General features: G+C 48.9%; 2 long non-coding RNA genes across 2 annotated transcripts; both read right to left on the bottom strand.

The window, feature by feature from the left end:
- Positions 1 to 5,834: 5,834 nt before the first annotated feature.
- On the bottom strand, positions 5,835 to 15,828 carry LOC115862855 (uncharacterized). The gene is made up of 4 exons (XR_009562760.1): positions 15,447 to 15,828; positions 13,617 to 13,792; positions 12,880 to 12,982; positions 5,835 to 7,385 (listed from the first exon to the last, which is right to left on the bottom strand). It is a non-coding gene; the product is annotated as an uncharacterized lncRNA (long non-coding RNA).
- A 32,048-nt stretch (positions 15,829 to 47,876) lies between these two features.
- Positions 47,877 to 134,266, bottom strand: LOC132596750 (uncharacterized). The gene is made up of 4 exons (XR_009562759.1): positions 133,860 to 134,266; positions 130,792 to 130,933; positions 90,148 to 90,254; positions 47,877 to 48,012 (listed from the first exon to the last, which is right to left on the bottom strand). It is a non-coding gene; the product is annotated as an uncharacterized lncRNA (long non-coding RNA).
- Between the last annotated feature and the right edge of the window lie 9,913 nt (positions 134,267 to 144,179).

Below are 144,179 nucleotides of genomic sequence, written 5' to 3'. Positions count from 1 at the left end.
TAGATTTTTTGATGATGGCCATTCTGACTGGTGTGAGATGATATCTCATTGTAGTTTTGATTTGCATTTCTCTAATGATTAGTGATGTTGAGCATTCTTTCATGTGTTTGTTGGCAGTCTGTATATCTTCTTTGGAGAAATGTCTATTTAGGTCTTCTGCCCATTTTTGGATTGGGTTGTTTGTTTTTTTGTTATTAAGCTGCATGAGCTGCTTATAAATTTTGGAGATTAATCCTTTGTCAGTTGCTTCATTTGCAAATATTTTCTCCCATTCTGAGGGCTGTCTTTTGGTCTTCTTTATGGTTTCCTTTGCTGCGCAAAAGCTTTTAAGTTTCATTAGGTCCCATTTGTTTACTTTTGTTTTTATTTCCATTTCTCTAGGAGGTGGGTCAAAAAGGACCTTGCTGTGGTTTATGTCATAGAGTGTCCTGTCTATGTTTTCCTCTAAGAGTTTGATAGTTTCTGGCCTTACATTTAGGTCTTTAATCCATTTTGAGCTTATTTTTGTGTATGGTGTTAGGGAGTGATCTAATCTCATACTTTTACATGTAGCTGTCCAGTTTTCCCAGCACCACTTATTGAAGAGGCTGTCCTTTCTCCACTGTACATTCCTGCCTCCTTTGTCAAAGATAAGGTGACCATATGTGCGTGGGTTTATCTCTGGGCTTTCTATCCTGTTCCATTGATCTATATTTCTGTTTTTGTGCCAGTACCATACTGTCTTGATTACTGTAGCTTTGTAGTATAGTCTGAAGTCAGGAAGCCTGATTCCTCCAGCTCCGTTTCTCGTTCTCAAGATTGCTTTGGCTATTCGGGGTCTTTTGTGTTTCCATACAAATTGTGAATTTTTTTGTTCTAGTTCTGTGAAAAATGCCAGTGGTAGTTTGATAGGGATTGCATTGAATCTGTAGATTCTCCAAAGAGAATTTTAACAATGCACCCTGGGAACCATAAGAATGCTTTTTCTTTTCAACCCTAGGAATTTATCATAAGGAAATGATACCCTACCACCACTGAAAGAAAAAAGTGAAAAGGTATCTATTATAAATAACTACATTTATTAGAGGGGAAAATTGGAAGCATGTGTTTTCTTTCTTTTCAGTTTAGGCTAAGCAGGAGGTGTTATTTCCCCTTCACAGCTGGAACCTGAGGTATAAAAGGTCACAGAACTGGTATTAACTGAATGCCAGCCGTGTACCCAGTGCTTCACTTTCCTGAGCTCAGTGACATCCCTCCCCCCCACCTGTTAGGTGGGTAGCATTGTCCCCTTACAGACAATGGCTCACTATGCAAGTTACTGGGAGTGGCAGGATTGATTTCCAGCCCAGTGTTTTTCAAAGATCTGCAACGTACTCCAGTATTCTTGGAAACTCTGCCCTGGGCACTGAGGCATCCCACCCGGGCTTCCCCTCAGTTTTGAAAGGAGAGAATATAATATTGTTTGATAACTCTACCAAAACGTACTTTACAAAGGAAAGGAATTCCAAGTTCAAACACACGGAGTTTTTCTCTTGCTTTCCCCCTTCCTTTTATTATGCACTTTATACTCTCTAAGAAGTTGGGACTCATTAATTACAGTGGTGGTAATTATAACCCACTTGTGCTTCTGCAGAGCCCTTCTGAGGAGCTGAGAGTCCTTTATAAATACGAGCTCATTAATCGTCCCAGCAACCCTGCAAGTAGAAGGCAGCTACTGTCCTAAGAGGATGGGGCTCTGAAGCTGCCTGGACAGGGGCTACTGGTGCTCTCGTGCCAGGGGCCTGGGCTGCCTGGAGCCCTTTGCAGGACAGCCATTTGCCTGAGATGCCAAAGGCTAAAAACTGCCTGGTTACTGGCTTTAAGGGCATCTACCTATCTTGGAGTTCCACAACAAAAGCCCTGGGCTTAGTGATCCTCCAGGCCACGCTCACAGGGCAGGGCTAGACAGCCGAGTCTGTACACCACAGCCTGGCCCCAGTGCCATCTGATGTTTTCTGGCCTCTGCACCTTTGCCTGTGCTGTGTGCCTTGTTTGCTATGCTCTCCCTCCTCTTTTCTAAATTAGCCCGCCCTTCAGCTGAGGTTCCACCGGTTCTACAGCATCTCTCCCTCCCTGACCTCATCCAAACCGTACAGTCTGAACCATTTATTTTTCTGGTAACTCTGAGCTGTATGGCATCTCTTGGGTTGCTCTCTTGCATTGCTATCGATTTTCTGAATCACTATTTGGCATTCCTTTGAAGGACAGTCTGGTCTTCCTCCTGACTGAGAGCCTCTGGGGGCTGGAATACGTATCTTTTCCATGTTTCTGGGAACTTTGGTGCCTAGCACAGGGTTTGGTATACAGTAGGGGGTCAAGAAATGTTGACTGATGGGCAGAAGGGGTCCTGAGTGGCTGTTCTCCAGGGAGTACTGACAGAGGAGATGGACGTCACTGCTACTTTCCCTGGCTCCATCCCACCCATTGGGCCAGAACCCTGAGCCAGAGGAGCACACATGCTGCCTCCCAGGTGCCTGATTTGCACAGCTCCCCATCTTACCTGGGCTGCTCCTTACCTCTGCTGCCAGGCCTGCCTCTGATACCCAAGTACACTCACCCTTTTAGCCTTCGCTCAAATGCCACATTTGAATGACATCTTCCTGAACCCATCCTTCCTCCATGAAAAGTCATCACCCTCTTCTCTGAGCTCCTATAACATATTGCATAAGAAATGGTCCAAACTGTGGCTCTGTCATTTCCTAGCTGCATGACATTGGACAGGTCTCCATCTCCCCAAGCCTTTGTGACCTTGTCCTCTGATGGCAACCATGTGCCAACTGGATAAGTGTGTCATGAGCATGAAAAGGGAGAGCCTGGTGCCTGCCTGGTGCTTACTGCGTCATCACTGCTCGAATTTCTGTCTTTGCTGCTGTACAGAGGGTAGTGGTGCTGCCTAATTCATTGTTGGGATGGGGTGACCCCCAAATCTCTTGTTTTTAAAAAGCTCATCAAGTGACTCTGAGGTACAGCTACATTTGGGGACCACAAGCCTAAACTAGACTCTCCTGTGAGGGAGGAACCAGGTTCCAAAAAGTAGAGGCAGAGCAGGGGAGGGTGTGTCCAAGGTCAGCACCATGAATAAGAGTTGGAGCCAAGCACAGAGCCAAAGGTTGGAAGGGACCTTCCACGTCACCAAACCAACAACATACCTGATGCTCAAATCCCACCAAATATTTGATAAGCCGGAGAGCCCTTTTTATTTTTCATTCTCTAGTTCTATTCAAACAAATAAGGTCTGATCAAATCCTCATTGTAGAATTATCATCCTAAAGAAAGAATCTCCCTTGATGCCCATCCTGCCTGCTCCCCATTAGCATTGGGTTTTCTGTGGATCCTTCCAGAACTTTTTCTGGATGTTCAATTATTTTTTATTTTATTCTAAGGGTACATGAAGGACTTTACAAAGATTATGCTATACAATTAATTTTATTCTCAAGTTAATATAAACCTGACTTCTCTGTCTATATCAGGTGATGAGGGAAGTCACAGACTGGGGTGGGATCCTATTCAGTCACAGCCACAGCTGTTGCCACATTGACACTCCATTTGGGAAATGTTGCTGAGTGTCTTGAGGACCAGGCATTGGGCATTAATCAAAGTTCTCTGAGTTATGCTAAACTCAGTTTCCCAAGGTTTCTGCCTGCATTTCTCGATCTCACTCATCAGGATGTCCTGAGAGTCCATGTCAATTACTTTATAGAAATTTAGATCTGTTACATTTATTGTGTTTCTCTGATCACCTTTCCAGTAACCTTGTCAAAGAGTGCTGCTTTGACATAGGCTTATTTTGATTCAGCTATTCTTTGTAAAGCCATCTTGAGCCCTGATGATCACCATGCCATTTTCCAATTCCTAATAAATCATGGTTTTAACCACTCATGCTGCAATCCCTCCCTGGACCAACAGCAGGCTCACAAATTCATGATATTTCTATTACCATTCAAGTTTCCTCATCCCCACAGTCCTCCTAAGATCACCGCTAGCTGTTCCCAGGGGATATAGCTCATCGGCCTTAGGAGACTGGACTAGGTTCAGGATTCTGACCTCCTTCCCCCATCACAGTTGCACCACCAGCTCATGGCACTCTTTCCTTTCCAGCCTGAAGCTCACTTTCCTGGCCTGAGGAGAAATCAGCATTAGAAAACATCCATTTCCTCTTTATCCCCTGACATCAATGGGAGGTATAGTGGGAAGGTCATGGGCCTTGGGAATCAGACAGAGACCTTGTTCAAATCCAAGCTCCACCACTGGCCAGCTCTATGACCTAGGATAAGTTGTTGAACCTTGCTAATCCTTGCTCTCCAGTTCTGTAAAATGGGTAGAATTGGCTTAAGATTGGGAATAATGTACTTTCTCCACAAATGATAGTTACAATTACCATTATCAGCCCAATTGGCTTGAATGACCATCTCTTGAAGCCAATAAGGAATACTTTTTTCCCAAGTTAAGCCACTCTCACCAAAGCAATCAGCCATTGCCTGCCTAGGTCCTCCCCCGGCGTGGGTCCTCTGCTGTTGTGACTGATGGAGAACAGAGATGGAGTTCTGAGTTTCCATAATAAACACCAAGAGAAGAACAAAGTAACTCAGGACACTTTGGGGTAGAGGGCCATTCTCTTCCTGAATCGTTTTGTGGCAGCTGCTCTCCTGGTCCCTGGATAGGGGGATGCTGTGATTGGTCCAGTTTGGTCCCTGGATAGGGGGATGCTGTGATTGGTCCAGTTTGCCTTACTTGGTCCCTGGATAGGGGGATGCTGGTCCCTGGATAGGGGGATGCTGTGATTGGTCCAGTTTGCCTTACTTAACCCCATGGTCCCTGGATAGGGGGATGCTGTGATTGGTCCAGTTTGCCTTACTTAACCCCATCCTCTTTCTGTCCTTCATGGAGAAGACCCTGGCCACAGCTCACCTCAAATACTGCTCTCCTTCATCAGGACTTGATGAGGTCTTTGCTATCATTACTTAGTCAAACTCCTTTCAAATGAGGAAACTGAGGCTCAGAGGGGGGTGACTTAATCAAGGTTCTCCAAAAGTTTAGCTGTGGAGCTGAAACTAGCACCCAGGAATTCAGGGGGGACTGTCTCTTGTTCTGGGCTCACTCCCCTCTGATCCAGCTCCTTGTAGCTGACAGGGAGCTTTCCTTAAGCCTGAAGGCTTAACGCAAACCAGTCTCCATCACTTGCCCCTGCTCCTCCTTCTTCATGCCCCAAGGGTGTGCTGGGAGATTGGCCTATGCATCAAGAATCCTATCTCTGCTGTGTGACCTTGGGCAAGTCACTGTCCCTCTCTGGGCCTCTGTCCTCAATGAGGAAGATACCTGATCTCCAAAGTCACTTCCATTCTGATAGCCTCAGGTTCTGTGTAGGTGAGATCCACTCCCAGGTTTGGAAGATCCCCACGCTCACTTCGACCCATAGTGACAGGTGAGCATTCCCTTCCAGTTTGCATGCAGGTTTCATATCTTAATCACTGAGCTCAAGGGATGGGGACCCCTTAATGCAATGATGTGCATACTGTGAGCTTATATTGCAGTCAACTAACCAAATCCTCCCCAATGCAGAATTTAGTTGGAAAGACTCCATTCTTACTGGAGACCCCTGAATGCTCCACCCGATTCCCCCTAAAACCAGCTGGGCTCCTTTGGGGGACCCTCAGGAAGGCCATTCAAGAACTGGGGCTCCCTTGGCATGGCCAGCATCGGGTCATTAGCTGTTAAGAGCCAACTCTGGACGATGGCCCCAGCCCACATGCACACACAAACCTCCCTGGGCATCGTCCACCCCCCACCCCCTACCCCACACCCCTCCTGATCAGCATTTGGAAAGGAACAGAAGCAGCTCCTACTGGGGCCCAAGTGACTCCCTGCCCAGGAAGCCATGTCCCGCCAACACCTCCCACGCTCCTCCCCGGGGCCACACCTGCAGAAGGATGATAAGGGAATCGGATTCTCAAGCGACACCAGAGGCACAGTCCAAAGATTCAGAATATTTAGCTGTGTTTACCCGCAATAATCAGCTTCTCAAAGACATGTTGCTGGGCAGCTCTTGCTACATTGATTATGCTGCCTCATATTTTTGGCCCCCGGGGGCAAACAGCTCTGATTAATATTTCACAACACAGTTTTTTTTTTTTTTTTCATATTCCTTTCTTCATGTTGTTTTTCTCTTTTTTAATTTTTTCTTCCTCCTGAGCCCCTGAGAGCCTGCTAGAGAGACACGGAACATTTTACCGTCTCTTGTGTCTGCCTGCTCCAGTAATCAGCGGACTCGATCACGCTCGCAGTGTTTTTATGAATTAGTAACAGGCTCTTTGGAGGGCTAGCGGGGGGAGGCAGGAAATGCAATCTATGGAAACTTAATGAGCGCCGTGGGGAACAGCTACCTCGCTGCCTCCAGCCCTGCCACGCTGAGCTCTAAATCACCCTTTCAGAGATTACCCACTTCCAGAACAGCCTCGACAGCTTGTGTGGGGCTCCTGAGTGCCCCTCTGTCCCCCTCCTGAGGACCCCTCCAGGTCCTCCCAGGAAGAGGGATGTGGGAGAGGCAGCTGAAGCACATCTCCATTTTAATTTGAGAAAAGGGAGAGCGGGGATCTGGCTTAGCCCGTGAAACTGTCCTGCCCTTGCAGGCTCTTTGCATCTGTTGCTTTTCGACAAACTGGGTGAGGATGGGTGAGGGTACGGCAGGGAGGCTGGGCAGGTGGACCAGGCAGGCCCCCGTAGGGAGATCCGCAATTCAAACCAGGGTCCTTGCAGGGGGTCTTATTCTTGCAGGTCTAGAAATTTCTTGTTAGGGCTCTCCACGACTAGATTCTAAAGGACTGGCTGACGCCGTCGAAAGTCCCAAGGATTCAAGCCATATGTTGTGAGATACCACTTGAAAAAAAAATCCACTCCATCATGGTCTGATGTTTGGTCCTACTGTGTGTGATCAAGCCCCAGTTCACACCACATGACATTCACCACTCGAATCTGACTACCCTCAAGCCCTGTTCACGAGACCCATCCACTGACCATGAGCTTGGACGGTAGGGCAAAGTCATTGGCTACAGAAGTTTCTAAATTATTTACCCTCGATCACCTTGTATTCTGGTAACAAACAGTTCACACGTAGGCTCTGATCCCCATACCACACTTGGGGCAGTGCTCATCCAAACTTGAATGCCACATTCTTAATTTGCAAAGGGCAAAACGATCACCAAGTAAGCCAGAACAACGTGGCCAGGATCAGAGCCGCCTTTACCAGCAGGAAGGTGGGCAGTCAGCTTGTAATCAGAAAGTAGTATGGGAAGCATGACATGCGTTGATCTTTCTTTCTTTCTTCTCTCTCTCTTCTTCTTTCCTTTACTTTTTATTTTGGCAAATGTCATCTACACAAAAATAGACAGAGTAGTATAATGAGCCCTCACGCGCCCATCAGTGAGCTCCAGTCATCAAGTTAAATATTTGTGACCTGACCTTCCCTGTAAGGACAGGTCTTCCCCCGCACCAGGTGCCATGTGCCCAGGATGCTGGGAGACCAATGTGTTCCCCCAGTCCCCCTCTTCAGAGGTACCGTGCAGCTCTTCCCTTCTGGTAGCCCAGGATTCCCCCTGGCATTAACCCCTCCCCAGTCATCCTCTCTGAAGGACGCCCCGGCCATGCAGGGGGGAGAGGTCCTTCAGTCATATGTTCACAGATAATCAGCTGGGCTCCCATGGTGGTAGATGACTGGTCTCCTTCACTACATTTTGAGTCTTCCTTATTCATCCTCATGTGGTAACTTCCAGGACCGGGGAAAACGAGAGCTTGGGAGCAGTGTACACTTCACCTGGGGCTCAGAGGTGCCTGCCGTGAGACCTGCAAACCCAGCTCCACACGGAGCTGTTACAAGTTACAACTGTCACATCTCTCGGTCCATGCCTGATCCGAGATGTGGAGCTCCAAACAGAGGAACACCTGTGTCTGCCCTCAGGGGCTCATCATCCAGTGCTAAAATGCCCGGGATTCCTGGCGAGTAAACACTGATCTGGTGAGTTGATACGTCACCCCTCCTCCGGGAACCAGCTACTAGAGAAGAAACACAGAGATGATGATTCGATGATGGAGAGGAAGAGGAGGGAGAGACTGGGAGAGAGGAAGAGGGAGAGATTGATAGACAGATAGAAATATATGTACACACATAAACACCACTCAACACACAGACGCAGATTAGAGCCAGAGGCTCGAGAAAACCTGCGCTAGTGGGAGGTGACAAAGCAAGGGGAGGGGAAAGTGGGGCAGGGGATGAGGGTGGGCAGGGAGATCTAGTTCACACTGGACTCTGTCAGGGTGGGAGGGTAGAGCCCAGCAAGGTCTCAAGGCCCCATCCTGCATGTACATCTTAATGGTTCTCAAGAGCACAGCTCACTAACCAAGTCCACACAAAACAACACATCCAAATTAACAGACAGCATCCCCATGCGTTAGTCACTCTCCTCCCACAAGGTAGCAGTGCCTTTGTACAGGATTCCTCCCAAACCACCAAATCCTACAGTGCTCAGGCCTTCGGCCAAAGCCAGATGTTCTTGGGAGGGTTGGATTTGCTGTTAGTTATTGTTAGTATTATTATTCTACTTGTAGTACAAATGTGGACCTCAGACTAGCAGTATCAGCATCACCTGGAAGCTTGTGTGAAATGCAGATTCTCAGGCCCCTCTCAAGCCCCCTGCGTCAGAATCTGCATTTTTAACTCCATCCCCAGGCCATTTGTGGGCACAGTCAAGGGTAAGAAGCTCTGGTCTTTCACAGTCTTGGGGATCCCTTCCTGGAACACCTACTTTTCTTTATCACTTCCCTGCCCCCTCAGCTGGTTTGCTAGTTTGCTACCAGCTTGGACAAGTCCATCTCTTCCCCCAGGCTCTCGGTGGCGCAGAGATAATGGCTTCATATTGATGTCTCCCAAATGCATTTTAGTGAAGATGTCTTAAAGATCTAAAAGCCTTTAACATCCCAGGGAATGCATTTCTAATGATACAATTTCAGGCCCCTTGACAATCCTTGACAAAAGGTATTTCTAGATAGGCAAGGAGGCCTTCCTGACATTGCTTAAATGCCATCATGTAATAATAACTGGTATTTGTATGGCGTCTTAATTTTACAACATGTGTTTATTCCTTCACTCCTTTAACGCTTCCATCACATGAGAGATAAGCAAGGCAGCTTTTAGGATTCTTATTTTATGGTGAGAAAACTGGAGCTCAGAGAGGTTAAGAGACTTGCCTATGGCCACCCACAGAGAAGCAGAGGCAGGCATGGACCCCCAAGTCACCTCCCAACCCTGGGCTTCTTCTGGAAACAGGCACAATGTACAGGACAGTCCTGCCAGAAAGGACTATGTGCAGACTTATTTTTTTCCATTAGAATTCCATCTTAAAAACGCAGGAGTCAAATGTCCAGTTCAGCAGAACTATTTCCCTTATGCACTCAGCCCTAAACTAGGAGGCAGGCAACGGGGGTGCCCGAGATCCAGCCCCTGCCTTTGGGCTTCATTTATTTAAAAAACCCTCTGATGGAGCAAAAATGTGCTCTCAAATCATGGCATCACCAAAAACCAAAACCAAATACAAACAAAAAATTTTTCTTCCATAAGGAAGCAGAAATCTCTCTCCTCTTAAAAATGAAGAACAATTCAGCTCCCAGTTCCCCCTCCCCCCACTCCCAGCCAACAGGTGTTTCCCATGATGCCTCCGGCCACGTGTTGCTTGCACGGGACACAGGCTCCTAGAGCGATGGGTCAGCGCCTTTCAGTCTCAGCTGAAGAGTTCCTGGTGCCAAATCTAACTTCTACAAAGCACGAAACCTCTTTTTTGTTTTTTTCAGCAACACATTTAAATAAGCTTTTCTCAAGTTGGATTTAAGGTGGTTTCACTTCCCTCTGTTCTTCTTCTAATTGAAACTTACCTTTGCTGTGTCCCATTTCCTCTGAGCCTTCCAGATGATTCAAAGCTAATTTTTGCAAACCACTTTGCATTTTGGAGAGTTTAATCAATATTGGTATATTTTACTCCTCCCCAAGAAAATACACCTTTCTAAACTCATCACAGCTGCAATCCAGCGTTTCACAAAATGTGTGTCTACAGAGCCCTGGTAAGGGCGTGGTGAAGCTAGTGCCCTGGTCAGTGGGGTTGGGAAATCCTGGAGGCTCCAACCTGTGCCCCCACGCCCCACATTGGATCATTAGCGCATTAAAGGCTCTGACAAGTCCTGCAAGGTAGGAAAGTCTACATTTCTTTAAATCAGCATTTCCCAAACTTCTTTGGGCACAGAGACCCTTTCACACTTCACATATCCCAGGAATCTAGTGCTCTATCACCTTTGGGAAATTTTATCAAAACCCAATGGCTGACTCTCCCCAGAAGGATTTCAGGTCTGCAAATGGGTGAGGCAAGACTTCCTCTGACCCTCAAGTCATGCTGCACCCATGCCATTCCCCTCAGACTCTCCTCAGGGTCTGTTGCCTTTGCTCCAGAAAGGCTCCAGAGCTCCTTTCTACCTTCGGCTGGCTGTGTGACGGTGGGCCAGTGACTCAGCCTCTCTGGTACTCACCTGCAAAATGGGAGGACAGTGCCTGTCCGTTGTATCTCATGGGTCTCAGAAACAAGCTGTGCTTCCGGAGCACCCCAATACACATCACCCTGGATTCCACAGGGTCCCCAAACAGCTGGTTTCTCAACCACTGGGCAGTGAGGTATAAATGGGGCCTTTCCCCAGAGAGGCTACTGCAACTCCCCAAACTCGGGATGACATTTATGTCCCCTCGTCTCTCCTACAGAGGCCAATCTTAGAGCCGTAGCATCGCCCAGAATCCCACATTTTGGCCATACACCAGCGGTCATGCCTTGCACTTGGTCTAGAAGGGGGACTGGGCCAGGCTGTGGGAGAGAAGGGTGGTGCATCCCCTCTGCCATCTTTCCACCAGCTTCTGCACAGTCATCCCACCTGTCCTTCGCTCTGTCCTCCCCCTGAGCCACACCTGTTGGCAATCTGCACTGACATGTGTCGTGCCTGTGTGCACAAAAGCCTGGCTGCCGAAATCCCGGGGGATTTGTCACATCCATACCTCGTGTGCAGTCAGATGGGGGTGGTGTTTATGTCTCAGTTCTCTATTGCAAAGGGGGGAAAAAATACAGTGGAGCTATAAATGGGTACATTTTGAACAGCCGCCCCCATGTACTGTGTGTATAACTCAGCTGCAAGAAATTTAAACATAAACGAGTTTTCTGAAGTGGGATGGAGGAAAATTTGGCCACTGGCATCTCAAAATTATTTTTCTGCACCAAGTGCCAAAATCAGGCATTAAAATGCAACACTTCCACCCCCGGAAGAAAAGAAAAAAAACACATACACATATACACAACCTCATTTTCTCTGGGGAGAAGGTTGCTGTTGTTGATAGGACATGTTTTTGTAGCCCAAATGTTGGCTCTGCAGCCCATTTTGCTCTTTTATATACATTCAAAATGGGAAACATCTGAGAGAACAGGCACCAGAAGTTCAGAGCACTTTCCCCCAGCCTTGCTGTGCGCTTTCCTTGCAGGAGAATCTGCTCCAGACTCCAGGGCAAGCTCTCCAGGAGTGGAGACTGTACGACAGGGTTTATTAGTTGGCACAGAAGGAGAAGGATCTCATGTTCATATCAGGGTCTGAGAGCGGGCCGTCAGGAATAATTGTAAAAGATGGAGGTATGAATGGGGCAGAGGGAGAGGAGGTGACAGGGACAGTGGAGGTGAAGGAACGTTGACTGTTATATGGGCCAGTGGAGAAATCAACAAAGCTAGGATGAAGTGCATAGGGATGGGGAACTATCTCGTGGGTGCTGGAAACGGACATGGGATGGATTAGGCAAGCAGGCTTCAGACACAGACGGATCTGTGTTTGAATTCTGACCTAGGAAAGGTCCTCCCCGGGGGGCTGCCTTTTTCCTGGGAGCCTGTGAAGACGTGGAAGCAGCAGCTCAGGCCCGAGTCCGGGTGATCCCCTAATGGTGGCCCCCGAGCTTTGTTCTTGGTGCCCTCAGCGGCCAGTTTGGATTCTTCCCTCCTTCACAAATGGCTCAAAGGCCCTGGTACTCCTCGCCCCAGTCGCTCCATTCACATTCGCCCTTTGGAAAGGCTCTGTCTTCTCTACCTTCCCGGCTACACACACCGTTAGGGGCAGGGCCCTAGCAAGGCACAGTGGGGAAACAGGGCAGGGTCAGCCATGGTCCCCAACCCCAAAGAGCTGCTCCAGGGGAGGGGGCAGGTAGGCAAACAACCCACTAAGATGCAGCCCAACAGCCTATGGACCCTTCGTCTGAGAGTGAAAACGGGCTTGCATTTCCATAATCATGGATGTTGCCGGCTCTTGTGCCCTCTTCCATGAAACAGCACAGCCACGCTCGCTGTCAAGCATTTCCAAGGAGCCCAGCACTGTTTCCCGTGCGCCTCCAAACCAGCATGGCAGATCTCTGTGCAGTGAATGCATCTACTCCTCGCGGGCTTCATGGTATGTGCCCAGTAACACTGCCTTTGTCTTTAGTCGCTGCCAATTCCTACCCAGGCTGGCAGGCAGTTCCCTTGGGGTCCCCTGCTGTTCTTCCGTCTACCATGGCCAAGACCTGGGAAGCTCAGAAGGCTAGGCTGCTTCTATGGTGTGAAGGAGAACTCCACTTTTCATTAGTCTGGTAGAAAAGCCCAAAGCGGGGCTGCCTGCACCCACAGTCCCATGCAGTTCAGCAAAACTGCCTCTAAGCCTCAGGTCTGAGTTCTTGAGGGGCAGGGCCCAGCTAGCAGGTGGAGGGTTTTTGCTTTTAACAAGGGTGTCTTCCAGAAGCCTCTGAACTCACAGACCAACAGCTACACCTACCAATCATAAGGCCGGCCTTCTGGGTGGGGCTCCTGGGTGCCCGGCGTTCAGTAGGTTCTCCAGGATCGTGTGTCAAATGGGCAGCAGAGCATCACTATTAGATCTGAAGTAGGAGGGGAAACATGTTGAGAACGGTGATCTCTTACATTCTGTCAACTTTTATAACATACGTTGTTGAAAGTCTGGAAACTCCCAAAAAGTAGGAGGAAAAGGTAAAACTTTAAAAACCCACTTAAAATCCCATTGCCCAAAGGCAACGATTGTGAGTGTTTTTCTGTATTTCCTTTCAGCCCTTGGGGAACGTTTTTTCAGAAAGATCCTTCTGCAGGGGCAGCGGGGCTTCGCTCAGAGCCCGGCAAATACATCAGAGGGAGACGGGAGGAAAAGTCTGAACAGGAATCCAACCGGCCATGGAACGGAGAGGAAGGAAGGGCTGGGTCCAGGCTGCCTCCCTCCAGCCCTCCAAGACAAACTGAGAGGGCTTTCTGGAGGAAGACAGGTCAAGTGGGAGACGGGATGCTCTAAAGGCACCAAAGCAAGCGTACAGGATGCGGGCTGTGGAAGAGCCAGGGCGGTGGCCTCCTGGGCGGGGCCGAGGAGCAGGCGGGGACGCAGATGTGGGACGGGGCCTGCACATCCCTGCCCTGCAATAGCAGGACAGCTGGCGGGGAGCATGGGAAGCGGCAAAGACGGTCTGAAAACTAACGGCAGGTAAACCCTGCTTAGGGCTTGCTCACCCGTCTCTCTCTCTTATTCGCACCCTCGTGGCACCCTGCTCTCTCTGCGCAGACCCCGTCATTCACACAGGCCCCCAGGGTTCTCCGTGCTGTCTGTTGTGATCGCCCAGAGTGCCCATCTCCCACTGAGGAAACTGTCAGAACTTCAGGACCACCTCCTTGGCCGTTTTTGTGACCTGAGAGAAAAAACTCGCTAAAGCTTGGCCTGCACGGTGTGACTTGAGGGAGATCAAGGGTCCCTGCCCTTTCTAAAACAATTTAATTCTTATTAGAATATTGCTTTACAATGGTGTGAGTTTCTGCTGTGCAGCAAAGTGAATCCGTTATACATATACCTATATCCACTCTTTTTTAGATTCCCTTCCCATTTAGGTCACCAGAGAGCATTAGTAGGGTTCCCTGTGCTATACAGCAGGTTCTCATTTTACATCCATTTTACACATAGTGGGGTATATATGTCAATCCCAATCTCCCAATTCATCCCACCACCACCCCCTTCCCCCCTTGGTAACCGTAAGTTTGTTTTATACATCTGTGACTCTATTTCTGCTTTGCAAATAAGTTCATCTGTACCATTTTTCTAGATTCCACATATAAGCGATATTATATATTTGTCTTTCTCCGTCTGACTCACTTCACTAAGTGACAATGACAATCTCCAGGTCCATCCATGTCGCTACAAATAGCATTATTTCGTTCCTTTTTATGGCTGAGTAATATTCCATTGTGTACAGGTTCCACATCTTCTTCTTCCATTCTTCTATCGATGGACACTTAGGTTGCTTCCATATCTTGGCTATTGTAAATAGTGCTTCAATGAACACTGTGGTTCATGTATCTTTTCGAATTATGGGGATATATCTCCAGATATATATATGCCCAGGAGTGGGATTGCTAGATCATATGGTAGCTCTATTTTTAGGTATTTTAGGAACCTCCATCCTGTTCTCTATAGTGGCTGTACCAATTTACATTCCCATTAACAGTGCAAGAGGGTTCCCTTTTCTCCACACCCTCTCCAGCATTTATTGTTTGTAGATTTTTTGATGATGGCCATTCTGACTGGTGTGAGGTGATACCTCACTGTAGTTTTGATTTGTATTTCTCTAATAATTAGTGATGCTGAGCATCTTTTCGTGTGTTTTTTGGCCATCTGTACATCTTTTTTGGAGAAATGTCTGTTTAGATCTCTTGCCTGAGGGCCTGTACTGCCACCACCATCCAAGCGCTTTAAGGGGCAGTGAGATGATCTGAGCACCCAGAGGGGAGTCAGGACACAGGGTCCTTGTCAGCGTCTGTTTTTGACCCTCTGAATTATGACCTGCAGAAGTCCTTTCACACCCTGGGTTTGCTCTCCCCATTTGGTTAAAAAAGAAAAGAAGGTTGGTATGAGGCAAACCGGAAAAGCAGAATCAAAGCTGCAGTCCAGGAGTCAAAGGCCATTCTGCAGGACCCAGTGGGTGGGCCAAGGCCACCTTGGAGTGAGCATCCTTCCTCCTCTCTCTTTGGGTCTGTTGAGCCACTGGGAGCTGCTGTTCTCAGACCTGAGCATGGATGAGTGTATCAGACCCTGCCTCAGAGCCAAAGAGCCTGGGGGAAGGGGGAGACAGGTGCTCATAACCAGCTGAACTCAGGAAGGGGAAAAGGAGATGGGGAAAGCGGGGTAGGGGTGCCTCAGGCCCAGGAGAGGAACCAACTCAGGCCCAGGGCTTTGCGCCAGACAGACTGCTTCAATGTCTCATTTGATCCTCAAAACAACCCTGCAAAGTATTATTATCCCCATCTTACCCATGGAACCCTTCCAATGCCCAGAGAGGGGAAGTGACTTACCCAAGGTCACACAGCTGGAGGAGCCAACTCTCAAAGTCAGTTACCTGACTCCAAACTCCAGGTTCCTTCCAGATCGCCGCACTGTGGGAAGCCAGGGGTGGGGGGAAGGTTAGGGCTCCTGGGTGCGTGCACGGCCCCACCCTCTCCCGTCCTCTCTCATGTCAGCAGCATGGTGACACCACAGCTCTCACCAAAAGCTAAAACTGATCTGAAATTGCCATCTGTGGAAGGGCTCTGGGGAAATCTCTGGGCAGAGGGGAAATTTTTCCTTATGCAGGAGCAAAGGAAGGAATTAATGCTGCCTTCAATGGGGCAAAAAAATATCAGGCTGCTGGACAATGAGAGCCAGATGCAGTGGCCCTAGGACCTGGATGTGGTGGTCCGGTTCCCCTGTCCACAGGAAAAAGCTGAGGCTCGGGACCCCTGGCCCAGACTTAGTGTCAGGACTCCAGACCCGCCTCTTACCACCCAACCCTCCCACACCCTCCTCTGGCTCATAACACTCTTCAACACCCCTTTAAAAATTAAGGGTGCGGCAGAGGTGGGGCAGCTCCTGAAACAGACGAGAGGTAACTGCATGCCTTTAACTCCTCTTGATGTGAAAATGGGATTGGAATGACTCACTCTGGTTGAAAGGTTAGTTGAAGGTTATTACAGGAAAATTGTTATTCATACATTTTTTCTGTGTGGCCAGATAGCCTAAAAGATTAAATTCACAGAGTGCATAATGACCCGTCAGGGCGGACAATGGTAGGGGCGTCCCCCTGGGAAGGGAGATAACGGAACAGAGACTTCTCTGAATAATTCATGCTCCAGTAGACGCGGCACTAACAGATTACACAAGGGTTTTCATTAGAAAGGAGAGGAGAGAAAGGCGCTTTGAAAGCAGCTGGGTGTGTTTCTCGGCATGCATCACAGGCAGTGCCGGCCCAGTTTGCTGTGGCTTCAATCAATGCCGGTCCCCACATCTTGGGGGGGCCCCAAGGGGGTGACAAGCGAGATGAGGGGCATCATTGTTGTCACAAGGCAGGCGGGTGACAGACACCCCACTCCTGAGTGGGTCTGAGTTACCCGGCCTCGTCCAGAGCCTTGAAGCTCCCGAGAGGCTGAGGCCAGGTTCACCTTGTGGGGCTCTGGATGCATTTAAAGTGAAGAGATAGGTATGGGAAATAGTTTATCGAGAGGGATGTGACAGATGTCTCCTTCCTGTCCCATGCGTACCTCTAAGCACAACCTCATCTGGAGAGAGAGCCAGAAGTCAGAACGAGAGGCTCTGGGGAAATGAGGGGGCAGGGCCTGAACGTCATCCCTCGGGGAAGTCCCCAAGTCCTATCTGTGACCCTAACTGGCAGCGCAGCCTGGGCCAAGTTGAGACCCTTTCTCAGACCAGTCAGAAGATAAAGTGCCGTGTCAGTGGCAGCGCTGTCCACCCCGGGGTGGCTGCAGACTCCCACTCCCTGCTTAGACCGGGGGCCCCCAGGCAGTGCACCTGACTTCCCTGGGCTCCAATGAGCCCCGTGCAAAGTCATGCAGGTAAATCGCAACCTTTTTAAAACAGGTGAATCCCATTCTCTCTCCCATGAGAAGGCTTACGTGGAAGGAACCTGGTGGCACAACTCAAGGGCTGGGGCCGGGGGCCCGTGCTTGCCTCTGTGCAGCCCGCTTTGCACGGCCCACCGCTCTCTCCTCCCCGTGGCCTGCGACGGTCCACTCCAGTGTCCCCTTGAAGGAGGCCAGGAGCCTGGGGCACAGCATTCTGAGGCCTGTCTCACCCAGACCTCCCCTCTCCCGACCCTCAGACGCAGGGCAGAGAGGATCAGTCCGCTGTCACCTGCAGATCCGAGCACACTCGGTGTCCCCGACCGCTCACCCAACATCACTCACCACTTGGTTCTGGTGCTGTGTCCTCACTGGCGCCACACAGGCGGGAGCAGCAGTCACACTGACCTCAGCAAACGTCCTATGGCCTTGCTTCCCCCCATCAAGGCCCCAGCATGGTGCCTTTGCCTTAGCTGGCGATGTGATCACTCAGGGCTTCCAGACCAGGGTCCTCATCCCCAACTGGGCCAAGTGGACAAGAGAGAGACCCTCCCCCCATCCCGCATAGGACAACGCAGAGCACCGAGACAAAGGGCAATCTGCACGCAGGGCGGCCTAGTCTCAGCCCTACCCCTCGTAAACTGTGGCACCTCGGGCTTGTCACTTCACCCCTGCGTGCCTCAGTTTCCCCATCTGTAAAAGGTGTCAAATGCCATGCTTACCTTACTGAGGGGCATGGAAAAACAAATTGTTCCAAACTAAGGATACGCTGCCGTTACTGCTTTATTTATCAGCAGCCGTGGGTCAAGCCCGGTATTAAACACTCCCCGTGGCTGAACTCTAATCCTCACAGCAGCCCCAAGAGGTGGATAGTCTTATCCTCGTTTCACACAAGAGGAAACAGAGACTCAGAGAGGTTATGGGACTTGGCCGAGAATACGAAGCTGGTAAGTAGAAGAGCCAGAATTAAAACCCAGTTGTATCTCATTCCAAAGCAGGTACCCTTCCGTCCTCCTAAGGGGGCCATGCAGCTCCCAATCACTTCTGTTCAGCCGCTGTCCGTATGGGAAGGGGCTCTCAGTGCCACATGTGCAGAAAGGATCCTGTTGATGAAACAAGGGGTTCAGAGGCAGTGAAGGCACAGACCCATCTCTCTGGGTGCGGGGATCAAGACGCTGGCTTGGGCAGATCAGGATCTGAAGTCACTTGAAGTCTGGGTCCCTTCCTCTGTGGAATGGGAGGGAACTACTGCATCTGCTTCAGAGAGCTGCTGGGAGGATGGTGGTGGGTGGGAAAGGCGGAGCGCAGTGCTGCCTCTTGGCACACGGGAGCTCGAACACGTGGGCACTTGTTCCCAGGAAAAGGCAGACCTTCTGGGCTGCCTGGGGTTTTGGCTTCTTTTGCCAAGAGTTATGAGTCATCACTCGTTTGTTCCTTTGCTTGTTTGTTCATCCATTTACTCCTTCAGCCACCCTTTCCTGAGATGCCCACTCCCTGCCCACCCTCGGGTGGGCTCCGGTCACAGAGGACTCAGTCCCATGTGGGACTGTCCTCATGGAGCTGTGAGCACGAGGCAGACGCAGACACATCAGCCAGCATGGGCCTCTCCCTCCTGGGTCCATAAAATCTAGAGTGGCAGGAGAGAGACCAGAAAGGGCCAAGAGAACACGGAAGAGGCTGCTTTGGGGAGCTCAGGAGCTCACGCAGCTTTGAACAAAAGGAATTAGGACAGTATTTCTTCTTTTTGAATCTCAGGCAAAACATTGAGAGCTCACTATGACCGTGTGCTGGTACCACTTTCCAGCCGGAAGAGACCTCGCTCATCACTTCTCCGATGAGGCCATGGAGACCTTGGAAGGGGAACTTACTCAAGGCCACACAGCTAATAAACCAACAAGACCCAATCCCATGCCTCCCGACTCCCAGTCTTAACCTGTTTTGCTTCTGCTATATTACCCATCTCCAGCCTTGTCCAAAGGTGTGAGATATTAGCGATCTTTCACTTAAGGGTGGAGAGATGGCTCCTGCCACTTACATATAGTTCCTTGTTCGCCTTCAGTTTATGGAAGCTTATCTTAAATAGGTGTAGTGTCTCAGATAGGTAACTGTGGATCGGGAGCTGTCATCTACAGTTGGCGCTCGAGATAGCACAGCTGTTGTTTAAAGCCCTAATTAAATCCTAACTCAAGCAATTAATTCAGCCTCTTAATGCTTAGGACCTGAGTATATGGATTCAGACTATCTTTTTCTCCTCCTTCCCTCCCTTCCTTCCACAGCTATATAAGATGCATTATGTACCCACTGTGCAGGCACATCTAGGGATCCAAAGACAATCGCAGTTCTTATCCAGAACAACCACATTTCTGTGATCGGGAAGATAAGCAGGGCAGGAGCACTCTCCCTCCACGATGAGAGCAGACTTTGGAGACCCGCAGCCCTGGGCGGGATCCCGCGGCCAGCCCTTGTCAGTTGTGTGTCCTCAGCCACAGCGCAGCTTCTCCGAGCCTCTGCCTATGCTGCACCTTAGCAGGTGGGAACTGCTAAGAGACTCACGTGATATATTACCTGATTTCACGCAGGATCCCCTGAAAATCTCCCCAGAGTTGAAGAGAGGTAACATCTAGAAAATCTTGTAAAACGAAAACAAAAACGTTGGCGGGTTGATTGTCTCCAACCTACCTCTACCTTCTGCCAGATACAGCCCAAACTAGAGACAAGATCGTCCATGATTTGAAGAGACCATGCCCCTCAGCTCTTCCATCGGTTCCTCAAGATGAAGCGTGCAAAAATAAAGCTCATCTATGTGCAACGTGGGGTTCCTGGATTGTGTTCTGGAACAGATGAAGGCCAGTAGTGGATATGAACACACACACACGCACACACTCAACCAAGTGCAAAGGCCTGCCCATTCTCTGACTCTTCTGCATCTCCCCAGTGTGTCCCCTTCTCTTGATTTCCACAGCCTTGCCTCAGTCCTTGGCCGCATCTCACGTCAAGTTGTGCTGCAGCTTACTAGGTGTCTCCCTTCCTCCAGACTCCCTCCCTCCCTCCCAAGCCACCCTACACTCCGCTGCAAAGTGCAAAACACTGCCCGTGCGTCTCCAGTGCCTGCTGGGTACACCCAAAGCAGTGGCAGCTGGGAATCCAAAACTTTTTGTAATTTACAGAAATGAACAGTCTATTTATATTTAGTCGTAGAGATCGTCTCCACTCTCCCTTCAAGGTGTAATCTAATCGGATCCCAGAGGATTACAGGAAAGCATCTGAATGCAGAACCTTAGGAAACTTTTTCGCTCTCATAATGAGCACCAACATCAAGCCCAGCTCCAAGGAGTAACTACTGAGAAAAACGTATACATATTATAATCCAGTCTTCAAATGGATGCAGGTAAAACTGGTGAAATTTGAGTAAGATCCACGGGTTGTATCAGTGTCAATTTCCTAGTGGTGACACTATACCACCGTTATACAGGATATTACCCTTGGGGAAACTGGGCGAAGGGTGTAAAGATCTCTCTCTATGATTTCTTACAATGGCCTGTGAATCCACAATTATCTCAAAGAATTAAAACAAAAAACAAGCAAACAAAACATCTTTCCCACTGAAACATTTTCCCTACAGTTCCCTATGAGTCCCCTCCTTTCCGTCTTCCGTCATCATAACAAAACAGATCCCACGACAAAAAATGAGGATATTTTCAAGAGAGATCAGAGGAAGGAGCCTATAAAGCCACTATTAGCCTGAACCTTGGCGGTTTATTAGCAGAGACCCATTTAGTAATCCCACATGCTTATGAGCTCTTAGCATCTCCTGGCAGGATGCCAAGGGCCCATGAGCACTGGAAGCATTGCCAGATGGACCTTTGGGGCCCCAGTATCTTGGCACCAAGGCTATTTATTGGCCCTAAATGTGCCTCTTTAATGTCCAACAATAATAGACAAGATGAACACCCATGGTGGTCAGATATCGTTTGTGTGCACACAGCCCTTTCTTTGGGGGGGACCATCCCTTTCACACACCGTGTGGTCTGGGAAGTACCGCAGTGTGGTGCCCTGGACCCTGCCCCTTCATGGAGCCAGACACTGACCCAGGCTAGCCCTGGTGGCAGTGATTGGTTCAGGGATGTGCACATGACCCAAGCTCAGCCAATCAGAGTCTTGCAAGGACTCGTCAGCTGGAGTTGCTTTTTGCCTGAGTCTTGGTGCCGGGGGTGGGGGTGGGGGCTGGGGGGTGGTGAAGTGAAGCTGAGGCTGCCAGCAGTCATCTTCTCTGAGCACAGGGAAAAAGACCAATCTTAGCAGGCGTGAATGGAGCTGACACATAGAGGGTATCAGCTGAGACAAGAAGGAGGGTAAGAGAGAGCCTCAACAAGACACTCGATTTCCTCTAGACACTGGCATGCCTGCCCTGACCCTCCAAAGCATTTCTCAGTTACACTGTACCATGATATGTTCCCCCCTTTTAAAAATCCAGTCTGAACTGGTTTCTATCGCACGTGACTCAGAGAGTTATGACTTCTACACTACCCTAATTAGATAATTCCTTTGTAGCAATACAAGAAAGGCAAAACAGTCCGGGACTCCCAAACCTTTCATGCCACAGGTTTATACAGATTGTCCAGAAAAGGAAATGCAGGATGTTAGAGAACCATAAAATGCCTCTCCTGGAGAATAAAGGGAAGGGTGATACAGTCTAGGAAAGGTTGCAAAGAACCACTAAATTCTCACTTCTGCTCTTTACGCTTCCTCTAAATAACTCAGCACAGTTAGTACTCAATCTCTCCCAATATTTTCTTTAGTTAAAAAATAAGTTATTCTTAAAGTTCAAATTATTCTTATTTTTTAATTCTTATTTATTCTTAAATAAGTTACTTTTTTGGGTATCTTCCCTGTCATTGAACCCCTATCTGCCCCCCAATATACCATTTTGTTCAAAGTGATTTACCCTCTAGAGTAAACCACAACCTTCTATTTTATTTTTCTAATTTTTACAGTTCCATTACCTTCTCTGCAGCAAATTGGATGGTGTCATATAATCTCACCCATGAATTACCAGACCCTCCAGCATCTGATAGGATTTTTGGAGATGAGGTTGCTTACACAAGGGGTAGGAACCTCACTTCAGGTAGACCAGTCAAAACCCTTGTCCGAGGCTTGGGAGTTTTATCCATGAGACAGCATGAGTGAGACACTCTTCATGTCGTGTGGTTGTACCTTCAACATGTGGCCTGGTTCCTGGGGTTTGGGGTTGTCCATGACCATGTGGGCCAGAGAGGAAAAGGGTCCAGCTTGAACAGCAAGAAGCAAATAAAGCCCTTCTTAGGGACAAGAGATGGAGGGAGAGCAAATGACTTTTTGTTCTGACCTGTTTCCGAGGTCAGGAAGCCTGCTTTCCTTTGGATTCTGTTAGAAATCCTGTGTCCTAAAAATAAATCTCCCCTTTCCCCCTTTCAGTTAAATCCAGGTGGTTTCTACCCGCTTGCAACTGAGGAATCCTCTGTAATACATTCAGGTTCTTGCTAAAGTGTAAAAGGCTTCCTCCACCCTTCTCTTCCTTCCTCGTTCCCTTTCCCCCTTCCCAGTCAAATGTGTGATTGCTGGCACATGTACCTTATGCAGAATATCAAATATAGGCCAATGGATGTCACCATGGTAAAAAACAAAAGACAAAAGAAAAGCTCACCCTTCTCCAAGCTTGTTAGCAAAAGGAGACAACAATGTGGCCTTCCCCCCTGCTGCGGCTGCGGAGCGGGTCGGGAAGGTCAGCCCATGCTTTGGCATGTGAACTTCTTGTTCCCACCACATCAGCTAAAGTGCGAATGTTTTATTTAAGCAGACGTGTGTCAGCCTCCGTTTGAAACAAAGACACTGCCAGCACTGGCCATCACAAAAGCAGGGCTGTGTGAGACATCTTTACCAAGGCAGCGCTTTTTCTCTACTGCCAGGCACCATTTTGGAAAGTTGTTGTGGGAGGTTATTCTGCACTTTAATGACATCCGAGACACATTCATGGCTAACGCTTTTGAAAAACAAAGCACTGGGAAGGTTTCGGGACTGGGGAGGTGTTGCAATCAAATGACCCACGGAGGCTAAATTACCAGCCTCACAGAGTGTTTTCTAGAAATACCATTCTGCCTCAGCCTGGGGTCACCACTCTTTCGCTTGCTCTTCCAATTAATTATTGTGTTTTAACACTCTCTCCAAAGATAATTGCCTGTCAGTGTATCAGTATGTAACACCTCGGGGTGAAGGATGCTCTTGCACTCCGTCTGTCAGCACTAATAAACACGGGGCGGGGGAGAACCCACCTGCTTTCCTGTGATCAGCCGAGATCCGGAGCCTCTCATCCTTCTCATCAGCAAAGATGCCGCCTCCCCAGCTCATGCTTAGTGCAGCCCGATTCGGCAGAGGGGAGGAGAGACACGTGCTCCACGGCGGTAGAAGCCTACCCGATCTCCCGATCTCTTCCGTGATTCTGAGGGTGGCTTCTTTCCAGTAGATCTGTGCTTGTTAACGTCATTTTGAGGACTATGGGGTAGATAGCAAAGGAGGATTTTCATTTTTGCCACCTATCCCATCCCTACCGAAAGAAACGGTAGAGATCAATAGGCTTTGTAATTACAGAGCTGGTAAAAAAAAAAAAAAATTTTTCAAAATAAATCGTGGTTGGAGGGGTCTTTTGCACCCTTTAGAGCAAAACAGAAAAAAACAGAGAAAAAAATAAAGCAACACAGAAGAGTGATGAAACGCTAGGGCTGAAGCTATTCAGTTTTAAAGACTGCCGCATTAAATATTTCAATAGGAGAAAGAAAAAATGCCCCCTTTAGAATTAAATTGAACCCATTCGGTGAACGTATGAGCATCATAGGGAGTAAGTGTCAATTAAAGTGATAAGTAGTGGGTCTGGCACCGCGTTCTGGATTGTTCTGAGGTCTGCTTCCCTGGTGTAGCCGTTTGGTGCTTTGGGGGAAATTGAAACTGATTCACCAAGTGCGATGTCGGATTCTTCTGAGACACAGATTCTTGTCCAATACCTCTGAGTTAATTGGCATTTTATTCTCATTTAAATCTCTGTCACAACCTTTTATTTGACGCTTTTTTTTTTTTTTTTTTTGTATTTCAGAGGAAGCTACGATTGCAGTGTCTTCCCTGAAGCTTTCAGGGAGCTCAGAACAAATTAGGCAGTGTCATATAATCTCACCCACGGACTGCAGAGCCCTCCAGCTTCTGTCAGGATTCGGTGGGGGGATGAGGTCGCCTGCCAACTGGGCTCTCAGTTGCAGGATGGAAAGGAAATGGAATCACTAAGGGCACTGAAATTTTTCTCCCAAGCCCCGTTTGCTTCCTATCCCCTGGGTCAGTGGCTACCTTGAAACGCAAGACCTTCCCTTGAAAGGATGGGGAAGACTCACCTGAGATGGGAGAGGGAGAGTCTGGAATAAAGGATAAGGTTATGCACAATTATAAGTTCTGAGGTGGGTACAGATTTGTAGCCTGGGCAATAGGAATGCTGACAGGGTGAGTACCCAGGATGCCCGTTGGCAAAAGAAGGCCAGTGGGCTGTTGGTTTCATCTTCTTAGGGAGCCCTCCTCAGGGAAGTCCCTGAGTTCTTGACCTGAGTTCCCTGTCCATCTCCAGAGGGCCTCAGTCCGTGGTGGCCTTCCCAGGAGGGTTCAGCCTCTCCCAGTGCCTTGGACAAGCGGTATGATTAGGGCCAGTTTCCACATAGGCCCCACCCATTGTGGGCGTCACCAAGTACCTCCTCCTTTCATACGGACTTTCAGATTCTCAATTAACCAAAGAATGTTGCCCTAGGAACCACTGGGTTAAGACTGCTGTTTCTGCCATCCTTGGCAACTCACATGTCCACAAACACAGACATCTTCATTCCCTCTTAACCCCACCTCTCATCCCCCCAAATGCTCTGGTCCTTTTGTGGTGCACGATATTCCCAGCTTCATCAGTTTGTTGGAACCAAAAGGCCTCAGTACTTAACAGCCTTAACTCAGATTGTTCTGGCTCATCGCATTCGCCTGCTGATACAGGACGCCCCCCACCACCCCCAACAGCACCCCCTCCCAGTAAAGCGCACTTCTGGGAATCCACAAGGAAGGTCTCATGTGAAGCCTCCAGAAGTCCATCCTATTCCCAGTTGAAAGGATCATCCGTGACCACCAGGTATCAGCTCTCCCACCAAGTGCCCATTGGGAATTATATCCACAGCCTAACATCAAGTTTCCCTGCTCTCACCCACTGCTCGCAGACGGCCATCATGCTGCCCAGAGCCCTCCCAGGACCCGTGCAGGGGAGAAACGCATGCTTCCTCCACTCCGCAGCCCACTTTGTCACCTGGGCTCCCTTAACACTGCTTGAGCCCCTGGGAAAACAGTCGCATCAGTCCCCTCCCCAGCCCTCACTCCACAGCATTCAGACTTGGTCCAGGGAGAGGGATCACGCTCTCTTCCTCCATGGCCCGTCATATCTGCTCTCACCATCTATGTACAGACCTCCTGCCAACACCCTCTCCTCCGGACAGCAAGCTCTCCCCAGGATCTGGCCAGACCACCAGCTCAGCAGACACAGTGAGACACTGACTCCCCTTAGGCCCAGCTGGAATCCCTGCTCAAGGTCTGAGCCACATTCTGCAGTTCTCTTGGCCAGTCCATAACAAAGGCTGGCACAAGCCGTGCTATGATCTCACAGCCCATCCAGCGTGTAGCCTTCACTGGCTTCTCAGCAGCATGGCTTGGTGACAGCCATTATTTCACTGCCTTGAATTCACTCATGAAGTTGTAATTTGTCTTTTTCTTGTCTCGTCTTCAAGTTACCTGAGGGCAGAGCCCACGTCTTAAATAGTTTTGTGCTCTCCCACAGCATGCAGCCCTGGTACAGAGGAGATACTCAGTGGTTATCAAGGTCAACATGGGACACTTGGAATGAGGTAGGACAATCTCGAAGTCCCCAAAGGCCCTTATAAAATCAAATTTTATTAGATTCTGATTCAGGAGGTCTGGAAGAGGTGCCTGAAGGTAAGTATATTAAAATAAGCAACAAAATTCTGATCACCACCTTCCTTTGGAACCACTGGCCTAGATGTGGAATGTGCGGGTCACTTGTTTGGAGTGGGGCGAGCGTGGACTCTCTTCCCGGCTGTGTCCCCCTAGAAACCCCTGGACGTCTCCTCCCCCATGGTTCCTGTTTCAACATCCCCCATAGACCACATACCATGTACCTCATCCGCTGGACACTTCCATCAAATTCCGCTGTGAGGTCTCCTTGGCTAGCTCAGTGCCTCCCCTGCCTTCCTGGCCTTGAGAGATGCCAGCTTCACCTTATCAGGGACATTATCCTGGAGCCGCGAACTATCTGTGGTCGAGCCTGGCTTTGGTTTCAAGTCTGTGTGATTCCAGAAACCCGGCTATGGAGATCGAGAGAAAAGAGAAGGTGTTACCATCCTGCCACACCGAATCATGGTTTTCTCTCTCCAAAATGTAATTCACCACCCCAATTTGCCATCTTGCCTCTGTTTACCTTGGGCTCTGATAGGTGTCTGGCTAGTTTAATTCAGTCCAAGCGAGGGACTTAAATGTTTAAAAATACTTTAAGCTTATTTCTCCCATTCCACTTCCACCCCCTGACAGTGTCCTAGGACTTTTCAAAATTTTATAATTAACCATCCCCTGAAAGATGATGGGAGATTCCCTGGGAGATCTGTGACACAGTCACAAATGACAACTATTGTGGATTGTAGGCTAGTTTTGTGTCCTACTCTTCCATGTAATTGTTCTTTTACTATTAAAACTATTTTCAATTAGATACCAATGAGAAAAACTGACACTCCAATAAGATGCACCATATTTATCGTGTGGTGTTGTGTACTCCCTGACATATCATCAGGGAACCCCTGTCCTAGTGTGAAAAGCCTGGCCCTACACTGATAGAACTGCAAGATCTCCAGGAGACAGAAGTCAGCACAGAGTAGGGGAGATGTGCAGCCCCAGTCCCACCTAGGCTCTGGGTCCCTGAGGGCAGTGATACAAGGATGGTGATGCCTCATGGAGCAGAAAAGGAGCATCAGTAAGGGCTGTGATACCTGGGATGCTGGGCCTGTGGGCGAGAAAGCAGTGGTACCCATGAACTGGACAAGGCATCCTGGCCAATGCCTTTGGACATGGCAATGGAATAGCAACATAGCTGGGAGGGTTGGACTTATTTCTGAGCACATACGAGGCATCACCTGAGAACTCCCAGAAATACCAGATGGGAGTAGAACATTTTCAGAAGCTGGGGGTCCTGCATCATCAGCTGGGGGCAAAGAACCAGAGACATCTGAGGTATTACCATCAATATGATCTTTATTTGTCTCCTGGTAAAGTTAGGTTTGCACACTTAGCAGAAGCATTCAAGGAGAAAGGCTCAGGGCCATCTAGTCTCATGGTTTTAAACATCAACTGTCTACTGACAACTCCCACATTTATATTTCCAGCTCAGACCTTTTCTTCTGGACTTCAGTCTTACATAGCCTAAAACCCACTCAACATCTTGACCTAGACAGCTAATGGGTACCTCAAACTCAACATATCCAAAATTCCTAATCTCCCCTACTCAAAACTGTCTCCACCTACAGCTGTCCCCAGCTGAGCTGTCACACCTCCATCCTTCCCCTGGCTTAGCCGAAACCCTGGAGACGCCTTCAATTTCTTTCTCTCACACCTCACATCGAATAGAGTAGCAAACCTGGAGTTTCTCTACCTTCAAGAAAATCCAGATTCTGACCACTTCTCCCCACTTCCCCTGACCCCATGCTGCTCAAAGCCACCATCATCTCTCCTCTACATCCTAGCAAAGCTTTCCTAAAGGGTCTCCCTGCTCTCATTCTTCCCTCCCTAACTTCTCTTCTTAACACAGAACCAGAAGATTCCTTTGAAAAGTGAGATCTTGTCTCTCCTCTGCTCAAAACCCTGCAATGTCCCTCCACGTCATTCAGAGTCAAACCCCAAATCCTTACAATGGCCACTAAAGCCCTGTGTGATCTGCACTTTCCCACCTCCATCCTCGTGACTTTTTCTCCTCCCTCCACCCCATCATCCCGGCCCCAGCCACAGCGGCCTCCTTCCTGTCCTTGAACATGCCAGCACGGCTTTGGAACTCTGTTCAACCACTCCTTCTGCCTAGAAAGCTCCTCTCCCATCTCTGCTTGGCCAACTCCCTTATCTTTATCACGTCTCTGCTAACATTTCACCCTGTCCCTGAGGCTACCCTCTGCAGTCCACACCTCCTGCTACACTCTCTGTCCCCCTTTCCCAGCTCCACCTCTCCTTTCCTCTTAGCACTTGCTGCTTTGAACAACTGTATAGTTTACTTATGTACCATAGTTACTCTGTCTCTCCCTCCATGAGAATGTAGTTCCACCAGGGTATAAATCTTTGCTTTGTTCACTGATGTGCCTGCCATACAGATAATGTAGGAGTAGGCACTCAATAAATATTTAATGGTAAACATCGAATGGAGAGAGTTTGGGAGCCTGTATCAGATAGCAAAGGAAGGTGCACTGCCAAAGACGAATGCAGAAACAATGACTTAACACCAGTAGTTCTTAGAGTAAAATGCACCAGTTGTTTGAAGGTGAAAAGAAGGTTCTTTGAGAAAGCCAAGATGGGTGGAATCCACTGGAGATCTCAGTGTCTTAATGCTGAATAAGGACAATAAATAATGATAATGAAAACTCCACTTTTCTTAATAGAACCTCTTTCCTAGACAGTCAGTTCATCCACCAATGATTCTACAGGATAGACTTAGTAATCCCCCTTTTTTTTTTGCGGTGCGCGGGCCTCTCACTGTTGTGGCCTCTCCCGTTGCGGAACACAGGCTCCGGACACGCAGGCTCAGTGGCCATGGCTCACGGGCCCAGCCGCTCCGCAGCATGTGGGATCCTCCCGGACCGGGGCACGAACCCGTGTCCCCTGCGTCGGCAGGTGGACTTCTCAACCACTGCGCCACCAGGGAAGCCAAGTAATCCCTTTTTATAGTTAAGGAAACCAGGGCTCAGAGAGATGAGTAAACTTGCCTGGTGTTCCCTGACCAGGAAGTGGCTGAGCCAGCTAGCTCTGGCCAACTCCCAGTCTCAAGTTCCCTCACCTCCCTGCTCATTGCTATGCCAGCCAGAGAAGGAGAGAGAACGAGGGGTACCTCACTGCTGGTTGAGCAGGCAGCTATGGGGTCATCACTCTTCAGAAATGTCCGGCGTGGAAGGATTCCTTTAGAGACTGAGGTCATTCCAAGAGATGCCAACACACATTCCTCTGCACAGCTGAGCTCCCCGCTTGAACATGAAGACCTCATTCCCCGAAAATGCGCATAACAGAGTCTTCTAGCAACACTACCCTGGACCTTCCTCCTCTTCCTCCGCCGTCCTACCCAGAAACATTGTCCATTCCTCACACCTGGGCTAGGTGACCTGCTCCACTTCCATTTTTCCCTCCTTTTCTAAGAGGAAATAGAATCAGTGGCGATCTGGAGACCCATTCTGGCATTTTAATCAGAACGACAGAACTGGCGGCCTAAAGGGCTCTGTGTTGACCAGACAAAGGCCACATTGAGGGCTGTGGTCAGCCAGCAGAAAGGAGTCATGACTGTGTCCAGCTTTATGGCAGCCAGACACAAAGGAGGTTATTCACCCAAACTAAGTTTTGAAGATTCTACAGTGCACTATTTGGACCCTGTGGGGATTGTTTTGTCTATTTCTGTGGACGCCGACCCACCCGTCGCTTGGCAGAGCTGAGAAAGCCTCCACAACTCACTTGCAGATGTCCTGCAGTGCCATCCCACTTCTGGACTTTATACTCAGTAGCAGACACAACTGGGAATTCTTGGGCTGTTGCAAAATGGGTCACTTGGACCCAAATTCCGGTCTCTGAGTATGTTCATATGGTGGGTTGTTGGAGCTCCCTTGGCCGGAGGAGCCATGGATGTAGTCATTATGCCTCCAGGGCTGTAAAGGCCCGCTAGAGACAGGTGGCATGTTCTCAGACCACTGCAGCTGGAGCAGGTCTTAGGCAATGTCTAGTCCACTCCCATGTGAGAAACCATGGCCCTAAGATGGGAGTCACAGCGCCATGACGACGGGCACACTGACAAAGCCCATCACTGAAGCCTTCTTCTTCTGTCCCTACAGAGACCGTGATTGCCTTGGCCGTGGCACTGGGCCGTTTTGTAGGCAGCAAAGGCTGTTGCAGCCCTTGACATTCTGCTTTGGTCTGGTTCTGCTTGATGCTTTTAAGTTTGTGCACTCGGCAACTTCAGTCATTCATTCCACAGACTGGTATCGAGCACCGACCGCTCCTACATTTACTGGGCACTCTCAACAGTAATGATGACTGACGCTCCCAGAGCATTCACTGTGTAACAGGCGCTGCTATAAGAGCTTTATCCACAAAAGCTAATTAATCCTCACCACAACCCTGGGAGTAGATGAGCCAGTGATAACATGTAAGAGAAGAAGTCTGAAAATCAATGAAGTCCAGATGCTGAGTTCCCTGGTTTCCCAAAGGTTGCCTCATCGACAGTCGTAAAAAGTTAACGAGGAAATTTCCATTTACAAACTCAACCTGATCACCCAGGAGACATCCGCACTCTCTTCCACTTTGCAAATCCCCCCAACCCCACTCCTCTCCCAGCCCCTGGGACCAAACAGCCTCCTAAGGGGAAAAAACATGCTCTTGCTCACAGGATTGCCGAATGTCACAAGGATCAGACTACAGAATAGGGCGGTACTGCTCTTACATACAAGTTGCCCCCAAAGAGATCCACCTGGACATTCTGCGCAGACCTGCTGCTCCCCAGCGAACTGGAAGCACCTCTCTTAGTCACCATGTGTTCTCCTCCCCGAGTGCTGCAGGCATGGTGGCTGTTCAGCAGATGTCAGTGCTGATTCATGTGTGCATGCATGCATAAGTGAATTGGTGGATGGATGGAAGGAAGGAAGGAAGGATGGATAGATAGATGGATGGATGGATGGATGGATGGATGGATGGATGGATGGATGGATGAGTTTGTCAGATTTCAGAGACCTTGAGAAATTCCCACCCGGAAGAATCCCTAAAATGCCACCTTTCCAATATGTCTAAAATTCTACTACTGAATTTTTATCATCTTAGGCTGCGTGGGCCAATATGGTAGCCACCGGCCCCATGTGCGTGGAGATTTAAATTTAAATCTCAAATAACTAATATAAATAAAATTTAAAATTCGGTTCCTCACTTGCTCTATCTTACATTTCAAGTGCTCAACAGCTACAAGTGGTTAGTGATTCCATAGTGGGCAGAATAGATACAGAACATTTCCTTTATCAGAGAGAGTTCTCCTGGACATCACTGCTCAAAGGAACCATTTCTTAAATCTTTTTTAGTTCACAGACCAATGGCGAATCTGATAAAAGATATGGATTTTCTCCCCAACAGAAAAAGAGTGTGAGTAGTACGTGAAGTGTACCCATAGTCAGACCTTCAATGAAACTAAGTTGAGAATATCTCCTCTAAGTTTAAATCTTTCTTAGAATTGAAATAATCCCTTGGAGAAATAACACATCAAGTATCAAGTTATCAGTTCTCTCTACCTGAGTGTGTGGGACTGTAGCAGATGCTCTCTGGAGCCATATCCATCTGGTTTGTACCAAGAGGAGGAGGTGAGTGTCCTAAGGATCTCAGAGGCTGGGGAGGCAGGGAGAGAAGAGACTGGAGGAAAGAGAGAGGGCACGTTGGCTGTGAAGACACTTGCGTACTGTGCAGTGGATCAGGGGACCAGTGTTTCCCATACTGCGTAGTTCATCATAAGCAAGATTCTGATGACAGTCTGGCATGATGTAAGCGCATAGCAGTTGCTTAATGTAAAAAGTGGTGAATTTCTATAAAAGGTATTGTGTAACACAAAGATGAATTAAAAATGATTACTGGGACTTCCCTGGTGGTCCAGCGGTTAAGAATCCGCCTTCCAATGCAGGGGACGCAGGTTTGATCCCTGGTCGGGGTAACTAAGATCCCACATGCCACGGGGCGACTAAGCCCACACGCCTCAACTACTGAGCCCGTGCGCTCTGGAGCCCATGCGCCACAACTAGAGAGAAACCCGCATGCCACAGCAAAGAGCCCACGTGCCACAATGAAAGATCCACGTGCCACAACTAAGACCCGATACAGCCAAAAATAAATAAATAAATAAATAATATTTTAAAAAAGTGATTCTTGTCCTCAAAGAATTTAGTCTCCTGTGGGAGAGACAATTATATTTATAGACAATAACAACAAATGACGATGGCTGACATTAACTGAGCATATGCAATGTACCTTGTTATGTATTATATGGAGGTCATATATTTTTTGCCATCCGATCATCCCAATAACGCTGTGGCGCAGGTGCTGTTGTTACTCCCATTTTATTGGTGACAAAACTGAGCTTCAGGAGGGGAGTTACTTGTCCACCAATGGAGCTGAATTCAGATCGGGTCCCCCGACTGCAAGGCCAGCGTTTGCTTCACAGAATCAGGTTTCTACAGGTCTGGGCACACTCAGGCCCAGGTCAAGCAGCCCATATCCCAGGACAGCTGGGCATCTCTAGGTGGGGATGTTTAAATAGGTCCGAATATGGGCTGGCCAGTGAGTAGGTGTTCAGTCTGGCCTCCGTAAGACCTGGCTGTCTGCCTGTGCCCTCTGCCCGGGGAGGGAGGCCTCTCACAGCCACCTGCCAGGCGACTGTGCACTGGCAGGACCCACCTGGACATCTAGCACTGCCTGCACTGCCAGTGACCATCGGCTCCACTGAGGGAGACGACAGGCCAGCCTTCCCCAGCCAGCCGCCCACCTTCTCCTCCCCACAAGGTCCTTGATAGGCAGGCCTCCCACACACTAGTCAGAATGGAAATAATGATCAACGTGAGAGGGAGGTTCGCCCATCCCGTAACTCCCCAAGCCCAGAATCCTCCTGGTAGGGCTGGGCCCCTGCACTGCGATCGGCAGTTTTGCCGCACACACCACCTTTCGAAGCCGCACAGCCTTGTGTAGCACGGGGCTCTCACCCTGTGTTCTGCACGAGGACACCCACGCCCCCAGGCTTCATCCCCCTGCTGTGCTCAGAAGGTGACCTGCTGGCCTGCCCTCTGCTGTGAGGTTTCCATGGTCCACCTGGTGTTTTCTAGGGCACCGTGGGGGACCTGGAAGCCAGGGCCGTGGAAACAGAGGAAGGCGGTGCACAAGGCAGACATCCTGGAGATGCCCAACCCATGGAGTCGCTTCTGCTGCCCTGTCCCTGTGACTCCTCCAACTCTCACAGGGCCCAGCAGTCTCTCCCTCCCTCTCTCTCATTCTCATACACACACACACACACACACATATCACCATACCCCACTGTGTCACTCCAGGCCCTCCTGCCCCTCCCCTGGGGCCAGCGTGACTCAGAGGAGGACCCTCAATTGCAGCCCAGTGCAGGGTGCATCTCCCACCACACACACCGCCTCCCGCCTGGTCCTCGCTCCGGGCCGCCCACCCTTACGCACCCTGGCTGCGGGCCTCCTCCTCCCGGCCTAACCAAAGCCTCACTGCCTCCTGGTCTGCCCCGTGGGGAAGGAAGCCCACGGGACGCTGCCCGTCTCAGGGCTGGGGAGGAATGCCGGAAGGACACAGCAGAGGGGCCGACGCCCCACCTCTCCTTCCTCACCTGGCAGCCCCTCAGGCTTCTGTGCCGAGGGTGAGGAATGGGGGCTCCCCGCGACAACACCCACCTTCTGCCAGGAAAGGGAGGCCTTGGCGCCACGCGGCCACACCTGTTCTCTCACCGGGGCAGGTCAGTGAGAGGGAGCGGGTCCGGAATGAGAGTCCACAACTTCTGGCGAGTCATCCAACCTCTCTGCGCCTCTGCTGCCCCTGCGGGGTGAGGATGATGACCCTGCCCTGGCTCACCTGGGAGTGGAGGCCTGAGGGTCACGGGAGGTAAGCCATTTAGAAGGTACTTCGGAAAGCACATTGCTGTAAATAGAAAGCTTGCTCTTTCTCAGAGAAGGATATGGAAATGCACCCATGCTCGCACACGTGCACACACGCACAGACAATTTTGCTTTAAGATCTCCATCGTGTTCCCAGGATAGCACCGGGGACACTCAGGCGTGGCTTCCCCTCCAGGGAAGAATCCGGTCTTGTTGGAAGAGCAGAAGAACATTCTTCCAGAGGGTGAGGACGATTCCAGAGGCTGCTGTCACCCGGGCTGGAAGGAGGGCCTCAGAGGGACTGTCTGAGAGCAGGTGAGAACCTGGCAGCCGCCCTCCTGTCCACTTCCAAGCCAGGCAAAGGGAGGTCTCGAGGAATTCAGTGATTTGCCTGAGGATGGACAGACAGAAAGTGGCGAGACCTGACAGAACAGTGCACGTGCCTGGCGCACCTTCAAAGGCCTGCCCAGCACCTCATCCCTTGCTGTGGACGTAGAATAAGCGCACACTTGTACACATGCACGCACACGCACACACACACACATCCCTCCTTCGTTGTGAACTGAGTCTAGTGACGGTAGCCGCTTGTTGTGCGAAAGGAATGAGGTGGTGCCTGCACAATAGCTCAGGCCGCTGTCATTGTGCCCCGAGAAGGAAGAGAAAGCCAGAGCAGTCCTCTCTGCCGGATGTGAGGACAAAACAGGGCCTTGGCTTCAAGGAGAGCGCTGGGCTAAGTGCTTTCAGTACTTATTTCATTTAACAATAATCCCATGGGGTTGTCATAGTCATCCTCATCATGGGGGGAAATGGAGGCCCAGAGTGGTTCAGTAACTTGCCCCAGGTCACACAGCCAGTAAGGGGTAGCACAGTCTATCTGCGTCTAAAAAGCAAAGATCTTCTTCTGCTCTATACTGCATCTCCAAAAAATTTCACCTTGACTCCTGGCAGGGAGATGGTTCGTAGAACAGAGCCTGGGTCACAGACCTGCCCTCTCCAAGCAGTGTTGGGCTGAGTTTCTTGGCCTGCCTCATGGCCCAGGGGCCTGGCTCCAAGGTTGCCTCAGCCCAGCCAACAGGGGCGGTGGCCGTGCTCTGACCTGCAGGCTGGTGCAACTGTCACCTGGGGTTCTACCTCCAGGGTCGCCTGAAACTCAGACAAAGTGGGCCGTGCAGAGGCTGCCCGCTGGGGTCCCTGCAGACTGTCCCAGTGTTGTCTTGTGGCCCGAGTTTAGGGATCCCAGCTTGCTGGCCCTCAACCAGTGCCAGACTGCGCTGGTCCAGCTCCAGGCTGCCCCAGTGGGGGCGGGAGTGACGGTGCTGTCAGGGCTCTTTAATTAGTTTGTAGGGCCTGCCTGTACTAAGGCTTCCATTTAATCCAGAAAAACAGGTTTTTGGCCTGGGAGCTGGGCGGGGGGGAATATTTCAATTGTCCACATTCCTGAGGCAAGCACTCCCTAGCAGTGGTGGCAGGGGCAGGGCAGGAGCAAGGACTGGGGCACCGGACAGACTGGAGCTCGGCCCCTGGCTTTGCTGCTCCCAGCAGAGCGACCTGGGCGCATCGAGGTGAGCTTCTGGGCTTCAGTCTTACCACCTGCACAATGGGAGTGATGGGACCTGCCTCACAGGGTCCTTTCGAGAGTTCAGTGAGACTCTGAGTAGGAATGTGCCCAGGACGGGGCCGGCCACAGAGTGGGGAAACTGCCGATCCCTGCCCTCCTTCCCTAGGATGAGTAAGGCCAGCCTGGCGGCAGGCCTTTTCTCGAGGATGTGGAGGGGGACCCATCACCGCGGCTCCCTCTGCCCTGAAACGAGCCCCGCTTCCAACCCGCACCCTCCCAGCCCACCCCACCACAAACCCACAAGAACCATTCCATGGAGATTCAGAACTGAAGAATGTGTGTGTAATCTCGGCCAATGATCTAAGCCTCAATATATTTTCCCTTCCTTTTTATTTTTTTTAAACTTTAATTTCATTTAGCCTGGCTTCCATACTAAAAATACCAACCCTTGAGATAAAAGCATGTGCATTATGACTGTGCCTTATTCAACCTTCCACAATACAGAGAGCGCCTGAATAATGGAAAGGGAAAAACCATATGCTTCATGCAATGCCCCAAGCCGGCTAGAGCTCCGTCTGCAGCAGCGAAGGGTCTTTGTGAGGAAATTGACCATTTTCTCCCAGAGCGATATCGCTGGAATGAGGGAAGGGCTGTGGGAAGGCACGGGTCAGCTACTTGTACTCCTTCTCTGAATACAAGGAAACTTTACTCCAGATGAAATCTTGCTGTGGTCCCATAAATCATGACCCCTAATATACTTCATGCATCTGTAACAGGAAGGACCAACACTCCTGCCCCCCTGGGGGGTGTCGCCATGTGCAGAGAGTCCATAAATCCTCATCCTGCCTCCCTTCTGCTTTCGGGGGTTAGCGTCGGGGCACCCGGCCAGGGAAAAAACCAGGGGTTTCAAAGCTTCTGCTACCTTTCGTGGAACCAAAGGGCCCACTAGGGACGGTGCCTGCGGTGTAAAGGCGGCACAGGTAATGGCCGGTCTCCTGCTCTATGGCTGTCCTCTGAGGATGGTTTGGAAGTATAAGGATGAATAAAGGCAATGGACACCACTCTGCTCTCTCCCCAGATGGCAGGTAACAAATTTAGGAAACAGCTTCCCTGCCTTTCTACGGGCCTGGACTCTGAGTCCCTGGAGATGATCGTTGGTGCGTGTGTGTGCGCACGAGCTCGTGCACCTGTGTGTGTGTGTGTGTGTGTGAGAGAGAGAGAGAGAGAGAGAGAGAGAGAGAGAGAGAAAGAGAGAGAGAATGGAGAGGTGGGAAGGCCTAGAGTGGAGCCTGCTTGGAAGCTCCAGGGCCCCCTTGACTCTCCTACTGTCCCCAACTTCTCCACCCAAAGTCAGTTCAGTGTCATTTTAACTCGGATCCCTTGAGCTTTGGGAAAAGGACGCTGGGGAATAATGCTGTCCCTCCCTCTGTCTGGCAGGGAAGGGGGCTTCATCTGGAAGCAAGTCCAGCCCCTATGGGTAAAAGATGGGGTTCCCTTAACTGGAGAGTCACCTCATGGAGATTTCTCAGAAGAAAGCAACACTGCTGGAAGGGAGGGGGGACGCTGGGGCTCAGGTGAATGGAAGGAGACCGAGGGGCGCCCACAGGTGCCACCCTAGCATAGAGTTCACTGTTCCACTGCTGCTGTTACTGCCTCTCGATGGGAAAAGTCCTACTTAACCTGTGCCTTCAATGTTTTCCCCTATGTTACAATTCCTTTTAGACATCCACAACCCTTCCTTACTGTTTTGGCAGAATTAGGGGGTGGAAAGGGTGCCAGGAAGTGTGGCTCCCCTCCTCACCCCTCCATGGAGGCCACAGTGGTAGTAGCAGGACCACATGGAGGACAGAGCTTCTGGTGTTGTCAGCAGTGTCTCCTTTGGACATGGAGAAGACAGCCTCCCCACGGATAACCCAAGAGCAGATCCGAGGGTGATGCCTTTCCCCAAATATGCCATAGGAAGGTGGCCTTCTGGGTGACAGTGATGTCTTTAAGTTATGTCTCCAAAGGGTTTTCAGTGGCATTTCCTTTGCAATATGCTTTCTAATTCAGTTGTTCCAGACTCTAGGCCACAGACTTCTGGAAGCCTGATTTCAAGGGTTCTCTGAAATCTTTTGGTTCTGTGTTCCTTAGGCTTGGATCCCAACTACATACAATGGAAAAACAGCAATAGCTTAAAACAAGATCAACATTTCCTACCGTCTCATATAAAAGATGTCTAGGGGGAGACAGTTTGGAGCCGAGGAGGAAGCTCTATGATTCCATCAGGAGCTGAAACTCCTATCTTTCTTCTCTGCCGTCTTCAGAATGTGGCTTCTATCTTTATGGTCCAAGATGGCTGCTGAACTTCCAGCCATCAGACCTCTGTTCCAAGCAGAAAGAAAAGAGGAAGGGAAGGCATAGATCCTCCTCATTCGAGGTGATTTTCCAGAAGTGCCAGACAATGCTTTCATTGGCCAGAACCTGACCACGTGGTCCACACCTTAGCTGCAAGGGAGGCTGGGAAATAGTCTTTTATCCTGGCTGGAACATGTTCATCCAAAACTGGGGATTCTATTAACTAAGGAAGCAGGGGGAGAATGGATACTTGGTAATCAATTAAAAATCTCTGCTATAAGCCCCAAGCATTTATTAACTTAGGGCCCTCATCATGGGGAAGTGGCAGAGAGGGAGGCAGGAACAATTTTTTATGTCATAAACAGGTCTTCCCCACAAAGGTGGAGAACCATGATGTCGTGTTAAAATATTTCTCTTAAAGGGCACCATCCAGAGCAGGAAGCAGAGGAGGGCCAACATCCTGGGAAGTGGACACTACCATTCCCTCCGTCCAGCACCTTCCCCCTCTTCTGAGAAACGCACCTTCCCTTAGTCCAACCAGGGGTCGGAAGGCGGCGCCCTGTACTCAGAGGTCCTGCCCACCCACCGCAGGTGATTGGGCCAGAGCTGGGTGCCTGGATCCTTCTGATCCAATCAGAGACCCGGCCCTCCAACCTTTCCTTTCCTCCCTCTTCTCCCAGAAGGAGGCAGCAATCCTGGGGAAGCGTGTCCCTCTGCAGGTCCAGAGTGGGGCTGGGAGGGACAGGACTGAAGCCACATCCTCCAGCCTAGTTCCTGTCAATAATAAAGCTGTTTGGAAGGACGGAGAGTTATTTCTAGGCCCCTTCAAGCCCCAATACTGTTAAGTAGCAAAGGCAAGCTGCAGAGCACTAGGTACCATGGAACTTTTATGGTGCAGAAAAAGGAAAGGACAAGAACAGCACAATCCAACAAGGCACTGGCTGCCTCCTCGCCTGCGGGACACTGTGCTAAGGGCAGCAGATCTGCTGGCGAACCAGCCCTCAAGCCGCTGAGAGTACACGTGTGGAAGATGGCATTATAACAGCAATCACAGCCCCAGGGCAGGCATTAGGACCTGAAGGCACAGAGGATTCTAGGAGCCAGAGCAGAAGGTCTGGCCCCATCCTGGAAGGCCTTGCTGAAAGGTGAGCAGGTGTCATGCAGACAAAGGGGAGTGTGGCTGGGAGAGGGAGAAGGGGTGGAAAGAATTCCAGGGAGAGGCAAGGGTCTGTTCTAACACTCCGGGGTGAGGCGGGGCACGGCAGGTTCAGAGATGTAAGGGAAGCTCCCTAGGGTGCACCTGTGGAATGTGAGGGGGTCCAGGGCTGCAGTTGTGTCAGGCTCCAGGGATGCTGGCCTGGAAAGTGCTGCTAAAGAGGGTGGTTTATTCTGGAGTGGGAATAAAGCGGAGGACGCCATGAAGTTCTCAGCGGGGGAGTGGAATGGTCAGGCCCACAGTTTAGCAGGATCATTCTTGTGCTGCTTGGGACACCATAGTGGGGGAAGCACGGGGGATGGGTGGGGGTCTGAGAAATGATGGTGACTCAGACCCAGGTGGTGGCTCAGGGGCCCGAGGTGGATGGGCAGGAGAGGTATTTAGGACGTGGAAACAGCAGGCCGTGGGGATGGGTTGGAGCTGGTCAGAGGGAGGGAAGAGTCCAGGTGACTCCCAGGTTGGACAGCTAAGTTGGGGAGGTACCACGGCTACCCTTTATCGGGTCACTTCTCCGTGCACCCTCGTTTCCGTAAAACAAGGGCCTTGGGTTTTCCAGGGTCCTTCATGTTACTTCCTGATGCCCCCAGAGCCCTTAGAGTTGTGAAGGAGGGCCCAGGTAAGCTAGAGGAGTCGCAGAGAACTTTGGGAACAGACCAGATATGAGCAGCACCTTGGAAAGAAGGATTCAGGTGGACAGACGGGACAAGGGAGGGAAGAACAAGTGGGGCCACAGCACACGCCAATGTGGGTGCTGGCAGGTTTCAAGACCAACCATGAAACTCATCACACGGGACATGGAGGGTCTGTGCTGAGGACCGGATGCTGATCTCTTCAGGTAGATGGGATGTAATCAGAGTTGGTCAAGAGCTATATCTGACATGTCAATGTTTGGAACAGGGCCCACGACTAGCCATCTCTCACACCCCACGCTGGGCGAAGCCTAGCCCTCCTAACCCTCCTCTGTGTGCCCAAAGTACCCCGAGCAAAATTCCATTTGCATTCACCAGATTGTCTGATGGTTGTTCAGCTCCACACCTGTGTCCCTGTAAAGAACATTAATTGTCTGAGGACAGGGGTGTGTCACAATAACGTCAGTTACAGTAATCATTTAGCTGCCACTTACTGAGCACTTACTAAGTGCCAGGCACGGGTCTATGTATTCAGCAGGCGTTCTCTCTTTATAGACATCCTATGAGGCAGGTAACACTATTATCTCCATTTCACAGATGAGGAAATCAAGGCCCAGAGAAATTACATAATAATTCGCCCAAAGTGACACACTGAAGTAAGAGAAGATCTATGTTGATTTTGTTCATCTCTGTATCATCAATGCCCAGTACACACTTGGGACACAGTGGGTTGCCGTGGCCTAGTGGGTGACAAGACACGTGGACAAATGCAGCCTGGTGTTCCCAGACAAATGTGTCAGGGCCGGCCTGTGGATCATTGTAAATGTTTATGCCTTGGTTCACCCTTTGCTCAAAAATGGCCTCTCTCCTAGACCTGTCCCCGGACAAAACACTGCAATGTGACTTTTAAACAAACCAAGAAAACCCTGTGGCGGCTGAAGCAAATCTGTCACCAATCCAGTTGAAGGGAGGGCAATGGATGTTTTCAGAGGTAAAAGGGTGGGAAAACCATTCTGAAAGGAATAATGAGCAGAAGTAGCCAATGAACTGGCCCAAGAAGACGCAATCAACCAACCGACAAGCCAACCAGACCATACTATCTCTAACTAAGAACCCAAAGTTTCCAAAAGTTACAGTGAAAATTCAAGCTTTGAAAGTTGGAATGAAACTCATTCAAATCCGGTGTGCATAAAACAAATGTTGGGATGCGTTGGGAGATTGTTTAAAGTTTTATAAATACTTCCATTGTTTAAACAAGGTACCACGACATGGATGACCCCTACGAGCATTATGCTAAGAAGTCAGGTGCAAAAGACCACATATCGTATGATTCCATTTATACGAAATGTCCAGAAATAGCCAACCCATAGTGGCAGAAAAGAGATTAATGATGGATGGCCTGGGGCTGAGGGTAGAAATGGGGATTGGCTGTAAACAAACACAAAGATCTTTGGGGGGTGATAAAAATGTTCTAAAACTGGATTGTGGGGCTTCCCTGGTGGCGCAGTGGTTGAGAGTCTGCCTGCCGATGCAGGGGACACGGGTTCGTGCCCCGGTCCGGGAAGATCCCACATGCCACGGAGCGGCTAGGCCTGTGAGCCATGGCCGCTGAGGCTGCACGTCCAGAGCCTGTGCTCCGCAACGGGAGAGGCCACAACAGTGAGAGGCCAGCGTGCCGCAAAAAAAAAACAAAAACAAACAAACCAAAAAACCCTGGATTGTGGTGATGACTACACAATTCTGTACATTTACTAAAAATCATTGAATTATATACTTAAAATGGATGAATGTTATGCCATATAAATCATAGTTCAATAGTTGTTTTTTTTAAAAAAAAAATCAAGAATCTTTAAAACAACCAAGAAATTGACATTTCATAAAATCTCCATGTAAAAGGTCTTAGAGATTACTGAATCCAGCTTTACAGAAGGCCCAGAGAAACGGTGTGGTTGACAACGGCTTACAGAAAAAAGTGAAGAATTGGATGAGGCTGAAATCTAGATCTCTAGATGCCCAGGTAGAACCATCCTCTTGGTCCTCGTAGAGTTTGCTTGGGGTGTCTAATTGGAGGGGGGATTTTCCTTTGATTGCCCATAGGTACTCTCAGTGTGGATGCCAGCTGCTGCCTCCCTGGGTCTATGAGAGCGGAACCCTGGCAGCTCTCCCAGGGAAGCTTATAAAGACATGCTAGGAGGAAGCAAGAGGTGGGCTGGACAACACCCTACCCACCCCTCTCATCCCCAGGTGGTGGCGGGTGCATGTAGGAAGCTACTTCTGGTTTCCAGGCCCATAGGTATGTAATGCCCCAGTCTGCACCTCACCTCTCTCCAGGCTAAGGATGCCAAAATCCAGCTGCCTCTTAAATCAGTCCCCACTAAGTCTCCTGGGGAGTCAGTGTTCGCTTAAGACAGTCTGTCAGCCAAGTGGAAGGAGGTGAGAACTTCCTACAGTGTATGATTTTGATGTGGCCTTGACATCCAAAGTGAATGTAGCCTGTCATCCACGCATACACCCATACCAACACTGAGCCACTCATCCCCATCCAGTCATCTATCCACTCTCCCATCTATCACTCTATCCATTCATCCACCCATCCACGCCTGCATCCACCCATCCACCCATCTCTGCACTCCTCCATCCAAAAATCCATCACCCGGCCACCCACCCAGTCATCAAGCCTATTCTCAGCCAGTCTCCAAGCCAAGCTGATCTCCAGCTCCGCAGGAGATGACGACCTACAGCATACTCGTTGGCACTTTTAACTTTCCAAAGCCCATGTATACTGGTAGGTCACATACATGCTCCAAAAACTTCTTGCTCCCCAGTCTTCATCATCTCAGAAATATCTGATTTCTCACTCCTTCCCCTCCCACATCCAGTATACCAACAACTCACGTGAGCTCTCCTTCCAAGGTACATGCAGAATCCACCCTCTTGCCTCCATCTCCTTCCCCCACCACAGTTCAAGCCACCATTTACCAGCCACCTGGACTCTTACATCAGCCTCCTCACTGGCCTTCCTACGTCCACCTCTGCTTCCCTATCATCACAGTAGCCAGAGCTGATCAGATCACTTTGCTCCCCAGTGATTTTCCATCCCAGAATGAAATCTGTATTCCCCATCTTCATCCTTAAGGCCCTCCAGGCCTGCGTCTCTGTCTAGTTCTGTGCATCTCCCCATTGCTCACATGGCTACAGCCATGGTGGCCTTGGTTCTGTACCTCAGTAGCTCAGGCTCCTTCTGTCCTCAGAGACTTTGTCCTTGCTGAGGCCTCAGCCAGGAAAGCCATCCCTCAGATCTTCCCATGGCTGGCTCCTTTCTGCCACTCAGAGAGGCCTTCTCTTCTCACAGTTTAAGGAAGCCCCCGCTTTCCCAGTTGCTGACATTATCACATATTTTCACTCTAGTACTTATAGCTATTTTTTTGAAACCAGAGTCTGAGTAAATCACATTGACTATTCACTCCCTAATTAGTCAGGACTCTTATTACAAAATTATTGGTCTTAATTGAAAAAAAAAAAAAAGGAGGGGGAGGGAACTCTACTCAATACTCTGTAATGGCCTATATGGGAAAAGAATGTTAAAAAAAAAAGAGTGGATATATGTATATGTATAACTGATTCACTTTGCTGTACAGAAGAAACTAACACAACATTGTAAATCAACTATACTCCAATAAAAATTTTTAAAAAGAAAAAGAAAAGGGGAAGGGGGTTTATTGGCTGATAAAATTGGGATGTTCAAGAGGCAAGCTGGCTTCAAGCAAGGCTGAATCACAGGTTCCATCCAGACACCAGGAATCGCCCTCTTTTCCTCATCTCCTGATTCTACTGTTCTCTGTTGGTTTTCTTCGCAGGCAGGCACTCCCCGTACTGGCAAAATCAGTCACCAACAGCCTTGAATCACCATCGTCACTGGCTATTCCTGAGAGTAGAGGCTCTTTCTCCAGAAGCCCAGTGAAAGCCTGAGAGGGCTCTGATTGGCCCAGTTGCCCAGCACTAAACCAATCACTGGGCCCAGCAGGACAGACAGCTCTGATTGGCCAGGCCCGGTCACGTGACCACTCAGGTGTGTCACCTACCTGCCCAAACTACAGACACTCAGAAGGAGGAGCGTGGTTTCCCCAAAGGGAGAGTAGACAGACAAAACACGCCCCTCCACGCTGCCTGTATTTCTCCCCCCCACTGGCTTCCTTCCTCCCAAGCACACACCACCAGGGGGAAGTGCAATGTGGGTTCATTCCCCCTGCATTTCTCTTCGAGGCTGGGTCCTGTTCCAAACACCTCTTCTTTTCCCCTCCTCAATCCGTCTATGGCCTATACTGAGCACCTTCAAAGCACAAACCTCTTTGCAAAGAACTGCAGGAGGTGATCGGCAACTAAACTGTGGGGCTAGCCAGGAAGAGAAGGTGACCTACAGCAATCCACCATGAAAATAATTAATCACTTGGTTGTGTGGTCAGAGAAAGGGAAGTCAAGGAATTGCAGAAGGCTTGGGTGAGGGGTCAGAAATCAGGTTTGACACTTGGCCATATTTGAAGGGGCGGAGAGGTCTGCTTCAGGCCGTCCATCCTCTCCTCTGCCAGTTGTGGGTGTGTATGCTGTGTGTGTGGTAGTGGTGGAGGTGAGGATTGTGCCTTCACAAATGCAAGTATCCTGCCTCCGTGGTGACATTCAAAGGTCCCATAGGGCAGAACTGTTTTTTTTTCCTTCTAATGCACTCAAAAAAACCTCCCAAGGTCATGTGCACCTTGTTCTTGATCATTGGAGGCCAACCCTACTTTTTGTGGGTCATACTTGTGACTTATTCTCATTGACCTATTCCTTCATTTATCTCTCAGTCTCTGCCTTTGTCTCTCCAGCTCTGCAAGAAGTTGTGTCTGTAAAGCACTGCCCCTCTTCATCTCTCTCAAGAACATCCCTGCCCCGCACTGTGGAGACCCAATAGCCCTTACCAGGAATAGCTGACCCCACAGCTCAGGAACAGTCTGCCCTTCTGTTTCCACCACGCACCGTGGATCAGTTCTGTTACGGCTTCCAGGCCAAGTAATATCCCATGGGCATCACCCTCTGGCATCCAATCATTCATTCATTCAAGGGTACATAGGACTGCAAAGGGCATATGTCACCATCTGAAGAAAACCAAGAATTCTCCAATACTTTGGTCCAAACCAAGCAACTTTTGACCCCTCTCCTCCCACGCAAATGCACAAACACAGGCGGTGGTCTCACCACAGCGGATTCTTACCTGTTGGCTGAGCTGGTCACCAGTTCTGCTTCAGCTGGTGCTGTAGACCCTGACTTGGCATTTCTCTCCCTGTTTAGAATCAAAGCCTTTCGTTACTTCACTAACAGACCTCTGCTGAGTGCCAGACCCTGGTTTAGTCAGGGAATGAGTGAGAGAGCTGAATGGGTGGAAATAAGGGAACAAATCCACTTTTATCCCAAAGGGAGCAACTCCTCACATGGTGGAGAGAAGGAAGCAGGACCTACAAAGCTCCTAGCTGGGGTGTGTGCAAGCTGGCTTCTCAGAACGGCTTACCTAAAATCACAGTGTTGGGCTTCCCTGGTGGCGCAGTGGTTGAGAGTCCGCCTGCCGATGCAGGGGACACGGGTTCGTGCCCCGGTCCGGGAAGATCCCACATGGCGTGGAGCGGCTGGGCCCGTGAGCCATGGCCACTGAGCCTGCGCGTCCGGAGCCTGTGCTCCGCAACGGGAGAGGCCATAACAGTGAGAGGCCTGTGTACTGTAAAAAAAAAAAAAAAAAAAAAAAAAATCACAGCGTTAATTATAGTCCAGTATTGTGTGTGAAACTGGCCCTAACTGGGTCTTCGCTTCCCCTCTGTAAAGCAGGGCTTCCTGTTCTTCCTACTTCATGGAGCTGTTGTGAGGGTCAATAAGGTGATACCTGGTAAACCAAGCTTTGAGAAACATCACCCACTATCCAAACACAAGGTGCTGTTTAGTTTCAATGAAAGATCTAAAAATTGCATTTTCCATCCAGCTAGCAACAAACCATTTGTTCATAGACCTCTACTCCCTGTTCACATTAGGAAACATTAACAATCCTGGGAATATTTACACTGTCACCCGGCAGAAGCCATAAAACTGGGAGAGGGCGATAAAGTTTAAATCCACTCTGGTGGATGAAACACTACTGCTCTAAGTAAACCACCACCATGGAGAGGCACATGGTTTAAAAAAAAGAAAAAGGAGACAAGGAGACAATAAAATCTCCCCTCTCAGATATTCAGAATCAATAAATATGTTATGGAAATAATACATTAGCTATGCAAGGACTGCTTATCTGCCAGGAGGAGACTCTTGATAGCTGGAGAGCGCAGTCGGAGATAGAAAATCCTGAAACCTGGCGCTTACATCAACACCATCTCAATGTGAATAAACCTCTCACCCCCAGCTCCCACCAGCCCCCGGGAACCATGTGTTCTCATTAAATAAACTGAAGAAAAACTGCTGGTGGGAAGAGCACCTTGAAGAGGGGCACTCATCCAGACTCTGTCACCAGCAAGCTGAGGGAAACTTTCAGGGTCTCAGTCTCTCTGTCTGCAAAATGGGTTGAAGTAGAGCAGGATCTGTTTTTCCTTGGTATTAATTCATTTTACATATGGTTAAACGCAAACTGGTAAAACCCCAATATTAAACGACGCAGAAAAGAAAACCAGCATTGCTCTGATCGGCATCAAAGTGAAGTGGAGCTGTGACCACCGGCTCCCCCCGCCTCTTCCCCAGAAGCCCAGGGCTCCAAACAGTACAGTTCCAAAAGCACTCTTCCGGTGACCTCTGGAGACCCTTTAAAATGTGACTTGCTGTGGTTTTACAGTTCTTCTGACATTCTTTGATTCTTCCAGCCTTCTTTGGTCCTCTGTGACACACGGCCTTACTTCCTGAGGCTGTCCGCGCCCGACGAGCTCTGTCTCGGCTAGAGAGCGCCTCTTATGACACAGAGTCACACGTGTGGACATTCCTGGCACAGGGCCTGGTGTCTAGCAGAGGCTCCGGAAGAGCCTCCTCTCTTTCTGGCCCACAACCTTGCCAGGGGTGCCAACTCCCAACTCAGCTGGCTGGGTTCCACCAAGAGTCCAGATCAGCCCCTTTCTGCAGAGACCCTAATAGCTGTGCACTTCCCCCTATGGCGTGTTTGTGTGTGTGTGTGTGTGTGTGTTGGGGGGCGCCTATCCCTCCCACCGCCATGCTGGGGCCAGTCCCCGTGCAGCTGTCTGCACACCCTGGCCTCTCCCACTAGAGCCTGAAGGAGTGTGCGTATACAGTGTTTTCAAATAACCTGGATGATTTTTTTTTAATAAAACTATTTTTTTATTGCTGTTCCCAACCCACCTAGCACCAGCTGTGATGAGAATCACTTGTATGGTAAAGTGTTGTTGATAAAATTGCTCCCACTGGAACTCAGCTATGCGCTCACGTGGTGCGCTACTGGCTCCTTCGCCGCTCTGCTCTTGCAGCGTGCTCATCCCCGCCCCTCCCCGCTCCTTCCCTGGCTTCTCTCAAGCCCTGGCTCATCCCTCCTCCCTCCTCTCCTTCTGGCCCATTCTCCCTCCCCCCTCCTACCCCTTTCTTTCTACTCTCCCCCTCATGCTACCTTTCCTTCTGGCGTCCTTCGAATGTCTCCCCTCTGCTCCCCTTCCCTACCTCTGCATCTCTACCTCTTCTGTCCCTCCTCACTGTCTCCCCAGTATATGCACATGTGGGGCCAGGGCAGCTCAATGAGAGGCACTGGGAGGCCTCAGGCTTCTCTTCAGAGAGTGGCAGATGCAGCCCAATCCTAATAAGCAGATGCTAGCCTGGGCAGCTGCCTGTGCTTTGAGGATGCCACCATCCCCAGATATGCCCCTGGGGTAAGAAGGGGCGAGCCAAGGAAGGCAGATGTGAAAAAGTATGGTAGATTCAGGGAACAGTGTGTAATCTGAAGGAACAGCATGATGAGGAGCTGCTGAAGGAGGTGTTAAACCCACCTAAGTTTGAGGAGATGTGTAGGGGACTGATTACATGTTATGGAAGGCTTAAAAACTTGGTGAAGAAGTTCTACTTTGAATTAAGGTCCTTCCCAGTCATGAGAGTGCTCACAGCTGCCATAACACAAACTTGACCTACTTTATATTGAAGCATGAAACTGGAGAGCTTCAGGTCCAGCTTTATCAGGGCTCTAGCTCCATCATTTCTGCTGATTTTCTCAAAGACACAGCTTTCCCGTTTATATGTCTGCTTGGTTCTCAGGGATACAACAGGTCTGCAAACAGGGCAAGCAGTTAGGGCAAAGGACCTTCTTGTTCATTTCCTGCAAGAGAGAGAAAGAGAGCACAGGTTCCCACAGTCCTCTCTTGACAGCAAGAGGGGGCTTCCAGAGAAACCTCTCGCCTCATGTCTCACTGGTCAGAATTGGATCACACGCCCCTTCCTGAATCAATCACTACACCAAACAGGCACTCCCTCTGGGCTGAGGGCAAGCCTCCCAAATGCAGGCTGCTATCCAAGGAGGCAGAGGGGGTGAGATGTTGAAGGGTCAACCACAGCACCCTCTGCAGCTTAAGGTCCCCCCGTCGGGGAGTATGGTGAGGGGGCAGAGGGTACCTGAAGCCCTGGGCCAGCAAGGAGCATCGTCCCAGAGCAGCAACGTACGTTACATTAAAATTAGATGACTGACTAGAATACAAAATGTATACACAGCTTTAAATTAAGGCATGAGACTTCTGAGACATTTTCTGATTAAGCGGCAAGAGGGTCGCCTTACACTTGTTTGGATTATTACTACATTTCTAACACGTGGAAAGTGCACCCCAAAAATACCTGCTGAATGAGTAAATGAATGAACAAATGATTGAGACAGGCAATTTCAGGCTCCTTTCAGACCTGGGGGGACCATCCCCTCTCCTTTGCTATTGGGGACCTTCAGCAGAAAAGTTTGAGAAGCACTGCGATAGACAGAGGGGGTGCCTAGGGAGCCGGTTTTCTTTTCTTTTCAATAGCAGCCTTATTGAGATATAATTCATAGACTATAAAACCCGCCCCTTTAAAGGGTACAATTCAGTCGTTTTTAGTATATTCACAGCGTTGTGTGACCATGACCCACTCCTGGGGAGTTTTAGAGCCAGGTGGGGGAGATTCACGCCCATGAAGAGCGAGGGCTCAGGGCTGTGAGTGGCTGGGGGCAGACGGGGGGCCTGGCTGGAGGAAAGTAGGTCTGGTAGAAGCAGAGAGAACCCCTAGAAAGCCACAGCGATACTAAAGGGGAGGGGTGGGAACCTGGGTCTCGGGGTGGTAACGGCAAGATTGGAGAAGAGACGGCTCACGTAAGAGAGGTTGCAAAGACTGCAAATGTAGGTTTGGGGGCCACCCATGGTGGGCAGAGACACTGCAGGACGAAGGTGCCCCTCATTTTCAAGCCATCAGATTTCTATCGCTCGATCCAGGCTACACAGTTAGGCAGGCTGCAGCCCAAGCAGTGGTGTCTGTCCAGCTCCCCTGCCTGGGGCAGAGATGCCAGGAACATGGGTCCCCAGGCGCCGGCCACATGGAGATGCAGGGCTGGCGTGACCTGACCAAACTGCTCAGAGAACAGCACCCCAGGTGACATCCTCCTTGCCACGAGCTCCTGAGCTCAGCTACTCATAAGCAACATTTCAAGGATGGAGCGGATCCAGGCAAGGGAAAACAAAAAGGAATTTGTGTTCCACCTTGGGGGGGGGGGTCCCCTCAGGAGCTGTAGAACTTCCTGCAGCTGTGCCTGGGGGTGGGGGAGCAGATAACCAGCCCCATCTAGCAGGGTGTGCAAGGAGTCCAAGAGCGTGGCTTTCTGGAAGCTGTCAGCAAAGTGGGCCTTGGCAACCAGACTAAGCAGCATCTTCAGCACAAAGCGCGCAGGCTGTGTAAACACCTGGGCAAGAAAGCAGAGACCCGAACCCAGGACCCGTCTCTGGCCGTCGTGAGCTGCCTGGGCCTTAGATTCTTCGGCTCTAAAGTGAAGGGGTGAGGCTAGTTCCAAATTGCCCAAAATGATCTCCTCGAAACACTAGGCCCTCTGGGTGTTCCAGGACGAAAAGACAGGGATATGGCAAATGCTCTGTTACCCTCCTGGACACAGGAAGGCCCCGAGTCTTGCAGTTAAGGAAACTGTTGACCTCTGTTCAGTTTAGAATTTCCCCAGATGTCTGATGGATGGGGCCGGAGTGGGGTACTTAGAAAACTTAGAACATCACTTTCTAAGTCCACCTAGAAAGAGCTTCCTTCTCCCAGGTGAACCCTACCTTCGCTGGTTCATGGTGTCTTTTGGTCTCCCAGTCTCCCGTGAAAACACAATTACTTTTAGATGGAGTAGTACCATTAAGCCAGTATGAGTTGATGTTTTGGCCGGGACTGAACTAAGAGTTGGCCGAGCACAAGCTAGGCCTGGGCTGAAGGGCAGGATAGGGTGCCAGGGGATGGAGATGGGTTAGAAAGGGGGGAGGAGACAACAAAGACCTATATTTGTCATTTAGCAACTCGGAGTGTTTCCAAGGAGGGAAATTTCGCATCAAACCATGTGTGTTGCAGCCAAACACTTGTTTGGTAGAAGTTGAGACTTTTACCCCCAGGTAGGATTTTTCAGATGAGGGAAAATCCCCACGAAGCCCAGAGAACGTGATGACCTGCCCCCAATCCCACAGAGAGCACACAGCACGCAGGACGGGCCCGCAGGCTTCCAGCCAGTGTTCTCCCAGCAGGGCCAAGCTAACTGGAGTCCACGGCTGCCCTCTCCGCATACACCATGCCTGACTGCCCAGCCCCATGTCGGTTCTGTTCCCAAGAAGGATTTCTCTTGACGGAAAACGGAGCTAAAAGGGCAAGGGAATATTTCCAAATGGTTGATCTGACAGCTGCAAATTTCATTTTCTGTTACATGCTGACCTCTAATTGTTTCCCAAGTAGCCTGGGACTGAGAGATCAATAAATCCCAGAGATAGTTAATATCCCCTCTGGCATCCCCAGCTTTAGTTAGAAAACAGTCAAATTCACGGCTCTCTGCAAATTTTAGCAGATTTTTTCATTCTCGTCAGGGTCCGATGAACTGTCATTCAGCCGAGGACCTGCTTGGGCCCTGAGAAACCTGTGGTGACAGGGAGGGCGGGGGCTGGGAGGAAACTCAGCGCTGCTGGCCCAACCTCCCCTCGTCCAGGTGGGAGGATCCAGGACCAGAGAGGCCCACAGTGGCCACGAAGGGGGTGGGAACTCCAACCCAACCTCCCGTGGCTCTTTCCACTCGACCAAGCTGCCTCCATTAGCTTATTAGTAGAACAAGGGAGTTGGGGTCATTTGGTGAACCTGTCCCCAGAGAACTTCTTAAAGGAAAGCTTGGATGTAGTAAAGGAAATAACAGATTTGTAATTATAGAAGCTATTTCCCTCGTTCCCTTTCCTCTGCCTCTTAATAGCCAGTTGACCTTGGTCATGGCACTTTCCCTCCCTGCTGAGCCTCAGTTTTCCCAGCTGCACAATGGGGATGATACTTGTCCCTGCCTAAACAGATGATCGTGAGGATTAAATAAGTTGGAGAGTGGAAGTCCTCACCCAGAGCCTGCACAAGATCGGTGGGGACCTCCCTGAATCTGAGTGAGGTTCAGGACTAGTCAGCAGAGACCAGCTCTGCTCAGTCTAGAGTCTTGAGAACGAGTCAGGAATGGGGGGACTTGCAGGTCAACTGGAATTGACAACCCACAAGGACTGTGTGCCCTGGCCAGAGTGTCAGACGTGTGTTGATTCCTCCCCCAGATTGAGGGGGCCTGGTGGCAAGGATGGGACTGTAAACTCCCTGGAGTCCTCCCACAGGGTGCAGCGCTCCGAGCAGGTACGCAGTAAACCCTGGCTGAATGTGCACGCACGAGGCAGTCTAGCTACCATGGCGAAGACAGCATTTGGTCCACAAGATGCTGTTAAAAGAACAGACAGGGCTTCCCTGGTGGCGCAGTGGTTGAGAGTCCGCCTGCCAATGCAGGGGACACGGGTTCGTGCCCCGGTCCGGGAAGATCCCACATGCCGCGGAGCGGCTGGGCCCGTGAGCCATGGCCGCTGAGCCTGTGCATCCGGAGCCTGTGCTCCGCAACGGGAGAGGCCACAACAGTGAGAGGCCCGCGTACCGCAAAAAAACCCCAAACAAACGAACAAACAAACAAAAAAGAACAGACAGTTGGGTGCTGAATAGCCCAGCGCGCGTGCCCACGCACATACACGCGCACGCACACACACATACACACACACACACACACACACAAATTGGCCAAGAAGCCAAGGTCAGTACTGGCCTCATAATCTTCATCCCATGGCCAACCACATCTGAGCACGAAACTCTCTGACCCGCTTACATGCATGCAATGTCAGGGCTGGAATCCACTGAGGGGTCAGACCTCTCTCCTAACCCCACCCTGCCTCTTCTGCAGAGAGTTTCAGCAGACAGAACTCCCACCTAGGATCTGTAGAACACAGTTTGATCTCAGCATAACACTACCTCGCTGTGTGATTCTGAGAAACTCACTTCACCTCTCTGGGCTTCAGTTGAACCATCTAAGAAAGGGAGAGATGGAGCTACCTGGGTTTGTCTATCTGACGGGGCCTCTGTAAGGCAAACCACAGCCCACGGGAGATGGGAAAGGCATGGTAGATAATTGAATCTAATGCCTTTCAAATATTTATTTTAGCAGATGAATCTTTCCGTTGTTTTTAATACTCAGAACCCCAACTTATAAGACAGAGCTGCTCAGGCTGCATTGGAGATGGGAGCTGGCCTTCAGGCTTCCTCCTTCTTGGTGAAACACTGTTTGAAGAACACACACCTTGTTTTAGAGGTGAGAAAACTGAGGCCTCAGATCAAGGTCACAAGCTCTCCAAAGAATCCCAAATCCTTGGGAGGCCCTTAGCTCCCTGGGCGGGAGAAGAAGCCCCACTTCTGTGGTGCGGCCCTGAGGGCCCATCCGCCACCTGAGCCCCCCCCACCCCCCACCCCGAGAGCCGCCTCTGTTACCAGGCAACCAGAGCCGTTGCCCAGCATTCCCCATCAGCACCTCGCAGCTGTCCTCACAGCCAAAACTGGTTCAGAAAAGGCTACCCGGCTGGCAGGTAGGAACAAAGGGATTAGGCCCCATTTGACAGACAGTGTCCCTCCCATTTGCATGTCATTAAGCCGCAGGCCAGTTAGCAGAGGGGGACACATAGCTTCAGATTCCCTGCCAAGCTGGGGCACAGAGGCGCCGGGCTCCATTTGCATTTTGGACACCTGCCCTGAGCCACAGGAGTGCATTAGAAAGAAAAGGTTTTCTTGAAAGAGAAGACTGGGGGACTGGGGTGGTGCTCCCATCTCGATGGTGACCCCAGCTTGTCCCGATCTCTCTCCCAAACTGTGACACAAGCTGGAACAGACCTGTTTTGGAGGGAAAGAGCTTTATTGCTCAGAGAGTTCAAACTTGGCAGCAAACAATGACTTGGGAGAAGACAAGTAAATTCTAACAACCCGGGCTTATCTGGGCTCCCTGCAGCCAGCAATCCCACGCCACACACACACACACACGCGCGCACACACACACACACACACACACACACACCCCTAGCCAAAAAAAAAAAAAAAGAGGAAAGAAAGGAACACAGGCCACATTTTCTCTGCACTCCCCTTCCTCAGCCTCCTGGGGTGCTCCTGATTGACAGGACACTAAATGCAAGAGGTTTCCTGTGATAGAGAAAGAGATTTTCTTGAAGCATTCAACTCCTGACCTTTAAGAGCTCGGGGAGCAAAATGATTTTCAGTCACTTAGGTCTGAGTGAAAGGTATGTGAATTGATCGACTGCAGGGCTCAGGCCTCCCGAGGTCTCAGTGTTATGTCATTAAAATCTTACAATCGAGTTATCCTAATGTATTCCAGCAGCCACCTTCTCAGAGGCGACTAGTAAACAGACTCAAAGTTCCATTGGTACAAAATGCTTTCTCCAAGGGCTGCTCCAAACCTGGGAAGGCCAGCAGAGTAGGGGGCCTGGGGCCAATCTGGCTTCAGCCATTTGGGGTTTTCTTTTTTGGTCCTCTATTAGACTATGGTAACTATTGTTGTTGCTTCCTCTCATGTCTCTTCCTCTGTCTCCCTTTATCTTATAAAGATGCCTACGCCTCTGGCCACAGGTGGCTGTATATATAGGCCTGATTGGTCACATTGCCTTGCTCCCTGGCAACTGTGATTGGTCTGCTGGGGGTACACCTGACCCAGGCTGAGCCAATCAGAATCTTCCCTGGGACTGCTCTCCTTTTACTGAGGAGCCTGGGCAGGGAGACTGGGAATGTGGGTTGATGGCAGCCATTCTCCCTGCCACACGGGGTCTGTGTGCAGAAGGCAGTTAGCACAACAAGCAGAGACGAGAGACGGATAGAGTGAGAGGTCTGATGCCTGAAGCTCCTTCTCCAATTCTTTTGAGCTACCCTCATAGCTTTCCTAGCTCCATGAGCCTTAAAACTCCTCTTCTGCTTAAGTTAGCCAAAGTTCATTTCTGTTGCTTGCACACCAAATTCCTACCCTGTAGTGGGAGCTGATATTCTCAAAGTACAACTGTCTGGGGCTTGGGGAATATAAACTTGATAGGGAATGGTACAAAGTATAATCATGCAGCCCCTCAGGGATGGCCCACTAAAACATGAGCTGCATGAACAGGACCTTTGTCTCTTTTTCAGCTTCTAGAACAATGCCGGGCACATAGCTCCTCTTACCGCCTCTCTTGTGGCCGGCATGGTCTTGCCTATCACATAGCACCTCTGCTGTTTCCTGACTTCCATTCCCTGTCATTTTGAGTCTCTGCTCCCTCATAACTTCAGTTTGTATGTGGCTACCATGGCCCAGCTCTCCTTCACAGCCTCCACTGTTAACTGCTTCCTTCTCTCCATGTTTCTTGGTACCAGGTCCCAGTGCAGTTCCAGGGTCAAAGAAAAACAGAATGCAATGGCTTTGCCCATCTTTTTGTGCCAGGCCACCTCCTAGGTCAGTCTGATGTCTCTGAGTCGGGTGGCCATGCCTGAGCCAATCCGCTGAGGCTATGGGGCAGGGAGTCACATGGTATAAAACATGGCCACCTGGGCCATAGAGGTCACAGCCCAACCAGTCCTCCCTGTTAGGAGCCACAGAATCTCTAGCACAGAATCTCTTGTTCAGACTAGGCTGCGGGAGGCCAAGGACTGTCTACACTTCCCCCTTCCCTGTCCCAGAAACTTCATCTGAGGCACAGGACTTTTTGCTGGCAGTGGGAACCCTTCCCCCATTCCAAGGAGCTTGCTCCCAGGTGCCTCTCTGCTGTGTTTCTTGCTTGAATTGCAAATGGAATCACTGCATAAACCCTACATAACTCAGAGCCCCATGTTGGCAGTATCTTATTTTTCAATTTCTTTTTTTTTTTTAATTGAATGAACATATTTTATGCAAGCCGTGCTACCTTGGTGAAGGCTGTTGCCCTGTGATTCATCAGAGTAATAACTAGAAACACCATTATTTGGCTCCATCCTCCTGCTGAGAACATCACATAACTGAGAAATGTTGACGCGTCTCCTAGACTTGAGGGGGAGAGGGAAAGGCGGGGCAGCGAGGGGAGGAGGAGAGGAAAGGAGGAACAAACGAATAGCTGTATGCACACACGCAGGTGGGCAGGCGTCTGGAGCCATGGGGGAAACACTGACAAACGTCCTTGGAGGCACAGAAAGAACCACACGAGCTTCTCTCCTCAGGTATCTCACACTCGAGAAAAAGAAAAGAAAAAATAAACTCACAGAATTTCACGGCGAGAAGGGATGCGGGTGATCTGGTCCAAATGCCTCATTTAACATGTAAGAAAAATAAAGCTCAGAAAGATAACAGATACCCCTACATGTCCCATTTGCAGACACCCATGTTCCTGGGCTTTTGCCTAGAAATATATAAATCAGCTCATCTGAGATGCAAAGCATAGCTTTACGTATGCTTACTGAGCCCTTGTTCCTGAGTTAATGATTTCCAGACATCATCACTTTGATCCAAGGTGTGACTGAAATAGTCTTGCTGATGTCTTTTGTTTTGTTTTTTAATGAGCTTTTGTTAGGTTGGCTGAGCACCTGGAAATATTTTCAGAAGGTTCTCTTCAGGACAGAGAAGCCCCACAATTAATGTCTTACAAACCCTAGCGTGCTCTCGGGACCTATGCGAATAATGACTTCTAAGCTTAGACGAGTCAAACCTTCAACTCAGGTTTCTGGGAACCTTTCCATTCCTTGTCCAGTTTTACTGGCACTTCCTTAATCCAGCTCTCCTCACCTCCTGCTTGGATGTCTGCCTTGTCCACTACCTATTTCCAAACTCTCCCCTCTCCAACCCTCTCTTCCTCTTACCACCAGGCTAATTGTTCTAAAGCATGACTCTCACCTTGCCCTTCTTAGAGTAACCTTTGTCCATCTCTGCACTGATCAGTCATCTTCTGGCTGCAAGTGAAAATATCCAACTCAAAGAAGTTTACAAACTGGCGGGGAGGAATGAGATATTTACAGGTTCACGTAAGTGGATATTCAAGGGGTAAGGGCTGGATTCTAAGTTTTAACTGCTACCATCAAGAACATTTCTTTCCTCTATCTCTCAACTCTGTTTTCCTTCATGGCAACTTTACTACCTTTTGCTTTCAACTTGTCAGTGCCCGTAAGATTTAGGCATGTCTTTTAAACAATACAGAGCTGACATTTTAAAAAATCCAATCTGAAAAGCTCTGGATTTCAACGAGAAATTTTAACCCATTGAAAAATATTGTGATTACTAATCTATTTGGATTTATTTATACAATTTTAAGTTTTGCATTCATTTTACTCTGCCTTTTTTATGCTTTTCTTTCTCCTATTTGACTGAGTGAACCTTTTTTTCTTTATTCCCTTCTTTTCCTTTGACTAGTTTGTGGCTTATACATTGTTTTAGCGGTTTCCTTAATTTTTTTTTAACATGTACACTTGCCTTAATAAAGCCTGAAGTTAATAAAAATCCGTATCACCCAACAATATAAGACTTTAGAGTGCTTTAACCACTATCAGCCCCTTCCCGTCTTTATTCTATCCAGTACTTTAGATCCACACTGTTTTATACCCCATAAATATTTTACAGGGTCACTATATTTTATAAAGAAAACATGTGATTTGATTCATCCACATTTTAACCATTTTCTTTCCTTACTAGTTTTTCTTGCACCTCAGTCCTCGCTTCCAGGTAGAACTGTCTTTTTCTTTAAATAATCCTGCCATAGATCTTTCAGAGAGGATCTGTTAATAGGACCCTGTTAGTCTTTGTCTGAGATGCCTTTACTGTTTTTCCTTTTATTCTGACTCTCAATTAGAATTCTAATTTGGCAGTGTTCTTTCTCAACTCTTTAAAGACATTCCATTTTTTCCTTATCTATGGTTGCTATTGAAAGCAACTAATCGTCATGCCTTTATAGTAATCTATCTTTTCTCTATTATCTCTCTTAAGACCTTTTTTGTGTGCTTGACGCTCTACAGTCTTAGTACAAAGTGTGGTTTTCAAGGGGTGGGGTTATTTTTATTTATCTTGATTGGGACTGTCTGTGATTCCCAAGTTTGAGGATTAATGCTGATCAGTAATTCTGAAATATTCCTATCCATTATACTTGTCTAATATTGCCTCTCCCTCTTTCTCTGTAACTCCCATCTGATGTATGTGGGGCCTTCTTATCCTGTCCTCCATATCTCTTAACCACGCTTTGATATTTTTATCTTTTGAACTCTCTGCATGTTAAGTATTTTCCTAAAATATACTTTTAAGTTCACTAATCCTCTCTCTAGTTGTGTTCAATCAGCTTTTTAACTAATCCACTTTTTATTTTTATTATACATTTATTTATTTTATTTATTTAATTTTGGCTACATTGGGTCTTCGTTGCTGAACACAGGCTTTCTCTAGTTGCGACGAGCGGGGGGCTACTCTTCGTTGCGGTGCGCGGGCTTCTCACTGCAGCAGCTTCTCGTTGCGGAGCACGGGCTTCAGTAGTTGTGGCGCACGGGCTCAGTAGCTGGGGCGCGCGGGCTTAGTTGCTCCGCGGCATGTGGGATCTTCCCGGACCAGGGCTCGAACCCGTGTCCCCTGCATTGGCAGGTAGATCCTTAACCACTGCGCCACCAGGGAAGTCCCACTAATCCACTTTTTAAAATATCAGCTGGCTGTACTGTTTTCATTTCTAGTAATTCCGTCAGGTTCTTTTTGCAATGTGAAAGTTATTTTCTCATATTTCCATGTTCTTTCCTAGGTTATTGATTCTTCCTTTTACATTTTTGTTCATTTCAAGCCTAGTTATTTTTTATAGACTGGTAGTTCTGCTACCTGGAATTTTTGTGGGTGGAGGGTGTTAGGGTCTAACATTGCTATTAGTTGAGTCTCCCGACTCTTGCTCAAGGTGGATGGATTCTTTGCGTGTTTTGTTATGTAGGATTATAAGGCTCCTTTCAATGGAGATTTATCTGTGGAGGATTCTTTGCATTGATGGCACATTGCCAAAAAAGTCTTGAGTTTGCTTCTGCGTAATCCTCCAGGAGTATCCCTATCTATCCTAGCCAAAAAAGTCTTGAGTTTGCTTCTGCGTAATCCTCCAGGAGTATCCCTATCTATCCTAGCATAATTTTCATGTTAATTTATAGATTTGGGGATTCCCAGACCATGCAGGTTAATACCATGACATACCTCAACCCTTCACAAGACACAGACTTGCATTATAAATGATCAGGGGAGACTTGCCCTCTTCAGCGCTCAGGCCAAGACACACATTCAATTAAAAAAAAAAGAAAGAAAAAAGACAAACAGCTTTCCTTTTATCTCCCTGTGTAAGATGTTTTCCCAGCACAGTGCCTGAACAATCCCACCTTTATGCAGGCTTCTCATCTCAAACTCAGCACAGGCTCAAAGCGTTATCTCTCGCTCCATGTGAGAATCCAATCACTCGTCTAGGTTATAGAGGCTGACACTGCCCACCCCGGCCCAAAGGCAGCTACAACCTCAATTTATATGTCAAATGCTCTGATTTTTGCCTCATCTTCACTTAGGACTCCTTGTGGTTCCCCATATATTTTGCAAGCTCAGTTAGACATCTTATACATATACCTTTATAACACATTTGTTATAATTTATGTATAATTTTTAAAGGAATTTTCTGAGGGAGGGTTTCTGGGTTATCCAGGCAAATGCTGACAGAAACAGAGGTCTCTGCTTTTCTCCATGTTGGCTTCATTCCCAGAGCAGCTTGCTCTATGTGGTGACAGCAATGGCCCCTAGCAATTCCAAGCTTACCTGGGCCTTAGAGACAGAGAGACCAGAGGTGGGGATAACTATCATTGGCCTGACTTGGGTCACATGCCCATCTGTGGACCAATCATAATTACTCAGCCGCCCTTCAAGGGAAAGACTGGCCTAGGCCCACCTGAACCACATGAATACCAAGATCAGAAAAGGGGAAAGTAGGTGCTTGACAAGCAGAAACAACAGGCGGCAACCGCAGCCACTATAAAATGCACGAAGTGTTCTCTCATGTAATCCCAACCCTGTGAGGTAAGATCTACAATCATCTCTCCAGTTCACACAGCTACTGAGGGGTAGAGCTGGCACTGGACTGTGGGTCACCTAACTCAAATCTTGGACATTTTAAATCAAGGCTTGGCCCAGCAGATATGGCCTTGTATTCCTCGGTCCTGCTGTATCTGTCTACCCTCATCTCTTGCTGCGTCTCTACTTGATGCTAAACAATGTTCAGTTTCACCTTCGTGCCTCATGCAGGCCATCCCTGTACTTGTGACGGCCCCGCACAGTCTTCCAACCAAGCCAGGAAGAGGGCAGGACCTGGAGCAGGAGAGGCCAATAGGTTTTCCTTCTCAGGCCAACTCTGATCATGGGCAGGGTCTACGTAAGATGCTACGATAAGGCTGTATCCAGGCTCTGTGGGTATCTTAGGTCTGGTTCCTAGAAGCAGAACCCTGAGGCAGGTATTCCCCTGTACTTCATTTATGAAGGGAGTGGTCTCCAGAAAAACCTGTAAAAAAGTGAGGGATGCAGGAGAAGCAGTTACACGAAGATGTGGTTTCAGCTGAAGCCTGATCTACAGAGAATGAATGGGACCACGGAGCTGTTCCCCCAGTGAAGCAAAGCGTTCGTATCCCTGTGTCAATCAGTCAGCGGTGGGCTGGCCCTTAGGGTAGGTGGGAGGAGACTGTGACCTCTTGGGTATCTCCTGGAGAGGGGTCTCCTGTCTGCTGAGCCAGATGCTCCAGAGGAGTGCAGCTGTGAGCTATTAGCATTGAACACTCACAACAGCTGGGGGTTGGGAGAACGAGGATCTGGGCAGGGCACCAATGGCATCGAGAGCAGTGGGAAAGATCGCCGTCACTGATTAATGACAACAACAAGTTATGAAAGCTGCCCTTTGTTGAGCACTTCCATGCCAGACACTACCCTAAGTACTTTACAAGTGTCCTCTCGTTTAATACTGACAATGACCACATAGCTAAGTACTATTATTTCCCAAGACTGCAACTAAGGAAGCTGAGGCAGGCACAGAGAATCTAATTACTCAAGGTCACACAGTAGACAGGATTCACACTGCACCCCAGAACCTGAACGTATCACCCTTTAATGAGGCCTGGTGTCAGTGAGAGAGGCGGGAAGGTACCATTTTGGAGACTTTGGACCGCCTGGTACAGGAATCTTCTCCCTTCAGATGCATCTGGGCACTATCCAGCCCCCATCTGGGGGATGGTGTCTCCTTCCAGAAACTTCCATCTGAAAGGGAAACTGACCACCTAGAGGTCATTTGGTCTGGAGCAGCCAGCCAAGGTGATGAGAGATGGGGGAATCAGGACGTACGGAGAATCCACTGGGGATGTTGAACCTACAAGGGCATTCTGAGAGGAGCCGCAGGGCCTCAGAGGAGGAAAGGATGCTGAGTTCACAGATTCAGATGGATGGGGCAGAGACCTGAAGGGGTGGCATGACTTGTCCCAGGTCAAGTATCCGGTTTAACCCAAGGCCTCTGACTGAGTGGCGGGCCGATAAATGTTTAAACGATCAGCTCTCCGGGAATACAGAGCCCTGATCTGTAGCATTTGCCAGTTTCTGTGGTGTAATCACTCCCACTGTGGCCAATTTCAAGCTCCCCGCGTGCCAGCACGGAACGCAGAGGTGGGCGAGATGCGCACTTTCAGCTGCTGTGAGTTGGTAGCAGCCGGATCCCGCACACCAGCGACTCCCGGCTCCCAGGTCCAGTAATTCCCCAACACTAATCCTATAAGACTCCCACTAAAGGAGCATTCTAAGGTTACACAACTCTGAAAAACACAGCATTAGCTAAATCCCATTCTCAGAGCACGATCTGGTGCATTCGTTTATTAAAGGCCCCCAAAGTCCCACAGTAAAGAAACCTGGGCAAGTTCAATTAGCTCAGCATTCTCCAAACCTGTTTGACCGCCCAACCATTTCATCACATACCTCGTAGCAACATCCCTTGGAACCAGCGTTCAATGAGACACACTTTGCAAAATGCCAAACAAAACAATGTCTTCACAGAAACAAAGGGCCATCACTGAAGAGGAGGATGAACTTGCTATTCTATTTGCTTTCAGGGAGTGGAAATGGGACCAAGGAGTTAAAATCAACGGAGGCAGAATTCAAATTGGTAAGAGGAAGTCTCTTCTAATGCTAAGACCACCCAACAGTAGCATGAGGCTAGGGCTTGAAGGGAGAAGGTCATCCTTGGCCTAGAGGGTGGATAACTGTAGGTCAAAGGATGCTGGGAAGGGGCTTCTTGCACCAGGAAGGCAGAGAAGATACCTTCCAAGGACTATCTGTAAAGTCCCAGGATTCTATTAGTTTGAAGTGCATAGACCCTCAGAGTAGGGTCCATCGGATTGGTGGGGGTTGGTGGGGTGGGGGTGGGAGTGTGTGAAAAGAGAGATTCCAACTCTCATTTATGTGTGTGATATAATTATAGAAGGGCTAGGATGTCATCACTTACCTAAATACACTTCTTTAATGTCTAGTTTCTGCATAATTCACATTAGAGCTTTATTTCTTTAGCTTAATGCTTTATTTGTCTATACACACATTCTCCTGGGAAAGGGGTGGTCCGACATAAGTTACTGTGGGCCTACGGTGCGGTTAGGTTCTCAGTTCCTCCCAGAGGGAGGGAATTGTTTGGAGAGGGAGCTCTGAGGAACGGGAGGAAGGGACAGGGGTCCTGAGTGTCTGGGCTGGAGGCTAGAGAGACCTCGGGCCAGAAGGGAGCAGGAAGGCCAAAGGCAGTCTTGGACGCCTTCATAAATGCGTTTGGGGCCAGGCCTGTCCGAGAGATATCCCCAAACTATTTTAGGGGGCAGCAAATTTAGCTGGCGGCTGGTTTGCAAGTCATCCAGATATGTTAGTATTTCTGATGAGACAATCTGTCTCAGAGAGAGACCTTTAAAGCCTTTACAACCAAAAGGGATTTGCCTTTTGGAAACACTATTATCTAAAAAGCACAACCACCACATTCTGCTTCACTGGCCAAACCCAGCAGCGGGTGAAACATTCATCACCGTGTTTGCTTCCCTTGTACAGAGATTGCCAGGTGAAAACTTGCTTCCACATTCATTTTCCGGCAGAATTTTCAGAGCAGCCTGAAAAAGCAAGCAGCCGGGGTTTTATTTGATAAACGGGGAAACCAAGGCTTTTACCTGAGGTTCTCCAGGGAGTGGATGGCAGAGTTTAGACTTCAACCCAAGTTTTTCAGATTTCAAATCCCATTGTGATTAATTTTTTAAAGTTGATTTGCAGTTTTAACAAGGTAGTGTATAAGTATTAAAATTTAAACTGTCAAATGGTTCCACGAGGCTTTTGCTGAAGAGCAGTGGTCCTCTGCCCCATGCCCTCCCAGCCCTGATTTCCCAAAACCTAGAGGCAAGTACTTGCCATTTTTTTTGCTATCTCTTGTATTTATCTTCATATTTCGAAGTAAAATGTTTAAACTTCCAGTTCTTGATTTAAAAACCTTTAGATATACAGTCAACCCTCCATATCTGTGGGTTCTGCATCTGTGGATTCAACCAACTGTCATAAAAAATATTCCAGAATGTTCCAAAAAGTAAAACCTAAATTTGCCGCAGGGGCAACTATTTACATAGCATTTACATTGTATTAGGTATCATAGTAATCTTGAGATGATTTAAAGTATATGGGAGGATGTACGTAGGTTATATGCAAATACTATGCCATTTTGTATAAGGGACTTGAGCACCCTTGGATTTTGGTATCCACGGGGGTTTGGGGTGGAGTGTGTCCTGAAACCAATCCCCCATGGATACCAAGAGACAACTGTAATCTAAAATCTTCTTTCTGGACTTCCCTGGTGGTGCAGTGGTTAAGAATCCGCCTGCCAATGCAGGGGGCATGGGTTTGATCCCTGGTCAAGGAAGACCCCACATGCCACAGAGCAACTAAGCCCGTGTGCCACAACTACTAAGCCTGCACTCTAGAGCCCACGAGCCACAACTACTGAGCCCGTGTGCCACAACTACTGAAGCCCGTGCACCCTAGAGCCCGCATGCCACAACTACTGAGCCCATGTGTCGCAACTACTGAAGCCTGCGTGCCCTAGGGCCCGCACGCCGCAACTACTGAGCTCGCGTGCTGCAACTACTCACGTGTGCCTAGAGCCTGTGCTCCACAACAAGAGAAGCCACCACAATGAGAAGCCTGCGCACCACAACGAAGAGTAGCCCCTGCTCGCCGCAACGAGTAAAAGCCCACGTGCAGCAAGGAAGACCCAATGCAGCCAAAAATAAATAAAATTTAAAACAAAATTTAAAAAAAACCCTCTTCCTTCTATGGAAGATGAGGATTGTTTATTTTACACCCCATTCACACACGTGGGCGCACACGCACACACACACACACCCCCATATAGGCACTTTCCTTCCTCTGCACATCACAATTTTTTTTTTTAAATAAACTTATTTATTTACGGCTGCGTTGGGTCTTCGTTGCTGCATGCGGGCTTTCTCTAGTTGCGGCAAGCGGGGGCTACTCTTCCTTGCGGTGCGCGGGCTGCTCATTGCGCTGGCTTCTCTTGTTGTGGAGCACGGGCTCTAGGCTCTAGAGCGCAGGCTCATTAGTTGTGGCGCACAGGCTTAGTTTGCTCCGCGGCATGTGGGATCTTCCCGGACCAGGGCTTGAACCCCTGTCCCCTGCATTGGCAGGCGGGTTCTTAACCACTGCGCCACTAGGGAAGTCCCACAGCACAATTTCTTTACATCACAATTTTTATTTCTGCTACGGTGTTCTAATCTCCAGAATCTTTCTGACTGCTTTTTGAATAGCATCCTGGTTTTGTTGCAGAGACAATATGTCTTGACTTACCTGTCTGAGATTTTACTTTTTCACTTGAAGCTTTCATTTTCTCCCCACATTGTTTCTCTTTCTTCTGAGTTCCTTTTCCATTGGTTCCACGTTGACATCTGTCTTTCAAGTTAGAGACCGTCTTCAAATATCTGATAATCCTTGTTTTTTACATACACGTTTATGCGTAAGATGCTAAAAGGCATTCGGATGCTCTCAGTGCCTGGGTGGGTGGTTTCACTATAGGATGCTGAGGTACAGACCAGCCAATTCCCTGTGGTCCTCCCACCTGCCAGTACGTGTAAGAATGAACTCTTGGACCTGTTGGTTTCTGCAGAAAACTCATCCAGTCTGCTGTCACTGGGGAAGCAACAGGGAGAAGGAGACTCTAAGCCTGGCCTCCAGCACTCTGGAAGCCAAGTAGTGGAAAGGTCACCCCTTCACTATCCAGACTTACTCTCAGCCTCGCTTTCAGTGCTGCCTGCTTCCCCGGGCCAGGGATCTCCTATTTAGCATCTCCATGAGCGCAGCTCTTTTCTGCTGGCTGGGGGAGAAATACAAGCCACTATTTCTTGGTGTCACTGAGTGGGGAGGAAATCACGGTCAAAGTTTTTCTGTTATAGATCGCATCACGCCAGTTCCTTGGAAATCGACTGAGTTTTGCCTGCAGGTAATGTACTGGGGCATGCCTGCAGGATGAGTGACGTTGGGGGGAGTGAGAGAGGCAAGGTTAGCCAGAGGGAGGAGAAAGACTCAGCCAGTTCCAGGGAGCCCTGCAGCTGAAAGGGTCCCGCACAGCAGGCTTGCCCTGAGGCGAGAGGGCTGGGCCTTTCTATTCCCTCACCGACCAGACACTGGAGGTGGGCTCCCCCAGAGAGGGCTAGTGACCTTGGGCAAGAGGATTCTCTTTAACTAAGAGCAATGTGCCGGAGAGAGACTTGAGCTGAGAGTCACCAATACTCCCAGCACGCTGGAGAGATGAGTGCCTGGAGCCCGCTGGACACGAGGCAGCGCATCACCGCGACCACTAGAGCGACCTGCCTCCACAGGGCCCTCTAGAATTCTGGTTGGTCCTTTTCCCTGGGGAAACACAGAGGAGAAAGGTGTATCCCCACACCAGCGCCCGCCACCACTGGAGCTGGTTTCAAGGCTGTAACGATACCCCTCATCTTCTTTCTACTCCCCATCCAAGATTTACCTTACCTTACTGAGCATGTGTGCAGGACCAGATGGGTAACTTGAGGAAGTGACCCAGACCGTGGTCATCCCTGAGGGGCCTGAGCCCTTGTCATCATGCCCTTCTCAAGCAATGGATATTGCACTTGTCCCTTATCTGTAGACACTGAGCAACGGAGGACCCAGAGACACCCCAGAGTATAGCCTGAGTGCCAACCACAGCCCTCCCTGCCCCCATTTTATAAGAGGAGCCCCACCCCCTCGTGATGATCAGAGTCAGCTCGTCCTGCCAGGATGGGGGCCCCTTTCTCTGCCTGCTGGTCTCTTGGCACAAGGAGCCCAAAGTCATTGATGGCAGTCATTGATGGAAGTTTAGTGGAATTCTCTAGAAGAAGCAGGTGCCCCCGGAAGCCCAGACCTTGAGACCCACTAAGCCTAAAGTTACAGGAAAAAGAAGCATAACCTCCCCATATGGGTCACAAGGAGTGATGACCTGCAGGGGCCCTGCTCCTGCCACCCCTGGGTGCTCAGAACCATCGGTTCCGCCTACTGGGCATACGGCCACTGCCCATGGATGAGTCCTTAACTTTTTGCCTCGGGTCCCTTCTCTCTCCACACAAAGTAGACGGCCAGATACACAGCCTGAAGCTCTGCCCCGGGGAGGACAGACACTCATGGCTAAATGGCAATGTAACAGTCCATTTTCAGCCTGCATCCCTATTCCAAGTCAATCCATCTGTGAACCAAACCGGCGCTTAGTCCTTCCCCATCAGCTGGTCCTAAGCGCTAGTCACTGGTGCAAGCCCAGCGAGAGGGGCCAGTACTACAGTGAGGCAGGACGTGGGGTCTGGACCACCTGCTCACGCACCTCCTCGCTCCCTCTGATCTGCCCCTACCCGACCCCAGAAGTACCATTTCCCTCTTCTGGGAGATCGTTGCTGGGCCCTCGATGTTGTGAGTTCATGGGTCTGGCAAAACTCGGCTCTCAAAGGGCAATGCTGGTTGCGTGGACATTCGCTGTTCTATGGGTTAGGTGCTTTCTCTCTTCCAGGGCCCAGGAGCGTATCAGGAGCTGTGGTTCTTCTCCACTGCAGTCTGGACGGCTTTGTTCTAGAACCCTAGATGTCTACTTCGTGATCCTCTTACTGGTGTTTTCCATAAATTCCACATGACATCTTGTCCCAGCACTGATAACCTCTAATATCATAGGATCTCCTGGATGGTGTGGCCCAACTTGTAGGGCCACTGAAACCATAGCCTGAACCTGTTGCAGAACCCTTTCCTGGACCCCAGTCAAAGACACCAGCCTCTCATGTCATAGGGCAGATGGCTTAGAGCAGTATTCCCAAGTTCATAATGTGCTGACTCCAGGACCCAAAGAGGCCTAACAGGTGTTGTACTCCTTCCTTAATGATGAGAGATACAAGATGACTCACATCTGGAGAGAACATCCCAGGATGTTCCAGACCACCGAACCTCTAGACACTGCCATGGCCAGGCCCTGAATCTTTGCAAGCTTTATCTCCCAAGCTCTGATGCACACGTGTAACCCAAGCCTCCAAAATTCTTGCTCAGCCAGTCTCACTGGCACCATGTCATCAGTAGGATGAGCCAAGGTGACGTTCTGAAGAATGTCCAGGTGGTCCAGGTCCCTGCAGACTACATTGTGACAGAGGGTGGAAAGTTATCACGGCTCCGGGGTAAAACCTTACATGTATACTGTTATCCATCCCAGGCGAATGCAAAACATTTCTGATCCTCATTCCTGATACTGGTGGAAAAGAAGGCATTCACCGACACAATGGCCACGTACTACTTACCTGAGGCTTTGGTAACCTACTCTAACAAAAGTCACCTCTGGCACAGCAGCCGCAATTCGGGTCACTACCTATTTGAGTTTGCAAACAGCCCACTGTCATCCTCCAAGACCTGCCTAGTTTAAGCAGGAGGGTCAGACTACTGAACTAAAAGGGGAAATGATACAGACCACTCCCCACCGTCCCTACCCCACATCCTCCAGGTCTAAAGACCTAGATGAATCTCTTGCATTCCCCCTGGGATGTGACATTTTTTTTTTTATTTCTTGCTTTGGCTCTGTGTGGGGAGATAGTTTCAGAGACTTCCACCGGGCCTTCACTACAGTAACTCTCAGCACACATGTCTAGGAGGAGTTCTGCCAACTGCTAAGTATGTCCATTACGATTATACATTTGAAGTCTAGGAAATGAACAATGGGTAGGTCTGTGGACCTAGTTGATCCATTATGAGTTACCTGGGTCAAGACTCCATTTATTACCCACTATCTCCCCCCACTCCAACAGATGTGTCATGATTGGTCAGGTGACCAGGAGGGGAGATGGAAGTCAATCCTGAGAAAGGTATGCATTGCCTTGCAGGGGAGAGGCCTTTGTACCACTGCCAAGAAAGAGAGAATTGCAATCTCTTAACAGGAAAAAAAAAAAAAAAAACAAGAGTACCACAAAGTGGGTCTACAAAGTTCAGAAGGATCTGGAGAGTCAAGATATCTGAATGCATCAACTCAGATGTCCCCACCCAGTTCTCAGCGTCCCACTCCTTCCCAATCACGGCCCTGATCTTGGCATGACAAACTTTCTGAGGTGAAGAATTCAATCTCTTCTAGAGTTCTGCTACCCTTATAATTCAGTCCTGGACCTAATCCTCAGCTTTTCCTGCCCTCCAGTTGCAAGAGTTAAAGTTCCTTTTATATGCTGCCAACTGGGCTCACTGGCTTTCAGACTTGGTCTTTGATTGGTGAGTAATCACCCTCAGGCTTTTCTTTCTTTCTTCAATGCACTGATCGCCCTTAGCAACAGCCATTTAACTTGACATTCTTCATAATTACTACTTCCCCAGAATTTCTCAAATGTCTTGGATATCGCCCCCACCAGGGTTCTACCTTCCACTGGTATCCCCTCTTCCAGTGCACTCTTTGTGAAAGTGTTAACAATTGCACCATGACAGCACGCCAGGAGTTACCTATACTCCACTACCATATCCATACTTCATCGCCACCAGTGATGGAGTCCTCGTCGCCGGCCAGCCAGTGGTAGGTAACTCAGTTCCACAATCCTATTTTAGAGTCTACTATCTTGGACCACTCCTGGCACCAACCCTCTTAGGTTAGGTTCTCTGGGAACAGACTCTTAAGACAAGATTTGTACACAGGGGTTTATTTGGGAACGCCCTTGGGATCAACACCTGGGAGGAGTAAAGGAAATAACATTGGCAGAGAGAGGAACTGAACTGTGACATCGTTGCAACAAAGACCTCAGCTGGCCCTACAGGAGGCTCTGGAGCTGGGATGGTCCTCTGGAGTCTTCCTATCTTCAGGAAAGGGAGTAGAAAATTTTTACCCTTGCATTCACCAGTCCCTGGACGTGTGCCTCACCCCGGAGAGGATAAGACCCTGGGCAAGGGACTCTCTTTGGTTGAGGGTGACTCTTGGTGAGGAACTTTTGCCAAGAGCTGTCCACCAACAGCATTCAGACGCCAGAGAAATGGGTTCTGAGGGAGGATGTGGGTGATACACCACAGCACGGACCTACCAGTTCTGCTGTTCTCAGCTCCACCCTACACCTCAGCCTCCAGAGGTCCTTCTGAGTCTTTCTGGGGGGCTATACTGGGAAACAATTTGCTTCATCTCCCCAACCCCCCACCACTCCCTTGCCTTTCTAGGGGCCCTGGCTGTCTCCAATCTGATGAGTTATCTTCCGCTAGTCCTTTTACTTCCCAGCTTCAAAAATCTTATTGGACTCTCTTGCCTGATGTCACCACCTCTTACTCTTCCCCAATGTAGATCTCTGCCTCTTTTTTATTCCCTTATTGTCATTTTAGTAGGGATTGGGGAGGGAGTGAGAGTACACATGCATTCATTCTGCCATCATTACAACGTCCATCACTGCAATTTTATTAAACAGCAAGTAGTCTGAGTCCTGCCTTCTTCCCATCACCCTTCCTCCTTGGACTTCCAGGAGCTTTCATCCTGTAGTCTGTGAAGCCTTGACCCAACTTCATCTATGACAGAGCCTTCTCCTCTAGCAGCCTGTCACGTCCACCTGGAGACGAGTTTTTTTCAGTTCCACATTCTCTGACCTACCCAGAGGACTGGAGTGTGTGAAACTGCGCCATGAAATGACTCCTCAGGGACTTCAAATTCCCACACTGGGAGTAGGATCTGATTTCCTCCTCCCACCCTCTCGTAGCTCTTCTCCCTCATCTGAAAGGTTCCCTTCTTTCCCTATGGCCCCTAGCCGGGGGCTCCCACCTTCTGGCGCCAAACCATGATGCAGCCTGGTCGGCCCCCAAATCATTGTTTCTCAAAGAGAAGCACAGTACATCTTGGGGTGCATGCCATTGTTTCCAGGGGAAACAAAACCATAGGATAAATATGGAGCATGTTTGGAGTGTATGTCTGCCCTGTTGGATAAATAGAATTATGTATATATGTAAGTTCTTCCCACTCAGTAAAGAGGTATTGGGCTTCCCTGGTGGCGCAGTGGTAGAGAGTCCGCCTGCCGATGCAGGGGACACGGGTTCGTGCCCCGGTCCGGGAGGATCCCACATGCCGCGGAGCGGCTGGGCCCGTGAGCCACGGCCGCTGAGCCTGCGCGTCTGGAGCCTGTGCTCCGCAACGGGAGAGGCCACAGCAGTGAGAGGCCCGCGTACCGCAAAAAAAAAATAATAATAAATAAGGAGGTATTGTGTTCCAACAATGTAATTGGAGATAGATTCTCATATTGAAAGATGAAGCTCTGAATACCTCTTCCCTTGAAGTGGTTATACATGCTGGGCAGGATCTGACCACTCACTGAGTCAACAGTGATGCACGCCCTGTGTGTGCCAAGCACTGTGATAGGCTAGAGATAAACAGGAAACAAGACTGATGAGGTCCCTGCCTTCGTGGGACTTCTGTTCTAGCGGACAGAAGCAGTGGCTACTTTGAAGAGAGAAATACCCACCAGACTGCATAAACGTTCCTCTGAATGAGTAAAAAGAAAAACTAATTTAACAACCAAGGAAAAAAAAAAGGTCTCCTCATTAATAGTCACATCTTTTTCTCGTGAAGGGAAAGGAAAGCTGAGGCATTCAATTCTGAAAGTCCATTAAGGGAGTGAAACCAAGAAACATAGCCCCGCAGACTAGAGATTCAAGATAGGCTTAAGAAACACAACATCAGGACTCTCCAGGGAAATGGGTAAGCCGGAGCCAAAGGCATTAGCACTGAATTAAGAGGAGCCTGAGCTAATGAGAAGGCAGCAGGATGTGGGGAGGGAAGGTGACTAGGGATCAAGTGCTGGACTGAGACGAGGGAGGCAGGAGGCCAGCGCCCCTCAGCCGGTGTCACTGACATGCTAAGCACGGCCTCCTCTGCCTCTGTCCTCCTCAGGGACAGAGCCAGCCAGATGTTAGGCTTCACGACAGGCTTCGCTTTCTTCTGCGTTCCTGCTCTTGCTCCCCTCCCCTCTGTCCACCTGGCTCTCTCTGGAGCTGCCATCTTGGTCCGGGTGTGAGCTGTTGTGTTTCCTCCTTGCGGGGAGGGGCAGCTGGTCTCTGAGTGCGGGAACAAGTCCTCGTTCCCTGGTAAAGGAGTAGCAGGACAGACACTGGGCCCAGGGACAGGACAAGGGCGGGGGGCATCTTGTCAGGATCCCCAGACTCACCCCGCAAGAACCGCCACGTGTTGCAGCCCAGAGTATGTCACGCCTTAAACTCTGACTCTTTGGCCAACGAGCAGTAGTCTCCACAACTGCTTAGTCCCCAGCTGGGCCACAGCACAGCTCAGCCACCACTGAGCAAGGCCCCCATTTATTCCAGCCAACTCATCCTGCAGGGCTGCTCCGCCAGGCCCAGGCCAGGCCCAGACAGTGCACAGGGCAATTCCAGGCGCTCACAAACTCAGCCTGGGGCCCCAGACAGACAATCACCTTGCTTGGTGACACCTGAGCCCCCCCAAACCCATCACTGTGGCTTCTCATACACCACAGATGAAGCCCCTCCGGGCGAGAGTTGGAGGGTCTCACACACACAGGAGGCCTGGGGCTCTGAGCCAGCACCCAGCCCCTGCCACCACTGCCCCGGCCCTCATCCCCAGCAGGTGCTCCCTGAAGCGACAAGGACAGCGATGATTCGGGCGGGAGCGCGTGAGTTATGGTGCCGGTACCTCGTAAACAAGTCTGGTGCCCGCCTGTCTTCGTGAGTCACCGAGGAGCCCTAATCCTTCATTAGAACATTCAGCAGTAATTGCTGGCGAAATGCCACCTGCCTTTTTCTCATTTTAACAAAACATTTATGCATGAAAGATTTAATGCCAGGTATCAAGCATATCATTGTAAATTTACCACTAATTAAGCCTAATTAAAATAATTAAATGGCTGTGGAGTCACCATGTGAATTAAAATCGCTTCTCCTCCACCAGCCTGTTTCTCACTAGCCAGGCCTCCGGTTTCAGAGACAAATATATCTCTTTCTCTAGATTTTTTTCCATCACCCCGCTCACGCGGGGTATTTGCACGGCCAAGGAGATTTGATAATTAAGATGATGCTGTGATTTGACGGTGCAGTTTTTCAATTTCGGGACCCCAGGAGATTTTCCTTTATCTCAGTGAAGTATAGACAATTTGACAAATCTGTGGCTCGGAGCAGTCGCTGGCGTTTGCATATTCATTACTCACTGGATTTTTAATCAAAGTAGCTGATGGACCTCTTGCACCACAAATAACTCGGTCATGAATAATTTATCCGCGCTCACTGGTGGGGCGAGCGCACACACCCCCCAACCCCCGCCCCGGCGCCCAGGGGCCCCTGATTGGCTCACCAGGTCTGGCCTGCCCCGAGCAGCACATGGCCACTCCAGATGTTTGGGTATCCATATGTGCACAGCTCATCAAAAACCGGCACCGGCCCGCACCCAGGGGCCTCGGCCGTCCCCAGACAGGCCATCTGGAGTTGGAGGGGAAGACACACCACGGTGAATTGTGGGATGCGTGTTTATATTCAGTGGCGCCAGCTGTGGCTGCGGAGGGGCGCGCACGAGGCCCCGGAATGCGGAGGATGCTGAGATCCAGGGCGGCAGGAAACACTGGTGCCGGTAAAGCTGGAAAGCTACAGGCAGGGCCATTCCACATCTTCCTGTGGGTTCCCCTGGCTGCCTCCCCGCTTCTTGGGCCCCTATCTTGCAACCCGCCCACCCCATAAACACACACATCTTTTCCCCAAGCCCTACTGACCAGTCAGGGCCAGCTGCTCCCCCCCGGCCGCCCTCACTTTGTCCACGCTGCGCCTTTATCTGCGATCCTCAGCCCCCTCCGTGCTACCCCCAGCAGGGCTGGCTTAGAATTTCCCTCCACCTCAGGCACTCTTACAGCACTCACGCCTAATCATATCAAACCCATTTAATTTACCCACATGCCACATTAACTATATTTTATATTTAAGTGTGGAAGAGGTGAGTGGAGATGCAGTTGACTGGGTGACATCATAGCGCGTTTTGTAGACATTTAATGGGCCATTTACTCATTCTGGTTTTGCATTTTTCTTTTCCTTTGGAGCCCATGGCGACTGGCTCCCTGGGTCTCAGTGCTTCTGCAGGCTCCTGACAAGCAGACAGGTCTGGCGTTCAGCCTCCAGTGCCAAGTGGTTTCAAAGGCCCTGGTCCACACATTAGCCTTTACCACACCCAAGATTCACAAAGTGGAACCTTCCGTGACCCCGCGGCCGAGGCTGATGCCCCTGCCCGGGCTTCTGGAGCACCCCGGTCCTCTCTGGCCCCAACACACATATGACGATAGCTAGCAGGCATGGCCCCCTTCTCCACGAGACAGTGAGCCTGGGAGGGCAGCCTGTCCGTCTCTGTCCCCCACACCGAAGCTCATGTTTGAGAAATGAACACTGGACTTCATGTTTCCAAGAAGAGGGTCGACGACCTCAGAAGGGAAAGTGGGCTGGAATCGCAGTCTGAAAGCGTGTATGGAAGGCAGACAGGGACAGCCCTTCTTGCCCAGCTGGGCTTGACCCAAGCCACAGATCTCCGTGCAGGGCAGGAAGGAGGGCACTTCCTCCTCGCCTCCAGTTACTTCCCGGCCACCTCTCAGCCAACAGCCTCACCCGTGAGAGTGGGGTTAGGGTGCCCCGGGCCCAGATCTGCTGTGGCACACGGAGGTCTCCCTGAGTCCACCCTGAGGACTCTCAGATCCAAGGAACAGCCCCTGCCCAGGCAACTGATCGGACCAAGGTGAACCTTGGCCGCAGAGCCCCTCTCAAAATTGGGGCGCAGTTAATCACACGCCCCTTGTGAGTCAGCCTCACCGTGACTGCCTCTCCCACCACCCAGCTCCACACCCCCAAGGCACTGGCGGGAGCTGGGAGAAGACTGCCGACTAGTTATCAGGCAGACAGGAAAACCAGTGGGCCACACTCTCCCTGTGACAATTAAAGTGGAAATATTTCCAGATATTTTTGTCTATTTTTTTTAAGGTGAGAGGGAAGGTGTGCTTATACGACGTGTTTCTGTTTTATGGGGAGGGAGGGAGTGAAGAAACAGCCCAAGCCCTAAGCAGGCTCCTTCCCGGAGACTGTCACGGATGGTAAGGACCCCCTGTCGCCCCGAGTGGCTGCGTGCTCTCAGGGCCCACCTGACACACTCGTGCCTTCCCGTTTGCAGCTGGGAACTCCCCACCAAAGCGCACTCGCACCCCATGTCACTGCAGAGAGCTGAGGCCCCCAGTCCTCAGGTGGTCGCCCAGCCACTGGCTCCACCCCTAGAGACACCAGTCAAAATTCCAGAGGGAGACCCACCGGCAGGATTTCAGAAGGAGAGGCACCAGCAGTCTCCTCTCCAGAGAACAGTGAGAGCGTTTGCCTGGGAGGGGCAGCAGACACCAGGGCGCTGGAGAAAGACCAATCCCGCTCTCACACCAGAACCTTCCTCCTCCACCCGTGGTCCTCCCACCTTCCATCCACTCTCCTTGGGGAACCCACCCACCAGCAATGCTTATTAGACCAGACATGTCAACCCCCCGGACTGGCCCACACCTCAGGCACTCTGCCCGACCCGTCCGTCATCCTCCCAAGGGAAGCAGAGACCAGGCTGCGGCTTGAGCGACGACCTCTCCCCGACTGAACCTTGTGGGGGCCAGGGCAAGGGGCTGGAGGACTCCTGCCCAAGGGGCAGCCAGTGCACAGACCAGGGGTCAAGTCAGGACTGGGCTGGGGGGATGTCACTCGGACTTGCCCCTCTGGAATCTGAATGGGGACACAATAGCGAGGATGCCAAGTGAGGCCAGAAGAAAGTTATGAAGACCCAGGGAAAGGAGCAGGTACATGGATGGCGGAGTCTGGAGTAAAATTTACCACGCTGCTTCTGAGGGAGGAGATGAAATTAGCCGTCCCTAGAGATGACTGGGCTGCAGGAGATGGTGATTCCTGGGAGCCGGGAGAGGCCTGTCGCCCTCACCGCCATAGTACATGTGGGTATCCTTAAGGTCACTCCACGACTGGGGTCTATTCCCCGCCCCCGGAAGCGCCAAGCCCTCACTGCTCATCGCCAACCCCCGCCCCCCAGAGGACTCCCCAGGGGCTCCCGCCTTGCAGATCCCCTTCCCACTGACAGCCAGGAGCGCGCACTGGAGCACAGTGGTACAGCAGCAGTCCAAGCAGATGCAACAGTACTGCAATTACGCTCCTCGCTCAGAATTCCCCAGTCAGCCATCTGCAGCCATAACCATTCTTGGGATACATTTCAGATCCCGGTCTTATTTGTTTGTGTTGTAGTCAGAGCAATAATGTGTATTCCCAATTCCTTGACAACTAACTTTATTTTTATTGTCTTTGTGTTCCATTGTTGAATTTGCAAAATCTATGTTTAACAGCACTGTTATCATTTTCAACTCCAAGCAATATTTTTGCTTATGCTTCCAGCTTGGCAAACACGTTTTGAAGACCTGTTGCGTGAAAGGCATGATGCTGGATCCTAGGACACAAAGATGATGAAAATAATAACAGTGACTCGTATGGACCATCTACTCATTGAATTCTCCTAATGACCCTATGTATTGGTACTGTTACGATGCCAATTTTTACCAGTTTCCCAATGAAGAAACTGAGGTCACGCAGCTCTTAAGTGGTAGAGCCAGGGTTTGAACCTCGGAAATCGGGTTCCAGGAGGCATGCTCATAACCTCTGTTAGAAAAAGAAAATAAAAATCTGTGGAAAGCTTACTGTCTAATAGCAGAAGTGGACCCATAAACAGATCATTTGAATTCTTATGTTAAGCGCTAAGAGAACAGTACATACTGGGTGCTTAAAAGCTGTAACTTTATATAACATGTATTTCCATGAATTCCAACTCTAATGTTTCATGACTTAAACTGATTGTAGATGACATCTGTAATCACAAAGGCTACTAAACATAGAAAGGCCTCTCTCTCGAGCTCCTGCTTCCTTTCATGATGGGACCCGGCTTCTGGGCTAGCTAGAGGAATCGGTAGGAAGTAAATCAGGAAGCTGAGCACTGCTGGTGTCCATCATTATGTTGAGGATACATGCATCAGAGAAATCTAATTGATCTCATGTGGTTTTATTTCATATCCTCAGGGAAAGTGTAAGCCCCTTGAGGATAGCATCTGTGAATTTCCATTTGTTAATTCCTTTCTCCATGAAAGAAAAATCACACACACACGTTACATTGAGCACCTATTAGGTGCCAGGCATGAGCTAGCAATCAGAGTTAGAGAGATAAAGAGGGCTTTACGTTCAGAACGAGAAAGATGGCCAAAGAGCTAATGAGTGACATGGTGCAGCCAGGGCTGTATCAGAGGTAAGAAAAAGTGCCAAGGGGGCTTCCCTGGTGGCACAGTGGTTGAGAGTCTGCCTGCCGATGCAGGGGACGCGGGTTCGTGCCCCGGTCCGGGAAGATCCCACATGCCGCGGAGCGGCTGGGCCCATGGGCCATGGCCGCTGGGCCTGCGCGTCTGGAGCCTGTGCTCCGCAACGGGAGAGGCCACAACAGTGAGAGGCCCGCGTACCGCAAAAAAAAAAAAAAAAAAAAAAAAACAGTGCCAAGAACCCAGAGGAGGGAGCGACCAACGCTGCCCAGTTGGTGGCTATAACCAGTCTTCACAGAGCAGGGTTCCTGTTGCTATAAGGTTTAAAGGAGAAGAACAATGAAGAGTAACCCAACTGCCAAGTGGCAGTAACATCCAGAGTCCTTAAGCAGTTCTGTTATCACAACTCTGATTAATGAACACACTCCAGTACAGGCAAGGTTTTACACACGAAGTCTGACTCTCCTCTCTCTAATCCATGCTTTCTCCCCTCTCTCCCTCCTTTATCCTCTCTCCTTCTCAGTGGCTCTTTCTCTGCTTGAGTTTCCCTCCCCCCTTCAGTTTACCATCCCTTTCCTCTAACGATCTGCTTAGTGTCTATCTTTCCCCTTACTTTCTTAACTGTGGTTAACTGGACATGACAGGAAACTCAGATTCTGGAAAGAACCAGAAATCTGGCAGGACTGAGCCATGGTACTAACCTGGTTCTATCTGGGTTACATCCTTCTCTGTCCCAGGTTCCACCACCTCCTCCTGGAAGTTTTTTCTCACTCATCAAGAAAGTGCCTGAGTATTTCACATGTGAATGAGTTGTCACCTTCAAAACTGGCCTTGGGGACTTCCCTGGTGGTCCAGTGGGTAAGACTCCATGCTCCCAGTGCAGGGGGCCTGGGTTCGATCCCTGGTCGGGGAACTAGATCCCACATGCATGCCACAACTAGGAGTCCACATGCCACAGCTAAGAGTCTGCATGCTGCAACTAAGAAGTCTGCATGCTGCAACTAAAAGATCCCGCCTGCTGCAATGAAGATCCCGCGTGCCACAACTAGGACCCAGCGCAGCCAAAATAAATAAATAAATATTTTTTAAAAAAAATACTGGCCTTGGATTTCACCCTCGTTCATAGGGCAGAACCTCATGAGTATTGCTAAATGTATCCACTCATGTGTTCATTCATCCATCTATCCATTCGCTCGATCAACAGGACATTCTGAATCCCTGTGGTAATTACCAGGGAGGTTGAGATGAATATAGCCCACTAGCAGAGCCAAACACATACAAGCCCAAATGACAATATGCTATCATATAAATCAGAGTTGAAAGCACTGGCCTGTGGAAATGGAGCCTGTAAAAGGGTACTGAAGAGTGATCGGAGAGGTAGAAGGAGGATCGATAGAGAATGGTGTCGTAAAAACCAACAGAGGAAGGTTTTAGAGCAGGGGAGGTGCCAACGGGTCAAAGGCAGCTAAGTGGTCCAAGAGAACAAGAATGGAAACGCTTCACATGGATCTGACCACAGGAAGTTGCTGGTGACCGTCGTGGTGAAGTTGCGGGGGACAAGGATGGAAGCCAGGTGGTGGTGGGTCAGGGCGGGAGTGGGTGGTATGGAAATGGAGACCTTCAGTGCACACAGCTCTGCAGAAGTTTGGCTGGATGGATGAAAGAGAAATAGGGCAGTAGATGGAAAGAGACAAGCAGGTAGAGAGTCTGGGGATTATTTAGGATGAAAGAAATTTGAACAATGTGGCAGATCTCACTGCCTCCATCTGGGACAGGAAGAAGAGAGTCTATCATTTTCCCTCTTTCCTTCCTTTCAGAGGGTCCCTGGTTCTTCATCAATGCCTGCCACATGGAGGGCCGGCAGGCAGGCTCCGCTATCCCTGATTCTGCTAGGGGAGCTGGAGCCAGCAGAGTGCTGCCCCTTTAAGTCACGGACCCTGTAAAGGCTTGGCTGACTCAATGAGAGCGAGGAGTGTGGGGAGGCCACGGGACAGGGGCCTGGGGACAGATCCCAACGTGGGTGTGCAAGTGCACGCACGGGAGGGTGTTGTTTAACAGGGGATCCCCAGATCACAGAACTGAAGTCCACGGTGTCGCTGGATCTAAGGATCCTCTTTTTTACATGTGAAGAAACTGAGGCCCAGAGAGAAGAAGGGACTTGCCTGAGGTTGCAGAGAGTTCTGTAGCAGAGCTGGGTCTAGCCCAGGCCCTTGACTGTCGGCTTCTAGCACGGTCCACTCCAGCTACCCGAGGCATGACATGCTCAGCCTTGGGCGGCTGCAGTACAGGGCTGGCTGTGAAAACACATCTGAACTCAGGATAATTTTCCCAGAAAAGCAGTGTGGCTCAAGGTAGTTAGATGTAAACTTCCGGCCAACTATGATGGATATAGGCGACACCATCATCACGACCTCAGGGAAGCCCACTCTGAGCCCCGACATGGGTCCCTGGGGTGCACCCCAGAACACCCTGCACATCTGTGTAAGAGGCACGGTCCTCGGCAGTTCTTGTCCCACAGCTGCCACCTGCACTGCACCACACTCCATGGGGACCTGGATCTGTCTGTCTTGTTCACTGCTTTGCCCCAACACTTAGCCAACGATTGGCCCAGAGTGCAGTTCAATTAGTATCTGTTGAAATAATTAATTAGTTAATTAATTCTACCCTGTAGAACCAGCTCTCCAGGTGGAAAGGTGTTCAGAATTCTGACCTCGAACCTGAGGGAACTGTCTCTCTCCCAGCAGCCCCTGTCACAGAAGCAGGCCTCCTCTCCTGCTCTGTTTCCCACGAAGCGGACCCAGGGCCGGGCTCCTCCAGATGCTGGCGGAACAGCAAACACCACATATGCCTCCCTCCTCCCACGTTTGAATGCTGTGCTTCTCTTAATGCTACGCAACCATACCCTCTCTGTTGTAAGCTAAGAGCTGACTCCCTGCCACCCCACCTCCACTTCCCACCACCCTTGCTGCCAGTTTTGAACATGCACCCAGGATTGCGAAGTTGACTACGGGGCCCCCAAATGTAGGCCTCGATGTTACTAAACGTTATCTGATTGGATTTGCCCCTTCAATCTCGACTGTCAAGGTGTGCATGCGTGCTACCTTTCCCCTAATGCATTTACTGTCCTTCCCAAATTCGGGGCATCTAAAAATTTGGCAAGCAGTTGTTCTGTCTTCATCAACTTAACTGATTAAAACAGAGACTGGTCAGCATTTAAGACAGAGTCCTGTGGCACATCGCTAGAGACCCACCCCATCAGGTTGATAACGCTTTTTTCAATTGACACTTATTGAACAGTCTCCTTTACCAGGTACAAGTGCATCTAACATACCCTCAGCCAGCTCTGAATTTTCTCCTAAACCTTGATCCAATGATTGGAAAGACAAGGTTATATGACCTTTTTGCCATTTTCTCGACTCAGCTTTCTTTATATCTTAATTTCTCTCTAGGCCTCCCCATCTCCTCCTTTTGCCCATTACTGTGGTTTTTCTAAGAAAATATAAGTGGCTTGTAGGTCCACAGTGTAAGTATTTGAGAAACCCTGATCTAGCCAAAATTGCTCTTGTGGGTTTTCTCATGACTGCACAGAACTTAACATAAAATCAATGTGTAATAAATGTTTGTGGAAGAAAAGAAAGAGGCTGTGAGTGAGTTTGTCAAACTCCTTGTTGGGAATGAAATCTATGTGTTAGAAGGTGCTTCTGGAATATGGTTGTTTTCTTACTCCAGTTTCCCTAGAAAGGAAAACCTGAAAGCAAGCTTGTGTGCTGATGCTTTATTAGGAAGAAGAATAACCCCAGGGCAGTAAGAGTGAGGGCAGGAGAAAAGAAAGTAAAGAAGGAAGCTGTACTAGGTTGAATGGGGCCCCCAAAACTCACGTCCATCCAGAACCTCCAAATGTGACATCATTTGGAAATGGGATCTTAATTAGGTAAGATGAGGTCACACTGGACCACTTAGGGTGGTCCTTACATCCAATGGCTGGTATTCTTATAAGAAGAGAGATACGGAGATACACAGACACGCATGGGAGAAGGCATGTGAAGAGGGAGGCAGAAATCGGAGCGATGTGTCTGCAAGCCATGGGAAGTCAAGTATTGCCAGCAACCACCAGAAGCTTGAAGAGACAAAGAAGGACTCTTTCCTAGAAACAGCAGGTGGAGCCTGGCCTTACGGACACTTTGATTTCAGACTTCTGACCTCCAGAACTGTGAAAGCGTAAATTTCTGTTGTTTTAGGCCACCCTGTTTGTGGTCCATAATTATGACAGCCCTAGGAAAACAGTACAGGGGGAAAGTAAGTACAAGGTGGTGTGTTCTGAGATGGGCACACCTTTATACAAAAAGAGGCTGGATGCTAAATTTTATGTTATGTGTAGTTTACCACAATTTCAAAAACTGAGGAACAAAAAGAGACCAGATATATCTAAAGAGGCTATTTGGACCCACTGCTCCTTGGAATGGTCTGTCAGCAGGGAAGAAATAAAAGGAATTGATCTGCTATCTCCTTCCTGCCTTCTCTTTCTCATTGGTCAGAATTTTCCACCCAAGGTGTTAAATCCTCTGAACCTCCAGACCCTGTCGTCGATGAGCAGCTGCTAGGGGAACCAAACCTATGTCTGTAGTTGGGCTCCTCCACTGAGCCCAGAAATAGCACTAAGAATCAGAGCCTCTGCTCTGGCCAGATCAGGCTCCATGGCTCGTGCCAGGGGGCACGCAGAGCCTGGTCCTCCAACCCCAGGAGGCTGAGGTGGGAGGTGATGTCAGGAGACAAGACGTGAGCAGCACTGAGAGGACCCTCTTGAGCAAGCAGCTCAGGGACCAGAGGGAGGTGAGGCAGGCGAACCTAGAGAGGCTCAGGCGGTGACTTCACAGTGATGCGTCTGCACATGAGAGTGCAGAAGCTGCTGATTCAGGGTTCCCACCCCAATGCCCGTAGGGACCAGGCACTGATTCAAGAGGTGAGCCCTGTGTACAACCAGACAGTGATCTGGGGAGCACACATTCTCTGTGACAGGCCAGCCTCTATCAGGTGGACAATCAATCGTTGCCTAGCAGGACATGGATGCAGCGTTGCCAGATCTTCTCATTTTTCACAAGAAGAAAAAAAAAAAAAATCCAGATTTGAAAAAAAATGACCTCTCTCAACTTTGCAATATTGTTAGGTATTGGGAAAATGTGTCTACATGCTATGAATGTGTGAGAACTGAATTAAGAAACTTAAAATTCTCTTGAAGGATATACAGGTGCTTAACCAAATGGAAAGATGTACCATGTACTCAGACAGGAAAACACGACATCATAAGGATGTTGAGTCTCTCTGAGTTAATCTATACAAAAAGTCTACATAATCTAGATAAAAAGTAATCGAGTATTACTTTTAAAGTAATACATGTGAATATAAAGTGCATACAGGAAAAGATAAACAAGCAATAATAGGAAAATTCTGAAAAAGGAGAGGAAAGGATGGGGAAGGCTAGCTTTAGCAGATAGGAAAACACAGTATAAAGTTTCAGTAGTTAAAACAGTGGTGCTAACACATGAATAAATAGAGAGAGAGAGAGATGGAACCAGAAGGAAAGTCTGGAAATAGACACAAATACATAAGGGAATTTAAAATATGATAAAGATGAACTGGCAAGATGGAGGCATGGATTACATCAACAAGTGACGGGGATAACTGGGTAGACATGTAAGAAAAAATAAAGGTAAATCTATATCTCCACCCCACGCAAAATAATTTCCACCTAATCTAATATACCATTTATTTCATTCATTTATATTGTTTATTGTCTGCTTTCCCCCTCTGGAATATAAATTCCATGAAGCCAGGTGTTTTTGACAGTTTTGGTCACTACTGTATCCTCTGTGCCTACAATAGTGTCTGACACACACTCTGTGGTCAATATATATTTGATAAGTGAGTTAAATAAGTCAATCAAACATTCAAATGTTAATAGCAATAGCTTTAAAGTAAGAGGAAAAACCGCTGGAGTATATTTTCATAATCTTATAGTGGATAATATTTTTTAAGTATTAAAAGAACTTAAAAACCATAAAACAAAAAAAATGATAAATTTGATCATAGAAAAAAATTTCTTAATGGCAAAAGCCATGAAATTAAAGACAGAAAATGAGTATCTGGTAAAACACATGCGCGCGCGCGCGCGCGCACACACACACACACACACACACACACACACTTCTATCTCATGTAATAGACAAAGGGAAAAATAACCTAATATACAAAGAGCTCCTTTAGAAAAAACACAACACAAGAGAAAAATTGGCAAAGATTCTGAATACAAATTCACAGAAAGATGTTTATCCTTACTCATAATATGAAAAATGCAAATTAAAACTCCTATGAGATACCAGTTTTCATCTATCAGATAGTCAAGACTGAACATTTTGCTACTTCACTGAGTTGATGAGGGTGTGAGGGAACAGGCCCTCTCAGAGACTGGCCGTGGGAGTATAACCTGGCCCAGACCACGGTGACAAGCAATTTAATAATGTCTTCAAAATTATAAATGCTCACACCCTTGACCCAGAAATTCTACTTCTAAAAATTTATCCTACAGATACACTCAAACACTTGCAAAACAGGTTGTACAAGTTATTGCAGCATTGTTTGTAGCAGAAAAAAAAACTGGAAACAACCCAAATGTCTATCAATAGAAGTGTGATTAAATAAATGATGGTCTCTCCATACAGTGCAGTGTGGTCACTAACACACCACAGAGCCTGAAAACGATGCGGAAGTTCTAGCTGTGCCAATATGGAAAGGTCTCCAAAACATATAACTATATTATTCAAAATAATGAACACAATTAAATGTGAACAAACGAGAGTTAGGTCTGGTCTGAGAGCTGCCAGTTTTCAATCCATGTAGAAATGGTATTTCATTACATAATCAACGTGAAAATTATATCAGTGAGACAAGTATAGACTATTGAATAAATGGTCTTGGAAAAAGAGAGTAGCCACTGGGGAGAAAAGTAAAGTTAGGTTTCTTATTTCACACCATGCCGCACAAAAAAATTCCTATGGGTTAAAGAACTAAACATAATAAATGAGACAATAAAAGTATTAGAAGAAAATATCATCTTGGGGAAAGAATAGATCTTTGAAAGATTCAGGACTCAACGGCAACTGACAAATTTGACCACATAAAAGCGTCAGAAAAATGATGGAGGAGAACATAAAGCCAAAAGACAAGAGACAGACTAGGAGAAAATAGTTGCCACGTGAAGAAAAGACAAAGAAATAATAACCCCCTTATATATAAATTGTGTGTATAGATCAATAAGAAAATAGACAATCTAGTAGAAAAAATGAGCAAAGAATGTGAAAGGGACACTCACAGAAAAAGAAATGCCAATGAGTCATGAGAAGATGCTCATGCCTGCAAGTAGTCAGAAAAATGCAAATTAAAGCAGTAATGGGATATTGCTTATCACCTATCAGATGGGGCAAAAACTGGGGGGAGGGAGGAGGAACATATTTGGTGTTGGAGGGAGACTGAAGAAATGGTCTCACGTGTTGCTGGCAGGTATATAATTAGAATATCATTGGTGGAGAGCAACTTGGCATAATCTATCATATTTTTAAATGTGCATACCCTTCAAGCAAGAAATTTCTGAGTAGTCATCCTAAAGAAATACTTGCACCTATACACAAAGCAATATATGTAAGACAGTCATTACTGTATTGCCGTAACAAGAGAAAAAGAACCAAACTAAATGTCTGTCCACAGAGAGTGGTCAAACTGATACATACGTATTATAGAACGCTTCACAAAAGATCTAGTTTTTAATGGAATAGATCTGTAACTGAACAGGACCCTATGGGGCCTTCCCGGGACAGGACACCCCACCACCGCCTGCCTCTTGTCTGTAGAAAAACTTTAGCCTCCTAGGCCTTTCCCGAGTTCCAAAGAATAAATTTAATCAGAGAAATGAGAATATGCAGAAACAAAGGAAACCTGGCAAGCAAGACAAAATAAGAGTAGTTTACCCATTAAACGAAGTCAAGGACCTTTAGTTCTTCCTCAAGAGCTACGTATAATATTTTGAGCCATAATCCTTTGAGCTGTTTTGCAGAGATTGAAACTCCCAGCAGGTGGAAGAAGTTAACTGTATGCTGCCCACAAGCATGTAGACCCCAGACTGGTTGGAACCAGAAGGTTGATGATGTTGACTCCCAGTTACCTCACCAACAACCGATCAGAAGAATGTCCATGAGCTAATCACACACCCTGTAACCCTCTCCTCAGCACACAGCCCCTTCCTCTTTTCCTTATATAATCCCTCAGCAAAACCTGGGAAGTGAGGAGTTGGTTCTTTGGGACATGAGTCCACCTTCTGCCCAGGGTTGCTAGCTTCTTCAGTAAGCTGTCTTTCCTTTTTCTCCAATACCTGTCCCTCAGTATTGGATTCTTGAGCAACGAGCTGCTGAACCTGAGTTCGATAACAGATCTATGTGAAAAAAAAAATGAAGGTATCTGCAAAGACATATTGTTAAGCAAAAAAGAAAAGAAAAGAAAAAGTAGACCGCAGAAGAATACATATACTATTTTGCCAACAGAACAAACCATGTATTTTTATATTAACACATGTGTATATAAATGCTTATAAAATAGTCTGGAAGAATACAAACGCCTAACAGCAGGCACTTCTGGAGAGAGGAATAGGATGAGGGAGGGCGAAGGCAAACTTCTGCTTTTGCTGTATCCCTCTCCAATCTGTCAAGCATTTGTGACATGCTATGTATAAATGTGCATTCATTGATTCGTCCAAATATATGCATATATTCACATACGTATATTAAACATTACAACAGAACATTTATTGAGGACTTTCCCTGTGCCTAGCACTGTGCTAAACACTTTACTTGCATTATCTCGTTTAATCCTCATGACAATGCTATGATTTAGGTACTGTTATTATCCCCATTTACAGATGAGAAAGCTGAGGCTGTGATAGGTTAAATCAATGGCCTGAAGTCACGCAGATAGGAAGTGGCAGAGCTGGAATTCAAATTCAAGGGTGTCTGATTTCAGAGGACACATCGTCAGTCTTGCCCTTCTAAGAACACATTTAGGTAACACATTTAGGTAGTGACACCTGGAGTCCAACCTCTTCCAGCTCTGTGGCTCTGCAAGGTCATTGGGTCAGCTGGACATGCCAGGAGAGGGAGCCAGGAGTGCTGGGGGAGGTGGCTCTCCCCAGCTGGCCGGTCCCTGGGGGGGCAGCTCTAGCCGGTTAGCCTGGGAACCCCGTGCTGCCCGTCTTCCAGCTGACGCTGAGGGCTTGGGCTCACACACAGACGCACAGCTTTAGAGCAGAGCCCACAGGGCCCTCACCACAGGCCTGATCGCCTCCGAGTGCAGATGCGGAAACTGAGGCTCAGAGCAGGAAGGGGCTCGCTCCACTGCATGTGGAGGCAGGGCTGGAATCGGGATGGGATCCCAGCTGGTCTCGCCCTCTCCCCCAAAGGCTGCCAAACCCTGTTGCAATTTATTTCCCCACTAAGTGGAAGTGGAACACTTCCACAGTGGTGGGTGGTGAGGGCCAAACAGGACACGGCACAACTTCTTCTAATTTCTTCTTAAATCAGCCATGTCTAAGGGCAGCTTTTGTAACCCAAAGGCTCATTTATTCCTGAAGGAATATCCACAGATACTCTGGTGTCTTAACAAGTGGCAGGAGATGGGCAAGGACTGAGCTGGCCCTTTGAGAGCCATGGGGGCTGGGGCGGCAGCGGGGCGTCACACTCGGGCATCTCATCCCTCTCTCTCTGTCTCTCTGTCTCTCTATCTCTGGTTTTAAATCACCTAACTGCTCCTGCTTTGGGCAGAACAATTACAGCCATTTGACCTGAATCGATCTTTAGGCCACAGGGACCTCCTTCTGGGTTCATCAAAAAAAGCCACCATTGTCCCTGGCAGGAGCATCTGACTCACCTCTGGGGACTAAAGTGATGGTACCAGGCTCACTGGATCTGGAGACTTTGTCCTCAGACAGGATTAAAGGACTGTCCCCTAAAATCCAACCACCCTGCCCTGCTGCGCTGCCCGCCTATCTCCTTCCTTTTGGGTCTCTTTGCCCCTGTTTCTCTCTGTCCCCCATTTCCTCCTTGGTCTCTCTCTCTCTCTCTCTCACCCCTCCTCTCTCTCTCATCATGTCTCCATGTCATTGTCTGGACCTCTCTGTGTCACCATAATAATTTATCTCAGTCTCTGATGGACTTTCCCCCCTCCAATTTCCCCCTTAGTCATTGAGGACTCAAGTAACTTGCTGATGGCCAATTACCTACCCTGCTGTTTCCCTGTCATCTCCCTTCCTTGTCTTTCCCCTTTTTTCCTCCCTCCTTTTCTCTCTGCTCCCCCCGCCACCCAGCCAACTGGGTGCTACAGGAGACGGGCAGCCTGTGACCTGCGGGTGAGAGCCATCCCAGCTCTGGGGAGGGGCGTGTGCTTGTGACCTGGTCATGACGCAGCGCTGCCTCTACGCGTGATCCCAGGGCCCACTACGGCTGTGAGCTCTGTCACCTTCACTGTGGCATTTGTCAGTCTGAGCCAACATGACAGGCCATGGTACAAGTTGTCACACATCCCTTTCAGACACATTTCCAGGGCTTATTTTAAACCTCTGAGCCCAGGGCTAGGATGGCAGGGTTGACGGTGCAAAGGAGCACAGGATGGGCTGAGGAGAGAGGTACTTCCCCCAGCCTAGGCAGTCTCATGGCGTGCCTTGGGGAGCTCGTGGGGCACCATGCACCCTGGTACTCTCTGAGGTGAGGCCACGTCGGCTTCTAGGCAGTGAGGAGAAGCCCGAGTCCCGTCGAGGCCTGGCTGGCTGCAAGAGGAGTGTCCACTCTGGACTCAAGCTGGGACCTGGGACCCAGGCCGAGCCAAGCGCCAGTCTCCCTGGCTGTGCTGCCCCAACCAAATCCCAGGCCCAGCTACCATGAGACTGGCAGGCAGCTGTAGCCTGGGCCAGGTTGGGGAGCCGTCTGCTGGGTCAGTCTGCAGGGGCACAGGCACCTTCCCTGCCGGCAGGCCACCTCTTCCCCGCTACCACCTAAAGACTGCTCTCCCAGAGAACCCTGGGGAGGCTGCCCTGGGCACCAAGGGCTTGGCCAGGAAACAGTGCTTGAGAAAAAACACTGTACTGGCGGCAGGAGACCCGAGTTCTGCCCAGCTCACTGTGAGATCACTACCTCACCTGAGCCTCAGGGTCTCATTTATAAATCTAGAGATCCACTCACAGGGAAATGACTGAGGAAATGAAGATACGTACACACAGTGGAGAGGCCTGTCATTGTGTCATTGTTGCCAGATGCCCATTCCCCTTTCTTCTGGTCTGAGCAGGGCTCACCACGTGCACCTCTAAACTACATTTCCCAGCCTCCCTTGCAGCCAAGGACAAAAGCTCAGGATAGAAATAGCCAGTGATGGGTGCATTTTCTGGATCACACACTTAAAGGGGAACTGCTTGCCCTGCATTTCCTCTTTCCTCTTCCCAGGGTCTAGGCTCCCCTTTTCAAGGGTGCTGAGCTAGCTTCTGCCATGCAGATGGGGACAACATATTGGAGGCAACAAGACAGGAGCAGCCTGGGTGCCTGGAAGAGGGGATGGAGCTGAGCTGCCCACCCCTGGATCACCACCTGCTCTCACATGAAAACCATACCTCCTGCCTTGTTTAAACCTCCGCTACGTGGTCTTGTTAAAGCAGCCAAACCAATATCCAAATGAGTGTTCATGCCATGGAGTACTCTGGGAACATTAAAGAGGACAAAGTAGCTCTATAAATACTTCTATGAAATGATCTCCAGGATATACTGTTGGATGAAAAATGCAAGTTGCCAAAAAAACACATAGACGGTGACTCCACTTAGGCTACGGCAGGCGCAAACCTCCTGTGTACCCAGAGAAACATGTAGATTTCTGTATGTCCACATTCATACATGGAAAAGCACAGGAAAAGACCTGAAAGGATACATGCTAACTGACAACAGAGCAACTTTTCTCTGCACAGCGCTCCAGGATCAGGTCCTAGGGGGTCAAGTGAGAACTCTGATTGTCTCGTCAAACCACTCGTAATGAGATGGTAGGCGCGAATTTCTCAGCTCCCTTTCAGCCGTGATATCTTATGATTTTAAGCACGAAGAATATAGACTTGACACTGCCACCCTCCACCTCCCGTCACTCTTAAGAAGTTCCCAGGACATCCTGTTTAACCAAATTGATCTCCACCCCATCCCACCCCTGCCTCCCTCTCCCCCAGCCAATGGTCCAGGTCTTTCTTCCTCCACTCCCTCTATTACATTTCACCTTCCCTTTATCCATTTTCCTCTGTGTTGACCGTGAGCTTGGGAAGTATGTGATAGGCTAATCCCTGTTATGGGTTTTAATGCCTGATGTCTCAGCTGATGGCGTTTACCTACCCCGGTCGCATCTCCTCAGTATACCCAGGCCCAGGTGTAGAAGCGGCATACAGCAGGTATACAATAAATATTCAAGGAAACAGAGATGAGGCTTGAAGACATTAGGCTAAGTGCAATAGGCCAGACACAAAAGGACACCATCTATTGTATGATTCCACTTATATGAGGTACCTGGAATAGCCTAAAATAGAGAGAGAGAAAACAGAACAACAGTGGCCAGAGCCTGGGGGAATAGGGAAAGGGGGAGTCAGTGTTTAAGTTTGGGAAGACAGAAACATTCTGGAGATGGTGATGGGTGTCCAACACTGTGAGTGCACTTAATGCCACTGAACTGCACACTTAAAAATGGTTAAGGTGGTAATTCTTAGGTATATTTTACTTTAATAAAAAAAATCAGTCAAAAAAAAAGAAAAAGAATCCAAAGGGGGAGGGAAGGAGGGCGCAGCAAGCCTGTGACGGATGGTGCTCTGAGGATGCAGAGGGCTTCCTAGCGCCCTTTGGAAAACGCCCAAAGCACTTTCCCATCTGCCCTGAAATTCTTAGTCCTGTAAACTTCCTTCCAAGCCACACTGAGCTAAAAATAAGTGATAAATTGTGGGGTGTCAAATTTATATTAAGTGAAAATGTTACCTTCCGAAACCAAATTATTGCTGCAATGGAAAAAAGGAGGAAAAGAGGATGGTCATGGAACCTCAGGACACAGAACACTTCAAAAGGCCTTTCAAAGGTGTTGAAGGTCAAGCAGTTGCATGAAGACTGAACAGTGGTAACGCATTTAGAGACTGGGGGGCCAGAGCGGCCTTTCCTGCACAGGCGCCTGGTGTGGTGGGAGCAGAACCCTGATGACCATGGATTACAATAGTCAGTGGTCACACACACACACACTCATTCCAAAGACTGAGGTGTAATCCACACGGTACCCTGTTAATTGAACAAAGCTGTTACAGAACTATGTATACACATATGTGTGTGTGTATATGTGTGTATATATATATGTATAGTATGATTTTAATTATGTTAAGATCAAAACAACAACCAAAGACACCAGAGGAAACATATCAAAAAAGGAACCATTGTTTTGGTACCCTTTATCTTCTTTTTCTATTTATAAATCTGACTTAATGAACATATGTTCCTTTTATAACAACAGATAAAAATCCATGCCTTTGTGGAGCTACGTTACAATGGTGGGGACCAGGCCATAAGTAAATAAACACCATGTCAGGTGGTGATAACGCAGAAGAAAAATAAAGCCCTGGGAGGGGGTCAGAGAGCTACAGGTAGAGGGACTGTTTAGTAGAGGGTCCTCAGGAAAGTGACAGCCAGCGGAGACCAGAAAAAATAGAGGGGGCAAGCCTTGTGGATATATGGGGGGAAGAGAAGAGGTCATCAATGATAATAAATAATTTATGTTCAAGGATATTCAGTGCAACATTAGTTATGATAGTGAGAAATTAGAAACAACCTAAAGGATGAGTAAAAGGGGAATAGTTAAATAAAATATGGCACGTCCATATCATGGGCTATTCCGCAGCACTTGGAGAACGCAAAATAAAACCACAGAAAGCCACACCCACCTTTCACATCCATAGGACTGATCTGATGATGGACCAGGGTCAACCACAGTCACCTGGGAGAGGAGTGCTCGAAATCACTGCTGGGCAGGGCACGTCTTGGTCCAGCACTGCAGGAAAGCAATTTAACTACATATGTACCAAGAATCTCAGAAATATCTATTTTTGTTTAAGGGAATAATTCTCCTTCTAGAAATCCATCCTCAGATAGTTTTAAAATGGACAAAGCAAGCCACACTCTTACTTATGATGGTGAAAAGTCAGAAATGGCCTATTATTCAACATCTAGGTATTTAAGTGAAATACGGTACATCCATATGATGAAATACTATGAGGCCATTAAAACTGTGTTTTCAAAAAAATGATACAGGGCTTCCCTGGTGGCGCAGTGGTTGAGAGTCCACCTGCCGATGCAGGGGACACGGGTTCGTGCCCCGGTCCGGGAAGATCCCACATGCCACAGAGCGGCTGCGCCCGTGAGCCATGGCCACTGAGCCTGCGCTCCGCAACGGGAGAGGCCACAACAGTGAGAGGCCTGCGTATTGCAAAAAAAAAAGATACAAACTAATTTATATACAAAACAGAAATAGACCCACAGACACAGAAAACAAACTTATAGTTAACAAAGAGGAAACTTTGGGGGAGAGATAAATTAGGAGTTTGGGATTAACATATACATACTACTATATATAAAATAGATAATCAACAAGGACCTACTGTATAGCACAGGGAACTATACTCAATATCTTATAATGACCTAAAAGGGAAAAGAATCTGAAAAAGAGTATATATGTGTATATGTGCATATATACATGGAACTGAATCACTTTGCTTATACCTGAAACTAACACATTACTAATCAACTATGCTTCAATTTAAACAATTATTACCCCAAATTTTTTTTTAATTTTATGTTTTCAAAGAGTTTTTTTTAATTCTACAGGAAAATGTTCGTGATATAATGTTAAGTACAAAAAGAAGTCAATAGTCAAAACTGTATACAGTATAATATCATGAAGAAAAAGAAAAGTAAGTACCAAAAAAAATTAAAAAACAAAAAAAGAAAGGAAAGTAAGTACCCTTAGGTAAAATGTGAAATAAATGTGTTCAAACTGTTATTCATAGCTGCCTCCGGGTAAGAATATGGGTGGTATTGTTATTGGGTTTTCTTTAGACTTCTGTACGCTTTCCTGAACTTTACAAGTCCTATACGAGGAGTGCATATTATTTTGATAACTATAAAAATAATAAAATTTAGGGAATTCCCTAGCGGTCCAGTGGTTAGGACTCAGTGCTTTCACCGCTGGGGCCAGAGTTCAATCCCTAGTCGGGGAACTAAGATCCTGCAAGCCACGCAGTGCATCCAAAAATAATAATAATAATAATATAATAATAATAAAATTTAAAAACTTAGAAAAATTACTCTCTGGGGAAAAAAACAGAATTGAACACGTGAAAAAGTGAAGCTAATAAGTGTAGAATATTCTTTTGATAAAACCGGCTCTCAAATTATTTTGTAATCAGACAGCCTAACGGGGGCCAGTTCTCAGGGTAAAATTATGATTTTTTTAGCTATTGTTTTTTATTCGTGTTTGTGTTCTAAGTGATGAGAGAGATCTGACCTGGTTCATAGGCTTTGAGGAAAGCACCAGAAGAGAGAAAGCCGTTGAAAATGCAGAGGACAGAGGAGCCACAGGTGAACTTGACTGCAGGCTAGCAAGGCCTGGTCGGTCCTCTTCAACTCACAAATAAAATGTCTCAACTGATAAAGAAATGTCACCCTGGCCAGTAAGAGAAGGAAAGGCCACACTCCCAAGGGTGGGGAGTGAGTCCTGGCTGCACTGAGAGACGCAAATGAGGCTGCCTCCACGCCACCATTGAAACAAAATAGCTGGGAGAGTCAGAAAGAAAGTGGGAGAAGCATTGGGCTTCCGCAGCCACTGCGTCTGCCTCAGGGCCCTGGGCTGCACTGGCAGAGGGGCAGACAGCTCCCCACTCCCCACCTACACCTTCCTCTCGCTCTTCTGGATTGAGACATTTCACTCCCAGGACAGGTGTGGCCCTTGGCCCAGTGCGGAGAGAGGGGAAATGGGAAGGGCATGGAGAGGGCTGGGGAAGGCAAAGGTAGGAGGCAGGCTGGCTGGACCGAGCGACAAGAGACAGATCAGAGAAGAAACGACAGAACCAGAATCCCTTTGACAAATGCCCACGAGACCCTAAAAACCAGCCAAGGGTGAATGGACAAACTGTGGCACAGCTGAACAACGGAATGCTGCTCAGCAGTAAGAAGGACCAAATGTGGACACGAGCGGCACCTTGGATGAGTCCCAAAGACATCATGCGAAGTGAGAGAGGTCATTCTCAAAAGGTCACATACTGAACGATTCCATTTATAGGACAGTCTCAGAGAGAAGAAACCACGGTGATGGACAAGAAATCGGGGTAGTTGCCAGGGGTCCTGGGTGGGGATGGAGTGGGTGGCTATGTGAGGAGTCTTTTTGGAGGGATGGAACTGATTGGGGGGCTGCTTACAAGAATCTATACTTGTGCTAAAATTGATAGACGTGTACACCAATAGAAAAAAGGCAATTTTAGTGTACAATCATTATTAAAGTAAAATGAATAATTAAAAACATAAATAACCTGGATGAGAGAAAACAGATCAGTGGTTGCCAGGAATTGATGGTGGAGTGACTATAAAGGATCCGCAGGAGGAAATGTGGAGCGGGGGCGGGTGACAGAAATGTTTTGTGTCTTGACTGTGGTGGTTCCATGGCAAAGCATTTGTCAGAACTCAAGAACTATACCCCAAAGAGTAAATTTTACTGTACGTAAATTAAAAAGCAAATAAGTAAAATTTTAAAGCTTTAATAAAAAGGTTTTTGTAACTGGGCCAGGGGTATGCACACTCATTTACATTCCAAGATCTAGATTTTAGCAGTTTCTTGACGGAGAAAACTAATCAAATGAAGTGAAGTCAGTAATCAAATTTAAAACAGAAGAAACCTTTGGTTTTCCATTGTCCATTGTGTTAACAGCAATACCTAACGAACAAAGACTTCTTATCTTAGGGATAGTTTTTGAAATTTTGAAAACTAAAATATGTCCTATGAGCATTCAAGATGAAAAAAACAGGTGTACCTCAAATTTCTCAATAGTGCCATCCACCAGAAAAAAAATGGAACTTTTTTTTTTTTAAAGAATCTTGATGGGAGGGAAAAGAAGCCCAAGAATTTGCTACCCAACCAATTTGTTTTTCATTGAGAGGGCAACACAAAGACAGTTTCAGATATGCAAGCCTCAGAAAATATATCACCCACATGTTCCTGCTAGAAATAAAAGATATTTCAAGACCTGTGTTAGTCATCTGAGAGATGAATCAAAATGGAGAATTCAAGAAAGGAGATGAAATAGTACAAAAGGATTAGTGACAAACTTTAAAATCAGTTAAAACCTCAAAGTATAATTACCGAATTAATGCAAAAAGAAGAAAGAGGATTGTTTGTTTCAAGTAACGGAGGAAAATTAAACTGGATTGTTAAACCCTGATTAAGTGAACACATCTAAAAAGAGAATGTAGATGTAAAAATTCAAAGTACAATACAAGCAACTACATTCAACAATCTACCAAGAGAACAACTCTCTTTGATTTACTAGGCTTGACGTCAGAAACACAGGAATCATTTAAGATGAGGAGGTCTGATGATGTAATCCAGCACTTCAGGGTCAAATTTCTTAAAGAGCTACTTAATGTTTGCTAACAGTTACTCAATGAATTTAAACATATTCTTAATTTAAAATCTCTGAGAAAATTAAGAATAGAAAGATATTTTTCTAACATGGTAAAGAATATCTCTCTCAAACCAACAGCCAAACTGTTAAAATCAGCTATACTGATTTTATACGTGGATGACCCTTGAACACACGATGACGAGTGAAATAAGCCAGTAACAGGACATACTGTATGATTCCACTTATATGATGCTCAGAGTAGTCAAATTCATAGAGACAGAAAGTAAAAGGGTGGTTGCCAGGGGCTGGGGGAGGGGGGATTGAGAAGCTAGTGTTTAATGGGTCTAGAGTTTCAGTTTCATAAGAAGAAGAGTTACTGAGATGGATGGTGATGACGGTTGTACAGCATCACGAATGTATTTAATACCACTGAACACTTAAAAATAATTAAGATGGTAAATATAAGAATTTTACCACAATAAAAAATTCTTTTAAAGACTAGATGGGAATAAACAAAAATAATAATGTGTTAGGGGTTCTGAGTGATTATTCTCCCTTATCAAACTATCCATAATGATATGTCTTTTTTTTTTTTTTTTGCAGTATGCGGGCCTCTCACTGTCGTGGCCTCTCCCGTTGCGGAGCACGGGCTCCGGACGCGCAGGCTCAGCGGCCATGGCTCACGGGTCCAGCCGCTCCGCGGCATGTGGGATCTTCCCGGACCGGGGCACGAACTCGCGTCCCCTGCATCGGCAGGCGGACTCTCAACCACTGCGCCACCAGGGAAGCCCTGATATGTCTCTTATAATTTAAAAAATAAATGGAAAAGCCAGCTCTAAGAATGGTGATAACAACTACATTTAATTAGCCCCTACTATGTGCCCGCTGCTTGGTAGCTACTGCCGAGGTGTTGTCTAATCCTCGGCTACTCTACAAAGTGGACGCGTTTGTTTGATACCTGACGAAAGCGGGTCTTAAGAGGGCTATGTGAAGCCATTCATGGACCTTTTTAAAGAGACGAGCATCTGTGGAGGATGTACTGGGTTCCTGGGAGGGCCTCTGATTGAGCTCCTACTATGTGCCCGTCCGTGCTGGATGGGGCAGGCAGTCCAGGCAGACAGCGACAACAAAGAAGGCAGTCATTTGGTGGAGCGCTGGGACCGCCCCGGGGAGCGCTGTGCGCTTGATGTTGCGAGGAGCCCATGAGGGTTTTATAAGGTAGGAGTGGGGTAAGAGAGGATAATGCTTAAACGTTAGAGGCTGCGGGGAGAGTGAACAGCGCTGACGACGTTGCAAAGTCTCTAGTTCAATGGTGAATAGCTGGCGGTGAGAGGCTGATAGGAGCAAGGACATCAGCGAAAGTGTCGCAATCAGGGGAGGGCTCACAGAGCCGTGGGACATGGGCTCGGCCCTGAAGGGTGAGCCACACAGGGCAGGTGGAGAGCCCCAGGGGTAGGGTCCTGGAGCGCAGCAGTGCTCTCCAGGGCTTGTAAAGGTGAAAGGTGGAAGTTACTGACCAGCCATCTGTAGAGACTGGTTACTTCGGAGAACAGCCTTCATACACAACACTCTGCAGAGGTTTCAAAGAACCCAGCGACAAACGTAGAACAGGATCTTAAATTGAACCACGTGAAATTGCCGTTTTGTACTTTATAAAAGCAGTCACACATCAGCAATTTCATACGGCTCAATCCGAGATATAGTGCGGTCCCTCCTTGTTTAAAAGGAAAGGAAAAAACAAGTGTGTGTGTTCAGGTACACTAGAATAACAGGAAAACACTGCAGTGGGATGGAATTGGGTGGGTCAGGGAGGTGGGAGCTTTTCCTTTCACTTCCACAACACACTTCTGTAGGGCTTAAATTCATCACAATTCATATGGTGATTATTTTTTGAAAGGAAGGAAAGTTAATTAAATATGAAGGTTGAATTAAGGATGTTTTAACCCTCAAGGCTGACCTGGTTCTGATCTTGGTCCTATAGCCACTGTATGATCTCAGTCACTTATTTCTTCTTTTGTGAAATGGGGGGGCGCTGATTAGATCAGTGAGTCCCAAACACAGACACAAATGAAAATCTCCTAGAGACCTTTGCAAAAAGTAAAAAGAAGAAGAAAGAAGGGCAGAAGATCTAAAAAGACAGTTCTCCAAAGAAGACACAGATGGCCAACAGGCACATGAAAAGATGCTCAACATTGCTAATTAATAGAGAAATGCAAATCAAAACCACAAGGAGGTATCACCTCACACTGGTCAGAATGGCCAGCATCAAAAAGTCTACAAATAATAAATGCTGGAGAGGGTGTGGAGAAAAGGGAACCCTCCTACACTGTTGGTGGGAATGTAAACTGGTACAGCCACTATGGAGAACAGTATGGAGGTTCCTTAAAAAACTAAAAATAGAGCTACCATATGATCCTGCAATCTCACTCCTGGGCATATGTGGAGAAAAACATAATTCGAAAAGATGCATGTACCCCAATGTTCACTGTGGCACTATTTACAACAGCCAAGCCATAGAAGCAACCTAAGTGTCCATCGACAGATGAATGGACAAAGAAGATGTGGTAAATATAAACAATGGAATATTACTCAGCCACAAAAAAGAATGAAATAATGCCATTTGCAGCAACATGGATGGACCTAGAGATTATCACATTAAGTGAAGTAAGTCAGACAGAGAAAGACAAATATGATATCACCTGTATGCAGAATCTTAAAAAAAAGGATACAAATGCACTTACAAAACAGAAATAGACTCAGACACAGAAAGCAAATTTATGGTTACCAAAGGGGGTGGGGAGAGGGAGAAATTAGGAGTTTGGGATTGACATATACACACTACTATATAAAAAACAGATAACCAACAAGGACCGACTGTATAGCACAGGGAATTATACCCAGTATCTTGTAATAACTTATAATGGAAGACAATATAAAAAAAGAATATACATATATATATATATAACTGAATCACTTTACTGTATACCTGAAACTAACACAACATTGTAAATCAACTAGATTTCAATATTTTTGAAAATGCAAAAAAAAAAAGGAAAAGGAAACAATTCAGCAGGCCTGGGAAGCTGCATTCTTACCAGTCCCTCCCCAGGTGACTCTGATGATCAACCAGGGATGGGAACCCCTGGCCTGAAGAGGCCATAATTTTCCTTCCAGCCCTAACATGACTTTGTTCCATCTCAGTTGTTCCCATCATCCCCCTTCAACTGAGTTTAGTGCCAACCCAATAAGACATCCAACTCCGTATCACAAAAGTGTCATAAAGAACCCTTCTAGCGCCCAGTCTCTTCAGAGAGGAAGAACTGGAGCCAGGGGCTTCCCTGGTGGCACAGTGGTTGAGAGTCCACCTGCCGATGCAACGGACACGGGTTCGTGCCCTGGTCAGGGAAGATCCCACATGCCGCAGAGCGGCTGGGCCCGTGAGCCATGGCCGCTGAGCCTGCGCGTCCGGAGCCTGTGCTCCGCAACGGGAGAGGCCACAACAGTGAGAGGCCCGCGTATCGCAAAAAAAAAAAAGAACTGGAGCCAGAGCATGGAAAAAAAAAAGTTTTTTAATGCTCAAATGCTTCAAATGGATTAAGCATTTGGTTTTACTTGGTTTATTATTTTTTTCCGTGAATATAAACCATTTTGCATTTTGGAATCCTTCTGCAAACACAAAGCAGTTTGTCTTTGTGTTTGCTCATTTAAAAACAAATATTTGCCTGCCAAGCAAATACTGTCTCTTAGGATGTGCTATTAATAGGATAATTAGGCAGCCGGTAATGAAAAGGATTGCTGGTAATTATGGCAAGATTTGTTTTGGCATTTGAAGGCAGCAATGGAGGCTGGAGTGCTAAAATCTACCTTAGAGTTAATGAGTACAATTAGAACACACCTGAAAAAATAGCCCAGCTAATGAACACTTCACTCCACTTTTAAAGTGACAGCACTCAGTGGCTCCCTAGGCTGCTTGGGCAATCCAGCCCTGATGTTTCCAAAGTGACAGGGGGCGGGTTGTGGACACAGCAGAGAACTTGAATTTGCCCAGTCTCAGTTTTCAAAAGAGCTCGCTGTCTATGAGCTCTTTCCTCTCACCTCTACTCATCCCATGTTTTGTTTGAAAGCAAGTTCTAACAAAATGTATTTTCTCATTTGAGTTGCATCATAACCCTTTGAAATAGATAAGTGAAGTTTAGGGTTTTTTTAAAGGAGGGTGTTTCTTGCCGTTTGGGGGATAAGGAAGTTGAGGACCAGAGATGCCCAGGGGTTGCCTGAGGTCAGAGATGAGGTCAGAGGCATTGATGAGGTCAGGGGTCAGAGCCTAGGTCTAAGAAAAATTAGAGAATGATTCAGAGAAAAGTAGTTTTCTAATTCCTGTAGGGGTCCCCACATCTGCACAAAATGCTAAACTTGCTGGGTCCTCTTTAAAGCAGCAGCCCTCCAACTTGCAACCCTGGTTAACTTCCCTGTAACAAGGTAGGGTCTGAAATAACTAAAATCATTCCACTCATAAAAGATTCCCAAATGTATCCTTCTCCCTCTCCCCTGCTGGCCTTCTCCCTCTCGTGGCTCATTCTCAGGGAGGTTTGTCTCTGTGAGCAGGTGCACGTGTGGGCATGCTGGGCCTGGGGGAGCATACCGGCCAGTGGGTGTGTGTCTGCATGAGCTCTTGGGGGCTGGGCATGGAAATCTAGCATACACACACACACACACACACACACACACACACTCCCTGGGAATGAGCATGTGCACAGTGCAGAGAGGAAGGAAAATGGCAGCCTATCCAAGGAAGGCTCTGCAAAATAAGGTAAGTTATTCAACCTCTCTAAAGTCTTAGTTTCTTCATCCCAAGAAATGGGAAAAGAATTGGCATCCACTGTGTAGGTTTGTCATTAAGGATACAGTGAGTCAAAGTATAAAGCATGCCCGGCCCATCGTCACCACCGTAATTATTGCTATGACAGAGGCTATTGTAAAACGTTCTCTCTTGCTGACCCTGTGTAGGGTGGGTCACACATTGGCACTGTCTCATTCAGACCTCTGGGGCAGTTCGGTGGGCCAATGAGGAAAGGAGGGCTGGAAACTCAAGGGAGACCACACCCTTCTAGGATTCATGAACGCTGTTCTCTATGCAGGGCAAATCTAAAACCAGAATCCTGCCAGAACAAAGGCAGAGGCTCAAGCCTGAGATTTGAGGTCGTCTCCTCCTGTACCGCATCCTCTAGCATCTTTGTCCTCAACTGCAAACAGCAGCAGCAGCAGCTACCAATTCACGAGGCACTGTGCACATACTCTCAAGCACAGCATTTATTGTTCCCAGCATCTCCATGAGGCACGTCTCGTCATCTTTTTAAGAATCAGGAAATTGGGGCTCAGAGAGTTTAGGTAACATGTCCTAGGCCACACAGCCTGTCAAGGATCAGGCCAGGATCGAACCTGAGCCGAGTAGCCCCAAGGCCAGGCTCTTTCCAACCCACACAAAGTCATATATTGTCCATGGTCCAAAGTCTCCTGCTGAGAACTTGAGGACTTGGGGTCACTATGATGACATTCCTGGGAACTGTCCGAACTCTGGACTACCCCATGGCCCATTAGCACTAGAAATTACAGGGACAGGACTTGCATTTTGTTAACTAAACTCAAAGAAGACTACCCCTCACATAAAAGCTGAAATCTATGTCCCCTGCAATAGCTGGATCTGCACTGATTAATTAGAAAATTGCATTTATATAACCCTTTCATCTGTATTTATGTGTTGCTAAGGGTGCAGCGAGCTGGACGGGGAATTACAACCAGATTAGCTTTGATCCATAAGCCTGGATTCGAGCTGCTCTCTGTGCTGAAAGAGGAGAATCAAAAGGATTTGGGGCAGGGATCCCCAGTGAGGACTCTATCCCCCTCTCCTGCCTTGGACCCAATGAGTTTGGGGCCTTTGAGGGTTACCCAGTAAAACCCACATGGCCTCCTTGGTCAGAATAAGGGGTGAGATTACCCAAAGAGCTAATTTCCAGCTGAGTTTGGCCCTTGGTTTCCTAAACAAAATTGGTATTATTCTTTGCAGCACGTGTTCAGCAAGATTAAAGATCCGTCAGCCTGCACAGCTTAATTCAAGCTGTACTGGAAGCAGCCCACGTCCGCCCAGAGTGAGGGAAGGGAAGTGGGAGGGCACAGGGCCTGCAATCCTGTTTACTGAATTAGAAAGACCCTTAATGGATAAAGGGTACTGATGTAGGGATCTTAATACGTTATGATGTTTTGAGGAAGCTACTGGATCTCAAAAATCATTTGAAAATCATTTGAAAGTATTTCGGTTGTGGTTGTCATTTTTTTTTCTTTCTCTTTTTAAAAAGTTGGATCAACAGATGGGCATGGGTGAGGGAGGTGTTGCTGAGAGGGTCAGTTCCCTTCTTCAGCGTCTGACTCTGGAGCCGTTTGGCGTGGGAGTCAATGAACACGGGGTCTAGGTTACAGACGGGGTGGAGAGGGGTGCAGGCTGTGCTCATGGGTACTGTGGGGAGGAAGGCAACACAGCTGGAGTTTGACACCAGAGCAAGGAGCCTCCCACTCTTCCCACCATTGCCAGGAAGTTCAATTCCATTCGTCTAGTGAGGCCAAAAGTTGTTGACCTTGGCCAGTCTGTTGTCTTCCCTGGGCCTGTCCTTCATCCGTTATGATGAAGGGAGTGAACTGAATGACTCATGAGGCTTATTCCAACTCTAACGTTCTGATCTTATAAGCATCACCATGGATCTCATAGCCAATCAGAGCGGCAGTTCCCAAAACTCTCTAATGCTCCACAGCAGGGGGAGAACATTGTGGTTTAAAAGTGTGCGTTCTGCAGTCAGCCTGCTGGAGAGAAACCCAGCCTGGCTCTCTCTGTCTTAAGCTCCTTAACCCTGGCTCTGTTTTCCTCCCCTGTAATATTGCAATGATAGTAAGAGCACCTGCATCACAGAGATGAAGTGAGAAGTAGATGATTAAATATGTACAGAGTTGTTAGAACGGTACCTGGGGCCCAGCAGGCACACTTGATCAGTGGAAGCTGTGATTATCATCACCCCCCTGACACAGACCACAGTGTCCTCCCCACCAGGTGCCACTCACTGGGGCCTGAGCGCACACACCTTGGACAGCTCCTGGGTTGCTCTGCAACTTGACATGGGCTGCCCGGGTGACGTTTCCTGGAGGAAACATCGTGTGCAACCTATGGCCTGTGAGCGGCTTCCCTGTTTCTACCCTGAGGTCATTTTACTCTGCTTCCTCTCATTGGATCCTCAGTGAAGACGAAAACCAAAGTTTCTCCCCATACCCAGCATTCCCGATCACACTCATACTCACACTCTTTTTTATTTTTTGTTTGTTTGTTTGCTTTGTTTCATTTTGTTTGGCCGTGTTTGGGCCTTTGTTGCTGTGTGGACTTTCCCTAGTTGCTGCACGCGGGGGCTACTCTTCGTTGCGGTGCGTGAGCTTCTCATTGCGGCGGCTTCTCTTGTTGCAGAACACGGGCTCTAGGCACGCGGGCTTCAGTAGTTGCCACACGTGGGCTCAGTAGTGGCGGCACACGGGCCCTAGAGCGTGCGGGCTTCAGTAGTTGCAGCACATGGGCTCAGTAGTTGCAGCATGCGGGCCCTAGAGTACATGGGCTTCAGTAGTTGTGGCTCGCGGGCTCTAGAGCACAGGCTCAGTAGTTGTGGCGCACGGGCTTAGTTGTTCCACGGCATGTGGGATCTTCCAGGACCAGGGCTCGAACCTGTGTCCCCTGCATTGGCAGGAGGATTGTTAACCACTGCGCCACCAGGGAAGCCCCACTCACACTCTGTCTTATCCTGGGTATTTGACACAGAAAGTACATGTTCTATGCTTTCCAAGGGGCCCAATGGCACTTCCAAATTGGAAAACAACCCAGCGTCTCATGGAAGCAGAGAGAGCTTCTTGGGGTGGATGTGAGTGGGGTGATGCTATGGAAAGAGCCCTGGGGCAGGAGACAGAGGACAGGGGACGGGTCTCCTGCTCCACCTGACTTGCCCTGTCTGGGCCTCCCTGTCCCTGTCTGTGAAGTTAGGTATGAGGCTGGATCACTCTTTCCCAAGGTGTTTTCAGCAGGGCACCAGTCCCAGAAATGCTCTGTCAGGGGGAAAAAAAGTCTGCCCAAAGTGTGTGTGTGTGTGTGTGTGTATACACACACACGTATATGTCTATATCAGGAAACGGGGCTATTATATCCCCTTCTTGATGATGAGCAAGACTCATTAGTGTATTAAAGGCCCTGAGAGATTCTACATGATAAAAACAAAATTGTTTAGTTTCACTTTACCCAGGGGTTTACAAGAGTTTCTGCCAACAATCCTCTTTTCCAGTGAGTCCCCCCCGGCCTCCTATGGAATTAGATGGAAGCCTCTGATCTTTCCTGGCTCCAACAGACTGTGCCCCCTCCCCCAGGAAACAATAAATAAACATGCAGCAAGAAGAAGAAGTGTTTCAGTGTCCTCATTTCTTGGCCTGAGGCAGAAAGAGAGAAGAGGAAACCAAAACCATGTGACCAGCCTTGCATGCTGTCATAAAAGGACCCCATGGCCCCCTGACCCAGGGCATCATGGAGAGAGGGGAGAGGGAGTTCAAGGAAGAGTCAGGAAGCCCAGCATGGGTCGCCCACCATAAATAAATAAAGCAGGGGGCCACCCTCAAAGCAGGTCACATTGGGTTATTTGAGCAAGGCTGCTAGACATCTGGACGTTTCTGTTAGCCCTCACCCCTCCTGTTGCCATAAATTTAAGCTAATCCTTTGGGGCCCAGGATCATAAGAATAATCCTCACATCTGTGTGGGCTTTTCAGCTTTCGAAAGCTCATTCACAGCATTATCTCATTAGCTCCCCTCAATGCCTACAGGAGGGACTCGGGGAGGGTCATCCCCATTTGGCAGAGAAGATGCTGCAGTCCACAGAAGGAAAGTGACTTTCTCAAGGTCACACAGCAAGGCAGTAGAGAGCTAAGATTAACTCGCATGTCCCCTGATCCCCAGCCCAGAGCTCTCCCACGAGCACAGGGCCAGCTTACAGAGAATGCCCTGGGGCACAGACTCCATCCCCCTGCCACCATATGAGAATGGAATGTAGGTAGAAAGCTATGGCGGGAGGACCATGGGCTTTAGAATCAGACGACCCAGGTTCAAATCTCAGCTCCAGCTTCCTGGTCATCAAACCTCAGACAATGTGGTCGAGCTCTCTACATCAGCTCTTCACCGCAAACATGGGGAAGAAAACCCTGCCTTGAGGGCCACCTGCTTCATCTGCTCTCCATCTCTCTCCTCTTCTGATAAGGACCCCCCCCCCATGTTGGGGAAACTGTTCTTCCCCACAACTCTAACCACGTAGCTCTGAAAGGAGCAGCCCATCCCAGTGGTTCCACCTGCCTGACTATGGGAGTGGGCACACAACCCAGCCAGGCCAATTGGAGGCCTCCCCTGAGAGTATTTCGGGGTAGGACAGGGCGGGTGGGAGGGAGGGAGATGCAAGAGGGAAGAGATTTGGGAACATATGTATATGTATAACTGATTCACTTTGTTATAAAGCAGAAACTAACACACCATTGTAAACCAATTATACTCCAATAAGGATGTAAAAAAAAAATGAAATAAAGGAAGACACCCCTTCCCTTTCTGGGGGTAAAGCTGAGAAGATGTCACCCCAGCCTCATGGGCGAAGCTGACCTGAGAGATTGAAGCTGGTGGGCAGAGGGAAGCAGGGCAGAGATGGGGAGAGAGCCCTGGGGCATCTGAGGCCTCCGGCCTTCCCATGGGTGGGTCACGTGAGCCCGTGAATCAGCTAGGCAGGCCCTCCAGCCAGCCCCTAGGATCCAGCCTGTATTGAATGTGTGGCAGATGGGATTACCACCCACACCGCTCACTTGGAGGGGCCCTACCGGCTCAAATTCCAGGGCCCCCCAAATAGCACTCCACACAGGGAACAGAAGACCTGAGCTGCTCAGCTTCTGTGGACTACTAGAAACTCAGAGCTTAAAAGAATTTCAAGATTGGAGTCCTGACCTCCCATTTGAACATAGGGGTGAGAAAACCCATTTCATGTGCCTGAATGTCGAATCCTAAGGGCACGCGTCTAGTTAGAAAGTCTTAGGATGCAGGGACTCCAGAATCCTGGGTTCTCTTCCATCCGCTGCTCTTTTGGTTGCCTTCCCGTACCCTGGCTCACACGCTTAGAGGAGAAGAGGGGAGAAAAGAACTCGGTGATGCGCATGCACCTGGACGGTCTGCTCTTCTCAGAAAGGGTTGTAAGGATCAAGCCAGATTACATAATAGGTGACTATGAAAGGATTTATCAGTCTCAGCACCGCTGAAAACAAGAGATTATTGTTACTATGAAATTACAGACTCAAGATTCCCTTCGCATAAAGTCTGACTTTCCCCAGGGAAAGAATGGGAAACCAGACTGTGTACAAAGGGTGGAGATGGCAGTTAGAAAACTGAGCCCAGTCCCCTCCCCGTAAGTCATCAACTGAGTCCCCTGCCTCTCCTGCCCTCTAACCCCCCAGCCCTCCAGTTGCCTGAACTTGGGAAAATGCGTGACGGACCAACAGTCCTGGTTTGTCTGGGGATGAGGGGTTTCCTGAGCTAACAGCTGTCTGGCAAGAGTCCCTAGCACCCATGTCAGGGCCATGTCCTTTTATACCTCTGTCTCCCCCTGCACCCTGAGCCACTGTTCTCACTCTCACCCCAGAGCCTGGCAAGTGCTCAGCTCAGCTCAAATACAGCCCCCATCCTGTCCCTCTGTCCGTGGTCCTGAAACATTTTTTTGTGCACTGAGACAAGGCTAGTCCTCCTAACCCTGGGATTCTTCCCGTTTCATCCAGGTATTCATTCCATAAATATCTTTACCAGTTAGCTATGGCTGTATAATAAACCATCCCAGAACTTAGTGGATGAAAACAAAAACATTATTTTTTTCCTCATCATTCTATGGGCTGCCTAGGCCATCCTGGCTGGCTGATCTGTGGTCAACTGGTGGCTTGGCTGAAGCCGGATGAGCTAGGATGGCCTCACTCATACATCTGGTGATTGACAAGGTGTTGGCCAGAGCACCTCACTATCTTCCCTGCAGTCTCTCCAGTATGTTAACTCAGGCTTATTTGTATGGTGGACTCAGTGCCCCAAGCCTATAAGAGAAGGCAAGCTCCAACGCTCAAGTTCTTTTCAAGTCTCTGTCACATCTGCTAATGTTCCATTGTCCACAGCAAGTCGCACAGACAAGCTCTGAGTCAGTGTGGGAGGGGAGTCCCCGAAGGCCCAAACACAGGGGAGAGAATGACTGTGGCTGTCTTTTTAAAACAATCTGCCCCTTCTCCCATTATCCTGCACCCACAAAGCACTCGAAGGCCACAAATAACGGGATGACCCTCTGGTGAATCCATGGGGAAATGAGTTTGCCCCTGCAGCTGTTTTAAGCTGAGAGTCCACTTGGCCTCTGCTGAAACCACTTTCATAATTGTATCAGGAACAAATAAAAGTCTCTTTGAGCCCTCTCTCTAACATTCAGGGCCACGTTACCAGTTCTCGCTGCATCAGACGAGAACTGTTTTTTTCACTTCTAAATTTTAAAGAACAAACAAACAAAAAGCCCTTCTGAATTGTAAGCCTTTTCAACAATATTCAGCAACAATTTTTTGAGTTATGCATGGCGAGGCAATAAATCCTTAGTTACCTTCTTGGATGAATGCAAAAGAGCGTTAGAGTACGGCAGAGTTCCCTGGCCCCCAACTCCCCAGAAGGGAGGAAGTTTCAGAGGGCACCTTCTAGGGCCCAGATCCTTACAGAAATTCTCACTGAGTCCTCATGACAGTCCTTCCTTGACAGTGTTGCCATCCCCACTTCAAGGATAAGAAACTGAGGTCAGGTAGATTAAGTATCTTGGTTGCAGTCCAAGAAGTGGCAAGGCGCATGGAAAGAATTCAGACCCAGGAGTTCTGACCTCAGAATCAGAGCTCATTCCATCAAGCCATCACCTCAGGGCTGCAGAGCGCTTAGACTCAGGGTCGGGGGCACAAAGGCTTCGATCTCAGCTCTGTCCCTGGCTCCTGTGTGACACTAGAATACCCACTGTCTTCTTTGAGCTGTTGTCCCATCATCACGTGGACATCAGAACACCTGCACCTGCTAATCCAGGCTCAAATGGGGCAAATGCCTTGTGGAGAGAAAGGTCCATTGGCCTCTTTGCAGAGTGATTTTGGCAGCATCTTTCAAATTTTTAAATGTGTGTGTTCTTGATCTGACAGTTCTAAGAATTCATGTTAAAGATATATGTCTGCACGTGAGTTAGGATATATGTATAAAGATGTTTATTTCAGCATTGTTTATCACAGCAGAAAAAGCCTAGAAATAATGTAAATGCCCAAATGAATTATGCTTGTCCATGATACAAAAATACTGTTTATCATTTTAAAAGGGGGGAAAGACCTACTGATGAAGAACGTGTCCAAGATACATTGTTTAAAAAGAATAAAGTGGGGCTTCCCAGGTGGCGCAGTGGTTGGGAGTCTGCCTGCCGATGCAGGGGACGCAGGTTCGTGCCCCGGTCCGGGAAGATCCCACGTGCCGCAGAGCGGCTGGGCCCGTGAGCCACGGCTGCTAAGCCTGCACGTCCGGAGCCTGTGCTCCGCAGAGGGAGAGGCCACAACAGTGAGAGGCCCGCGTACTGCAAAAAAAAACAACAAAAAAAGAATAAAGTAGATCTATATATGATGGCACAGGAAGATCACTGAAACATATTTTAAGTACAAAAAATAAATTTTAGGATAATAAAACTTACATATGTCATTTATGTTGAGAGAGAGAGAAAATCATTTGGAAGGAAACACACCAAATTGTTAACAACTTCTGCCTCTAGTAATGGTAAGAAGGTGATGACTTTTTTTTGTTTATTTGGTTCTACTTTCCATATTTCTACATTGTTGAGCATGTTCATAGCAATATGTGTTACATCTGTAATGTAAAGAGAGACCAGAATTCTAGTGCTAGAAGAAACTTTGCAGACGACCACAGCCCACGGAGAACAGCTTGCTTGCTGTCACATAGCCAACCACTGGTAGAGGCAGGCTGAGACCCTGACCTCTAGATGCCCAGCCCAGGCTGGTTGCACTCATAAGAGCAAGCCCTTCCGAGAGCATATAAGCCATAAAAGCCTGAGGAATCTCTGATGTAGCCCAAGGGGAAAATCCTGGTCAGAGTGTAGAGAATGGCATTTGGTCTTAGCTCCACCATTTACCTACTAGGCAAAATCACTTCCCTTCTCTGAGTTCTATTTCAGCATCATAAGTTGGGACTGGTGATGTCTATCTCCCACGGTTATTCTAAGCCTCAGATAAGACAGGCAGGAGGTCCTGGCAGCAAACACATGAACTTGAACCCTAAACAGGTCTGTGTTCAATTATTCAGTCCTCTTCTCTGAACGCTGGACCTAGCAAAATGCATCTCACTGGGTTGTTGGAGAACTAAAGTGACAAAACGCACGTCAAACACTTGTCATGGTCTAGGGACTCAGTACGGGAGCCATCGCCATGATGTGAAAGCTCTGTGAAGACCGACTGGGGCTTTGCAAAGGCTCGCCATTAGACAACAGGGTCTTGTGATTACTGGGCTGGCTTCTCCTTCTGGCCTCCTCTTCCTATCCTTCCTCACCTCCTTGAAGCAGGATGCAAATCCTCTGATGCCCCAGGGCCCCAGACTCATGGGAGAACTACTCCTCTGACACTGCTGCTCCACTGGCCGAGGTCAGAAGGCAGCTACACATCTACGGTCCCCACAGACGCGGAGCCTCACCCCTGGGGAGAGAGACACACTTGGGGTCTGGAGACAGATTCAAATCCTGAATCAGCCCCTCCCAGGTTATAGGAGCTTTTGACTTCATTCTGTAAGCAACAGAGAACCATGGCCCAATTTGAGAGATTGGGTTCATTTCTCTGTATATGAATTCTCGTCTTTGTTCACAGCCTCAGAAATGAGAGAAAGGCAACCCTTCCCTGTGCCTTTTAAGATGGATGGAATCCATACCGCATTTCTCCTCTATGCAGTCCAGAACAGGCTAAATGAGAGGTGAAGGCCAGAGGCTGGCAGGAGGATACTGAAACCCCAAAGAGGCAGCATTCCTGGGGCTTGGAGCAGGGGGGTCTTTCCAACACCCTCTCAGTGCTCAGCGAAAACACCACCCTGGGGTCTCTGATCAGGCCTCTGCTCAGCACATAACCTTCACACTCCCCCAGCCATCCTCCTTGAGCCCCCTGGGTCCCTGGCTTTGCCCCACCTCGCTCAGCATCTCGGGCACACCGGGTGCAGAGGATGGATTGCACTGAATTCTACCGGGAGGCCAGGAATTGCTGGGTGGCGTGACCTGCCGCTGCTGAGGAGGGAAGGACGACATCTGGGCTCTGGGACTGACTCAGGGCGGGGCCCAACTTGGCATTCAGCTGGAGCCTTGTTTTTCAGCCTGAGCACAAGAGCGGTCCATCGCAGCCACCGCAGAGCCGCCATGATCGGCCCCCTTCACACGTCTCACCAAGTCAGCTTCTCTTCCTGTCCTGGACTCAGGTAACGTTCGCCAAGGGCCCGCCGTGGCCTCAGCCCTGTGTGGGTTCCTGAGGAGCAGCCTTGCTCCCCTCCCCACTCCAAGCACCCCCCGACACCCCCGCACACACCAAGTGCTACTAGAACTTATAACTCCCCTGTCCCGGGAAAACATGACATGAAGCTGCAGTGAGTCAGTGGGGGGTGTTTGTTTGGTTCTGACTGTGAGCCAGGCGGGAGGCCACAGAAGGGAAAAGCCCGAGTGGTCCGGCCTCCAGAGCCCCAGGGTTCTGTCTCTCAGCGAGAGCTAGGCCCGGGCTGCAGGCACGATCGGCATGATGTATGAACCAGGTCCCCACTGGAATGGTATTCTATGTTCGGGTCTCTAAATAAAGGCGGGGGGTAGGGGCCTGTGAGGAGAGTCACAGTTGTTTAATCACTGAGGTTATGAGCAGAGACAACCAGAGTTCTAAGCGCATAAAGTAAAGAAAACGTAAACATATATTCTGGAGAAAAGAAGAAATAACAACTCTCCGAGTTTTCTTCTCCTGTTCAGCCTCTGTTTCTAAGTTTGGCCACGAGGCTTTACATTTCACTACAAAAGTTTTCAAGAAGATTTGCTGCTTTGTTTCTGTTGACGTTCTTGCCCTAACCCAGGATGTGAGGGCTGGAAAAACCCCGCGGACCCTCATGACTTAAAGTAGGGTCTCTGGAACTGGGCACCTCCTGGGAGCTTGTCAGGAAGGCAGAGTTTCAGGCCCCGCCCCAGACCTCCTGAATCAGAATCTGCATTTCAGTAAGTTCCCCAGGTGTTTCGGGCACACACCATGTCGGAGAGGCTGCCCGAGCTCCAGGATGGGGGTTTCCCTCCATGGGGTACACTCACATCTCGGGCTGGCACGTACACGGATCTTAGGAGGTAAGAGAGTGAACGCTTACTATTTTAACAGCTAACTTTACTGTCCATTTAGAGCAAATGATGCATCATTTATAGAAATGGGAGATTGACATGAACTGGTGTGTTCTAAAAAGTGAGTCAACTTAAGGGAAATACTCACTGACTAATAGTAGGGGATGCTCAGATAGGATGCTGCCTTTGGAGACGGGATGAGGGTGACTGTTTCCAGAAGTGCTGACCCAGGGCAAGCCCTCACGTGGGTTGCGGTGAGGAGACAGCTGCACAGAGAGAGACGGGGACTTGCCAAGGTCGCACCGTGAGAGTGTGACGACAGGCAGGACTGGAGCCTGAGGCCCCGTCCAGGTCAGCGGCACCCTGCCCTCCCTGTGCCCTGGCTGGGCGGCTCAGCCAATCACCCAGCTGCAAACGTGAGCCTGAAGCTGGAGCTGCAGCCACAGTGGCAACAGGTACTGGGACATTTGCAGGTGACACGAGGCAAATGAGCAGTGTAAATCACTGTTACTGAAAACGAAGGGATCACAAGGCCCGTGGGGGCCAAGGATGATTTCAAGATGAGCCGTCTCCTTCTTCCCAGTGGCCCCCAGCTCTTCACAAATGAATAAACATTTTCCTTTTTTTTTTTTGCGGTACGCAGGCCTCTCACTGTCGTGGTCCCTCCCGCCGCGGAGCACAGGCTCCAGACGCGCAGGCCCAGCGGCCACGGCTCACGGGTCCAGCTGCTCCGCAGCATGTGGGATCTTCCCGGACCAGGGCACGAACCCGTGTCCCCTGCATCGGCAGGCGGACTCCCAACCACTGCGCCGCCAGGGAAGCCCATGAATAAACATTTTAGGGGGTTCTGCATAGTCTGCGGAGCCGAATGAGTTCTCAGTGTAGTTCAGTGAGGTTTTGCAGAGGAAACCCGAGGAAGTAGAAAGGAGTTGGTCAATTATCTTCCCAACCTGGCTCATGGAGGTTTTGCTCAGATCTCCAGGAGAAGGACATTCAGCTGCTTCCCAAAATCAAACCCAAAAAACCTCACAATATTTTTAGGTTTTCTCAGCCCTATTTGAACTACCTGTATTGTCAGTTTCTGTCCGTTTTTCCACTTTTTCTACAGCACAGAATTTAGGTGCAAAACTTGTCGAGTGTCCTGCCCTCTTTCCATTGCTCTGTTCCGAGCTCCCTGCCCTGGCATTCAGAACTGCCATCAATATGGCCTCAACCTAGCTTTCCAGCCTATCTCCCACCAATCCCTCTTCACACCATCTTCCAACCAAAATATCCCAGGAACCACGTCTGGCTAAACCACACCCACCTTCTGCAAACTCCCCATCTAGCGTTCTCCAAAAGCCCTGCTGTCTGCCTAGAACTCTCTCTCCACTCTTGAAATCCCTCTCCTTCAAGGTCCAGTTTAAAAGCCCTCTCCTCCAGGAAGCCTCTTTGGACTGTCCCCAAGCCCTGCTTGGAACTCCCATAGCCCTCTACTGCTACCTGGTTATGGTGTTTAGAACAAGTTTCCAGGGTTGGGGGTGGGTTTTCCCTTAACTCTGTGTTCCAGGCCTCCTAGCCCAGAGCCCGACTCCCAGAAATCCAACCAGGATTAAGGACCCTGGACCCAAACAAGTCCTGGGTTTGATTCCCAACTCTGCTGGCAATACTAGTTAAAGTGTGACACTGGGCAAGTTTCCTACCCTGTTTCCTCAGCTGGGAACATTAATCGCTTTTTCATAGAGAAGGTATGAAAACAGTCATGTATCATACTACACCTCAACATGCTTAATACCACCTGGCACCTACTAGTGACTACTATAGCTGTTATTAGTGCCACGGATAATAATAAAAGTTAACACTATTTGGATTGGAAGATAGATTCATAAAATTTGGAACTGGCCAGCCCCTGGAGGTGTCTGGACCCTGGCACGTCCTGTCCACCTCCCACAGGCCCCTCTGCCAAGCTGTGCCTCCCTCACGCTCTGGCCTCCAGACGTGCCCCAAACCCTCCCCTTTTCCTTCACCCTGTGTCTTCAGTAAAGACCAAAACCATTTAAGGGGTCTGCAGTCTCGGGTTAAGAAACAATGATCTGGCCCCGGTTCTCTTTTCCTGGGGGAAGGAACCCAGGCCAGAGGGGAGGAGGTGCGTGACTGAGGTCTCACTAGTCCAGACCCATGGGATTCTGTGGTTTCCAGAGAAGCATTTCCTCCCCCCGATCTGGCACAGATGCAGCCACTGAGATGCTACTGGACTTCTCCCTCTCTGTTTTCAAGGAACAATGATCCTTTCCAAGTCCACATCTTCCTTAACGAATGCACTCGTACGAGGGAAGCATAACTTTCAGGTCTTTCTTCCCTGACTGGGAGGAGAGCTCAGGGCAAGGAATCTTTCCAAGGGCCCACCCTGAGGCTGAGCCCGAACAGAACACGGAGCCGGTGGTCCAAATCTGCCCGGGATGGTGACCCCTCGAAGAGTGAGTGAGTGCTTCCCCTCTCAGCTGTCAGGCCGGCCCTGCAGATGAGGGAGGACTGGAGGCCGCTGAGATGCTGAACAGGTGTCAGACTGGAGTTCAGCTTGAGCAGCAGAAGCAGGATGCGGCAGCCCGAGCCAGACACCAGGGAACAGAGGAGAGAGGAAGGGATTTGAGCCAGCCTCTTCAGAGAGCCCTCTGGAGAGCAGGCAGGGGACAGGTCAATTGACAGCTATAGGAATAAACTAGGCGGTAGGGCTCTCCATGAGCACCCAAATGAGGGCAGCTCTCTTATCGTCCCCACTTCACTGCTAGGATCAAGGCAACAGACACTGGTTCCGTTTCAAACATCCCTCAGCCCCACTTGGTTTAAAAGAAAGAAAACCTGCCGAGCGTTCAGTTGATGGTGGGACAGGGGAGTGGGGTTTGGAGACCAGGAATGTCTGCACAAGGCCAGCCCAAAATGCTCACAGTAAAGTCACTCTTCTGGGTTGATGAGGTCATCCTAGATCAGCCAACAGCCAGCCAACCCCAGACATAGGAGAGAGCCAACCAAGAACAGCAGAGAAAGCCTCCCGGCCTCCCGGCAGCTGACCCCATACCTGACAGCAATAAGCAATTATTGTACGCCTCTGAGGTTTTTGTGGTTGTTTATAATACAGCATTATTGTGGCAACAGACAACTGATACAGTTAGTTCACTAGTTTTCATCTGATAATTGGCCATGAAGAGCTGTGGTCCCTAATGCTCTCTCATCTCAAGTATGGATTTCTAAGAAAACTAAGCCAAAAAGGAGTTAGAAGAAAAAAGCTATTTGTTGGCTCCTGAATTTGAAATTAAGTCTAAGACACTTTCTCTTCATTCAGAGACAATATATGACCTAAAGAATCAATTATTATACTCAATCAAACATTCTTAAAATAAATCAATTGGACTTCCAGCTGATGTCTTCTTCCTCTCAAAAACCTTATTAAAATTACAGTAGAGGGCTTCCCTGGTGGTGCAGTGGTTGAGAGTCCACCTGCCGATGCAGGGGACACGGGTTCGTGCCCCGGTCCGGGAAGATCCCACATGCCGCGGAGCGGCTGGGCCCGTGAGCCATGGCCGCTGAGCCTGCGCGTCCGGAGCCTGCGCTCCGCAACGGGAGAGGCCACAAACAGTGAGAGGCCCTCGTACCGCAAAAAAAAAAAAAAAAAAAAAAGTTACAGTAGAGAGGTTTTAAAAGGATAAGAAACCAAAAAAAAAAACCAGAAGATGAAAGAGAAGATAGCAAACAATGGGTTTCAAGAAAACTTTGGAAGATAAGAAACAGATGAACAACCGATGAAATGACTTAGATTTCAGCGTTTTCTCTCTTCAAGTACCCATAAGGGCTAAGTTAGAAGCAGCAGGCTGATTTATACACTGGAACCCTAGGAAGTCTCAGGAATCAAACACACCGGTGCTCCTAAAGGCAAAGGTGCTGGAAGGGACTGAAGGGACGGAAAATTACAGATGCAATTGGAAGCTGTGCTCAACCACAGCAAAGGAGAAAACAAGAGAAATCAAAGGTACAAAGAGAGAGCCGGCACAGAAGAGAGGCCCCCAAATAAACATATAAAATCCACCAGGATGATGGTGCAGGGAGGTCCAGGATGCTAGCTACACAGTGGACTTGGAGATCCCCTTCCAGATCGGAGCAGAGGATTAATGGTTCCAGAAGGGGTGTCCCTGTGGGACAAAAATAGAACTGAACTACTATCTGATGTGTCTAACCACATTTAGAGGAGTTTTACAATTTGCGGGGGAAATCTAGAGATAAATTGGTGAAAAAAGTATAGAAAACTAAGCAAACAAAAAAGAGGCAATTATTAACTGCAAGAAAAAAATCAAAGTTATAAAAGAAAGGAAACCTAATCATAGGACACTACATGGCTCAGCTGCAAACAATATTCACGTCGTCATAAGAGCATAAACACTGACTACTGACTGATATATTATCAAAACTTGTGATAGAACTATATTGGGAGGGTGGGAGAGGAAACGTGTACGTGTGCATGTGTGTGTGTGCACGTGTGTGTCTCAGAAAGCTAAATTCTATCATGCAAAGCCAGTAGATAATATCTAAAATTGAGAAAATCAGAAAATACAGATATAATCATACGCTTTTAAAATATGGAGATAAGAATACCGAGAAAAGAGTTGAAATGATTGCCTCAAGGAAGCAGGACTGCGGCTGGAAAAGAGTAGGAACGGGGACTGCTTTCTTCAGCTAGAAACCCTGTAACACCAGTTCGTTTTTTGAACAACGTATACAGGTATTACTGTGATAAAATTTTAAATTAAATTTTAGAAAACCAATTGAAGACTAGGTGTATTAAAATTACAGACTGTAATATATATTCATTAAGCAAACATTTGATAGTGACCTACAAAAGCATCAAAGGAAGGCATATCCCTCACCTTCCCCGCTAACTGTCTTGTAGGGAAAACAGGCCTTCCAAACGTCCACGACCCTATAGTGCCATGTAAGGACACAATGTCACAGTGTCAACGACTGGGAAAGTTTTGCAGACGAAGTGATGACAATTCTGGGTTTTTTCCTTCTACTGACCTGCTTCTTAACAGAGAATTTAAAATCTGCTTTGTAGCTGTATCACCTCCTTAATACAGTTTGTACAGAACAAGGGCTGATGGTCATGATCATTGTAGTGTATCAGCATCAACAAGTGAAACCCCTCTCCGTCTCTAAGAGCTGTGCGGAAGTGGAGAGGTAGTGAGCTCCCAGGCACAGAGTTATCCAGGCTGAGCCCCAAAGGTGAGTGGATATTTCTCAAAAGGCCTAGGAACAGGTGAGTGGGGAACACTGCCTGGTGTGAGGCTGGACCCATAGATCCCACGGGTCCTTGTGGACGGTAGGGACAGCACACAGCACCCAGAGCAGCCTGCCCTCTGCCACCCCTGACAGCCGCAGCAAGACCACCAGGCCTGACCTCACCAGGGGTGAGGTGGGAGCTCCTGACCACCAGCCCTGACCGGGAACAATGGCAGGTCAGGTTCAACATCCCAAAGCCGTCCTCCAGTTCATTTCAGAATCAGACATCCTCCAATCGATCCCTCCTGGGGAGCTGTCGGCCAGCTGCTTCCTGGTATCAGCCCAGGGAAGGGAAGCAATTCATTTGCTGGGTCTGACTATGGTTAAATGAAATCAAAGACGGAGGGGGCACCTTCTACCAAGAAAACCATTCGCTCGGGGCAGCTACGAAGAACCTCAGACAGAGGACAATGGGGAGAGAAAGTGGTGCGGAGGTTAGGGACCTGGAAATCCTCAAAGATACCCCTCCTCGCTTCACAGATGGGGAAACCAAAGCACAGAGAGGGGAATCGATTTGCTCAAGGTCATAGAGTTGTTTAGGGGAAGACTCTGAATTAGGGTGATAAAACTCAGCATTTATAGAGTGCTTGAGGTGTGCTAACCCTTTAATGTACATATACCCCCTAAAACCTGTGAGGTAAGCACCCTTGTATGTTGTATGAGGATCTCCATTTTACAGATGATGAAATTGAGGCTCAGGGGTTTAATTAAGTAGTGCAATATCACAAACCTCTAGTATGTGGGGAAGCTGGGACTTGAACTCCATCTGTTCATTGCAATCTAATTCCTAAGCTGTAGATCTTCACCACTGGACATACTACCTCTTGGAGTTAGAATCAAGGCCCCCTGTTGCAAACTAGGGCCCAGCCTGCTGCTCTCCAAGGCACAATCGTGCCCAAACTCTGCTTATCTGTTTCTCCCTTCACCTCTGTCTCTCTATGTATTTCCTTCCCCATCCGTGTCTGTGTCTCCTTCTCTGTCTCTCCCTATGTCTCTGCCTCACTGTTTCTCTGTGTAAGTGTCAGTGCCTATCTTTGTTCTGTGTGTTCCTGTCTCTGAGTATGTATGTGTATCTGTCCGTCTTTATCTCCCTCTGAATAGCTGAGAAACAAAATTCCACAGTAGAGGGACTACTGTGGACACAGTAGGGACCACATCCATCCACAAACAGCAGACATGGTAATGAGCAAGCACATCCCAACCTGAGCATCGCTGGCAGCCAAGTCTCACAGAGCCATTGATCTGTCTCCCCCGCTAATGCCCTCCCTCCCCAAGGCCTGTGCATTCCATTTCCGTCTTAACCCAAAGCTGCTTCCCGAGGGCTTGGTGGCTTGTATCCAGTTTTATTGTTGTTACGGATCTTTATCTGCCTTGGGCTTATAACTGACATTTAAATTACTCTGCAAACAACGAATCAATATTTATGGATTCTTGGACCAATGTATTTGCCAAACCTGGTGTCCTGAGTTTCTCCCAGGCCATGAGTCAAGGTCAAGACTTTGTCTAATTAGAAATGAGGGAACTGGGTCTGCCTCTAAGCAAAGGTCTCAAATTAGAACAGAGCTGTGTGTCCCTGGACCATCTAATTAGACCAAGGCAGTTCCCCACTGGAAATTCAATTCACTTCACAAACAGTGGGCATTTCCTGTGTGTGCAAAGCACCACGTTAAGCATATATGAGAGAGAAGGATGAATAAATCAGGTCCCCATCCTTTAGAGGTTCCCACACTAGGAGGAAACAGAGGCACACACAGGTAACTACAAGAAGATTGCACCCAGGGGTGCAACAGAGATCCAAACACAGTCTGTGGGAAGACAGGGAAAAGAAAAAGTAATTCCAGTAAGTGGAACTTCTTGGAGGGCTCCCTGGAGGAGGAAGGGCATTCCAGGAGGGGAAAACAGCCAGGGTCGACAAGAACTGGAGGTACAGAACAGGTTTCAGGGCTAGAAGAAAAGGTTCAAGGGAAAGTATCATAGAAAGGTAAACTGAGGCTTGGTCCTGGAAAGCTCTGGAGACCAAACTGAGGCATCTGGCTTTCCTTCTGGGGACAAAGGGGAGCCATCGAAGGTCTTTGAGAGAGGTAGGCACCCCAGTCGAGCTATGCTTTTAGGAAGTCTCTAGGAGTAGCAGGAAGCACGGAAATCAGAGGGAAGTGGGGGCCTTAAACTGCAAGGGTGGAGGGTAGAACCATGAGGTCCTCTAACATGGAATCCAGCATCCCTGGGCCTCAGTCCCCAGGGCACAGCAGGATGGCTAGGCCATTTTTTTCTCGATCTTTTGAGCATGGCCCTCCTCTGCCTTGAGAAGAACAAACACGAGACTGATGCTTCTGGGCCCTCTTTGGCGCTGTGAGTTATCGAGGTGGCCTTAATCGTGGAGGCTAAACCATTTATCACCCTGGTGAATTTAAGCCCTGGTTGCAGGAAAAAAGACAAGCAATCTCTTGTCCCTGCATCAGCACAGACACACGTTCCCAGGCAGTGATTTATGTGTCCAGCTGCCCTCACCAGCTCAACTGCAGAGACAGTCGAGCTAAAGCTTCCTGGTGGCACCTGCCCCTGCTCAGGGCACGGTGTGGGCATTTTAGCAGCGGGGTGCGAGCTCCTGGAGTTTGGGGAGGTGGCTGTGAGATCTGGAGGAGCTGTGGAGCACCCGTGGGGGGTCAGCAGAGTTGCTTCTCCACTAGGCACTAGTGGGGCACCGTGCCTCAAGCCCACGGTTCATTTGGGGGTCCACAAGAATGTTGGAAATCTTTTCAAAATCAGAAGGAGAAATGAATATATTCATCTTTATACCACCACAGTCAGAAAATATAATTTTTTAAGGGAGAAATGGGGCCCATGAAGGCAAAAGGCCCAGAGTCCATGAAAGTCATACCATGGCCCTGCCACCCAGACCTAGGCCCTGTGTTTCCATTTCTTTGAAGTGGGAATGGATAAAGCCAGGCAGAGCCAGGGGCAAATCCCGCCTACATTACTCAGTGGCTCTAATTCCTGCTCTGTACCTCAGTTTCCTCATCTATGAAATGGGCTAATGATCTGAACCTAGCAGACAGATTGAGAGGGCAGGAGATGTGTGTCTAGCAGAGAGGCACTGGTTTCTACAATTACTGCTCATTTGCCCAAGCTCAGTTTACATTCCGCCTTCCCTGGGAAGTCTTCCCAACCATGCCAAGCCTCCATGTTGCCTCCTCCTGCACAGCCAGGGCTGTTGGCTGCAAAGAGGCCCCAAGAGCCTCAGCTTCTCTCTGTAGTTCTCAGCTGGGCCACACTCAGAAGGTGCTAAGTGTGAAGAGGCTGTCCAGGTCAAAGCAGCTGTCACTGGCTTGAGGGCAGGGACCACATCTTTTACATCAATCTGTTCTCCACAGCATTAGGCACAGAGCTGTACCCAGGAGGTGTTCTGTGACCATCAGTTGGTTGAGGATCCCTAAAATTTTGTGTTGAGGATCCTTGTAGTTCTCTCCCATTACTTATGCTTTAAACTCTAACAATTGATGTTCATTGGCTCGTTCAAACTCATCCTCATGGCTGCACACTCTGGCCTGCCCAACTTGCTAAGCATGCCTTGCAACACTCTCTCCTCCTGGCTCTGGCCGCATGTGAACCTCAGGACCCTTGCACATGCTGTCTGCTCCTCCAGAAATGCCCTTTTGCCCACAGTCTGCATGTCAGATTCCTCATTCTTCAGGTGTCATTTAGACATCACCTCCACAGGGAGGCCTTCCGTGACCACCTCCCTAAAATGGATCCTTCCATTATTTCTTTTAGCTCTGAGCCAGACCAACCTCTCCACGTATTGATACTTAATACAAATTTCTTGTCTCCTCTCTCTCTCAACACATGTAAATTGCTTGATGGTGAAGACTCGGCCAAGTTAAATCATTCCTGTGTTACATAATACCTAGCACAAGGCTAGACTCTGAAAAATGTTTGTCAAATGAATAAACGAATGGATGGGTAGATTAATTGTCTTATTAAGAAGTATCGAGCGCTCACTCTCTACTGGGCAGGCACTGAGGGGCCATCAGAGGCTTCTGTGCCTTAGCAAGGTGACTCCCACAGCCTGGAATGGCCAGGTGTGTGGGAAAGGGCAGAGCATCCCTGTGGGAGACTCTAATGACACTAAGTGATCCAGACCCGGACACCTCACCTCAGGAGCTCCCCAAGTAGGGGACACGAGACATCTTTAGAGTCTAATGTGGGCCCTCCGTGCACAGAACGCAACACTAGGATTTCCACCAAACTTCCCCAAAGCCTTAGCCTGGGCTGATTATACATATATACGTAAGTATGTATGTGTGTGTGTGTGTGTGTGTGTATACGTATATACTTACATATATACGTATATACACACACATGCTTGTTTGAAAGAATTTGGTTTCACTCATTCAACCAACAAATACATATGAAGCGCCGACAATGTGATTACGCGAACGTTCAATGATGAACAAAAGCAGCCCCTGTGTGTTTGTGGAGTGAAAAATAGAGAAGACAGGTAATCTAAAAAATATTTTTTAATAAAAATTAAAGTGGGGCAAGCCGCCCAGAATATCAGCTCTAGAAGGAATCTTAGACATGCAACTAGTATGCATCAGAACCAGCTGGAAGGCCCGTCATCCTCCTCTGGGTTACTGCCTAGCCCAGTACTTTCCACCCCAAGATCACCAGACCAGCCGGCAGGTGTGTAGGAGAGAGGAGGCGGGCAGGGGCGGAGGGCATGTCGGACACGCCCACATGGCCCGCTTGAGGGAGGACTGCTCTCTGAGCAGGGGTTACTGCCTTGGGGGCCAGGGCTGCTCTCTATCCTCCCACCCAGCCCAGTATTCCGCGGGGATGTGTGTCGGGTGGCCGGAGCTTCAGCACCTTCGCCCACAGCAACCCCTACCTCGGGGCACAAGCAGATCAGGCAGAGGGCCTTGTCCCATCTCCTGGAGACAAATGCCACCTTAGCCTTCTGCACCTCCAGCGTGCGTGTGCGTGTGAGTGTGTGCAATTATATACGTGTAAGTGCAAATGTGTGTCCGTGGATGTGTGAACGTGTCTTGAGTGTGACTGTGTGGAGGTGCACAGATGTGATCGTGAGCGTGCAAATACGTGTGCATGCGGCTGTGTGTGGACGGACACGCGTGACCGTGTGTGCGCGAGGCTGCGAGCCTGAGGGCGCGCCTGGCTCCGCCCAGCTGGGCCCCGCCCTTGCTCGCTCGCTCCCTCCTCCCGGGAAGGAAGCTGCGGGGAAGGGGCCAGATGGTCTCCTCTGACCTGCTATTTATCATCCCGGCAAAAGCTTATTCAGTTTAATGCTCTTCGGCAATTCATTTAAGGGCTCTGTTTGTTTCTGCTGATGAGGACTGTTAATTTGCACAGCGGTCTCATTAGGCCTAAACCACCAATTAATTCCTTTTGTTCTCATTAAATGGCTGATTCGGAAACATTTCGTGGACAACAATGGGCCGCCCCGGCCCAGCCGCTGCAGAGGGGGCGGGGGAGCAGGTACGGATAGGGGCTCTCCTGGGCCTCCGGGGCCCTGGCAAGGCCCCCCCGGGCCACCCCGGCCGAGCTCTGTAAACCCTCGGGTCCCGCCATCCACACACCGGGCCCAAAATCAAGGCCCCGAAGCCCATGGCCTGGAAGGGTCGGGGCAAGCGGGGCTGAGCAGGAGCCTGTGTCTGCTGGAGATGCCGGGCCGGCTCCTAGGCAGCCTCAGCCGTGCTGGAGCTGGGGTCCAGGGGTGCAGAAGCGGGTGGGCTGGGAGGGTGGGGCCAAGACTGCCCAGCGACGCTCTGGAGACCCTGCTGCACCCAGCAAGATCACGCCCCACCGCCACCCCTCCGGGGAATCAGTTTCCTCCCTGCAAATGGAGGGCGTCGGGCTACCAGCAGGATGTTTGTTTCCAAAGCCACTGAGCCACTTTGTATTCATGGGCAGCCTCTCACAGATGCCCGTGCACACGCGGTGCTGTAGCTGGAGTCCCACCCCGTTGTCAACCTCTCCTTCACAAGGCTCTCCCCATCCCTCCTCCTCCCCCCTCTCCCCCTCACCTCTCCAGAGGCCCCACCCCTCTCAGGACCCTTAAGGGCTGCTAAGTGCCAAGGGTGGAAGCCTCTGGACTAGCTGTTTTCTGAGAGTCCAAGGGCTGCGTTTTCAAGGAGCTTTTAAACAGCCTGGGCCTCCCCTCATTTTCTCCTCTGCTCGGGCAGCTGTGTGATTGCCAACCCTGCAGGATGACAGGGAGCTGGGTGAACGAGATAACACGCAGCAGGGCCATGGAATACCCCAAGGAGGCACAGCTGGATTCACACCAGAACTGGAATCCCCACTCCACCACTGCCTAGCTATTACTTTGCCTCCACTGTAAAATGGGTATAATACAAGCGCCTCTCTCCTAGCGATGGCTGAGGACGACAGGAGTCAGTACGAGAGTTCTGGCACAGGGTAATTTCTCCAATAAATGTTCATTAATAGATACTCCTGACTCCTGTTCACTAGATAATGACCTGCCCTGCGTCCTTTTCCAGCCTCGCCCCCCTCCTCCCAGTCCCCCACACCCCCTCACACACCTCCTCACTCACTCCTGCCTGCCAAGCTGCTTCCAGCTCCCCAGCCCTTGGGCTTTTCTGCGTCAGCTCACTGCACACGGACTGTCTTCATCCCCACATAGGGTTACCAGATTTAGCAAATAAAAGTACAGGATGCTAGATAAATTTGAATTTCAGATAAACAACACATGATCTTTTAGTGCAAATACCTTCCAAATATCATATGGGTTATACTTATCCTAAAATTATTAGTTGTTTATCTAAAATTAAAATTTCACTGGGCATCCTGTATTTTATCTGGCAGCCCTACCCCCAAACCATGTCTGGTGAACTTCTACTCATCCTTCCAGACACAAATCAAGCATCGCTTCCTCCAGGAAGCCCTCCCTGATCCCGGATTAATGCAGCTGCCCCCATTAGTGCTCTCATAGCTCCCTGGGCTGGATGACCTCTACCCGGCTCTGACCACACTTTTCACAATGTTTTGTAATTAGTAATGCACATGCCCATCCCTCCCACTATCTTTCGAGTCCCCTGGGGTGGTAGGGAGGGGATTTCATCTAGTACACCCTTCTCCAAACCTGCCCTTCACTATCTCCTCCATCCTCAGTGAGGGCTGTACTCAGATGAGGAACTCCCTCCTGTCCCCACCAACAGACAAGGGATGGCAGGCAGGAGGTGGGGCCTAGGACAGAGAGGCTACTGACCACGCAACACATCCATTCTCCCTCTTCGTTAGTAACAAATCCCTGCCTGGGGCAGCACTGCACCCAGCTTTAAGACATTTCCCAGCCTCCCTTGCAGCTAGGTAAAGCCCTAGATTAAGTGATGGCCAATAAGTGTTGTGAATTCCAGGAGAGATGGGAGGTGTTGACTTTTCCTTTCCTCTTTTTTTTTTTGAACTTTTGAATTTTATGTTGTTTATTTTTTATACAGCAGGTTCTTATTAATTATCTATTTTATACATATTAGTGTATATATGTCAATCCCAATCTCCTTTCCTCTTTTCTGCTACCTGGAATGAAGATGTGCTGACTGGAGCTCCAACAGCCACCTTGGAGCACACAGTGACCTTGAAGATTGCTGGAGCAGAAGGATAAAAGGAACCTTGCCTAGATGACTTTGTGGAGTCACCATTCCAGCCCTTTACTATATACTGTCAAGAACTGTGAAGGGTCTCAAATTTTACCCTCCTTGCAAGCTAACCAGTTAGACTGTCACGGTTTCATGGGTGTTGGCAGGAGACAAGAGACTCCCAGGTCAGAGAAAAAGGACAGCAGGCAGCATGAGCTTCCCATCCCTGTCAGTTTGCTTTGGTTCCCATGGGGCAGTGTTGAGCAGTCCAGATAGATACTATAAACGCAGTGGGTTTGGGTCACAGCTGAGGAACCGCAAGCTTGGGAACGCCAATCCTTTACAACGGGGCCACTGGCAATCCTGCCCCACCTTTGCCCTGAGCGAGACAGTATCTTTACTATCCTGGACAGCAAAGAAATCTACCCTTTGACGCAGAGAATGGCACTGTATCTATCTTCCAAACCCAAGCACTATAAAACATCCTTGAAAACATGCTCTGAGAAGAAAAGCTGCCCGTGGCTCTGTTTATAAGATACCTGAATACACAGGAGGCCTACGGAACACTGTCTCCCAGCTTATACCTCCAAGTTTCTTTTGGGTAAGAGAGAACCCTGTGTGTTTAAGCACCATTATTCAGCTGTTACATGCAGCTGAACCAGATCCTAAGTGATACCGTAAGAAATCTTATCCTGTGTTCCTTTTACCTCCTAAGTGTGTGTTCTCTGTGCAAGGGGGCGCTTAGAGGAAAAGACCCCGCCCCAAGCTTCGTCCTCAGAACTAGACTATTTAACAAGTCTGATTTAAAAACCAACTGCAGGGCTTCCCTGGTGGCGCAGTGGTTGAGAGTCCACCTGCCGATGAAAGGGACACGGGTTCGTGCCCCGGTCCGGGAAGATCCCACATGCCGCGGAGCGGCTGCACCCGTGAGCCATGGCCACTGAGCCTGCGCATCCGGAGCCTGTGCTCCGCAACGGGAGAGGCCACGACAGTGAGAGGCCCGCGTACCGCAAAAAATAAAAATAAAAAATAAAAAAGTAAATAGAAACCAACTGCACTCATTATGCAATGATTATGGTTTTTTCCTCCAAGTTCAATCATCAAAGACCTAGAATGACCAAGATGGTCTTGGGGCAGAAATAAGACACCAGGCTATGACTGTGGTCCAGAGTGGTTGGCAACACTTCCATGGGTGTGGATAACCTACTCATGAGTGAATATATGGTTCCTGGTGGGCTTTAAGGAAACAATAGGAGTAATTCAAGAAAGCCCCATTGCCACTCTGTTGACCCCCCCCATAGTATCACTACTATGTTACCTGCCTGGCACTCCCCTCTTTTTGGCAACAGCACCCTCACTTCTTTGGGGAGGTCTCCCTCCTCCTCACCCACCCACCAGTGAGGTTGTAGAAGAGACCACCTACCAAAGGACCCACCTGGCCACAGTGCAGGAGCGGACATGGGACTCAAGCTGGGCCAAGAGAGCCCTTCCTGGGGCTCTTTCAACTGGAACAAGGCTGGAAAGCTGTGGATGGGGGTTATGGGCAGTCAGGGTGCTCAGTGTTGCAGAGAAAACCAGCAGAGAGACTAACACTGACATGAGACATAAGGAGGGTCCTATTAGTGATGGTGGTCTGGTGCCTGGGGCCCCACTGTCCTGCTCCTTCCTTAGGTCAATCCTCCAAGTCAGTGAAGCCCCTCTTTTGCCTGGATAGTGTGAAATGGATGGCCATGAACTCTAACTTGGAATCCAAACAACCACCTTTCCAGTTGGGTCTGGGGACCTTAGACAAAGACCAATGGGCCTCCTATGTGTCCACTCTGTGTCAGCCTTTGAGGAAAGGCAAAGAAACACCCAACCAGCCCACCCACCTGGACCATCCGCATACAACGCCACGGAGACCCCACCAGTGGAGGGTGCGCCCCGGACCGCAGGGTTCAAAGAAGATCAAAGAGCACCCGGCCTGTCTCCATCCCACCGTATGGATTGAACCAGCAGAGGGAAGCAGGAGGCGAGACCTCCGCTGACCTTTGGTACCTGCTGGTGTGTGAACAATCTCCACCCGAGCCCCACCAAAGCCGCCCCGGGAAGGCAGGTACCGCCTGCCCTCTGCTCATTATTAGAATTCACTTCCATATGTTCCTTTCATCTTCTCTCCAGGATAATTGTTCTTCTGGGGCTCAGGGCCTGGGAGGGCAGGAGGTGTGCACTCCTGTTTATCAACTCACTAAACGCTTGCTTTAAATTAAAACCCACACCACATGCTGGCTCACACAGGAATAATATGAAGACCGACTGTCTGCCTGCCTTCTGCTCTCAATGCCAGTGTGATTTACACCTGCTCTTCCTTCTCATCTGGGGACCTCCATTCTGGAAACACCCAGCGATAGCCTAGGTCCTACAGCTCCCAGTCCTTTTTTTTCCCTCCTCAGCTGAAGAGAACACACAGACTGGATGGTGCCTTTTACCTTCTACTCAGCCAACCCTGCTCAAACAGTGGGTCTGTTTTTATCAGTCAACAAGCCACTATTGTACCCTCTCTGTGCCGGACTCAGTGCTAAACCCTTCACATACATTGTCTCATTTAATCTGATCTAATCTTCCTAACAAGCCTGAGAGAGGTACGATCACCCTTTTCCCAGAGGAGCAAGCATGAGGTCTGGAGCAGGAAGCAGAATGACCCTCATGAGGTTGCGCAGCTGCTAGTCAGTGGAACCAGCATTCCTGCCCATGACTGTCCCATTTGAAAGCCACACCCACTTTCCAGCCATTTACCATCAATCTGGTCTCCAGTATCCAACTGCTCCCCACCTGACCTATGGCTAGTAGGGCCAGATCACAGCCGTTCTGTATGTACATTGGACCCAGCCTTCTATGCGGACCACACTGGTGGCCATTCACCTAGAGGGGTTTGATCAACAGGAAGAAGTATTCTGCTTCTGCCCCAGTCTGAGGTTCAGTTGCCTTCCATGGACTGAAATGTGCCCACTAATCCGCTGGGTTAAGGCATGTGGTCCCTAGACATCCCCCTATAAAACATGCATCCTCCCAGTGTATCAGTTATCTATTGCTGCCAAACGAACAGGCCCAAAACTTAGTGGCTTCAAACAACCACCCTTCTGTTTGCTCACCATTCTGTGGGCCAGCAATTTGGGCTGGGCTTTTCTGGGCGGGTCTTCTGCTGGTTTCATCTGGCATCACTCACACAGCTGCACTCATCTGGCAGCTGTCTGGGGCTGGACGATTTAAGATGACCTTGAAGTGGTGGCTGGCCCTGACTGCTGCCTGGAGCTCTAACCAGGTGACAGTGGAAGCTGCAGGACCCCTTGAGGCCTAAGCTCAGAAATCGCATGATATCACTTCCATTGTATTCGGTTGGTCAAAGCAAGTCACAGGGGTGAAGAAACAGATTCCCCCTCTTGATAGGGTAAAGGGACATACACACAGAGACGGGAGAAATCTGTGGCCATTTGTTTGCAGTCAGCCACACTTGGTAAGGTTAGTGAATTAACTAAGCCAGGTTTTCTCCACCTTGGTACTCCTGCTGGATTGGGACGGATAATTCAGATGCTTCTTTTCTATGGGGCTGTCCTGTGCATCGTAGGACGTTTAGCAGCATCTCTGCCCACCAGATGCCAAGAGCACCACCTCCACCCCCCACCCAGCTGTGACAACCAAAATGTCTGCAGACGTTGCCTAATGTCTCCTTGGGGACACTGTCCCTGTTTGAGGACTGCTGCTCTACACTGAGGGCCCCAGAGGAGCTATTCCTTACGCGCCTCTCAGTGGGTCCCCTTGAGTCCTGTGACAAGCTCTCCTCAGCGTGACCAGCCGAAAGAGAGGGGACTTTGAGAGTGGGAAGCGAGAGGTGCGACTCGGGAACCCAGCCCCACCTTTGCCGGCTCGGCACCCCCGGTCAGGCCGGGCTCAGTCAGCCCTGCCAGCCCACGGCAGGGGCAGGAGCCCTGCCACAGTGGGTCTGACTCCAGGCTGTGTTCTTGGCCCCTGTGTGCTCACGGAGCTGTGGTCTTTCCTCAGGCCTCCCCGCTGGCTCACGGAGCAGGGCCAGAGCAAGTCCGGCCAGGTGGACTGGTCCTCACAATGGCCTGGCTCCGGCCAGCTCTCTCCCCAAGAGGAGACCCGTGTGAAAAGGACGGACCACTGGAACCACAGACCGGCAGCCAAGCTGGCCTGAGCAGCATCACCGCCTGAGTTCCCACAGCTGATCTTCCAGCAGATGCAGCCAACTGTGCATAGCTTCAAACTGTACCCAGAATCTGACCACCTCGCACCTCACCTACGTGGTACTTCTCACCCTGATCTCCTATTCGACCCTTGCCCCAAGAGTCTAGGCTCCACCCAGCAGCTGTGTGATTCTATTAAAACACAAGTGCAATCATGGCGCAGCTGTGCTCATATCTCCCATGGCTCTCGTGTTCTCAGAGGCGAGGCCCAAGTCTTCACTGGGTAGAGCCTACAAGACCCTATGGGATCTGGCCCCTGATGCTCCTCAACCTCTTCTCCCACTGCTCTCTGTCTTGCTCATCCTGCTCTAGCCACATTGTTCCTTACTGTTCCTGGGACATGCTCCTGCCTCAGGGCCTTTGCACTTGCCCCTTTGTCTAGTGTGCTCTTCCTCCACGCATTCACAGGCTTCCTCTTCATATGTTTCAGGCCTTTTCTCTAAGTGATCATTTCAAGGGGGCTTCTTCTGGTCATTCTTTCAAAAACGTCAACCCCATCACTCCCATTCCCTTTCTCTGCTTTATTCTCCCCATAGCACTCATCACATTCTAGCCTGTGACCCATTTTACTTTATCTCATTGTCTGTTTCCCACACTGGGACAGATCTCCGCCAGAGCAGGGATTTTGCTTCTTCACTTACTGCTGTATCCCCAGTGCCTAGAACAGTGCTGGGCACATAGAAGAGGTTCAATACAATTTTGTTGAATAAGTAATTGACCGAATGATTCAATGGACAAATAAATATGCATGACAGGGAGTCTATAGGATCTGGAACCAGGCTGAGTTCTTCAAGGCCCCCCATGCAGGGTGACTTGGACGACCCCTTTCCAGCCTCAGGTACCTTGCCCCAGCCCCAGCCAGGCCTTCCAGAATCCAGCTTCCTTCTCTGTCTCCTCTCACCCTCCCTCAGCCTTTTTCATGCCCTCAGCTAAGGGCCCAGCAGGCCTGGCTGTGATGCCGGTTCAGTTCTGCCTGCCCTGAAGCAGAGGGCCAAAGTGGGGTTCTATCTGAGGCTCTGAGCCACCTGGTACTGGGAAGGGAGGAGACAGGAGCAACCAGGCCAGGTGAGGGGGTGAGATTGCAAAGGTAGGGGCAGAAGGACACACCACCCCTTGGCCCCAGCCGCATTTTTACACATGCAAATTCACGCATCTACACCCCACCCAGCATCAGCCCTTCCTTCCCCCTGCAGTGTCTCCTACTCCTTTAGTAAAATGAGAAGCTGCTCGGGGTGCCAGCCAGGTGACCCTGAGCAGGGCGGAAAGAGCCACCGCAGGGGCGCCTCATCCTCTCAGCTCTTTCTGGAATGGGATTCATTTTATAGGCAAGAAAACTGACACTCAGAAGGACTCCTTTGCTTTTTGACCTTATGCTCAGCTGCCCTGTTTGAGAATGTTCACAAAAGCATGTATTCACTTTTATAATTAAAGAGAACACTTGTTAAATATTACAGATAAAATAAATGGTGGTGGGATAAAAGAATAACCCAGTTTTATAGGTGGAAGAAAATGAGAGACAGAGAGAAGAGACGAAGGAAGGAAGGAAGGAAGGAAGGAAGGAAAGGAGGGAGGGAGGAAAGGGGGCAGGGGGAGGGAGAGACGGAAGGAGGGAAGGGCTTCCATTCCCCTATGAGAGAATGGACACCCTTAGCACCGATCACATGTGAACACTGCAAATATTTCCACTCTCTGATGTGACAGACCAAAAACAATGTGTTGAGGTGAGCATGCTCGCCAATCTTCCTCAACCCCATCCAGTCCGCCAAAGACAAACCCCTCATTCCCCACTCAGTTACCCCCTTCTCCTTCCTCCTGGACAGGGCAGCTTCTTTTGGGGAGGAAGAGGGCTAACTTGACCTATAAGTAATACAACATGTTGAGGGGGAGGGACAGGGCAAGAGGAGAAAAGCAGGCCCCTGGAGTGGGGGTAGAGGGGGCTTAGGGACTTCAGGGGAATAAGGAGTTGGATTCCGGTAGAGCCAGGGAAGAGGGTTTATAAGTGAAAAGGAAGTAGGAAGGAAAAGGGAGCTTGATAAGCACTGCTGTGGACTATGTATTTGAAACCCTTTTATGTCCTTAAAAACTTGAATAATGAATTTTTTGGAATCTATAATACGACACAAATGAACATATCTACAAAACAGAAACAGACTCACAGACATGGACAAGAGACCTGTGGCTGCCAAGGGGGAAGGGGAGTGGGAGTTTGGGATTAGCAGATACAAACTCTCATATATAGGATGGATAAACGACAAGGCCCTGCTCTGTAGCACAGGGAACTATATTCAATATCCTTGACAAACCATAATGGAAAAGAATATATATATATAACTGAGTCACTTTGCTGTACAGCAGAAATTAAACATAACATTGTAAATCAACTACACTTCAATAAAATTTTAAAAAACGAATAAAAAAAAGAATAAAAAATTTTTAAAAATTATCAGGGATTGTTGAACTCTGCCTCCTAAACGTCAGGCTCACCAAGGCGCCTAAGGATCACACAGGTGTTTAAACAGTGCCTTCCAGTTGGTAGAGGCTTTGCATGTGCTATTTCACAGCCACAACCAACCCGGGAAACAAATGATATCATCACCCCCATTTTCGGGTTAGGAACTGGGCCTCAGAGCAGGACAACCAGAATCTGAAGATTGAGTGAGAGTAAGAAGTAAAACGAGGCTGTGACAGCAAGTCCCCTGTGCCTCCCACGATGTGCACTGCCTCCCTCTAACCAGTATGCTCAGAGCAGCGGTCCTCGGTCCTGGGTGCACCAGAGTCACCGGGAGAGTCTGCAGAAAATGCATGTGTTATGGTCTCACCCCCAAGAGATTCGAAGTCAATAGGTCTGGGGCAGGGCCTGGGAAACAGAATTTTTATCAGGTGAAAAATCTAATGTTGGGCTACAACAATCTTGAACAAGAAGAACAAAGCTGGAGACATCACACTTCCTGATTCCAAATGATATTAAAAAGCTATAGTAACAGTATGGTACTGACGTAAAAACAAACACACAGACCAGTGGAACACTAGAGAGCCCAGACATAAACCCACACACACAGTCAATAGATTTTTGACAAAGTTACCAAGAATACACATGGGGAAAGTATAGTCTCTTCAAAATGTAAAAGGTATAGGGAAAACTGGATATCCCCATGCAAAAGAATGGAACCGGGTCCCTATCTTACACCATACACAAAAGTTAACTCAAAAATGGATTAAAGACTTAAATGTAAGGACTGAAACCATAAAACTCCTAGAATAAAATATAGGGGAAAACTCCTTGACATTGGTCTTGACAATGATTTTTTTGGATTTGACACCGAAAGCATAGGCAATAAAAGCAAAGTAAACAAGTGTGACTACAATCGAACTAAAAGGCTTCTGAACAGCACAGGAAACAACAAAAGGAAAAGGCAATCTGCTGAATGGGAAAAACTATTTGCAAACCAGATGTCTGATAAGGTGTTAATATCCAAAAATATATAAGGAACTCACACAGTTCAAAAACAAAAAAACCCAAATAATTAAATTTTTTAAATGGGCAAAGGACCTGAATAGGTATTTTTCCAAACACATACAAATGGCCAACAAGTACGTGAAAAGATGCTCAACATCACTAATCATCAGGGAAATGCAAATCCAAACCACAAAGAGATATCACCTCACACTTATGTGAATGGCTATTAGCAAAAAGACAAAAGGTAACAAGTGCCAGTGAGGATGTGAAGAAAAGGGAACCCTTGTGCACTGTCACTGGGAATGTACATTGGTACAGCCATTATGAAAAACAGTATGGAGATTTCTCAAAACGTTGAAAATAGAACTGCCATGTGATCCCACAATCCCACTTCCGGGTATTTATCAAAAAGAAATGAAAACAAGATCCTGAAGAGATATCTGCACTCCCACGTTCACTGAAGCATTATTTACAGTTGCCAAGACATGGAAACAACCTAAGTGTTCATCAAAAGATGGATGGACAGGGACTTCCCTGCTGGCGAAGTGGATAACACTCTGCGCTCCCAATGCAGGGGGCCCGGGTTCTATCCCTGGTCGGGGATCTAGATCCCACATGCATGCTGCAACTAGGAGTTCCCATGCCATACTAAGGAGCCCATGTGACACAACTGGGGAGCCCGCCTGCCGCAACTAAGACACAGTGCAACCAAATAAATAAATTAAAAAAAAAAAAAGATGGATGGATAAAGAAAATGTGGTGTATATACAGACAACAGAATACTATTCAGCCTTAAAAAAAGAAGGAAGGGACTTACCTGGAAGTCCAGTGGTTAAGACTCCGCACTTCCACTTCAGGGGTGAAGGTTCGATCCCTGGTACGGGAGCTAAGATCCTGCATGCCTCACAACGCAGCCAAAAAAACGGGAAACCTTGCCATTTGAGACAACATGACTGGACCTAAAGGACATTATATTAAGTAAAATAAGCCACTTATACGTGGAATCTAAAAAAAAAAAGTTGACCTCATGTTAACAGAGAGTAGAATGATGATTACCAGAGCAACCTCTCAGGATGGGGAAAAAGGGGAGATGGTAATCAAAAGGTAAAAACTTTCAGTTATAAGAGGAATACATTCTGAAGACCTAATGTACAGCATGTTGACTATAGTTAATAATAATATACTTTATATTTGAAATGTGCTAAGAGACTAGATCCCAAATGTTCTCCCCACACACACGCAAATGGTCACTAAGTAAGGTGGTGGGTATGTTAATTAACTTGATTGTGGTAATCACTTCACAATGTATACATATATCAAAACACCATGTGGTACACCTTAAAAATTAATAAAAGTTAAACATATACATTTTGTCAATCATACCTCAATGAAGCTGGGGGAAAAGAATCCAGTGTTGTTTGGGACCTAGACCAACCTTCAAGAAATACTGAGATAAGTTGTGTGGACAATGTGGCTCTACAGTGGGCTGAGTCATTCTCCTGACCATGGAGGGTGGCCTCACACCAGAAAGAGTCAGTATGGAGGCCTCCCAAGGCAGGCAGGGCTGGTGGCTGAGCCAAGATGATGGGTCATTCATTGTGCCCACCACACCTCCTGTCCAGGGAGCTTGGGAGAAATGGGTGGGCCCTAGGATACCTGGACCACTTGAACAAGAGTGGTGGGCTTGTGGTTTGAGGAGGGATAGAGATAGCCAGGATCTTGCTGGGGTGTATCAGGAACACAGTGATGACCACCATGTGGGCCTGGGGACAAGGAAGGTGAGGGAGCACAGCTAAGTTCCAGGAGACACGAGGGCCATGCCTTTGGGACTGGAAGCTGCTACCATCAGAGAGTCCTTTATGGTCCCACCATCCACTTTTTTTTTTTAATTAATTAATTTATTTATTTTTTATTTTTAGTTGCATTGGGTCTTCGCTGCTGCGCGTGGACTTTCTCTATTTGTGGTAAGCGGGGGCTACTCTTTGTTGTGGTGCTCAGGGTTCTCATTGTGGTGGCTTCTCTTGTTGCGGAGCACAGGCTCCAAGCACACAGGCCTCAGCAGTTGTGGCACGTGGGCTCAGTAGCCGTGGCTCGTGGCCTTCAGAGCACAGGCTCAGTAGTTGTGGCACACGGGCCCAGCTGCTCCACGGCATGTGGGATCCTCCCAGACCAGGGCTCGAACCCATGTCCCCTGCATTGGCAGGCGGGTTCCTAACCACTGCGCCACCAGGGAAGCCCCACCACCATCCACTTTTACAGTCATGGTTTCCTTTTGATTCTTGCCAAGAATTTAGACAAGTTCCTTTTAACAATTCCCCCTGCTTTTTCTGCAAGGCACTAACCACAAAGTTATTAACAAACTGTGTAATCAGTTGCTGTGTTGAAAGTGCAGGTTTGCTCACCATCTATTCCTACCTCCTGCTCCAAGGGGTCCTTCCTAGAGAACAAACACCTACATGCACAGACTCCCTTGCAGCTAGAGTTCCACACTGATTTGGGTTCTACCAATCGATGGACTCATCTGAAACTCAAATTCAGAACTGAGCCAAGAGGGGAGAGAGGCAAACATGAGGCTCCCATTTTGTTGCAGAGGCACTGGGGTCCTAGAACATGTGACTGTAGCAGCAACTGCCCCGATACGGCCTGAATGGGACATTCTCAGAGGCCTGGTTCTTAAGAGTCACTCCTGGGAACTCAGCCTAATGCCTATTTCTCCAGACCTTTCAGCAGTTCTAAAGGTCATTAAAAAAATTTTTTTAATAAAATAAATAATAAAAATACATAAATAAAAATTTTTAATTTATAAATAATAAATTAAAAATTTTTTTAATTAAAAAAGAATAAAGGTAATTTAATACTCTGCAATAAGTCCTTTTCTGCATAAATAGTCAGAGAGGATTCAGTCCTTGGTGGCTGAATCCTGATTGATTCTGTCATTCAATGCCATAGCTGTCTTATCCACCATTGAATCCCCAATCTCTATCTGGAGCCTGGAACATAGTAGGTGCTCAGGAAATATTCATGCTGTACTGACTAGATGCATACGTTTCCAGGCTATCTTACGGCTGCTCAGAGAAGTCCAGAGAAAAGGGCTGTGTCTACTGGGGGTCCAACTTTCCAGCCAGAGACAGCCCTCGGGGGCTGGAGGGGACAGCTTGACAGCCAGCCCTTTCCACCTGCTGGATTTGCCCCTCACTCACCAAGCGTCAGCCTCCTTGCGAGAGCTGAAGGGTAAGAAGGGAGGAGAGGAACCAGTTCCCTCTCCGTCCCCGGTGCCTGCCCCTCCTGCCACCCACGAGTGATGATTGGAAATTTCTGGTTTCCCCTCACCTGAAGTCTTCTTCTCACAGGGAGTCCTTCAGGGCCCCCAGTCGCTTCACCACAAAACAAACCCAGTCAGGGTGCAAATCAGTTCTATTGATTTGCAATTAGAAGAATCAATTAAGAAAAACATTACAACAGGTTCTAATCCCTGCCATTAAAAAAAAATCACTCCACTTGAAAGGTTCTGAGTGGTCACATCCTTCCCTGGGCTTCAGAACTGCTCTGTCTTCCACTGTACTCAGAGACAGCGCCTGGGAAGCTGCAGGTTTCCCTCTGGAGCACCCCAGGCCCACTTCTACTGATCATTTAGAACAGGGGTCTCCAACCCCCTGTTAGGAACCGGGCCGCACAGCAGGAGGTGAGTGGAAGGCGAGCCCCAGCGAAGCTTCATCTGCTGCTTCCCATCGCTCCCCATTATCATTATCACCTGAAGCATCCCCATTCCCACCCCCATCCGTGGAAAAACTGTCTTCCATGAAACCGGTCCCTGGTGCCAAAAAGGTTGGAGACCGCTGATTTAGAAGGATAATAAAAGCCTGACTCACTAGCTCTTGCTCTCACCTGGTCCTCAGGCAGGTCCCTCCATGCTTGCAAGATGGCTGCTACAGCTCCAAGCGGCGAGAGGTGTCCTGTATAGTTCTTGGGGTCTCAGAACACTCTGGGCCGTGTCCAGACGCAGGAAGCAAGAAGTCCCTTCTCCGCACAGTTTTTTACGAGCAAGGGATCCATTCCCAGAAGCGCCCACAGAGCCTCTGCGTTCTGGCCAGAACTGTATCACGGGGCCCCTTCTGGCCCACCACTGGCGGTGGACTTGAACAAAGCTCTCTTTACTCTTTGGGCCAGAGAGGGACCCACACCGCCCCTTAGAGCAGATGCTCCCACTTGGCTCTGCCAGCAAGGAGGGAGCAGAAGGGATGGGTACTGGCTAGGCCACTGGCGGGTCTGCCCCTGACCTCCGCGCTGCGATGTGGGAGAGCGTGCGACCGTGCTCATTTCCGCGGCGCCAAAAGTTGCTGAGAGACGCCCCAGACCACACCCACAGGCAGGCCAGAGTCGGCTCTTGGCCTGTGATTGGATCTCCTGCTCTTTCCCGACTGCGCACGGCACTTCCGGGGATATAAAGCGCAGGGGCAGGAAGTATGGCCCTGGCGCTGCCTCCCGCGGGGAGGTGGGAGGGTGGCAGGACTCCCAAAGCAGGGAGTTACCCCAGAAACGAACACTCTCCTCCCAGACACCCCAAACAGGTGAGAAATCCTTTCTGAGAAGTACTAGAAATTATTACTGTCTTAATGAAACTCGGCCTACCTTCCTTGCATCGATACCCCGCTCACCATAGATCCATGCCCCGCCCACCCTGCGTCCAGGTCCCTGCTGCCCTCCCCGGGAATCCTTCCCTGCTTTGGCTGCAGCAAGCAGGACAGTGTATATTGTCCCCTGGTACATTAACATCCGCCCGAGCAGTCATTAACAGAGTCACCATCAATTTCTCCAGAATAATTGCTATTGCACAGGGAACTTAATGGAATCTCAGGGTCATTTTTCATTTAAAAAAAAAAAAGATGGGGGTGGGTGTAAAGCAAAAGGAAGGAAAGCAGGCCCTCGGCCAGCACAGGGCTGCTCTAGTCACCCCGCCCGTGGCGATCTCCAAGAGCCTGTGATGGGGAGCACGTGGTACTCTAGCTGGTTAACCACCCAGCAGAATGGAGACTGCGGCTTATTAGGCAAATGAAGCATGATGGATGTTTTATTTCAACAGTGGAATTGGGAGAAGAAGGGAGGCTGGGAGGGTCTTGCCGCAACAGCTGGATAAAGCTAGTCAGGAGGGGCCAGGTTCTGGTGTCTGGGCAAGGGGAGGGGGCACTGTGGACCCCAGCACATGGGAAGAGCAGAGTCAGGGAGGGGTAAGCATCAGGAATTCTAAGCCCGACTCACAGCAGTAATGGGTTTCCTGTATTGAATAGGAAACCTTCAAATGATGCTTTGTGCCCAGCATATACCTGTCCAGGGAGGTAAGACTTAAACCAGATCAGGGGTAGCACACGCTGAACAACGCCCCTTGTTCCCCAAGGAAACCCCCGCGGGGCTATTTCCTCCTAGGAGAGAGCCCTGCCTTGCTGGGGTGCCCTTCTCTTCAGGAGGAGGGACAGCTGTGGGCTTCGGTGAGCTGGGGGAGTGGCCCAGCCAGACTCCGCCCCCCTGCAGCCTGGAGGACGGTGGTGAACGAAGGCTCTGGGAGGGGAGCCCTCAGCTGCATCTTGCTGAGGCCTGTACTGGGCGCTGGGGGTTTGCTCACAGGTGGCTGGAGGAGCCTGTTTCCCAAGGGCTCAGAGAAGCTGGCAGGAAGTCCCCTGGGGAGGGAAGCTGGTCAGTTCCAGCTGTTCTTAAGCACCAATCAGGGCCTGTGCCACCTCACTGAATACGCCCCAATCCCCTGCCACATACCATGGCTGTCTGAGAATTATCATCCTCACTACACAGGTGAGGAAACCAAGGCTCAGAAAGGTCAAGGGACTTGCTCAGAGTCCCTTGGCAAGTGAGTCCGGGCAGAGGCAAACATAGGCCCGTGACTCTACCTTCGGCACAGATGGCAGGGCAGCTTCGCAGGCTCCTGGGGGATGGTTCTTGAGTTCATCTTTTTCCTCCTTGTCTCCTTTGGGAGATGCTGGTCCGTCCAGGAGAAGAATCTCGTGTCTTCTGCTCTTGCATGCATTTGTTCATTCAATAGACTTGAACTGGCCAAGTCCTAAGTGCCTGGTGTGTGCACTTAAATTTGAACCAGACGCAGGCCCTCAGGGGCCTCGGGGGTCTGACAGCCTAGGAGGGCTGCAGAGGGGACCAGTGTGGGATCTGCAATCAGAGGCGGGGACTTGAGTCTTGGCTCTGCTGCTGATGAGCCCTGGCGTCCAGGACAAATGCTTTAACTCCTCAAAGCCTCTCTATCTGTACAACGGAAATAAAGTTCATCTACTTTCCAAGATTATTGGAAGAATTGAAAAAGAGCTCAGGTCCACAATCCCTTATCCAAATTCCTTAGGGCCAGATGTATTTCAGGATCCAGAACGTTTTTTTTGGAATTTAGGAAGGGAAGATGGTGGAAATACTACCTGTTTCATATCACTCCAATGATCTGGGACAGGGCCCTGTAATCAAATGCATTAACATTTCTGCAGGAAAACTAATGAATATTCACAGTCCATGGGTAAATAAAGACTAAAAATAGTTTCCAAATGAATTTTTTAAAAGCTTTTGGTGTTCAGAGTGTTTGGGAGCTCAGGATTGTGGATAAAGGATCTGGATAGTAATGATAGCAGTAGTTAACTATTTACTGAGCATTTGCTGATTGGCATGGATTAACTCACTGAATCCTCACAGCAAGTCCATGAGATCAGGAGCCATGATTATCCCTGTTTTGTAGTCAGGGCTGAGAGACCAGAGAGGTTGATTCACTTGCTTATAAGCACACAGGTGCTAAAGGGGAGAGTCAAATTGGACCCAGGCAGTCAGGCTTCTGCATCTGTGCCTTTGCTCAGGTTAGAAATTGAGAAAGGTGGTGGGGCTGCGGGAGGGCCTCAGACAGCACCTAAGCCATCTTCCTGATGTGACAGACAGGCACAGAGGGGAACAGTGAATTCCAAGGTCTCCTGCCCTCTTTCTATCAGGGCTGGGAATAAAGCCATGTTTCCAGACTACTTATCCAGTGTGCTACACACACACACACGCACACACACACACACACACACACACACACACACACACACTCTCTCTCTCTCTCTGATCCCATCCTTCCAGCCTCCACTTCCCCAGCACCCACCCAAAACGTGCTTGCCCAGACTGAGGTGTCAGGTAAGAGAGCAGGACATCCGTGGCACCCGGCCTCCTTTCTGCCTCTTCTCTCCTCCTGTGTGATGCCCCTCCCACCACCATCCCCTGGGGCACCCACCTGCTTTTCCCCAGGGATCTAAAGCGGGTGGTAGCCGTGAGGGGATGTCCCCGGGCAGCAGAGGCCTCCCTGGCTCCTGACCCACACAGCCTCACTTCCGCCTGACCGCACATACGCAGAGTGAGGTACGGGAAGCCCAGAGACCAGACCTGGACTCACACAGGCCTGAGTTTAAATTCTAGCTCCTTCTCTCACTAGGCTGGTGAATGAAGTCAGTCTCCTGAGGCCTTGAAAGAGGAACAGGTACCCCACGAGGGATGGGGCACATTTGTGAGTTAACGAGGTGAGCTGGATGGAGCCTGAGTGACCAGCTTCTCTCCCCAGGAGACTCCCTGCCCCCCTCTCAGAGCCCTCGGAAACAGGCTCCTCCAGCCATCTGTAAGCAACCCCCCCGCACCCAGCACAGGCCTCTGCAAGCTGCTTCTCAGGGCTCCCCTCTCAAAGCCTTCAGTCACCGCTGTCCCCCAGGCTGCAGGGGAGGGGGGGAGAATGGCCGCGGCCCAAGTGCCCCCCAACTCACTGACGCCCACAGCTGTCCCTCCTCCCAAAGAGAATGGCACCCCAGCAAGGCAGGGCTCCCTCCTGGGGAGGAAACAGCCCCACGGGGTTTTCTTTGGGGAATGAAGGGGGTCGTTCAACGTGTGCTGTCCCCAATCTGGTTTAAGTCCTACCACTGGGACACGTACGCGGTGGGCTCAGGACTAGTTCCCCCAGTCCACGAGCTCTTATCCCAGGGCCTCTTGGGCAATGGCCCAATGGTGCTCTTCAGAAAGCTGTGAGGCTGGGCCTGGGGACCACCCATCACCCTCTCAAATGTGATGGGGAGGGCTCAGGGCTGCCAGCCCGGGAGCCGTGGTCCCAGCCTTCTGTCTGCCGAGAGGAAATCGTTCTCTCTGGCAGGATGGTTGATGGTTCACAGTCCAGATTTGTGAGTCAGGAACATGAATGTGAACTCCAGTTCCACCACTTCCTAGCTGCGTAACCTTGTTCATCTCTCTTGACCTCTGTTTCTTCATCTGTAAAATGGGGACGATATTTCTCTTACTTCAAAGGGCTGCTATGAGGATTAAACAAGATCGCTGATCCAACAGCAAAGATGTATTGAGCCCCTGCTACGTGTCAGACACGCTGCTGAACACTTTGGGTGGAGGGTTCAGCAAACAGACACGGCTCTGGCCTCCCCTGCAGCTTGTAGTCTGGTGGGTGAGCAGACAGTCAGGGTGCAGTATAACAAAATATGATGAAAAGATCTTGGCTTCATAAGTAAGAATTCTTATTATCTACCTTTGGGGGGTGTGGCTGTGCTTAGCTAACATTAATTAATTTATTTAAATTTTTATTTATTTATTTATTTTTGGCTGCATTGGGTCTTCGTTGCTGTGTGCAGGCTTTCTCTAGTTGTGGCGAGCGGGGGCTACTCTTCATTGCAGTACTAGGTCTTCTCACTGCGGTGGCTTCTCTTGTTGCAGAGCATGGGCTCTAGGCGCGCGGGCTTTAGTAGTTGTGGTGTGCAGGCTCAGTAGTTGTGGCGCACGGGCTTAGCTGCTCCGTGGCATGTGGGATCCTCCCAGACCAGGGCTCGAACCCCTGTCCCCTGCATCGACAGGCGGATTCTTAGCCACTGTGCCACCAGGGAAGTCCCTTAATTTATTAAAGCATTGCTATGTATCAATATTTATTATTTATTTGTGGGCTATTGTGAGAGTTAAATGAGATTTTATATATAAATACATAATATAACCATATATATTGTATATGCATAATCTCAATGAGCCCTCATAAAATTCTTATGCAGTAGGTATTTCCTCCATTTCTCAGGTAAGGGAACTAAGGTTTAGAGAGGTTGAGAGACTTGCCCAAGGTCACACAGCATGTAAAGGGTGGAACGGAGACTCCAGCCCAAGTCAGTGTGCCTCAAAACTCCTGTTCTTATCTATAGGGATACTACCTCCCTTAGCTCAGAGGCCATGATGGATGGCCATCATGATGATGGGTTCTCTGCCAATTACAGAGCCCTGGACAAATGTAAGGGGTTGTTATAGCTTCATTCCCTGCATCACATCTGATCCCTTGAACACCAGGCAGATGAACCCAGGGTGGGAGCCAGGGAGGTGAGCCATGTGGGGATTCCGGAAGAGGGATTAGCTTCCCTTGCCAGTGGGGGACACCTGACATGTAGAGATGGCATCCTCCCAGTTGGAGCTTCTTTAGGGTTTCTTGAAGCTGCTCAGCCCCAGAAGAGCCATCCCCAGAGAATTCATACTGTCCACAGAACAGCCTTTAGCTGGTCACTCTCTCCATCATTGCAAGGCCAGTTCCAATCCCAGAGAATTCCCTAAACCCTAGATCCGCCATCTGGGAGGAGGTATAAGCTTTCGTGAGAGACACACCTGGCTCTGAATCCCCGCTCAGCATTTCCCAGCTGTGTGACCTGAGGCAAGTCACCTAACCTCTCTGAGCCTCGGGCTTCCTCGTCTGCCAGGTGGGGGAAAGGTCCGGCCTGCAGGGTTCTTGTCAGGATTGAAGGTGCCGTCCCCCAAGCACACAGGACGGTGCCTGCCACCGTCAACACTCGGTAGGTGGTAGGAGATAAAGTGCCTTGGTGGGTGGGTGCCGCCAGAGAGAAGCAGTACCCGTCCTGGCCTATCTGTTACGCACACTTTGGAGAAATGCGGGTGCTACTGAATCCAGCCAATTAGGAGGATTTCCCATAGAAATTTAATTCTTCAATAAAAAAGTACAAAATGACATAGGTGAAGCATTTTAAAACTGTAAATTAATGATCTATGGTTATAGCCATAATAATAATAATAGCTACCAATTATGGAATATGGAAGGCCAAATCTGGGCCAGGAGCTAAATACACATGGTACCCAGGTCCCCACCTTCTGACATAGGGACTCATGCATTTTGCAGACAGGGAGAGCAGGGTTCAGCGAGGTCAGTGGTTTGCCCACCATCCCACAGACACCATGTGGCAAAGCTTCAGCTTCTCACTCCTTCTCACTCCTGTGTCCTCCTCTCTCCAATGACCAGGCATCTTCAAACACACTTACAGCAAAAAACCAAAGAGCAAACTGAGAACAAGAACTGTCTCTCATAGAGTTTAACTGTCTCCAGTCCCAGTTTAAATGGAATTGAGTCTTCCCTCTCCAGACCTGTATCCTCACACCAGTTCTACTTCAGTGCCATGAAAGCCTTATGAGACAAACATAGCCTCAGGCCTCTCCCTGTAGCCCCTGGAGAAAGACCCTCAAGTCGGGGGCTTCCCTGGTGGTGCCGTGGTTAGGAGTCCCCCTGCCAGTGCAGAGGACACGGGTTCGAGCCCTGGTCCAGGAAGATCCCACATGCCGGGGAGCAACTAAGCCCGTGCGCCACAACTACTGAGCCTGTGCTCTAGAGCCCGCGAGCCACAGCTACTGAAGCCCATGTGCCTAGAGCCCGTGCTCCTCGACAAGAGAAGCCACCGCAATGAGAAGCCCGTGTGCCACAACGAAGAGTAGCCCCCGCTCGCCGCAACTAGAGAAAGCCCACATGCAGCAACGAAGACCCAATGCAGCCAAAAATAAATACATAAATAAATAAATAAACTTTTTTTTTTTTTTTAAAAAAACCCTCAATTTTCTCTCCTGCATCTTTGTGTAGTTGGAAATCAATAACCCAACTTTGCATCTATTCCCCTCAAGACCTTCCCTGATCTCAGAGAGATCTGTTCTCAGGGAACCCTTTGGAGTCTTCTCCAGTCTCCTCTTGTCCTCATGACTCCTCTGAGGTCAAAAATAGACAAGATTCTGCAGCCTGGGGACCGGCTACATTCACAGACGCTGGAGCCAGGCTAGAGATTCAGTCTCTGACTTGGTACTTACTGTGTGGCCACGGGAGAGTTACTCAATCTCTCTGTGCTTCTGCTTCCTCATCTATAATATGAGGTTGATAATAATAGCACCTACCTTCTAGGATTTTTGTGAGCTTAAACAAATGCAAAGCACTTAGAACAGTGCCTGGCACCTGGGAAGTGCCCAGAAGCACTTAATTATTCCCCACCCCCTAAGTGTTCGTATGTCACCCATGGCCATAATGATTTCTTCCCAATACCGAAGATGAGAGGCAGGAGAGCTCCCTTTTACAAAGCCAGGCACAGTCCTAAACTCTTTAAATGCATCAGCTTCTAAATGTGCCAAGCACAGTGAATGGCCCATCATAGGTTCTCAGTAAATGTCAGGATCTCTGAAACCCAAGTTACTTTCTCACTCAGTTAACTTAGAGCCCTTTCCATTTTTTATAAACCATAATTATTAGAAACAAATTACATCCTAGAAGAGAACATAGGCAAAACATTCTCTGACATAAATCATACCTATGTTTTCTTAGGTCAGTCTCCCAAGGCAATAGAAATAAAAGCAAAAATAAACAAATGGGACCTCATCAAACTCACACGCTTTTGCACAGCAAAGGAAACCATAGACAAAATGAAAAGACAACTTACAGACTGGGAGAAAGTATTTGCAAATGATGTGACCGACAAGGGATTAATTTCCAAAATGCATAAGCAGCTCAATAACAAAAAAACAAACAACCCAATAAAAAATGGGCAGCAGACCTAAATAGACGTTTCTCCAAAGAAGACATAGAGATGGCCAGTAGGCACATGAAAAGAGACTCAACATCGCGAATTATTAGAGAAATGTAAATCAAAACTACAATGAGGTACCACCTCACACCCATCAGAATGGTCATCATTAAAAACTCTACAGGGACTTCCCTGGTGGCACAGTGGTTAAGACTCCGTGCTCCCAATGCAGGGGGCCTGGGTTTGATCCCTGGTCAGGGAATCAGATCCCATGTGCATGCAGCAACTAAGAGTTCGCATGCCACAACTGGAGAGCCTGTGAGCCGCAACTAGGGAGCCCGCCTGCCATGACTATGGAGCCCGCATGCCACAACTAAGACCTGGTGCAACCAAATAAATAAATATATATATATTTTTAAAAGTCTACAAATAACAAATGCTGGAGAGGGTGTGGAGAAAAAGGAACCCTCCTACACTGTTGGTGGGAATGTAAGTTGGTGCAGTCACTATGGAAAACAGTATGGCGATTCCTCAAAAAACTAAAAATTGAACTACTGTATGATCCAGCAATCCCACTCCTGGATATATATCGAGACAAAACTATAATTCAAAAAGATACGTGCACCCCTATGTTCATAGCAGCACTATGGAAACAACCCAAATAGCCACTGACAGGTGAATGGATAAAAAGATGTGGTGTATAAATACAATGGAATACTACTCAGCCATAAAAAAGAAGGAAAGAATGCCATTTGCGGCAACTTGGATGCACCTAGAGATTATCATACTAAATGAAGGAAGTCAAAAAGAGAAAGACAAATACCGTATGATATCACTTACATGTGGAATCTAAAATATGACACAAATGAACTCGTCTACGAAACAGAAACAGACTCAGAGACATAGAGAATGACTTGTGGTTGCTAAGGGGGACGGTGGCAGAGGGATGGAGTGGGAGTTTAGGATCAGCAGATGCAAACTCTTATATATATATATGTATAGCTGAGTCACTTTGCTGTACACCAGAAACTAACACAACACTGTAAATCAAACATACTTCAATAAAACAAATTTTTGGTAAAAGTAGCAAATTACATCTTGATTGCCTTCAACCATGTGTTTCTTAAAGAAAACAAAACTTTTTTCCTTCATATATTTTTAAGTGGACAGAATCATTTTACAGGTCACCCAATGATTGACTCAATGATCTCTCAGGGTTGCCTTTCTTTGGGGACTCCCATTCTCCTAAACCCTGCCGCTCATAAGTCCAGTATCCAGCCAACTCGCAAATCCTGTTGATTTCCCTTTAAATGTCCCTCCTTCCCAGGTCTTGCTCTTGGCTCATGTCCAGGCTTCCCCTCATCTTGAACTGTGACAAGCCCCTCCAGGGCTCCGCCTTCCCGACGGATCCCACATGATCAGTCTCTCCTTTCTGGGGATCAGTTCCCTCCACAGTAACCATGGGCGGCTCCTCAGCCTGCCCCACCCGAACCCCATCCTTAGCCCTCTAAGGCCTGCTTTCGGCCACAACCTCATTCTGGGCTGTTTTTCTTGCTTCTGCAACCCAGCTGAAAACCCCTGGAGGCGGCAGCGTGTTTTAGGTGCCATGTGGACCTTCCGGCTTCTGACACTAACACAGGGCGAGCACACTTCCGGGTGATCAATGGAGTCCAGGCTTGCAAATTCAGTTCAGCTGGCTCTGTTTTTAGTTTGAGACATATTCTTGGACCTGATTTGCCAGTCTGAGTAACTAGGTGTGGTACCTTTTAAACATTATTAATAGGTCTGTGCTAATTACCCTTTGCACCTAGGCAAAATTTTACGGATGAGACTGACAGAGAAGGAGGCGTGAAGGGCTGTGCCTGAGGCCGCAGCATGAGTGGGTTGTCAGGATGGGGCTGGAACCCGGGAAGCTGGGGTCCTAGGCAGGAGTCTTGCCTCCAGAAGAGGGAATAGGGCAGAGAGAGGTGGCATTCGGGCTGCAGGGCTGGGACACGGGGAAGCGGTTCCACCTGGGGAGATGGAGCCACTGTCTTGCCTGACTCCCAGAATACACCATCTACTGAAACCTCTTATTAAAAGTACTCTGGAGGTGATAAAAGTGTCACCAAAGATTTGCTCATTTTCTAAACTGTCATTAAAACAAAATTTATTGTCAGGGGAAATACAGGCAGTGGAGGAGGGAGGGTGGGCAGGGAGACAGGGAGGATGATTTAAAATCGGTCCCTTCCCGTGAGCCGTGGCCGCTGAGCCTGCGCTTCCGGAGCCTGTGCTCCGCAGCGGGAGAGGCCACAACAGTGAGAGGCCCGTGTACTGCAAAAAAAAAAAAAAAAAAAAAAAAAAATCGGTCCCTTAATAAATTGAAGACGTT

This window comes from Globicephala melas, chromosome 2, assembly GCF_963455315.2.
Source record: "Globicephala melas chromosome 2, mGloMel1.2, whole genome shotgun sequence".
Taxonomy (NCBI): domain Eukaryota; kingdom Metazoa; phylum Chordata; class Mammalia; order Artiodactyla; family Delphinidae; genus Globicephala; species Globicephala melas.
This window is presented reverse-complemented; position numbering and strand designations above follow the sequence as displayed.